The sequence below is a fragment of the Oncorhynchus masou genome, chromosome 24 (genome assembly GCF_036934945.1).
Source record: "Oncorhynchus masou masou isolate Uvic2021 chromosome 24, UVic_Omas_1.1, whole genome shotgun sequence".
Lineage (NCBI taxonomy): Eukaryota > Metazoa > Chordata > Actinopteri > Salmoniformes > Salmonidae > Oncorhynchus > Oncorhynchus masou.
This window is the reverse complement of record NC_088235.1, coordinates 11,480,347-11,624,525: the sequence shown is the minus strand read 5'-3', so window position 1 is coordinate 11,624,525 and position 144,179 is coordinate 11,480,347. Positions and strand designations below refer to the sequence as shown.

General features: G+C 46.9%; 1 protein-coding gene across 1 annotated transcript; it reads right to left on the bottom strand.

Annotated features, from left to right (window-relative positions):
• Positions 1–61,843: 61,843 nt before the first annotated feature.
• Positions 61,844–115,124, bottom strand: LOC135511556 (rho-related BTB domain-containing protein 1-like). The gene is given in 13 exon segments (XM_064933040.1): positions 61,844–62,188; positions 62,562–62,667; positions 63,632–63,720; positions 78,031–78,181; positions 82,810–82,928; positions 94,317–94,866; positions 96,255–96,373; positions 96,376–96,567; positions 96,570–96,658; positions 99,936–100,121; positions 108,873–108,976; positions 111,421–111,616; positions 114,713–115,124. Coding segments are annotated over 12 exon segments (2,055 nt in total). The 5' UTR covers positions 111,601–111,616; positions 114,713–115,124; the 3' UTR covers positions 61,844–62,018.
• Positions 115,125–144,179: the final 29,055 nt, after the last annotated feature.

Here is a 144,179-nt window from a genome sequence, read left to right as displayed (position 1 = left end):
TATACTCCCCCTCAGGCCTCTAGGTCATCAGACTGCTGTTTATCCCTCAGGCCTCTAGGTCATCAGACTGCTGTTTATACTCCCCTCAGGCCTCTAGGTCATCAGACTGCTGTTTATCCCTCAGGCCTCTAGGTCATCAGACTGCTGTTTATCCTCAGGCCTCTAGGTCATCAGACTGCTGTTTATCCCTCAGGCCTCTAGGTCATCAGACTGCTGCTGTTTATACTCCCTCAGGCCTCTAGGTCATCAGACTGCTGTTTATCCCTCAGGCCTCTAGGTCATCAGACTGCTGTTTATCCCTCAGGCCTCTAGGTCATCAGACTGCTGCCTTTATACTGCCCCCTCAGGCCTCTAGGTCATCAGACTGCTGTTTATCCCTCAGGCCTCTAGGTCATCAGACTGCTGTTTATACTCCCCCTCAGGCCTCTAGGTCATCAGACTGCTGTTTATCCCTCAGGCCTCTAGGTCATCAGGCTGCTGTTTATACTCTCCCTCAGGCCTCTAGGTCATCAGACTGCTGTTTATACTCCCCCTCAGGCCTCTAGGTCATCAGGCTGCTGTTTATCCCTCAGGCCTCTAGGTCATCAGACTGCTGTTTATCCCTCAGGCCTCTAGGTCATCAGACTGCTGTTTATCCCTCAGGCCTCTAGGTCATCAGACTGCTGTTTATCCCTCAGGCCTCTAGGTCATCAGACTGCTGTTTTTATCCCTCAGGCCTCTAGGTCATCAGGCTGCTGTTTATCCCTCAGGCCTCTAGGTCATCAGACTGCTGTTTATCCCTCAGGCCTCTAGGTCATCAGACTGCTGTTTATCTCCCCCTCAGGCCTCTAGGTCATCAGACTGCTGTTTATCCCTCAGGCCTCTAGGTCATCAGACTGCTGTTTATCCCTCAGGCCTCTAGGTCATCAGGCTGCTGTTTATCCTCAGGCCTCTAGGTCATTAGACTGCTGTTTATACTCCCCTCAGGCCTCTAGGTCATCAGACTGCTGTTTATACTCCCCTCAGGCCTCTAGGTCATCAGACTGCTGTTTATCCCTCAGGCCTCTAGGTCATCAGACTGCTGTTTATACTCCCCTCAGGCCTCTAGGTCATCAGGCTGCTGTTTTTACTCCCTCAGGCCTCTAGGTCATCAGACTGCTGTTTATACTCCCCCTCAGGCCTCTAGGTCATCAGACTGCTGTTTATCCCTCAGGCCTCTAGGTCATCAGGCTGCTGTTTTATCCCTCAGGCCTCTAGGTCATCAGACTGCTGTTTATACTCCCCTCAGGCCTCTAGGTCATCAGACTGCTGTTTTCTATACTCCCCCTCAGGCCTCTAGGTCATCAGGCTGCTGTTTATACTCCCCTCAGGCCTCTAGGTCATCAGACTGCTGTTTATCCCTCAGGCCTCTAGGTCATCAGACTGCTGTTTATCCCTCAGGCCTCTAGGTCATCAGACTGCTGTTTATCCCTCAGGCCTCTAGGTCATCAGACTGCTGTTTATACTCCCCTCAGGCCTCTAGGTCATCAGACTGCTGTTTATCCCTCAGGCCTCTAGGTCATCAGACTGCTGTTTATCCCTCAGGCCTCTAGGTCATCAGGCTGCTGTTTATACTCCCCTCAGGCCTCTAGGTCATCAGGCTGCTGTTTATACTCCCCTCAGGCCTCTAGGTCATCAGACTGCTGCCTCTAGGTATCAGGCCCCTCAGGCCTCTAGGTCATCAGACTGCTGTTTATCCCTCAGGCCTCTAGGTCATCAGACTGCTGTTTATCCCTCAGGCCTCTAGGTCATCAGACTGCTGTTTATCCCTCAGGCCTCTAGGTCATCAGGCTGCTGTTTATACTCCCCTCAGGCCTCTAGGTCATCAGGCTGCTGTTTATCCCTCAGGCCTCTAGGTCATCAGACTGCTGTTTATCCCTCAGGCCTCTAGGTCATCAGACTGCTGTTTATCCCTCAGGCCTCTAGGTCATCAGACTGCTGTTTTATCCCTCAGGCCTCTAGGTCATCAGGCTGCTGTTTATCCCTCAGGCCTCTAGGTCATCAGACTGCTGTTTATCCCTCAGGCCTCTAGGTCATCAGACTGCTGTCTTTATTCCCCTCAGGCCTCTAGGTCATCAGACTGCTGTTTATCCCTCAGGCCTCTAGGTCATCAGACTGCTGTTTATACTCCCCTCAGGCCTCTAGGTCATCAGACTGCTGTTATACTCCCCTCAGGCCTCTAGGTCATCAGACTGCTGTTTTATCCCTCAGGCCTCTAGGTCATCAGACTGGTTTATACTCCCCTCAGGCCTCAGGATCAGACTGCTGTTTATCCCTCAGGCCTCTAGGTCATCAGACTGCTGTTCTTACTCCCCCTCAGGCCTCTAGGTCATCAGACTGCTGTTTTATCCCTTTGGCCTCTAGGTCATCAGACTGCTGTTTATACTCCCCCTCAGGCCTCTAGGTCATCAGAGACTGCTGCAAACTATGTTTTACTCCCCTCAGGCCTCTAGGTCATCAGACTGCTGTTTATCCCTCAGGCCTCTAGGTCATCAGACTGTTCAGTACCCTCAGGCCTCTTTATACTCCCCCTCAGGCCTCTAGGTCATCAGGACTGCTGTTTATCCCTCAGGCCTCTAGGTCATCAGACTGCTGTTTATACTCCCCTCAGGCCTCTAGGTCATCAGACTGCTGTTTATCCCTCAGGCCTCTAGGTCATCAGACTGCTGTTTTCAGGCCTACCCATCAGGCCTCCCTCAGGCCAGGGTCATCAGGCTGCTGTTTATACTCCCTCAGGCCTCTAGGTCATCAGACTGTTTAGTACCCTGCCTCTTACCCATCAGACTGCAGGGTTCAGTATCCCTCAGGCCTCTAGGTCATCAGACTGCTGTTTATCCCTCAGGCCTCTAGGTCATCAGACTGCTGTTTATACCCCTCAGGCCTCTAGGTCATCAGGCTGCTGTTTATACTCCCCTCAGGCCTCTAGGTCATCAGACTGCTCAGGTTTATACTAGAGCCCCTCAGGCCTCTAGGTCATCAGACTGCTGTTTATACCCCCTCAGGCCTCTAGGTCATCAGACTGCTGAGCAGGGTTTATCCCCTCAGGCCTCTAGGTCATCAGACTGCTGTTTATTCACACCTGTCACCATTGTCTCAGGCCTCATGACACTCACCTGGACTCCACCAGATTATCAGGGTCCTGTATCTGTCACTAGCCTTGGTTCTTTCCTCAGGGTTATTGAGAGCAGAGTTTCAGGGTCAGTAGTTTTTGGTTTGTGTTGATTGTTTTAGTTATTAGGCCATTCACTCCCTGAACTTGCTTCCTGACTCTCAGGGCACTCATTACAGAGATGGTAAAGGGTAGTGTACTATACAGGGAATAGGGTGCCATTTGAGATGCAAACTATGTTTTGAAACAACAGGTTTCCCCAGTTGGATTAGGCCAGCAGAGCAGGGTTAAAATCAGACTGCTGCTGCAGGGGCCTTCAGTACCCAGTCACAGACAGGGTTCAGTACCCAGAGCAGGACAGGGTTCAGTAGGCCCACTACAGAGCAGGGTTCAGTAGTCAGAGCAGAGCAGGGTTCAGTACCCAGTACAGGACAGGGTTTCAGTACAGGTTCCAGTACAGGACAGGGTTCAGTACCCAGTATCCCCAGCCTCAGACAGGGTTCAGTACCCAGTACATCAGACAGGGTTCAGTACCCAGTAAACAGTACAGAACAGGGTTCAGTACCCACTGCAGAGCAGGGTTCAGTAGCTCAGACAGAGCAGGGTTCAGTAGCAGAACAGGGTTTCAATCAGAGCAAGGTTCCTCAGCCAGTATAGAGCAGGGTTCAGTACCCAGTACAGGACAGGGTTCAGTACCCAGTACACAGACAGGGTTCAGTACCCAGTACAGTATAGAGCAGAGCAGGGTTCAGTACCCAGTACAGGACAGGGTTCAGTACCCAGTACAGGACAGGGTTCAGTACCCAGTACAGAGCAGGGTTCAGTACCCAGTACAGAGCAGGGTTCAGTAAACAGTACAGAACAGGGTTCAGTACCCACTGCAGAGCAGGGTTCAATACCCAGTACAGAACAGGGTTCAATAGCCAGTATAGAGCAGGGTTCAGTAGCCAGTATAGAGCAGGGTTCAGTAGCCAGAGCAGAGCAGGGTTCAGTACCCAGAGCAGGGTTCAGTACCCACTGCAGAGCAGGGTTCAGTACCCAGAGCAGGGTTCAGTACCCACTACAGAGCAGGGTTCAGTAGCCAGAGCAGAGCAGAGCAGGGTTTAGTAGCCAGAGCAGAGCAGGGTTCAGTAACCTGAGCAGAGCAGGGTTCAGTAGCCAGAGCAGAGCAGGGTTCAGTACCCAGTATAGAGCAGGGTTCAGTAGCCAGAGCAGAGCAGGGTTCAGTACCCACTACAGAGCAGGGTTCAGTAGCCAGAGCAGAGCAGTAGCCAGGGTTCAGTACCTCACTACAGAGCAGGGTTCAGTACCCACTACAGAGCAGGGTTCAGTAGCCAGAGCAGAGCAGGGTTCAGTAGCCAGGGCAGAGCAGGGTTCAGTAGCCAGAGCAGGGTTCAGTAGCCAGAATAGAGCAGGGTTCAGTAGCCAGAGCAGAGCAGGGTTCAGTAGCCAGAGCAGAGCAGAGCAGGGTTCAGTACCCACTACAGAGCAGGGTTCAGTAGGCAGAGCAGAGCAGAGCAGGGTTCAGTAGCCAGAGCAGAGCAGGGTTCAGTAGCCAGAGCAGAGCAGGGTTCAGTAGCCAGAGCAGAGCAGAGCAGGGTTCAGTACCCACTACAGAGCAGGGTTCAGTAGGCAGAGCAGAGCAGAGCAGGGTTCAGTAGCCAGAGCAGAGCAGGGTTCAGTAGCTAGAGCAGAGCAGAGCAGGGTTCAGTAGCCAGAGCAGAGCAGAGCAGGGTTCAGTAGCCAGAGCAGAGCAGGGTTCAGTACCCACTACAGAGCAGGGTTCAGTAGCCAGAGCAGAGCAGGGTTCAGTAGTCAGTATAGAGCAGGGTTCAGTACTCACTACAGAGCAGGGTTCAGTAGCCAGAGCAGAGCAGGGTTCAGTAGCCAGAGCAGAGCAGGGTTCAGTAGCTACAGGGTTCAGAGCAGAGCAGGGTTCAGTAGCCAGAGCAGGGTTCAGTAGCCAGAGCCAGCAGGGTTCAGTAGCCAGAGCAGGGTTCAGTAGCCACTACAGAGCAGGGTTCAGTAGCCAGTAGCAGAGCAGGGTTCAGTACAGAGCCAGGGTTCAGTAGCCAGAGCAGGGTTCAGTAGGCAGAGCAGAGCAGGGTTCAGTAGCCAGAGCAGGGTTCAGTAGCCAGGGTTCAGTACAGAGCAGGGTTGATACGGCAACATAATATTAAGTAGGATACTAAAATACAGATGACCTTGATTTGGAAAGAAAGCATTCACAGCCAGAAATGGAGAAGAAAAGTAGTTGTCATTGTTTGAGGAGTCTAATGGAGGACTCTATATTTGTGATAAGGCGCCGCCTGGAGGAACAGCCTCAGTCTCCACTCTGCCCTGTGCTCCAGGGGAATACAAGGTAATACAATACCCATACAAGAGCACAGAGCACTGCTACGGACCGTTACCATGGCAGCAGAACAGTCACAGAACACATCCATCCAACGTTATGTAGTACCACCAACTAGCCAAATGCTGCGGAAAGAACACAACTATGAAGTAGACAATAACTGTCTGTGTAAAGTCATAGTTCATTTCTAATAGGGTTGGGTGTTATACTGTATACAGTGTACCATATCTCAGGAAATCTCAAAATACCACCAGTATGATTTTCCAATACCATCAATGCTGTTTTTGTTGATATAAACATTAATATTAGTTATTGTTAAATAAATACCTGCAGTAAGTTGTGCTCTAGGTAATAGATAAAGCATATTGCATTCAACATTTCACCAGGGTTCAGTACTAGTAGATCATTTTACAGTTAAGAAGGTGAATCACTTGCAGCCCCCAGTCCGGCAGCCCCACTAAGTTATCACTTAAGAGAGGTGAATCACTCCTGCAGGTTAAGTAGGAGGTGAATCAGCAGCCCACTTAAGAGAGGTGAAGAGAGGTGAATCACTCCTGCAGCCCCACTTAGAGAGGTGAATCACTCCAGAGCAGGCCCCACTAAGAGAGGGTTCCTGCAGAGAGGTGATCATGCAGCCCCACTTAAGAGAGGGTGAATCACTGAATCACTCCTGCAGCCCCACTTAAGAGAGGTGAATCACTCCTGCAGCCCCACTTAAGAGAGGTGAATCACTCCGGCAGCCCCACTTAAGAGAGGTGAATCACTCCTGCAGCCCCACTTAAGAGAGGTGATCAAGTCACTACTAATATTTGCCAGCCATATAAACTGAACAAAAATATAAATGCAACATGTAAAGTGTTGGTCCCATGTTTCATGAGCTGAAATAAAAAATCCCAGAAATGTTCCATACACACAAAAAGCTAATATCTAACAGGTGTGGCATATCAAGAAGCTGATTAAACAGCATGATCATTACAGAGGTGCACCTTGTGCTGTGAACATTAAAAACCACTCTAGAATGTGTAGTTTTGTCACACAACACAATGCCACAAATGTCTCAAGTTTTGAGGGAGCGTGTTTTTGGCATGCTGACTGCAGAAATGTCCAACAGAGCTGTTGCCAGAGAATTGAATGTTCATTTCTCTATCATAAGCCGCCTCTAACGTTGTTTTAGAGTATGTGGCAGTGTGTCCAGATGACCACGTGTATGGCGTCATGTGGGCGAGCAGATTGCTGATGTCTGTTAAATAGCCATCACTAGCCAGCTTCCACCCGGTTACGCAACCCTGCACCTAAGAGGCTGCCGCCACATATACATAGACATGGAATCACTGGCTACTTTAATAATGGAACACTAGTCACTTTAATAATGTTTAAATAATGCTTTAAATATTACCTCAATTACCTCAACTAACCGTTGACCCCGCACATTGACTCTGTTCCGGTACCCCCTGTAATATAGCCTCCACATTGACTCAGTACTGGTACCCCTGTATATAGCCTCCACATTGACTCTGTACCGGTACCCCCTGTATATAACCTCCACATTGACTGTGTACCGGTACATAAGCCGCTCTCTAACGTTGTTTTAGAGTTGTGGCAGTGTGCCCTGTATATAGCCTCCACATTGACTCTGTACCTGTACCCCCTGTATATAGTCTCCACATTGACTCTGTACCGGTACCCCCTGTATATAGCCTCCACATTGACTCAGTACCGGTACCCCCTGTATATAGCCTCCACATTGACTCTGTACCTGTACCCCCTGTATATAGTCTCCACATTGACTCTGTACCGGTACCCCCTGTATATAGCCTCCACATTGACTCTGTACCGGTACCCCCTGTATATAGCCTCCACATTGACTGTGTACCGGTACCCCCTGTATATAGCCTCCACATTGACTCTGTACCGGTACCCCCTGTATATAACCTCCACATTGACTGTGTACCGGTACCCCCTGTATATAGCCTCCACATTGACTCTGTACCTGTACCCCCTGTATATAGTCTCCACATTGACTCTGTACCGGTACCCCCTGTATATAGCCTCCACACTGACTCTGTACCGGTACCCCCTGTATATAGTCTCCACATTGACTCTGTACCGGTACCCCCTGTATATAGCCTCCACACTGACTCTGTACCGGTACCCCCTGTATATAGTCTCCACATTGACTCTGTACCGGTACCCCCTGTATATAGCCTCCACACTGACTCTGTACCGGTATATCGCCTCGCTATTGTACCTATGCTGTTTAATTATTTGTTACTTTTATTTTCAATTTTTTACTTAACACTTTTTTCTTAACTTCTTAAAGCATTGTTAGTTAAGCCTCCACATTGGCTTGTAAGTACTGGTACCCCCATTTCACTGTGAGGTCTACACACTGTTGTATAGTTTAAGGTCTACCCCTGTTGTATAGTTTAAGGTCTACCCCTGTTTATAGTTTAAGGTCTACCCCTGTTGTATAGTTTAATTTTTTCTTAACACTTTTTCTTAACTTCTTAAAGCATTGTTAGTTAAGGGTTGTATAGTTTAAGGTCTACACCTGTTGTATAGTTTAAGGTCTACACCTGTTGTATAGTTTAAGGTCTACACCTGTTGTATAGTTTAAGGTCTACACCTGTTGTATAGTTTAAGGTATACACCTGTTTATAGTTTAAGGTCGACACCTGTTGTATAGTTTAAGGTCTACACCTGTTGTATAGTTTAAGGTCTACACCTGTTGTATAGTTTAAGGTCTACACCTGTTGTATAGTTTAAGGTCTACACCTGTTGTATAGTTTAAGGTCTACACCTGTTGTATAGTTTAAGGTCTACACCTGTTGTATAGTTTAAGGTGCAGATCTAGTGCAGGGTTGGATAAATCATCTCCACTTGGCCAGCCTGTCATTTTTGTCCCAGTCCTCATCTAACACCCTGGCAGTACCGCTGTCCTAAACACTCAGACACCACGCTGGTCTGTTATTGGGCCATCACATCATGGCTGGCTGGTTGGCTGGCTGGCTGTCCTAATGAAGTTATTTTCGGCTTGGGCTACATCTATGACCATTAAAATATCAAAATGCTTTCTTTTTGTTGACCAGTGCTTTCAGGTTTTGGTGAAGTATCTGAGTGGTTGGTGATATTGCTTCTGAAGTTGAGAATTCCCAGTTACCTGCTAGATGGCTAATTCATATCAGAGAACATCTGGTGTGACAGGACAGGGAGGGAAACAACATGGTGGATAGATATGGCTGCTGTCCTATCAGAGAACATCTAGTGTGACAGGACAGGGAGGGACAGGGAGGGTAACAACATAACAACATGGTGGATAGATACGGCTGCTGTCATACTTCATAACCACCAAGGATGGAGGGGTGGATGGATGGAGTAAAGGTGGAGGAGAGGCACCAAGGAAGCCAGTCTGACAGCCTGTTTGGGCGAGGCAGAGGGAGGGATGGAGAGAAGGAGGAGGAGGAGAGGAGTCTGTCTGTTTGGGCGAGGTTAGAAGGATGGATAGATGGATGGATAGATGGATGGATGGATGGATGGATGGATGGAGGGGGAGGGAGGGAGGGAGGGAGGGAGGGAGGGAGGGAGGGAGGGGAGGGAGGGAGGGAGGGAGGGAGGGAGGGGTCTGTCTGTTTGGGCGAGGTCAGCTCCAGTCCCCTGCTGGTATTCAGCCAACTATCTCCTAGGCAACTGACATGAGCCACAAATAGAACACCACCACACTGAATCCCTACGCCGCACCGTGCCACAAAAGACCTACACACTCAGATCCTTCCACCGTGACAGATAACGCCTGGCAACAACACAGAGACCGGTCCACATCCGCCACACCTAACACATTACATCATCACTCATTCATCAACATGATGGCCTTCTAAAGTCCTTCCTTCACAGGGGCGGGGAGGGGACGTGAGGCAGGGAGGGGGTGAGGCGGGTAAGGGGGTGAGGCGGGGAGGGGGTGAGGCAGGACGAGGCAGGGAGGGGGTGGGTTGGGGTGGGGAGGGTGAGGTGGGGGGGTGAGGTGGGGTGGGCGAGGCGAGGCGGGGAGGAGGGGTGAGGCGGGGAGGGGGGGTGAGGTGGGGATATGTCTATCTATCCATCCATCCATCCATCCATCCATCCATCCATCCACTGAGATGGAAACATCAGCCACTTCTCAGCAGTAACCAACACACCACCCACTCAATATCTGTTCTGTCTCCGATGTGAACATGTCAGTCTAATGAAACTCTAGTTCTGTCTCCAATATGAACATGTCAGCCTAATGAAACTCTAGCTACCTTCACAATGAATACAGGTCAGTAGATGGAGAGATATAACCCCATTCTGTAAATCTATCAACAACATCAAATCACTGGTCACTTTAGCTTGGAATCACTGGCCCCTTTAATAACGGAACACAGGCCCCTTTAATAATGGAACACTAGTCGCTTTAATAACGGAACACTAGTCGCTTTAATAACGGAACACTGGCCCCTTTAATAATGGAACACTAGTCGCTTTAATAACGGAACACTGGCCCCTTTAATAACGGAACACTAGTCGCTTTAATAACGGAACACTGGCCCCTTTAATAATGGAACACTAGTCGCTTTAATAACGGAACACTGGCCCCTTTAATAATGGAACACTAGTCGCTTTAATAACGGAACACTAGTCACTTTAATAATGGTACACTGGTCACTTTAATAATGGAACACTGGCCCCTTTAATAATGGAACACTAGTCGCACTTTAATAATGGAACACTGGTCACGGAACACTGGCCCCTTTAATAATGGAACACTGGTCACTTTGAAAATGGAACACTAGTCACTTTAATAATGGAACACCAGTCACTTTCATAATGGAACACTAGTCACTTTAATAATGGAACACTGGTCACTTTAATAATGGAACACTGGTCACTTTGAAAATGGAACACTAGTCACTTTAATAATGGAACACCAGTCACTTTCATAATGGAACACTAGTCACTTTAATAATGGTACACTGGTCACTTTAATAATGGAACACTGGTCACTTTAATAATGGAACACTAGTCACTTTAATAATGGAACACTGGTCACTTTAATAATGGAACACTGGCCCCTTTAATAATGGAACACTGGCCCCTTTAATAATGGAACACTAGTCACTTTAATAATGGAACACTAGTCACTTTAATAATGGAACACTAGTCACTTTAAAAATGGAACACTGGTCACTTTAATAATGGAACACTAGTCACTTTAATAATGGAACATTAGCAACTTTAATAGTGTTTACATATTTTGCATTAGTCATCACACATGTATATACTGTATTCTATCCTATTCTACCCTATCTTAGTCTATGCCGCTCTGACATTGCTCACCAAATATGTATATATTCTTTATTCCATTACTTCACTTTAGATATTACTGTACTGTTGGAGCAGGTATGTGACCAATAGATATTACTGTACTGTTGGAGCAGGTATGTGAACAATAGATATTACTGTACTGTTGGAGCAGGTATGTGACCAATAGATATATATATTACTGTTGGAGCAGGTGTACTGTTGTGACCAATAGATATTATTACTGTTGGAGCAGGTATGTGACTAATAGATATTACTGTACTGTTGGAGCAGGTATGTGACCAATAGATATTACTGTACTGTTTGGAGATATTACTGTACTGTTGGAGCAGGTATGTGACCAATAGATATGACTGTACTGTTGGAGCAGGTATGTAACCAATAGATATTACTGTACTGTTGGAGCAGGTATGTGACCAATAGATATTACTGTACTGTTGGAGCAGGTATGTGACCAATGGAACAGGTATGACCAATAGATATTACTGTTGGAGCAGGTATGTGACCAATAGATATTACTGTACTGTTGGAGCAGGTATGTGACCAATAGATATTACTGTACTGTTGGAGCAGGCTATGTGACCAATAGATATGACTGTACTGTTGGAGCAGGTATGTGACCAATAGATATTACTGTGCTGTTGGAACAGGTATGTGACCAATAGATATTACTGTTGGAGCAGGTATGTGACCAATAGATATTACTGTACTGTTGGAGCAGGTATGTGACCAATAGATATTACTGTACTGTTGGAACAGGTATGTGACCAATAGATATTACTGTTGGAGCAGGTATGTGACCAATAGATATTACTGTACTGTTGGAGCAGGTATGTGACCAATAGATATTACTGTTGGAGCAGGTATGTGACCAATAGATATTACTGTACTGTTGGAGCAGGTATGTGACCAATAGATATTACTGTACTGTTGGAGCAGGTATGTGACCAATAGATATTACTGTACTGTTGGAGCAGGTATGTGACAAATAGATATTACTGTTGGAGCAGTATGTGACCAATAGATATTACTGTACTGTTGGAGCAGGTATGTGACCAATAGATATTACTGTACTGTTGGAGCAGGTACTGTTGGACCAATGACCAATATTACTTACTGTTGGAGCAGGTATGTGACCAATAGATATTACTGTACTGTTGGAGCAGGTATGTGACCTGTTGGAGCATATGTGACCAATATTACTGTACTGTTGGAGCAGATATGTGACCAATAGATATTACTTACTGTTGGAGCAGGTATGTGACCAATAGATATTACTGTACTGTTGGAGCAGGTATGTGACCAATAGATATTACTGTACTGTTGGAGCAGGTATGTGACCAATAGATATTACTGTACTGTTGGAGCAGGTATGTGACTGTTGGAGCATAGATATTACTGTACTGTTGGAGCAGGAGCAGGTATGTGACCAATAGATATTACTGTTGGAGCAGGTATGTGACCAATAGATATTACTGTACTGTTGGAGCAGGTATGTGACCAATAGATATTACTGTACTGTTGGAGCAGGTATGTGACCAATAGATATTACTGTACTGTTGGAGCAGGTATGTGACCAATAGATATTACTGTACTGTTGGAGCAGGTATGTGACCAATAGATATTACTGTACTGTTGGGGCAGCTATGTGACCACCTCTATGATGTGAGCCTCTATGTGATGTGATCCTCTATGATATGATTCTCTATGATGTAAACCTCTTTGATGTGATTCTCTATGATGTGATCCTCTATGATGTGATGTGATCCTCTATGATGTGATCCTCTATGATGTGATCCTCTATGATGTGATCCTCTATGATGTGATCCTCTATGATGTGATCCTCTATGATGTGATCCTCTATGCTGTGATGTGACCCTCTATGATGTGATGTGATCCTCTATGATGTGATGTGAGCCTCTATGATATGATCCTCTATGATGTGATCCTCTATGATGTGATCCTCTATGATGTGATGTGAACCTCTATGATGTGATCCTCTATGATGTGATCCTCTATGATGTGATCCTCTATGATGTGATGTGAGCCTCTATGATATGATCCTCTATGATGTGATCCTCTATGAGGTGATCCTCTAGAATGTGATGTGATAATCTATGATGTGATCTTCTATGATGTGATGTGATCCTCTATGATGTGATGTGATCCTCTATGATGTGATCCTCTATGATGTGATCCTCTATGATCTGATCCTCTATGTTATGATCATCTATGATGTGTTGTGAACCTCTATGAGGCGATCCTCTATGGTGTGATCCTCTATGATGTGATCATCTATGATGTGATCTTCTATGATGTGAGGTGATCCTCTATGATGTGACCCTCTATGATGTGATGTGATCCTCTATGATGTGATCCTCTATGATGTGATCCTCTATGATGTGATCCTCTATGATGTGAGGTGATCCTCTATGATGTGATCCTCTATGATGTGATCCTCTATGATGTGATCCTCTATGATGTGGTCCTCTATGATGTGACCCTCTATGATGTGATACTCTATGATGTGATCATAAATGTACCAACTATTGTGGTTTGCTGTTTTCCTCTTCAACTGCATCAAGTCATGCATGTTTTTAATCCATGTTAAAGTGCCAGTTCTCCAGATTGATACAGGAGACTGCAGTGTGTGACATATTGCAAGGACAATACCAGGAGGACAAGACCTTCAACCAGAGGGGACTCCTCAACTCCATTTAGGGACACCACATTTTAGTCCAGACATCTTTTTCAGTCAGAGCGGTAACTGGAACCTAGTCAGAGAGGGACTACTGTCATAAACCTAACCTAGTCAGAGAGGGAACTGACTACTGTCATCAACCTAACCTAGTCAGAGAGGGAACTGACTACTGTCATCAACCTAACCTAGTCAGAGAGGGAACTGACTACTGTCATCAACCTAACCTAGTCAGAGAGGGAACTGACTACTGTCATCAACCTAACCTAGTCAGAGAGGGAACTGGGAACTGACTACTGTCATCAACCTAACCTAGTCAGAGAGGGAACTGACTACTGTCATAAACCTAACCTAGTCAGAGAGGGAACTGACTACTGTCATCAACCTAACCTAGTCAGAGAGGGAACTGAGTACTGTCATCAACCTAACCTAGTCAGAGAGGGAACTGACTACTGTCATCAACCTAACCTAGTCAGAGAGGGAACTGACTACTGTCATCAACCTAACCTAGTCAGAGAGAGAACTGACTACTGTCATCAACCTAACCTAGTCAGAGAGGGAACTACTGTCATCATAAACCTAACCTAGTCAGAGAGGGAACTGACTACTGTCATCAACCTAACCTAGTCAGAGAGGGAACTGACTACTGTCATCAACCTAACCTAGTCAGAGAGGGAACTGACTACTGTCATAAACCTAACCTAGTCAGAGAGGGAACTGACTACTGTCATCAACCTAACCTAGTCAGAGAGGGAACTGACTACTGACTGTCATAAACCTAACCTAGTCAGAGAGGGAACTGACTACTGTCATAAACCTAACCTAGTCAGAGAGGGAACTGACTACTGTCATCAACCTAACCTAGTCAGAGAGGGAACTGACTACTGTCATCAACCTAACCTAGTCAGAGAGGGAACTGACTACTGTCATCAACCTAACCTAGTCAGAGAGGGAACTGACTACTGTCATAAACCTAACCTAGTCAGAGAGGGAACTGAGTCATCAACCTACTGTCATAAACCTAACCTAGTCAGAGAGGGAACTGACTACTGTCATAAACCTAACCTAGTCAGAGAGGGAACTGACTAGTCATCAACCTACTGTCATAAACCTAACCTAGTCAGAGAGGGAACTGACTACTGTCATAAACCTAACCTAGTCAGAGAGGGAACTGACTACTGTCATAAACCTAACCTAGTCAGAGAGGGAACTGACTACTGTCATCAACCTAACCTAGTCAGAGAGGGAACTGACTACTGTCATAAACCTAACCTAGTCAGAGAGGGAACTGACTACTGTCATCAACCTAACCTAGTCAGAGAGGGAACTGACTACTGTCATCAACCTAACCTAGTCAGAGAGGGAACTGACTACTGTCATCAACCTAACCTAGTCAGAGAGGGAACTGACTACTGACTGTCATAAACCTAACCTAGTCAGAGAGGGAACTGAGTACTGTCATCAACCTAACCTAGTCAGAGAGGGAACTGACTACTGTCATCAACCTAACCTAGTCAGAGAGGGAACTGACTACTGTCATCAACCTAACCTAGTCAGAGAGGGAACTGACTACTGTCATCAACCTAACCTAGTCAGAGAGGGAACTGAACTACTACTGACTGTCATCAACCTAACCTAGTCAGAGAGGAGAACTGTCATAAACCTACTGACTGTCATCAACCTAACCTAGTCAGAGAGGGAACTGACTACTGTCATCAACCTAACCTAGTCAGAGAGGGAACTGACTACTGTCATCAACCTAACCTAGTCAGAGAGGGAACTGACTACTGTCATCAACCTAACCTAGTCAGAGAGGGAACTGACTACTGTCATCATCAACCTAACCTAGTCAGAGAGGGTCATCAACCTAACCTAGTCAGAGAGAACTGACTACTGTCATAAACCTAACCTAGTCAGACAGGGAACTGACTACTGTCATCAACCTAACCTAGTCAGAGAGGGAACTGACTACTGTCATAAACCTAACCTAGTCAGAGAGGGAACTGACTACTGTCATCAACCTAACCTAGTCAGAGAGGGAACTGACTACTGTCATCAACCTAACCTAGTCAGAGAGAAGAGTCATCAACCTAACCTAGTCAGAGAGGAACTGACTACTGTCATCAACCTAACCTAGTCAGAGAGGGAACTGACTACTGTCATCAACCTAACCTAGTCAGAGAGGGAACTGACTACTGTCATCAACCTAACCTAGTCAGAGAGGGAACTGACTACTGTCATCAACCTAACCTAGTCAGAGAGGGAACTGACTACTGTCATCAACCTAACCTAGTCAGAGAGGGAACTGACTACTGTCATCAACCTAACCTAGTCAGAGAGGGAACTGACTACTGTCATCAACCTAACCTAGTCAGAGAGGGAACTGACTACTGTCATAAACCTAACCTAGTCAGAGAGGGAACTGAGTACTGTCATCAACCTAACCTAGTCAGAGAGGGAACTGACTACTGTCATCAACCTAACCTAGTCAGAGAGGGAACTGACTACTGTCATCAACCTAACCTAGTCAGAGAGGGAACTGACTACTGTCATCAACCTAACCTAGTCAGAGAGGGAACTGACTACTGTCATCAACCTAACCTAGTCAGAGAGGGAACTGACTACTGTCATCAACCTAACCTAGTCAGAGAGGGAACTGACTACTGTCATCAACCTAACCTAGTCAGAGAGGGAACTGACTACTGTCATCAACCTAACCTAGTCAGAGAGGGAACTGACTACTGTCATCAACCTAACCTAGTCAGAGAGGGAACTGACTACTGTCATCAACCTAACCTAGTCAGAGAGGGAACTGGTCATCAACCTAACTCAGAGAGGGAACTACTGTCATCAACCTAACCTAGTCAGAGAGGGAACTGAGACTACTGTCATAAACCTAACCTAGTCAGAGAGGGAACTGACTACTGTCATCAACCTAACCTAGTCAGAGAGGGAACTGACTACTGTCATCAACCTAACCTAGTCAGAGAGGGAACTGACTACTGTCATCAACCTAACCTAGTCAGAGAGGGAACTGACTACTGTCATCAACCTAACCTAGTCAGAGAGGGAACTGACTACTGACTGTCATAAACCTAACCTAGTCAGAGAGGGAACTGACTACTGTCATCAACCTAGACCTAGTCAGAGAGGGAACTGACTACTGTCATCAACCTAACCTAGTCAGAGAGGAACTGACTACTGTCATCAACCTAACCTAGTCAGAGAGGGAACTGACTACTGTCATCAACCTAACCTAGTCAGAGAGGGAACTGACTACTGTCATCAACCTAACCTAGTCAGAGAGGGAACTGACTACTGTCATCAACCTAACCTAGTCAGAGAGGGAACTGACTACTGTCATAAACCTAACCTAGTCAGAGAGGGAACTGACTACTGTCATCAACCTAACCTAGTCAGAGAGGGAACTGACTACTGTCATCAACCTAACCTAGTCAGAGAGGAACTGACTACTGTCATCAACCTAACCTAGTCAGAGAGGGAACTGACTACTGTCTAGTCAGAGAGGGAACTGACTACTGTCATCCTAACCTAGTCAGAGAGGGAACTGACTACTGTCATCAACCTAACCTAGTCAGAGAGGGAACTGACTACTGTCATCAACCTAACCTAGTCAGAGAGGGAACTGACTACTGTCATCAACCTAACCTAGTCAGAGAGGGAACTGACTACTGTCATCAACCTAACCTAGTCAGAGAGGGAACTGACTACTGTCATCAACCTAACCTAGTCAGAGAGGGAACTGACTACTGTCATCAACCTAACCTAGTCAGAGAGGGAACTGACTACTGTCATAAACCTAACCTAGTCAGAGAACTGACTACTGTCATCAACCTAACCTAGTCAGAGAGGGAACTGACTACTGTCATAAACCTAACCTAGTCAGAGAGGGAACTGACTACTGTCATCAACCTAACCTAGTCAGAGAGGGAACTGACTACTGTCATCAACCTAACCTAGTCAGAGAGGGAACTGACTACTGTCATCAACCTAACCTAGTCATCATAAACCTAAACAGAGGGAACTGACTACTGTCATCAACCTAACCTAGTCAGAGAGGGAACTGACTACTGTCATCAACCTAACCTAGTCAGAGAGGGAACTGACTACTGTCATCAACCTAACCTAGTCAGAGAGGGAACTGACTACTGTCATCAACCTAACCTAGTCAGACAGGGAACTGAGTACTGACTGTGATATTACTGAAATGCAGGAGAAGGAGAAGAGGGCATTTCCTTCCAGAACATGACCCATCGTCATTAGGTTAAATCAACTGTACAGATTGACAGAGTGCTTTCCAAAGGGCTGCCTATTCCCTAAATAGGGCACTACTTAATACTACAGTCCTATTCCCTAAATAGACCCATAGGGAATAGTTTGCCATTTGGGCCACTGACAGAATGGCAGGAGAACACAGAGGAAGACGAGGGAAGGCGATCTCGTTGTGCTGAAAACAACCAAGTACACACATCAACACAATGCCAGGGGCTGGTAACTCACCAGGCATGAAATTCTGTTAAACTGTTCTCCAGTGAACTAGGGCACCGAGCGAACACAGTTCCTTACTGTACTGAGACTAGTATAAAGTCTCATAAAGACAGGGTTTCTACCAGTCTAGCTAACACAGTTCCTTACTATACTGAGACTGGTATAAAGTCTCATAAAGACAGGGTTTCTACCAGTCTAGATAACACAGTTCCTTACTGTACTGAGACTGGTATAAAGTCTCATAAAGACAGGGTTTCTACCAGTCTAGATAACACAGTTCCTTACTGTACTGAGACTGGTATAAAGGCCTCATAAAGACAGGGTTTCTACCAGTCTAGCTAACCCAGTTCCTTACTGTACTGAGACTGGTATAAAGTCTCATAAAGACAGGGTTTCTACCAGTCTAGATAACACAGTTCCTTACTGTACTGAGACTGGTATAAAGTCTCATAAAGACAGGGTTTCTACCAGTCTAGATAACACAGTTCCTTACTGTACTGAGACTGGTATAAAGGCCTCATAAAGACAGGGTTTCTACCAGTCTAGATAACACAGTTCCTTACTGTACTGAGACTGGTATAAAGGCCTCATAAGGACAGGGTTTCTAAAGTCTCACACCCCTCTTTCCTCTGTGTTGAAATGTACTAATCACAACAACAGTTCTTATTAACTCTTATAATAACCTCTTAACTCTTGTAATAACCTCTTAACTCTTGTAATAACCTCTTAACTCTTTGTAATAACCTCTTAACTCTTGTAATAACCTCTTAACTCTTGTAATAACCTCTTAACTCTTGTAATAACCTCTTAACTCTTGTAATAACCTCTTAACTCTTGTAATAACCTCTTAACTCTTGTAATAACCTCTTAACTCTTATAATAACCTCTTAACTCTTGTAATAACCTCTTAACTCTTATAATAACCTCTTAACTCTTGCAATAACCTCTTAACTCTTGTAATAACCTCTTATTAATCACAACAACAGTTCTTATTAACTCTTATAATAACCTCTTATTAACTCTTACAATAACCTCTTATTAACTCTTATAATTGTGACCTGACTAACACACAGCAAGTCTTCTCTAACAGCTCTTATTAGAAGCTGTTATTATCCACACAGCAGGTCAACAGCGATCACATGGAGGCCTGCAGACACCCCAGCATGGGGTAGCACCTGCTGCACTTCATCTCTGCTTCTGCTGAGTCCCTGGAACCCCATTAAATCATTAAAGACTCCAGCCACCCAGATCATAGACTGTTCTCTCTGCTTCTGCTGAGTCCCTGGAACCCCATTAAATCATTAAAGACTCCAGCCACCCAGATCATAGACTGTTCTCTCTGCTTCTGCTGAGTCCCTGGAACCCCATTAAATCATTAAAGACTCCAGCCACCCAGATCATAGACTGTTCTCTCTGCTTCTGCTGAGTCCTGGAACCCCATTAAATCATTAAAGACTCCAGCCACCCAGATCATAGACTGTTCTCTCTGCTTCTGCTGAGTCCCTGGAACCCCATTAAATCATTAAAGACTCCAGCCACCCAGATCATAGACTGTTCTCTCTGCTTCTGCTGAGTCCCTGGAACCCCATTAAATCATTAAAGACTCCAGCCACCCAGATCATAGACTGTTCTCTCTGCTTCTGCTGAGTCCCTGGAACCCCATTAAATCATTAAAGACTCCAGCCACCCAGATCATAGACTGTTCTCTCTGCTTCTGCTGAGTCCCTGGAACCCCATTAAATCATTAAAGACTCCAGCCACCCAGATCATAGACTGTTCTCTCTGCTTCTGCTGAGTCTCTGGAACCCCATTAAATCATTAAAGACTCCAGCCACCCAGATCATAGACTGTTCTCTCTGCTTCTGCTGAGTCTGAACCCCACAATGTGGAGCAGAATGCAAACAGCCATATGATGAAGCAACCGGTGGACCCAGAGGAATAAACATGTACAACAGCCTTTAGCACCAGGAACCGTTAGCACCACTAGCTCCCCTACAGCGGTCTGCAACTCTCCTCATGATATCTCAATGTGGAGTCTCAACACAAACTACATCACAAAGAACACAGCCGGTATTCCCTCCTCTGCTCAGATCACTACATAACTAACAACAACTCAGCATTAGTACTGAATGGCAAGTAGCCATCTCTCTCAGGCAGCGACCCAACGCATTGACACCAGACTCTCTTCTATCTCAACTCCAACACACCAGTCTCACTGTTTACTGCTGCCCTAGAGAGAACATGTCTTTACTCCTACAGACTAGTCTCTGTTTACTGCTGCCCTAGAGAGAACATGTCTTTATTCCTCAGACAGACTAGTCTCTGTTTACTGCTGCCCTAGAGAGAACATGTCTTTATTCCTACAGACTAGTCTCTGTTTACTGCTGCCCTAGAGAGAACATGTCTTTATTCCTACAGACTAGTCTCTGTTTACTGCTTCCCTAGAGAGAACATGTCTTTATTCCTACAGACTAGTCTCTGTTTACTGCTGCCCTAGAGAGAACATGTCTTTACTCCTACAGACTAGTCTCTGTTTAGTGCTGCCCTAGAGAGAACATGTCTTTACTCCTACAGACTAGTCTCTGTTTACTGCTGCCCTAGAGAGAACATGTCTTTACTCCTACAGACTAGTCTCTGTTTACTGCTGCCCTAGAGAGAACATGTTCTTTATGTCTTTACTCCTACAGACTAGTCTCTGTTTACTGCTGCCCTAGAGAGAACATGTCTTTACTCCTACAGACTAGTCTCTGTTTACTGCTGCCCTAGAGAGAACATGTCTTTATTCCTACAGACTAGTCTCTGTTTACTGCTGCCCTAGAGAGAACATGTCTTTATTCCTACAGACTAGTCTCTGTTTACTGCTGCCCTAGAGAGAACATGTCTTTACTCCTACAGACTACTACTGCTGCCCTAGAGAGAACATGTCTTTACTCCTTAGTCTCTGTTTACTGCTGCCCTAGAGAGAACATGTCTTTACTCCTACAGACTAGTCTCTGTTTACTGCTGCCCTAGAGAGAACATGTCTTTACTCCTACAGACTAGTCTCTGTTTACTGCTGCCCTAGAGAGAACATGTCTTTACTCCTACAGACTAGTCTCTGTTTACTGCTGCCCTAGAGAGAACATGTCTTTACCTTCTTTCCTTTCTTCTTGCGGTGAGCAGCCGTCTTCCCAGAGTCCTTCTCCTTGGCTTCCTCACTCATGTCGCTGTCTGCGCCCTCCGCTAATTAATCCAGCATGAAGACTAGAGCAGGGCTACTGTCAGACTGGTCCATTCAGAGAGGAGAGGTGGCCAGCTGGTTGATCGAGAGGTTGAGGAGCTCTCTCTAGCTCTCTTTCTCTCACTCAATCACTCACATACAGCCGTCATACAAAACAACTCTCTCTCTCAGCTCCACTTCCTCTGTTCTCGCTCTGCATCCCTCTTTCTCCCACACACTCCACAAGTTAGAGTGTCAGAGCAGCAACAGGCAGGAGAATCAAATAAATTAATATTCCTGAGAATCAATAATCCGTGGGCTCAGTATCTCTCTCAGCGTGGTGGTTGGCTGGCCGCTGCTGTTCCACCCACACATGCATAGACCTACACTGCTGCCTTCCAGCCCACACCTGTTCATAGACCTACACTGCTGCCTTCCAGCCCACACCTCCATAGACCTACACTGCTGCCTTCCAGCCCACACCTGTATAGACCTGCACTGCTGCCTTCCAGCCCACACCTGTATAGACCTACACTGCTGCCTTCCAGCCCACACCTGTATAGACCTACACTGCTGCCTTCCAGCCCACACCTGCATAGACCTACACTGCTGCCTTCCAGCCCACACCTGTATAGACCTACACTGCTGCCTTCCAGCCCACACCTGTATAGACCTGCACTGCTGCCTTCCAGCCCACACCTGTATAGACCTACACTGCTTCCTTCCAGCCCACACCTGTATAGACCTACACTGCTGCCTTCTAGCCCACACCTGTATAGACCTACACTGCTGCCTTCCAGCCCACACCTGTATAGACCTACTCTGTTGCTCCACACTGTCTGTCTATAGACATACTCTGTTGCTCCACACTGTCTGTCTATAGACCTACACTATTGCTCCACTCTGTCTGTCTATAGACATACTCTGTTGCTCCACTCTGTCTGTCTATAGACCTACTCTGTTGCTCCACTCTGTCTGTCTATAGACCTACTCTGTTGCTCCACTCTGTCTGTCTATAGACATACTCTGTCGCTCTGAGCCTCACAGTCTAAATGGTACTGATGGAAGACAGCTTTCTCTCTCAGCTGAAGGGAGGCAGAGAGAGAGAGACAGAGAGAGAGACAGAGAGAGAGACAGAGAGAGAGAGAGAGAGAGGGAGAGAGAGAGAGACAGAGAGACAGAGAGAGAGAGAGATTGTGAGAGGGTGATAAAGAGGAGAAAGGTAGATATGAGATGAGTGAATGGTAGATAGAGAGAGAGTGAAAGAGTAGATAGAGAGGAGTGGTAGGAGAGAGAGAGTCTTTAGAGAGAATGGTAGAGAGCTGAGAGACTAGTGATGGTAGAGAGAGTGATAGAGAGCTGAGAGGAGAGTGAGGAGGTGATAGAGAAGTCTTTACTAGTGGAGGGATAAGAGATGTCTTTACTAGTGAATGATAGATAGCTGGAGGTCTTTACTAGTGAAAGGTAGATATGTGATGGCTTTACTAGTGAATGGTAGATAGCTGAGAGGTCTTTACTAGTAAAGAGGAGATGTCTTTACTAGTGAATGGTAGATAGCTGAGATGTCTTTACTAGTGAATGGTAGATAGCTGAGATGTCTTTACTAGTGAATGGTAGATAGCTGAGAGGTCTTTACTAGTGAATGGTAGATAGCTGAGAGGTCTTTACTAGTGAATGGTAGATAGCTGAGAGGTCTTTACTAGTGAATGGTAGATAGCTGAGAGGTCTTTACTAGTGAAAGGTAGATATGAGATGTCTTTACTAGTGAAAGGTAGATATGGCCATAGCATCATGTCTTCCAGATCAGAAATAGTAATTTGACTGGCCTGCCTGCCTGCCTGTCTGTCTGTCTGCCCTGGCAGTTTAAGAAGCCTGCATCATGTCTGCCTGCTTGCCCAGAACTGTGCCTGCCTGAGACAGTCCTGCCTAACGCCTGCCTGCCTGCCTGCCTGCCTGCCTGCCTGCCTGCCTGTGCCGCCTGCCTGCCTGCCTAATGAGCCTGTCTGTCTGTGCCTGTCTGCCTCTGCCTGCCTTGCCTGCCTGCCTGCCTGCCTGTGCCTGCCTGCCTGTGCCTGCCTGTCTGCCTGCCTGTGCCTGCCTGCCTGCCTGCCTGCCTGCCTGCCTGCCTGCCTGCCTGCCTGCCTGCCTGCCTGCCTGTCCTGTCTGTCTGTCTGTCTGTCTGTCTGTCTGTCTGTCTGTCTGCCCTGGCCGTTTAAGAAGCATCATGTCCTTCCAGAACAGAGACAGTCCTCTAACTGGGTCTGTCTGTCTGTCTATCTGTCCGTCTGACAGACAGAGGACCCACCCTGACAGAGGCTGTGGCCCTGCTTGACCAGACGGACAGACAGAGAGGACCCACCCTGACAGAGCGCCATAAGGCTGTGGTCAACAGTTGTCCACTACACTATAGAATGCATTTGGGACAAAGCCGGAGACTCATCACATGATGTTGTGTTATTAGGTGATGGTTTGACTCGACTGTTTGAATGAAATAAAGCTGTTGTACTACCCCCCTCTGTGTTTCAACAGGAGCCTCACCAGTCTGCCCTCTGCTGGTGGATAGAAGTAAAGACATATATCCACTCACAACAAGACGGAGGTAAACTGAGGCAGTTGTGTTGTGTTAAACAAACAAAACCTATACTAATGAAGCATGGTGATGGTCAGGACAACTGATACCAAGCTGCTCTGAGGTCTCCAAAACACAGCTGTGGTCTGATGGGGATGGATATTGTAGGGAACACTGTCAGTTTCTCTCCCTCACTCTGGAAAGAACAGCCATCCTGTCGCCCCGGAGTGTCTGTGCTCCTGTTGGCCTCAATATGTTGTGACAGGGGTGTAGGAGCAGTGCAGCTGGACAGCCTCAGTTGTTTCATACCCAGGCTGACAGCTCATCAGGACCAATGGACCTCTGTCCATGACTGTGTCCCAAAATGGAACCCGATCTTTTGGTCAAAAGTAACACACTATGTAGGAAATAGGGGCTTATTTGGAACGCAGATTAAATCCCCACGAATGCTGACTCCAAACCCTCCTACCAGGATGCACCAGGAGCCACCAGTAACATGATCAACTAGTCCACCATGTCTGTGTTGTAGACTGAACATGGATCTGACTAGACTAGAGGTCGACCGATTAATCGGAATGGCCGATTTCAAGTTTTCATCACAATTGGAAATCGTTATTTTGGGCAGATTTGCAGATTTTTTTGTTATACCTTTATTTAATCTTTATTTAACTAGGCAAGTCCGTTAAGAACACATTCTTATTTTCAATGACGGCCTAGGAACGGTGGGTTAACTGCCTGTTCAGGGGCAGAACGACAGATTTTCACCTTGTCAGCTCGGGGATCCAATCTTGCAACCTTACAGTTAACTAATCCAACGCAATAACGACCTGCCTCTCTCTCGCTGCACTCAACAAGGAGACTGCCTGTTATGCGAATGCAGTAAGCTAAGGTAAGTTGCTAGGCTAGCATTAAACTTATCTTATAAAAAACAATCAATCATAATCACTAGTTACGACACATGGTTGATGATATTACTAGATATTATCTAGCGTGTCCTGCGTTGTATATAATCTGACTGAGCATACAAGTATATCTAAGTATCTGACTGAGCGGTGGTAGGCAGAAGCAGGTGCATAAACATTCATTCAAACAGCACATTCTTTGTGTTTTGCCAGCAGCTCTTCGTTGTGCATCAAGCGTTGCACTGTTTATGACTTCAAGCCTATCAAGTCCCGAGATGAGGCTGGTGTAACCGAAGTGAAATGGCTAGCTAGTTAGCGCGCGCTAATAGCGTATCAAACGTCACTCGCTCTGAGCCTTCTAGTAGTTGTTCCCCTTGCTCTGCATGGGTAACGCTGCTTCGAGGGTGGCTGTTGTCGTTGTGTTGCTGGTTCGAGCCCAGGGAGGAGCGAGGAGAGGGACGGAAGCTATACTGTTACACTGGCAATACTAGTGCCTAAAGTGCCTATAAGAACATCCAATAGTCTAAGGTTAATGAAATACAAATGGTACAGAGGGAAATAGTCCTATAATTCCTATAATAACTACAACCTAAAACTTCTTACCTGGGAAATTGAAGACTCATGTTAAAAGGAACCACCAGCTTTCATATCCTGTGGCGGACTGCAATAGCATCGAATAGTCCCCGTGATATGAAACTGTTCAGGGAAGTCAGGAACCAATACACTCAGTCAGTCAGGAAAGCTAAGGCCAGTTTCTTCAGGCAGAAATTTGCATCCTGTAGCTCCAACTCCAAAAAGTTCTGGGACACTGTGAAGTCCATGGAGAACAAGAGCACCTCCTCCCAGCTGCCCACTGCACTGAGGCTAGGTAACACGGTCAACACCGATAAATCCATGATTATCGAAAACTTCAACAAGCATTTCTCAACGGCTGGCCATGCCTTCCGCCTGGCTACTCCAACCTCGGCCAACAGATCCGCCCCGCAGCTACTCGCCCAAGCCTCTCCAGGTTCTCCTTTACCCAAATCCAGATAGCAGATGTTCTGAAAGAGCTGCAAAACCTTGACCCGTACAAATCAGCTGGGCTTGACAATCTGGACCCTCTATTTCTGAAACTATCCGCTGCCATTGTCGCAACCCCTATTACCAGCCTGTTCAACCTCTCTTTCATATCGTCTGAGATCCCCAAGGATTGGAAAGCTGCCGCAGTCATCCCCTCTTCAAAGGGGGAGACACCCTTGGCCCAAACTGTTACAGACCTATATCCATCCTGCCCTGCCTATCTAAGGTCTTCGAAAGCCAAGTCAACAAACAGGTCACCGGCCATCTCGAATCACACCGTACCTTCTCCGCTGTGCAATCGGGTTTCCGAGCCGGTCACGGGTGCACCTCAGCCATGCTCAAGGTACTAAACGATATCATAACGGCCATCGATAAAAGACAGTACTGTGCAGCCGTCTTCATCGACCTTGCCAAGGCTTTCGACTCTGTCAATCACCATATTCTTATCGGCAGACTCAGTAGCCTTGGTTTCTCTGATGACTGCCTTGCCTGGTTCACCAACTACTTTGCAGACAGAGTGCAGTGTGTCAAATCGGAGGGCATGCTGTCCGGTCCTCTGGCAGGCTCTATGGGGGTGCCACAGGGTTCAATTCTCGGGCCGACTCTTTTCTCTGTATATATCAATGATGTTGCTCTTGCTGCAGGCGATTCCCTGATCCACCTCTACGCAGACGACACCATTCTATATACTTCCGGCCCGTCCTTGGACACTGTGCTATCTAACCTCCAAACAAGCTTCAATGCCATACAACACTCCTTCCGTGGCCTCCAACTGCTCTTAAACGCTAGTAAAACCAATTGTATGCTTTTCAACTGTTCGCTGCCTGCACCTGCTCAGCAAACTGGATGCAGTTTATCACAGTGCTATCCGTTTTGTCACTAAAGCACCTTATACCACCCACCACTGCGACTTGTATGCTCTAGTCGGCTGGCCCTCGCTCCATATTCATCGCCAGACCTACTGGTTCCAGGTCATCTACAAGTCCATGCTAGGTAAAGCTCCACCTTATCTCAGTTCCCTGGTCACGATGGCAACACCCACCCGTAGCACGCGCTCCAGCAGGTGTATCTCACTGATCATCCCTAAAGCCAACACCTCATTTGGCCGCCTTTCGTTCCAGTTTTCTGCTGCCTGTGACTGGAACGAATTGCAGAAATCGCTGAAGTTGGAGACTTTTATCTCCCTCACCAACTTCAAACATCTGCTATCTGAACAGCTAACCGATCGCTACAGCTGTACATAGTCTTATCGGTAAATAGCCCACCCAATTATACCTACCTCATCTCCATACTGTTTTTATTTATTTACTTTTCTGCTCTTGTCACATCAATATGTCTACCTGTACATGACCATCTGATCATTTATCACTCCAGTGTTAATCTGCAAAATTGTAATTATTTGCCTACCTTCTCATGCCTTTTGCACACAATGTATATAGACCCTTTTTTTCTACTGTGTTATTGACTTGTTTATTGTTTACTCAATGTGTAACTCTGTGTTGTCTGTTCACACTGCTATGCTTTATCTTGGCCAGGTCGCAGTTGCAAATGAGAACTTGTTCTCAACTAGCCTACCTGGTTAAATAAAGGTGAAATAAAATAAAAAATAAAAAAATATGTTTTCATGTTCTGAGCAAGGAACTTAAATGATAGCTTTCTTACATGGCACATATTGCACTTTTACGTTCTTCTCCAACACTTTGTTTTTGTATTATTTAAACCAAATTGAACATGTTTCATTATCTACTTGAGGCTAAATTGATTTTATTGATGTATTATATTAAGTTAAAATAAGTGTTCATTCAGTATTGTTGTAATTGTCATTATTACAAATACATTTTTAAAAATTAAATCGGACAATTAATCGGTCTCGGCTTTTTTGATTCTCCAATAATCGGTACAGGCGTTGAAAAACATAATCGGTCAACCTCTAGTTTCCTCCCTCAATAAACACCCGCATTCTAAGCCCCGCCTACACAAACTTGTGATTTGTTGGGGGAAAAAAAGAACAAATCGGCAATTTTTATGAAAACTTGAAATCGGCCCTAATTAATCGGCCATTCAGATTAATCGGTCGACCTCTAGAGGAAACCCATCTGTCTAGAGAAACTATGCAGTACACAATTCACTGCAACTTTTTGATGTGAAGCAGAAGGCTTGAATGTTGGACTGGAAGTTGTAGAGTGACGAAAGTGACTGAGCTATCAGCACCCACTGAGGCGGCAGGTTATACAAAGGCCCAATGCAGTCGTTTTCATATCAATATCAAAAGACAAAAAACCCCGCCAATGCAATCATGCAGGAAAACTGCATGTTGACTTCACTGGGCCTTTACAGTCAAGCACCCAGAACAGAGATGTCAAATCCCAGAAACAAAATACTGCATTATTATTCAAATGAACAAACAAACAACAGGTCTATTCAACCTCCTCTTCACCAGCAACTCTTTTCAAGTGGTATTTGCTTTAGGAAGAGGGCAGGGCAGAGAGGTCTGCAAACAGGGACACGCAGCATATCCTCCATAATAGCAATCAATATGACATCTGTAGACTTGTACATTATACTCCACTAGTCATTGAAAAGTCCATGAGGAAATCATCAGCATCAATAAGTGATGTAAAGTAGTGTGTTGGCAGAGGTCTGTCCTAGCACTGTGCACTGTGTTCCTTTCAGGGTGATGAGGAATGGGACATGGTCACTATAAACACCAGCTGTACTGTATATAGACTACAGTCTCTGGGTCAACTCACTATAAACACCAGCTATACTGTATAAAGACTACAGTCTCTGGGTCAACTCACTATAAACACCAGCTGTACTGTATATAGACTACAGTCTCTGGGTCAACTCACTATAAACACCAGCTATACTGTATAAAGACTACAGTCTCTGGGTCAACTCACTATAAACACCAGCTATACTGTATAAAGACTACAGTCTCTGGGTCAACTCACTATAAACACCAGCTATACTGTATAAAGACTACAGTCTCTGGGTCAACTCACTATAAACACCAGCTATACTGTATATAGACTACAGTCTCTGGGTCAACTCACTATAAACACCAGCTATACTGTATAAAGACTACAGTCTCTGGGTCAACTCACTATAAACACCAGCTATACTGTATATAGACTACAGTCTCTGGGTCAACTCACTATAAACACCAGCTATACTGTATATAGACTACAGTCTCTGGGTCAACTCACTATAAACACCAGCTATACTGTATAAAGACTACAGTCTCTGGGTCAACTCACTATAAACACCAGCTATACTGTATAAAGACTACAGTCTCTGGGTCAACTCACTATAAACACCAGCTGTACTGTATATAGACTACAGTCTCTGGGTCAATTCACTATAAACACCAGCTGTACTGTATATAGACTACAGTCTCTGGGTCTACTCACTATAAACACCAGCTATACTGTATAAAGACTACAGTCTCTGGGTCAACTCACTATAAACATCAGCTATACTGTATAAAGACTACAGTCTCTGGGTCAACTCACTATAAACACCAGCTGTACTGTATATAGACTACAGTCTCTGGGTCAATTCACTATAAACACCAGCTGTACTGTATATAGACTACAGTCTCTGGGTCAACTCACTATAAACACCAGCTGTACTGTATATAGACTACAGTCTCTGGGTCAATTCACTATAAACACCAGCTATACTGTATAAAGACTGCAGTCTCTCCTCCGTCTCTCCTCTATTGACTTTAGTTTATTTGTTGGTATAAAATAGACAAGTGAAAGACAAACAGTGCAGATGAAAAGGTGTGCAGGTTGGGAACCAACGAGGGCTTATATGAAAACCACAGAAAAAAACAAATAATAATCATAGTGTCCATGATGAAGAGGATAAACACTCCTTCAGTCTGTCCATGATGAAGAGGACAAACAACTATCATTCAGTCTGTCCATGATGAAGAGGATAAACTCTCCTTCAGTCTGTCCATGATGAAGAAGAGAAACAAGTCTGTTGTTTTGAAGGGTTGAAATCCACCCTTTAGATTAGCATTGAAGGAATGAAATCCACCCTTTAGATTAGCATTGAAGGGTTGAAATCCACCCTTTAGATTAGCATTGAAGGGTTGAAATCCACCCTTTAGATTAGCATTGAAGGGTTAAAATCCACCCTTTAGATTAGCATTGAAGGGTTGAAATCCACCCTTTAGATTAGCATTGAAGGGTTAAAATCCACCCTTTAGATTAGCATTGAAGGGTTGAAATCCACCCTTTAGATTAGCATTGAAGGGTTAAAATCCACCCTTTAGATTAGCATTGAAGGGTTGAAATCCTTCCATTAGATTAGCATTGAAGGGTTGAAATCCTTCCTTTAGATTAGCATTGAAGGGTTAAAATCCACCCTTTAGATTAGCATTGAAGGGTTAAAATCCACCCTTTAGATTAGCGTTGAAGGAATGAAATCCACCCTTTAGATTAGCATTGAAGGGTTAAGAAGATTCCACTCTAGATGCCAAATTAGATTATAATACAATTTCACTTTAGAGTTAAGGACCTGGAAAGAGGGATACATTTGGTGTACAGACCAGTGATGAGAACAATCATATCTCATGACACGACATGACAATATACCTTACATAAAACAAGGCCTGCTTGCCTTTGGCCATTGGGTTAGTTTCTCAGCAGTGAGAAGAGAGAGCCGAGCCCTGCGGACAGAACGGAAGCCCCACTAAGGAAGTCATTCTACAAAGTGACAAACTCCACTCAACAACACATTCAGTGACCAGCCTCACTTCTTCCACAGCAACAGAGAAGACCGGACTTCCACAATCACTAAACATGGTGAGATACAGAGAATGAAACACTGACAACCACAGTTAACCACAGTGTTTTCAAGTTATCTAGCACTACTGTTGTACTTGTCCAAAACTGTAGGTCTATATTATATTCACTGACACTTTCTAGAGATGATTAACGCACTGATGTAGTCACACTAGTAGGGAAGCTATTAGTACAAGTGTAGGACAAAACCAGTCTAGTAGGGAAGCTATTAGGAGTAGTGTAGGACAAAACCAGTCTAGTAGGGAAGCTATTAGGACTAGTGTAGGACAAAACCAGTCTAGTAGGGAAGCTATTAGGAGTAGTGTAGCACACAACCAGTCTAGTAGGGAAGCTATTAGGATTAGTCTAGCACAAAACCAGTCTAGTAGGGAAGCTATTAGGACTAGTGTAGGACAAAACCAGTCTAGTAGGGAAGCTATTAGGAGTAGTGTAGGACAAAACCAGTCTAGTAGGGAAGCTATTAGGAGTAGTGTAGGACAAAACCAGTCTAGTAGGGAAGCTATTAGGACTAGTGTAGGACAAAACCAGTCTAGTAGGGAAGCTATTAGGAGTAGTGTAGCACACAACCAGTCTAGTAGGGAAGCTATTAGGATTAGTCTAGCACAAAACCAGTCTAGTAGGGAAGCTATTAGGACTAGTGTAGGACAAAACCAGTCTAGTAGAGACTGCAGTAGGCCAGAGAGGAGAGAGACCTGCAGTAGGCTAGAGAGGAGAGAGACCTGCAGTAGGCCAGAGAGGAGAGAGACCTGCAGTAGGCCAGAGAGGAGAGAGACCTGCAGTCGGCCAGAGAGGAGAGAGACTTACAGTAGGCCAGAGAGGAGAGAGACCTGCAGTAGGCCAGCCAGAGGGGAGAGAGACCTACAGTAGGCCAGAGAGGAGAGAGACCTGCAGTAGAGACCTGCAGTAGGCCAGAGAAGAGAGAGACCTGCAGTAGGCCAGAGAGGAGAGAGACCTACCATGTTGACTCTGTACCGGTACCCCCTGTATATAGCCTCCACATTGACTCTGTACCGGTACCCCCTGTATATAGCCTCCACATTGACTCTGTACTGGTGCCCCCTGTATATAGCCTCCACATTGACTCTGTACTGGTACCCCCTGTATATAGCCTCCACATTGACTCTGTACCTCTGTATATATCCTCCACATTGACTCTGTACCGGTACACCCTGTATATAGCCTCCACATTGACTCTGTACCGGTACCCCCTGTATATAGCCTCCACATTGACTCTGTACCGGTACCCCCTGTATATAGCCTCCACATTGACTCTGTACCGGTACACCCTGTATATAGTCTCCACATTGACTCTGTACCGGTACACCCTGTATATATCCTCCACATTGACTCTGTACCGGTACACCCTGTATATAGCCTCCACATTGACTCTGTACCGGTACCCCCTGTATATAGCCTCCACATTGACTCTGTACCGGTACCCCCTGTATATAGCCTCCACATTGACTCTGTACCGGTACACCCTGTATATAGTCTCCACATTGACTCTGTACCGGTACACCCTGTATATAGCCTCCACATTGACTCTGTACCGGTACACCCTGTATTTAGCCTCCACATTGACTCTGTACCGGTACCCCCTGTATATAGCCTCCACATTGACTCTGTACCTGTACCCCCTGTATATAGCCTCCACATTGACTCTGTTCCGGTACCTTCTGTATATAGCCTCCACATTGACTCTGTACTGGTGCCCCCTGTATATAGCCTCCACATTGACTCTGTACTGGTACCCACTGTATATAGCCTCCACATTGACTCTGTACCCCTGTATATATCCTCCACATTGACTCTGTACCGGTACCCCCTGTATATATCCTCCACATTGACTCTGTACCGGTACCCCCTGTATATAGCCTCCACATTGACTCTGTACCCCCTGTATATAGTCTCCACATTGACTCTGTACCGGTACCTTCTGGATATAGCCTCCACATTGACTCTGTTCCGGTACCTTCTGTATATAGCCTCCACATTGACTCTGTATCGTAACACCCTGTATATAGCCTCCACATTGACTCTGTTCCGGTACCTCCTGTATATAGCCTCCATATTGACTCTGTACCTGTACCACCTGCATATAGCCTCCACATTGACTCTGTACTGTAATACCCTGTATATAGCCTCCACATTGACTCTGTACCGGTACCCCCTGTATATAGCCTCCATATTGACTCTGTACCGGTACCCCCTGTATATAGCCTCCACATTGACTCTGTTCCGGTACCTCCTGTATATAGCCTCCATATTGACTCTGTACCGTACCACCCTGTATATAGCCTCCACATTGACTCTGTACCGGTAACACCCTGTATATAGCCTCCACATTGACTCTGTACCGGTACCCCCTGTACATAGCCTCCACATTGACTCTGTACCGGTACACCCTGTATATAGCCTCCACATTGACTCTGTTCCGGTACCTCCTGTATATAGCCTCCACATTGACTCTGTACTGGTACCCCCTGTATATAGTCTCCACATTGACTCTGTACCGGTACCCCCTGTATATAGCCTCCACATTGACTCTGTTCCGGTACCTTCTGTATATAGCCTCCACATTGACTCTGTTCCGGTACCTCCTGTATATAGCCTCCACATTGACTCTGTTCTGTACCCCCTGTATATAGCCTCCACATTGACTCTGTTGTACCCCTGTATATAGCCTCCACATTGACTCTGTACTGGTACCCCCTGTATATAGTCTCCACATTGACTCTGTACTGGTACCCCCTGTATATAGCCTCCATATTGACTCTGTTCCGGTACCTTCTGTATATAGCCTCCACATTGACTCTGTACCGTAACACCCTGTATATAGCCTCCACATTGACTCTGTTCCGGTACCTTCTGTATATAGCCTCCACATTGACTCTGTTCCGGTACCTTCTGTATATCGCCTCCACATTGACTCTGTTCCGGTACCTTCTGTATATCGCCTCCACAGGGGTTTGTGGTATATGGCCTGTATACCGTAGCTAAGGGCTGTATCCAGGTACTCCGTGTTGCGCCGTGCGTAAGAACAATCCTTAGCCGTGGTATGTACTGTATGCCACACCCCCTCGGGCCTCACTGCTCCATACTACTGCTGATGTTTTATCAAGGCAACATTCAATGAGATATAACATGAAACAACATTCAATGAGATATAATATGAAACAACATCCAATGAGATATAACATGAAACAACATCCAATGAGATATAACATTTAAACAATATTCAATGAGATATAACATGAAACAACATTCAATGAGATATAACATGAAACAACATTCAATGAGATATAATATTTAAACAACATTCAATGAGATATATCATTTAAACAACATTGACTGCAATTTATCATTTCTTCAAGGATAAAATGAAACATGTACATTCAATTAGATCCAACATGAAACAACAAAGTGTTTAGGTCTTAATAGTCAAACAACATTCAATCTATGAAGCAGCCATTCCCATTTATCACATGTTAACTTAATTTGTTTATTTAAGGCTGACAAGGCATCTGTGGATCTTCCTAAACCTTCTCTGACTGCAATTTGTCTCTACTTCCAGATGAAAAGAAACCATGTGGACTGTGTCAGCAGGTCATTTCTCTGGCCTCCAGCTGGCTGAGTCTCTCCGACTACAGGTAGCTATTTTATCCTGGCACCCAGAGCTTTCTCTTTCTCTGGCATGTGACCAGCAGCCAGTGCCATTGGCCTATCAAGTGGTTTAAGCTGAATCTTCCTGACTGTTAGTTTATCAGGCTCTCTGGCCTACTGCAGGATGTTACTGTGTGGACTGTGCTGGGTGGTGGGCATAATTCTCTGGGCTGAGACTATTCTGGAAGAAAGGTCCTATCTGGCCTACTGCAGGTCTCTCTCCTCTCTGGCCTACTGCATGTCTCTCTCCTCTCTGGCCTACTGCAGGTCTCTTCTCTCTCCTGCAGGTCTGGCCTACTGCAGGTCTCTCTCCTCTCTGGCCTACTGCAGGTCTCTCTCCTCTCTGGCCTACTGCAGGTCTCTCTCCTCTCTGGCCTACTGAAGGTCTCTCTCCTCTCTGGCCTACTGCAGGTCTCTCCTGTCTGGCCTCCTGAAGGTCTCTCTCCTCTCTGGCCTACTGCAGGTCTCTCTCCTCTCTGGCCTACTGCAGGTCTCTCTCCTCTCTGGCCTCCTGCAGATCTCTCTCCTCTCTGGCCTACTGCAGGTCTCTCTCCTCTCTGGCCTACTGCAGGTCTCTCTCCTCTCTGGCCTTCTGTAGATCTCTCTCCTCTCTGGCCTACTGTAGATCTCTCTCTTCTCTGGCCGAGTCATACTCTTCTCTGACCCAGCTCAGTGCATGCCTGGTCTATGGACTTCATTTATCTCATTACAACGAATCATAATTCCTGTCAGAGGCGCCGATCCTAGTCCATGGGCTCCAAAACCTCTGCTCTCCCTTCTGAAATCCCTATCCTTCGCCATCCCTCCTCCCTCCAAACCCCTGCCCTCCCCCTCCAAACCCCTGCCCTCCTCCCTCCAAATCGGTGCTCTCCTCCCTCCAAACCTCTACCCTCCTCCATTCCTCCTACCTTCAAACCAATGCTCTCCTCCCTCCACACTCCTACCCTCCTCCCTCCAAACCCCTGCCCTCCCCTCCAAACCCCTGCCCTCTGCCTCCACTCAGACTCACCCTCCACAGCTCTGCCTCTGCCTAAAAAAAACCTGCTTTCTCTCTCTCCTGGGACATGGCAGGACCAGACAGCTGCTGTAAATATATAGTGGATGCACTGTCATTACGCTCTACATACAGTTGAAATCTAAAGTTTACATACACTTAGGTTGGGGTCATTAAAACTAGTTTACATACACTTAGGTTGGGGTCATTAAAACTTGTTTTTCAACCACTCCACAAATTTCTTGTTAAAAAACTATAGTTTGGGCAAGTTGGTTAGGACATCTACTTTGTGCATGACACAAGTAATTTTTCCAACAATTGTTTACAGACAGATTATTTCACTTATAATTCACTGTATCACAATTCCAGTGGGTCAGAAGTTTACATACACTAAGTTGACTGTGCCTTTAAACAGCTTGGATAATTCCAGAAAACAATGTCATGGCTTTAGAAGCTTCTGATAGGCTTATTGACATAATTTGAGTAAATTGGTGTCACGCCCTGGTCGAAATATATTATGTTTATTCTTCATTTATTCGGTCAGGCCAGGGTGTGACATGGGTTATTGTGGTGTGTTTTTGTCTTGGGGTTTTGTGGGATGTCTAGCGTTAGTCTATGGCTGCCTGAGGCAGTTCTCAATCAGTGTCAGGTGATTATCGTTGTCTCTGATTGGGAACCATATTTAGGCAGCCATATTCTTTGAGTGTTTTCGTGGGTGATTGTTCCTGGCTCTGTGTCTTCACCAGATAGGACTGTTTAGGTTTTCACGTTCCGTTTGTTGTTTTTGTTCATGTTCAGTTATTATTTTTCTAGTCTACTTTCATTCAATAAACATGAGTAACCATCACGCTGCATTTTGGTCCGCTCCTCCTTCAACAGAAGAAAGCCATTACAATTGGAGGTGTACCTGTGGATGTATTTCAAGGCATACCTTCAAACTCAGTGCCTCTTTGCTTGACATCATGGGACAATCAAAAGAAATCAGCAAATAAAAAACATTGTAGACCTCCACACGTCTGGTTCATCCTTGGGAGCAATTTCCAAACGTCTGAAGGTACCACGATCATCTGTACAAACAACAGTACGCAAGTATAAACACCATGGGACCATGCAGCCGTCATACCGCTCAGGAAGGAGACGCGTTCTGTCTCCTAGAGATGAACGTACTTTGGTGCAAAAAGTGCAAATCAATCCCAGAACAACAGCAAAGAACCCTGAGAAGATGCTGGAGGAAACAGGTACAAAAGTATCTATATCCAGAGTAAACGAGTCCTATATCGACATAACCTGAAAGGCCGCTCAGAAAGGAAGAAGCCACTGCTCCAAAACTGCCATAAAAAAGCCAGACTACAGAATGCAACTACGCATGGGGACAAAGAGTGTACTTTTTGGTCTGATGAAACAAAAATAGAACTGTTTGGCCATAATGACCATCGTTATGTTTAGAGGAAAAAGGGGGAGGATTGCAAGCCAATGAACAACATCCCAACCGTGAAGGACAGGGGTGGCAGCATCATCATGCATCATCAGCATCATGTTGGGAGTGCTATGCTGCAGGAGGGACTGAAGCACTTCACAAAATGGATGTCATCATGAAGCTGGAAAAATATGTGGATATATTGAAGCAACATCTCAAGACATCATTCAAGAAGTTAAAGCTTGGGTCTTCCAAATGGACAATGACCCCAAGCATACTTCCAAAATGGCTTAAGGACAACAAAGTCAAGGTATTGGAGTGGCCATCACAAAGCCCTGACTTCAATCCCATAGAAAATCTGTGGGCAGAACTGAAAATGTGTGTGCGAGCAAGAAGGCCTACAAACTTGACTAAGTTACACCAGCTCTGTCAGGAGGAATGAGCCAAAATTCACCCAACTTATTGTGGGAAACTTGTGGAAGGCTACCCGAAATGTTTGACCCAAGTGAAACAATTTAAAGGCAATGCTACCAAATACTAATTGAGTGTATGTAAACTTTTGTCCCACAGGGAATGTGATGAAAGAAATAAAAGTAAAAGTTTAAATACTCTCTACTATTATTCTGGCATTTCACATTCTTAAAATAAATTGGTGATCCTAACTGACCTAAAACAAGGAATTTTTACTAGGATTCAATGTCAGGAATTGTTACGGTTTTCTGTAGGCGAAGGAGAGTCGGACCAAAATGCAGCGTGTAGATTGCGATCCATGTTTAATGAAAAAACGTAAAACACGAATCAATACAAATACTACAAAACAAAAAGAACGTAACGAAAACCGAAACAGCCTATACTAGTGTAAACTAACATAGAGACAGGAACAAGGACACTAAGGACAATCACCCACGAAACACTGCCTAAATATGGTTCCCAATCAGAGACAACGATAATCACCTGACTCTGATTAAGAACCGCCTCAGGCAGCCATAGACTAACGCTAGACATCCCACAAAACCCCAAGACAAAAACACACCACAATAACCCATGTCACACCCTGGCCTGACCGAATAAATGAAGAATAAACATAATATATTTCGACCAGGGCGTGACAGGAATTGTGAAAAACTGAGTTTAAATGTATTTGGCTAAGGTGTATGTAAATGTCAGACTTCAACTGTATCTGACTGTGGATCTCTAATAATACTACCATTCTGTACATTTAGCTTTTCCTCTTAGATTAACAGAATATAGACATGTTTCCAACATAACAGAAACCAACCAAATGAATGTGATCAGTCACATATGTGACTTGTTTCAAGAAATTAGGCGTTGTGCATAACCACATTACGCCTACCACAGGAGTGCCATATCAAAATGTGTTTTTTTGGGCATAAATGCCTTCTGGAACATGTGAACTTTCATGTGCCTTAAAAACAAATGTGTGTGCCATATGTAAATACAAATAAAACTGTTAAATTACGAGCCTAGTTGGTTTAGTCATGGACAAAGTCAGCAACCTTCCCGCTAGCCATGATTGGCTGAGATAATGAGGAGGCTGGACATGCCGAGAGATGAGTTCGGATTGGTCCGCCATGTAGCTCGCTTCTGTCTATAATATGAGCTGGTCAGTATGTGCAGGTAATCCTTTCCTTTTTTTGCTTTTTTGATCTCATTTCTCTCATTTGTGTCTGGAAGTAGCTAGCAAGCTAGCCAACGTTAGCCACTTATGTTGAGTGCTTGATTGCTGTTGTTATGTCAGAACGCTCAGCTCAACCAGTGTGCTCTCTGAACGCTGGGATCAACCCTACTCCTCGGCCAGAGTGTCCAGTGTGCGCTCTGAACGCTGGGATCAACCCTACTCCTCGGCCAGAGTGTCCAGTGTGAGCTCTGAACGCTGGGATCAACCCTACTCCTCGGCCAGAGTGTCCAGTGTGAGCTCTGAACGCTGGGATCAACCCTACTCCTCGGCCAGAGTGTCCAGTGTGAGCTCTGAACGCTGGGATCAACCCTACTCCTCGGCCAGAGTGTCCAGTGTGAGCTCTGAACGCTGGGATCAACCCTACTCCTCGGCCAGAGTGTCCAGTGTGAGCTCTGAACGCTGGGATCAACCCTACTCCTCGGCCAGAGTGTCCAGTGTGAGCTCTGAACGCTGGGATCAACCCTCGGCCAGAGTGTCCAGTGTGAGCTCTCGGCCACTCCCTCGGCCAGTGTCCAGTGTGCGCTCTGAACGCTGGGATCAACCCTACTCCTCGGCCAGAGTGTCCAGTGTGAGCTCTGAACGCTGGGATCAACCCTACTCCTCGGCCAGAGTGTCCAGTGTGCGCTCTGAACGCTCAGAGAGCGAAACATTCTGAATTTACAAATGGACAATCTGACAACGCTCTGAGTTTACGAATGCCCAGAGCTCACTCTAGCACTCCAGATTACATTTACGAACACACCCGTAGTATAAACCAGCCTTTAGTCTTGAAATCTTTGGTTGTTTAGTACACAGCCTCACAGGTTAATCCTTAAAGCTTCAGAGGGTGTTAACAATGCGGAATGGGTGTAGACAAAGAAGAGCTCTCCAGTGGGTACCAAGATATTCAAGGGCCATTTTCTCAAAAGTGAGGTTACAAGTTTATCACCTTTCAAAGCAGAATTACTTTCCCATTGTTCCTCAACTGCAGTGTCTGATATACCATGTTCTAGCTCTTCAACTTCTTTCCAATGTAAAATACACCATTTTAAATGTTGCTACATAAGACCGAACCGGTCACATATACTTTAATGATTGTCAGAGTGAACAGCAGGCTCACAAAGGAAACCAGCCCATTACAATAACTAGTGTGAAAGAGACCTGCTAAAACTGCCATATCCGTGCTGGCAGATAGAGGTGTTGATTTAAACTGTCTGATAACATTAAAGTGAAAGTAGACATTGCTTCCTTCTACAGGATTGGTCCAACTCAATAAGAACATCCCAAAAGGCACCCTATTCCTTAAATAGTGACCTACTTTAGACCAGAGCCCTATGCGCCTCCAGAGAGAGAGAGACACTGCTTCTACAGGTCTGAACAGAAACCTTTGATGGGCTGATTGGTAGATAACACAGTATTAACAGGAAAGAGGGCTCTGACAAACAACAGCAATGTGATAACCTGGGGAATGCTTCCCAAAAGGCACCCTATTCCCTTTATATAGTGGGAACAGAGTGCTATTTGGGACGCGACCTGAGTCACTAACATGTGGTGATTAGATCATCCATATGCACTGATAAAGGTGTATTCTTCCTGTTACAGTCAGGAAACCAACCCATTACATTACAGTCAGGAAACCAACCCATTACATTACAGTCAGGAAACCAACCCATTACATTACAGTCAGGAAACCAACCCATTACATTACAGTCAGGAAACCAACCCATTACATTACAGTCAGGAAACCAACCCATTACATTACAGTCAGGAAACCAACCCACTACATTACAGAAACCAACCCATTACATTACAGTCAGGGAAACCAACCCATTACATTACAGTCAGGAAACCAACCCATTACATTACAGTCAGGAAACCAACCCATTACATTACAGTCAGGAAACCAAATTACATTACAGTCAGGAAACCAACCCATTACATTACAGTCAGGAAACCCCATTACATTACAGTCAGGAAACCAACCCATTACATTACAGTCAGGAAACCAACCCATTACATTACAGTCAGGAAACCAACCCATTACATTACAGTCAGGAAACCAACCCATTACATTAGTCAGGAAACCAACCCATTACAGTCAGGAAACCAACCCATTACATTACAGTCAGGAAACCAACCCATTACATTACAGTCAGGAAACCAACCCATTACATTACAGTCAGTCAGGAAACCAACCCATTACATTACAGTCAGGAAACCAACCCATTACATTACAGTCAGGAAACCAACCCATTACATTACAGTCAGGAAACCAACCCATTACATTACAGTCAGGAAACCAACCCATTACATTACAGTCAGGAAACCAACCCATTACATTACAGTCAGGAAACCAACAACCCATTACATTACAGTCAGGAAACCAACCCATTACATTACAGTCATGAAACCAACCCAGGAAACCAACCCATTACATTACAGTCAGGAAACCAACCCATTACATTACAGTCAGGAAACCAACCATTACATTACAGTCAGGAAACCAACCCATTACATTACAGTCAGGAAACCAACCCATTACATTACAGTCAGGAAAAACCAACCCATTACATTACAGTCAGGAAACCAACCCATTACATTACAGTCAGGAAACCAACCCATTACATTGACAACACATGACTTCTTCTATGGGTTCACTGTATCTATCACCAGCCTGATGATGATGAACCATAGTGACCCCACCATGAACCCTTATCTACCACCAGACTGACCTGATCTGTACACCTCTACCCACATGTCTGTGAGGCCCCACTAAAACAAAACAGGAAGAGACCTCCCAGCCACCGCTGGTCCACTTTACTAGAGATGTACAACCATCAGACACCTCCTGACCTGGTGAAAGGTGATCAAGAGGCTGAACAAACAGACAAAAGGCTGTATATGCATCAGAGTGTGTGTGCGTGTGTGTGTGTGTGTGTGTGTGTGTGTGTGTGTGTGTGTGTGTGTGTGTGTGTGTGTGTGTGTGTGTGTGTGTGTGTGTGTGTGTGTGTGTGTGTGTGTGTGTGTGTGTGTGTGTGCGTGTGTGTGTGTGCGTGCGTTCGTGCGTGCGTGCTGTAATACTTGTATTTGTATAAATATATTTGGTATGATGTGGCACTTTCACCATCAGATCACCAAGACCTGTAAATACATCTACGCTCTGAGCTCATCAACCTGTCTTCACAATGTCCCTATTTTACAATGACATCATCAAAGTGTGTTGTAGAATACATACAGTAAAGGGATGTCTGGAAGCCTCAATAAATAGACAACGATTTGTAGTTCAACAAGTCACTACATGTATAGATTTTTGGGGGGGCATGACTTGAAAAAAAACGTGCGACTCAACCCGTTCTACTGGGGACACGACTTGGACTGGACTCCAGACTCGACCCGTTCTACTGGGGACTGGACTTGGATTGGACTCGAGACTCGACCCGTTCTACTGGGGACTCGACTTGGACTGGACTCCAGACTCGACCCGTTCTACTGGGGACTCGACTTGGACTGGACTCCAGACTCGACCCGTTCTACTGGGGACTCGACTTGGACTGGACTCCAGACTCGACCCGTTCTACTGGGGACACGACTTGGACTGGACTCCAGACTCGACCCGTTCTACTGGGGACTCGACTTGGACTGGACTCCAGACTCGACCCGTTCTACTGGGGACACGACTTGGACTGGACTCCAGACTCGACCCGTTCTACTGGGGACTGGACTTGGATTGGACTCCAGACTCGACCCGTTCTACTGGGGACTGGACTTGGATTGGACTCCAGACTCGACCCGTTCTACTGGGGACTCGACTTGGGCTGGACTCCAGACTCGACCCGTTCTACTGGGGACTCGACTTGGACTCTGGTCAACAGTAGTGCACTATATAGGGAATAGGGCTGTAGTATAGAGTAGTGCACTATATAGGGAATAGGGCTGTAGTATAAAGTAGTGCACTATATAGGGAATAGGGCTGTAGTATAAAGTAGTGCACTATATAGGGAATAGGGCTGTAGTATAAAGTAGTGCACTATATAGGGAATAGGGCTGTAGTATAAAGTAGTGTATAAAGTAGTGCATTATATAGGAAATAGGGCTGTAGTATAGTGCACTGTATCGGGAACTGGGTGTAGGTCAGCAGACTGATAGGGTAGGGCAGTATAGTGCACTGTATAGGGAAATAGGGCTGTATAGGGAATATAGTGCACTGTATAGGGAACATGGTGCCAGGGTGTGACTCTAGGTCAGCAGGACTGATAGAGGGAATAGGGCTGTAGTATAGTGCACTGTATAGGGAACATGGTGCCAGGGTGCGACTCTAGGTCAGCAGGACTGATAGAGGGAATAGGGCTGTAGTATAGTGCACTGTATAGGGAACATGGTGCCAGGGTGCGACTCTAGGTCAGCAGGACTGATAGAGGGAATAGGGCTGTAGTATAGTGCAGTATAGGGATTAGGGGGCTGTAGTGATAGTGCACTGTATAGTGCATATAGGGAACATGGTGCCAGGGTGCGACTCTAGGTCAGCAGGACTGATAGAGGGATCTTTCATTCCTCTTCCATTGTCTCCAGAGCTGTATCAGCCTCAGCCCGTCACCAGCAGCACGTGCAGCTCTGGCATCAGAGCAGGGTATCACTGCATTATCTGTTTATCTCCCGAACAGAACCGGCTCAGGATGAGGACAAGTCACAACGCTATCACTTGGGTCACTACAATGCTACGACACATGACTGGCCTACCAGCCTTCTCCCCAACGCCCCACTGATGTCATTCTCTAGTTAGTGCGTTGTCATGGTTTCTAAAGCACTAAGAGAAACCAGAGAAGGAGACTGTTTGTCTCCAGAACGGAACGGCCTTAGAATGAGGACGTTAGCACACTAGGTCACTCACATGGTACACCTACCAGCCTTCTCCCCAACGCACCACTGACATCATGCTCTAACTCACGTACCACACTAGGTCACTCACATGGTACACCTACCAGCCTTCTCCCCCCCAACGTCATGCCACTGACGTCATGCTCTAACTCACGTACCACACTAGGTCACTCACATGGTACACCTACCAGCCTTCTCCCCAACGCACCACTGACATCATGCTCTAACTCACGTACCACACTAGGTCACTCACATGGTACACCTACCAGCCTTCTCCCCAACGCACCACTGACATCATGCTCTAACTCACGTACCACACTAGGTCACTCACATGGTACACCTACCAGCCTTCTCCCCAACGCGCCACTGACATCATGCTCTAACTCACGTACCACACTAGGTCACTCACATGGTACACCTACCAGCCTTCTCCCCAACGCACCACTGACATCATGCTCTAACTCACGTACCACACTAGGTCACTCACATGGTACACCTACCAGCCTTCTCCCCAACGCGCCACTGACATCATGCTCTAACTCACGTACCACACTAGGTCACTCACATGGTACACCTACCAGCCTTCTCCCCAACGCGCCACTGACATCATGCTCTAACTCACGTACCACACTAGGTCACTCACATGGTACACCTACCAGCCTTCTCCCCAACGCGCCACTGACATCATGCTCTAACTCACGTACCACACTAGGTCACTCACATGGTACACCTACCAGCCTTCTCCCCAACGCGCCACTGACATCATGCTCTAACTCACGTGTGCCAAACTCATTCCACGGAGGGCCCAAGTGTCTGCAGGTTTTCATTCCTCCCTTGTACTTGATTGATGACTTAAGGTCACTAATGAGTAAAGAACTCCCCTCACCTGGTTGACTAAAAGCCCCCCCGCCCCGCTCTAACTCCACTGTTTCTAAAGCAGAAGCAGAATGACAGACAGTGATATTAAACACAGGACTTTAGAAGTGCATTAGTAAACAACACCACTCAAGACGCCATGAAGATGCAGTCAGTGGGCATCTGCAAGTCTCCACAGGCCAAACCACAAGTCCCTTTAAAGACTGAGTGTATTCCAAATGGTACCCTATTCCCTACATAGTGCACTGCTTTAGACCAGGCCACTATATAGGGAATGGGGTGCTGCACTACTTTAGACCAGGCCACTATATAGGATGCTGCACTACTTTAGACCAGGCCACTATATAGGGAATAGGGTGCTGCACTGCTTTAGACCAGGCCACTATATAGGGAATAGGGTGCTGCACTACTTTAGACCAGGCCACTATATAGGGTGCTGCAGTACTTTAGACCAGTCCACTATATAGGGAATAGGGTGCTGCACTACTTTAGACCAGGCCACTATATAGGGTGCTGCATTACTTTAGAACAGGCCACTATATAGGGTGCTGCACTACTTTAGACCAGGCCACTATATAGGGAATAGGGTGCTGCATTACTTTAGACCAGGCCCACTATTTAGAACAGGGAATAGGGTGCTGCACTACTTTAGACCAGGCCACTATATAGGGTGCTGCATTACTTTAGAACAGGCCACTATATAGGGTGCTGCACTACTTTAGACCAGGCCACTATATAGGGTGCTGCATTACTTTAGAACAGGCCACTATATAGGGAATGGGGTGCTGCACTACTTTAGACCAGGCCACTATATAGGATGCTGCACTACTTTAGACCAGGCCACTATATAGGGAATAGGGTGCTGCACTACTTTAGAACAGGCCACTATATAGGGAATAGGGTGCTGCACTACTTTAGACCAGGCCACTATATAGGGAATAGGGTGCTGCACTACATTAGAACAGGCCACTATATAGGGAATAGGGTGCTGCATTACTTTAGACCAGGCCACTATATAGGGAATAGGGTGCTGTTTGAGATACAACCATAGTCATTCCCAGGAAACTGTTAATCAGCGACACCATTACCTCAGAACCTGTTTCTCCAGAATCTTGAGTCCACTAGGATCGAAGGATGCATCCCAATGGCACGCTATTCCATATAGGGCACTTATTTGACTAGAGCCCATAGAGCACTATGTAGCAAATAGGGTGCCATTTGGGACTCTGCCCTAGAGCAAGGCTTTTAGTTTGTTTGTTCTTTCCCAAAACCACTCCTTAACTTATAGACAATAGGGATTACTGGGGTTGAGGTTGCTTTATAGCCAAAGAATAGATCAGCCATTAACTCTGAATGTGTTTTGTTCAGGCTGATGTTGGTAGGCTGTTATGAGTGATCAGTTACACGCTTTACATAGAACAACTAACAACTATTCTACGATAAAACAATCCTACACTTTATGTGTCACTACCAAGGTTTTCATATCAAATTCATTATGTGGATCCAATGTCATGTAATTTCATTATAACCCTTTATAACAGTATAACAGTAAGCAAGATGTGCAACTAAGTGATTAGCATAAAGTAGCATAATAATACGACGACTAGAAAAGTCTGCAGAAAATGTTTGTATACGAATTCAATGAACAATATATGAGCTTCAATGTAGGTTAACAGAGGAAAATAGCGTAGAGAAAAACGAGAAAACTCCCATATGAACAGGCAAAAGTTGACATTTCAATTGACTGTTTCCGATTTGCAGTCTATATATGTTTACTAAATCTCTCTAAATCATGCTTTACCAACAGAGTAAGTGAAAGCAAAACTTTCACTCCACGTTGTTGCGACACAATACTGTTTGCCCAGTTGCAAAATAACACAACACAAAGTCTGTGTAATTTCAGAAAGCATGATTATGCTGAATGATCAGGTGTATGAGTATAACTGTTAAATGAAGCAGTGTTTCGCCATAGTATACATGTTAAATGAAGCAGTGTTTCGCCATAGTATAACAATTAAATGAAGCAGTGTTGAGTATAACTGTTAAATGAAGCAGTGTTTCGCCATAGTATAACTGTTAAATGAAGCAATGTTTCGCCATAGTATAACTGTTAAATGAAGCAGTGTTTAGTATAACTGTTAAATGAAGCAGTGTTTCGCCAGCGGTGTATTGGTACCTGTGTGCAGGGAAGGAAGGATCCTCACCTGTGAGTCTCGGCGGTCACCTGTGGAGGAAGCCATGTTGAAGACTTCTCAACTCCGGACAGCTGCTCAGATTCTCAGTCGCGCAAAATCCATAAACGTATAGAAAATATGAATTATCACGAAGCAATTATATTATAATATTATAAAAAACCCGAAATCAAGTCCTTCGTCTTCAACAAGTTTTCATTCTCGAAGGTCCTGATATTTCCCGGGCAAAACGTGTATGTGGCGCGAGATAGCTGTCGTGTCATTCTATGGAGCGTGCAGGTAGAGTCGCCTGACTCAGTTATTACCCAGTGGTTATTACCCGGACTGGCTTAGTTATTACTCGGTGGTTATTACCCAGTGGTTATTACCCAGTGGTTATTACCCAGACTGGCTCAGTTATTACCCAGTGGTTATTACCCAGTGGTTATTACCCAGACTGGCTTAGTTATTACCCAGAGTTATTACCCAGTGCCCAGAGATTATTACCCAGTGGTTATTACCCAGAGGTTATTATGCCCAGAGATTATTACCCGACTGGCTCAGATTATTATCCAGAGGTTATTACCCAGAGATTATTACCCAGAGATTATTATCCAGATTATTACCCAGAGATTATTACCCCAACTGGCTCAGTTATTGCCCAGAGATTATTACCCCGACTGGCTCAGTTATTGCCCAGAGATTATTACCCAGTGGTCATTGCCCCGACTGGCTCACTGGTAGGTGTATAGTTATTACCCAGTGGTCATTGCCCCGACTGGCTCACTGGTAGGTGTATAGTTATTACCCAGTGGTCATTGCCCCGACTGCTCTGTTTCATCACAGAAGTGCTACTGGGAGGATTCAATTAGGAGCTTGTGTATTAGTAGGACAGTGTAATGCAGTTATGTCACTATGAACTAGATGTTAAACCATAGTTTTCCATGATCGCTTATTTATTTTTATTTCTCTTTTTTTTAACCAGGTAGGCCAGTTGAGAATAAGTTCTCATTTACAACTGCGACCTGGCCAAGATAAAGCAAAGCAGTTCGACACATACAACAACACAGAGTTACACATGGAATAAACAAACATACAGTCAATAATACAGTAGGAAAATCTTTATACAGTGTGTGCAAATGTAGAAAATAAGAGAGGTAAGGCAATAAATAGGCCATAGAGGTGAAAATATTTACAATTTAGCATTAATACTGGAGAGATAGATGTGCAGATGATGATGTGCAAGTAGAGATACACAGATACATAAACACAAACATTTGAACCCAGGCAGCCTTTGTAATATTTCCTTCACAGTAATCGAATATATATTTTTTGAAAACATTAAGTAGCCTAAAACAAAATAATCCTAACAGAGATAGTGAATTAGCTAAACATGGGGTTCTGGACATATTCAGCCAACAGGCCGGCCTATCTGTCAAACAGCCTGATCATTTCATTTTTTATTATAAATAATTAGATCGTTATTTCTCATGGACAAATATGATACAATTTGTACATTAACAAATGGTTGTGACATAAGGGGTTCCGAACACCCTCCTAAACGACGTTACAGTGTTGTCATTATGTTTCTGGACCTCTAGGGGGAGCCAGAGTACAGCATCTGGGCCAGTCAATTCCAACTCATACCACTGTTTACCACTCTCTAAATCTGTTACATCAGCACAGAGAGCACACTCATACTATAGCTTCCCTAGCTCTATATTTCTGAACACTGGGGAGGGAACTATACTGTTGTAATATTTGATAAGGTTTGATATTCAATAGGCTACATGTTACAAGGAACCTATAGCTTCAGTTTATCAATATGCTGCTGTTACTTCTGCATAGCTTTAGTCTCAGTTACAGTGCACCTCGGTTCAGATAGCATCACTGACTGCTACTGTGAATTATACTGGATGTGTGAGAAAGTTCTGATGGAGTTGAAGTAGTCTATTACAACAGTATAATAACCCCATAGATGAGCAGGGGGGCCCCAGAGAGGACTACAGATCTATTACAACAGTATAATAACCCCATTGATGAGCAGGGGGCCCCAGAGAGGACTACAGATCTATTACAACAGTAGAATAACCCCATTGAAAAGCAGAGGGCCCCAGAGAGGACTACAGATCTATTACAACAGTATAATAACCCCATAGATGAGCAGGGGGCCCCAGAGAGGACTACAGATCTATTATAACAGTATAATAACCCCATTGATGAGCAGGGGGGCCCCAGAGAGGACTACAGATCTATTACAACAGTATAATAACCCCATTGATGAGCAGGGGGCCACAGAGAGGACTACAGATCTATTACAACAGTAGAATAACCCCATTGATGAGCAGGGGGCCCCAGAGAGGACTACAGATCTATTACAACAGTATAATAACCCCATTGATGAGCAGGGGGCCCCAGAGAGGACTACAGATCTATTACAACAGTATAATAACCCCATTGATGAGCAGGGGCCCCAGAGAGGACTACAGATCTATTACAACAGTATAATAACCCCATTGATGAGCAGGGGGCCCCAGAGAGGACTACAGATCTATTACAACAGTATAATAACCCCATTGATGAGCAGGGGGCCCCAGAGAGGACTACAGATCTATTACAACAGTATAATAACCCCATTGATGAGCAGGGGGCCCCAGAGAGGACTACAGATCTATTACAACAGTATAATAACCCCATTGATGAGCAGGGGGCCCCAGAGAGGACTACAGATCTATTACAACAGTATAATAACCCCATTGATGAGCAGGGGGCCCAGAGAGGACTACAGATCTATTACAACAGTATAATAACCCCATTGATGAGCACAGAGAGGACTAGATCTATTACAACAGTATAATAACCCCATTGATGAGCAGGGGGCCCCAGAGAGGACTACAGATCTATTACAACAGTATAATAACCCCATTGATGAGCAGGGGGCCCCAGAGAGGACTACAGATCTATTACAACAGATCTATTACAAATATAATAACCCCATTGATGAGCAGGGGGCCCCAGAGAGGACTACAGATCTATTACAACAGTATAATAACCCCATTGATGAGCAGGGGCCCCAGAGAGGACTACAGATCTATTACAACAGTATAATAACCCCATTGATGAGCAGGGGGCCCCAGAGAGGACTACAGATCTATTACAACAGTATAATAACCCCATTGATGAGCAGGGGGCCCCAGAGAGGACTACAGATCTATTACAACAGTATAATAACCCCATTGATGAGCAGGGGGCCCCAGAGAGGACTACAGATCTATTACAACAGTATAATAACCCCATTGATGAGCATGAGGGGCCCCAGAGAGGACTACAGATCTATTACAACAGTATAATAACCCCATTGATGAGCAGGGGGCCCCAGAGAGGACTACAGATCTATTACAACAGTATAATAACCCCATTGATGAGCAGGGGGCCCCAGAGAGGACTACAGATCTATTACAACAGTATAATAACCCCATTGATGAGCAGGGGGCCCCAGAGAGGACTACAGATCTATTACAACAGTATAATAACCCCATCAGACCCCAACCAAGGAGCATCAAAAGATTCCTTGATGCCCTTCCAGACTCCCTCGGACGTCAGAGGACAAAAATCAGTTAACCACCTAACTGAGGAACTCAATTTAACCTTGCGTATTACCCTAGATGCAGTTGCACCCCTAAAAACAAAAAAAACATTTGTCATAAGAAACTAGTGTTGGGGAATAATCAGAATTGGTTGGTAACAAAGGTAAGATGTTTTATATTCATCATATGTTTGTAAGTTACTTCTCATCAGAATGTTATTGTTGTATAATACTGTGGCGGGGTTGCAGTATCTGTTCTATGTCAAGACTAAGTTGCTTGGGCCGGAGAGATGGGAGAGGTCAAGCGTGTATCTCTTGGCTCCACAATGTCTGTGTGCCAGTCAGTATGCCCCTATGATCTTGTCAAGATAGGATGGATTTGATATATGCCTGTTGATATGGAGGATTGGTTTATGGTTCTGAGTTTGAGAAAAGAACATAGTTTAGGAGACAAAGCTGAACGATAAATTATGCCTATGCTGTCTGGATATGTGTGTCTTTGCCATAAAGGATCTCAGTAACAATGTGTGAGGGACTCTCAGAGAATTCATTGATAGACACTGAATTGATCTGAGAGTCACAGGGTTGTGATAGAGCTCATATAATTAAAGATGGACTTTGTGATAACTAACTCTGACTTGTGTGTGGTTTGCTCTCATGATTTGGTAAATAGAGGAAATTTCCACGACACGAGCTCCCTGGTATACAGAAAATACCAGAGCCCTGAAGCTTCCAGAAAATTGGAACGGAAATGGCGCAACACCAAACTGGAAACTCACTGCCTCCCTGAAGACAAACAATGTATACGAAATGCTTCAGTCTGGTTTTAATCCCCATCATAGCACTGAGACTGCACTTGTGAAGGTGGTAATTTACCTTTTAATGGCATCAGACCGAGGCTCTGCATCTGTCCTTGTGCTCCTAGACCTTAGTGCTGCTTTTGATACCATCGATCACCACATTCTTTTGGAGAGATTGGAAACCCAAATTGGTCTACACGGACAAGTTCTGGCCTGGTTTAGATCTTATCTGTCGGAAAGATATCAGTTTGTCTCTGTGAATGGTTTGTCCTCTGACAAATCAACTGTAAATTCCGGTGTTCCTCAAGGTTCCGTTTTATGACCACTATTGTTTTCACTATATATTTTACCTCTTGGGGATGTAATTCGAAAACATAATGTTAACTTTCACTGCTATGCGGATGACACACAGCTGTACATTTCAATGAAACATGGTGAAGCCCCAAAATTGCCCTTGCTAGAAGCCTGTGTTTCAGACATAAGGAAGTGGATGGCTGCAAACTTTCTACTTTTAAACTCAGACAAAACAGAGATGCTTGTTCTAGGTACCAAGAAACAAAGATATCTTCTGTTGAATCTGACAATTAATGGTTGTACAGTCGTCTCAAATAAAACTGTGAAGGACCTCGGCGTTACTCTGGACCCTGATTTCTCTTTTGACGAACATATCAAGACTGTTTCAGGGACAGCTTTTTTCCATCTACGTAACATTGCAAAAATCTGAAACTTTCTGTCCAAAAATGATGCAGAAAAATTAATCCATGCTTTTGTTGCTTCTAGGTTAGACTACTGCAATGCTCTACTTTCCGGCTACCCGGATAAAGTACTAAATAAACTTAAGTTTGTGCTAAATATGGCTGCTAGAATCCTGACTAGAACCTTGTTAAGGCAAGTGCTGATTTAAAGGTTTTACTGCTAACCTACAAAGCATTACATGGGCTTGCTCCTACCTATCTCTCTGATTTGATCCTGCCGTACATACCTACACGTACGCTACGGTCACAAGACACAGGCCTCCTTACTGTCCCTAGAAATTCTAAGCAAACAGCTGGAGGCAGGGCTTTCTCCTATAGAGCTCAATTTTTATGGAATGGTTTGCCTACCCATGTGAGAGACGCAAACTCTGTCTCAACCTTTAAGTCTTTACTGAAGACTCATCTCTTCAGTGGGTCATATGATTGAGTGTAGTCTGGCCCAGGAGTGGGAAGGTGAACGGAAAGGCTCTGGAGCAACGAACCGCCCTTGCTGTCTCTGCCTGGCCGGTTCCCCTCTTTCCACTGGGATTCTCTGCCTCTAACCCTGTTACAGGGGCTGAGTCACTGGCTTACTGGGGCTCTTTCATACCGTCCCTAGGAGGGGTGCGTCACTTGAGTGGGTTGAGTTACTGATGTGCTCTTCCTGTCTGGGTTGGCGCCCCCCCTTGGGTTGTGCCGTGGTGGAGATAGTTGTGGGCTATACTCGGCCTTGTCTCAGGATGGTAAGTTGGTGGTTGAAGATATCCCTCTAGTGGTGTGGGGGCTGTGCTTTGGCATAGTGGGTGGGGTTATATCCTTCCTGTTTGGCCCTGCCTGGGGGTGTCATCGTCTCAGCCTCCAGTATTTATGCTGTAGTAGTTTATGTGTCGGGGGGCTAGGGTCAGTTTGTTATATCTGGAGTACCTCTCCTGTCTTTTCCGGTGTCCTGTGTGAATTTAACTATGCTCTCTCTAATTCTCTCTTTCTCTCGGAGGACCTGAGCCCTAGGACCATGCCTCAGGACTACCTGGCATGATGACTCCTTGCTGTCCCCAGTCCACCTGGCCGTGCTGTTGCTCCAGTTTCAACTGTTCTGCCTGTGATTATTATTATTTGACAATGCTGGCCATTTATGAACATTTCAACATCTTGGCCATGTTCTGTTATTATCTCCACCTGGCACAGCCAGAAGAGGACTGGCCACCCCTCATAGCCTGGTTCCTCTCTAGGTTTCTACCTTGGTTTTGGCCTTTCTAGGGAGTTTTTCCTAGCCACCGTGCTTCTACACCTGCATTGCTTGCTGTTTGGGGTTTTAGGCTGGGTTTCTGTAGAGCACTTTGAGATAACACCACCATGTCTCTGTCCCACCCTAACACCACCCTGTCTCTGTCCCACCCTAACACCACCCTGCTCCATGTCCCACCCTAACACCACCCTGCTCCATGTCCCACCCTAACACCACCCTGCTCCATGTCCCACCCTAACACCACCCTGTCTCTGTCCCACCCTAACACCACCCTAACACCACCCAGCTCCCTGTCCCACCCTACCACCCTAACACCCACCCTGTACCACTCTAACACCACCAAGCTCCCTGTCCCACCCTAACACCACCCTGTCCCTCTGTACCACCCCACCCTGTCCCTAACACCACCCAGCTCCCCCTGTCCCACCCTGTACCACCCTGCTCCTGTCCCCCCTAACACCACCCTGTTCCTGTACCACCCTAACAACACCCAGCTCCCTGTCCCACCCTGTACCACCCTAACACCACCCAGCTCCCTGTCCCAACACCACCCAGCTCCCTGTCCCACCCTAACACCACCCCTGCTCCCACCACCCTGTAGCACCCTGCTCCCTGTACCACCCTAGCTCCCTGTCCCACCCTGTACCACCCTGCTCCTTGTACCACCCTAACACCACCCAGCTCCCTGTCCCACCCTGCTCCCTGTCCCACCCTAACACCACCCTGTACCACCCAGCTCCTTGTACCACCCTAACACCACCCAGCTCCTGTCCCACCCTGTACCACCCTGCTCCCTGTCCCACCCTAACACCACCCTGTACCACCCTAACACCACCCTGCTCCCTGTCCCACCCTGTAGCACCCTAACACCACCCTGTACCACCCTAACACCACCCTGCTCCCTGTAACACCACCCACCCTAACACCACACCAGCTCCCTGTCCCACCCTGTAGCACCCTGCTCCCTGTACCACCCTAACACCACCCTGTACCACCCTAACACCACCCACCCTGTCCCACCCTGCTCCCTGTACCACCCTAACACCACCCCCAGCACCCAGCTCCTTGTACCACCCTAACACCACCCAGCTCCCTGTCCCACCCTGTACCACCCTGCTCCCTGTCCCACCCTAACACCACCCTGTACCACCACCCTGTCCCACCCACCACCCTAACACCACCCTGTACCACCCTAACACCACCCAGCTCCCTGTCTCACCCTGTCCCACCCTGCTCCCTGTCCCACCCTAACACCACCCTGTCCCTGTCCCACCCTGTAGCACCCTGCTCCCTGTACCACCCTAACACCACCCTGTACCACCCTAACACCACCCAGCTCCCTGTCCCACCCTGTAGCACCCTGCTCCCTGTCCCACCCTGTAGCACCCTGCTCCCTGTCCCACCCTGCTCCCTGACCCACCCTGTAGCACCATGCTCCCTGTCCCACCCTAACACCACCCTGCTCCCTGTCCCACCCTGTAGCACCCTGCTCCCTGTACCACCCTAACACCACCCTGCTCCCTGTCCCACCCTGTAGCACCCTGCTCCCTGTACCACCCTAACACCACCCTGTACCACCCTAACACCACCCAGCTCCCTGTCCCACCCTAGCACCCTGCTCCTGTCCCACCCTGTAGCACCCTGCTCCCTGTCCCACCCTGTAGCACCCTGCTCCCTGACCCACCCTACACCACCATGCTCCCTGTCCAGCAGCTCCCTGTCCCACCCTAACAACCCTGTGACCCTTACCCTGACCCACCCTGTAGCACCCTGCTCCCTGACCCACCCTACACCACCCAGCTTTGTCCCACCCTGTAGCACCCTGCTCCCTGTCCCACCCTAACACACCCTGTCCCACCCTAACACTACCCTGACCCACCCTAACACCACCCTGCACCACCCTAACACCACCCAGCTCCCTGTCCCAAGCACCCTGCTCCCTGTACCACCCTTAGCACCCTGTACCACCCTAACAACCCTGCTCCCTGTCCCACCCTTAGCACCCTGCTCCCTGTCCCACCCTAACACCAAGCTCCCTGTCCCACCCAGCATCACATACACGGTCCCAGTGGCTCCCTGTACCACCCTGTACCACCCTGTACCACCCTAACACCACCCTACCCTTATGTAATAGGAGTTTCCTCTTCTCTCACAAACAAGACAGGATGACTGTGGGATGTGCAAAGCAGAGACTTAGTGCAATCTTCAAGTTACAGAACACAATCCAACATTCACATACACGGTCAGTGGCACACCCTTCTAGAACTCCTCATGTAACAACATCTCTCACAAACAAGACAGGATGACTGTGGGATGTGCTAGAGATCGAAAAACAACATTCTAGAACGCAAACAACATTCTAGAACCCAGACAACATTCTAGAACGCAGACAACATTCTAGAACGCAGACAACATTCTAGAACGCAGACAACATTCTAGAATGCCGACAACATTCTATAATGCCAACAACATTCTATAATGCCATCAAAGTTCTAGAATGTTAACAAGGTTCTGGAATGCAAATCTTCTAGAAGGTTAACGATGTTCTAGAATATTAACATGAATAACAGCTGTTATAATAGGTTGGGACTTAAGACAGGAAGTAAATGAAGACACTCTTACAGTCCATATACTGGAACTACAACTTACTTTTATTGTAAGTTGATTATAATACACTCATGTTGACATTGGTTATAGAATATAGTAATGATCATTACTAATAATAGAATGTGACATTGTGTTCCAAAGCTGTTATGTATACAGTGTTGGTCTGGCTCCTCAGTGACAGCTTGGGTACAGGCTGCTCTGCTCCCCTCCTCTCCTGACAGAGTGAGGCTGAGTAGTTGTTGCCAAACCTTTCTCTCTCCCTCTGATGTTTACACTTTCATAACAGCAACATATCCTTCTATATAACAGTGTTGTACTGAACTCTAATCAGTTGAATAACTTGTTCTACATGACGGGTTCAGCTGATGGTGCTCCACTCAAAAGCATAAACCCATGATTACAATAGCATTATTAATAGGTATGTGAAACAAACATTACATCTGAATTTGATTAATATAGTATTATTGACAGGTATGTGAAACAAACATTTCTGCTCTCTTGCCAACTCCTTATGGAATTGTCAACCCAAACACATTAGCAGGATAAGACTGGCACTCAGGCTTGTCTCAGTATGAGGATTGAAACAGTACATATTGTCTGCATTAACCTTTAGACCAACAGTCCAGACCCTTGGATATACACTGGGCAGTTCAAAGGAAAACTAGAATAAAGCAATTAAGTCAAATAATTTATTCAACAACATTCCCTTTAAATAAGAACAAGAAGATGAAGGATGATGAGCAGCTAGATCAAAGACCTTTGACAGCAGGAACCAAGATTACCAGCCACTTGGTTATAAAGAAGATGAAGGATGATGAGCAGCTAGATCAAAGACCTTTGACAGCAGGAACCAAGAGAACCAGCCACTTGGTTATAAAGAAGATGAAGGATGATGAGCAGCTAGATCAAAGACCTTTGACAGCAGGAACCAAGAGAACCAGCCACTTGGTTATAAAGAAGATGAAGGATGATGAGCAGCTAGATCAAAGACCTTTGACAGCAGGAACCAAGAGAACCAGCCACTTGGTTTCTGTAGTAAATATTAAATAAAAGTATATATATATTAACATATGATAAACTGACTAGTTATGACTTTGGTTAACTAAAGAAAGCCTACTATACAGCTGATGAATAAAAACATTGATTTCAAGTATAGAGTTTCCCCTTTACCATCACCAGGTGGGCTAAAGGAACAATCAGGTGTTCAGAATACAGAGAAACACCTCCAGCTGGGTTCAAATAAACCTGGGGATGAATTCAATCAGGATGCTCTGTTTATCCCTGGAGCAGCTAGTGTCCCAGTGAGCACAAGACCTTTCAATGTTGTTGTTGTTGATATTCCAAGGAGAACCAGAACAGGTCCTGTGTTTCATCAGGTTCAGGTTATTTTTGCATCATTTATGATTCAGACTTAGATCCAGGGCTGGTGTCGGTGGCTGCACTAACATCAACAATCACAATTTACATCCATAATGTTACATGTCTAACAGAAAATCACGTTGACAGGTTGAACAACGTATAGAATACTTAACATATGATCCTAAATTCCAACAGGTTGCACAGCAAAATATTTAGGCGCAAATGTTAAAATGTACCCTCTTGCCCTGCCATTGGAATTCATGTGGACCCAAGCAGAGAGGGTTGGACCTGACAGTGTATCACCAGCTGATGAAATAAAAATCATTGACATTCATCAAGAGAAAGGGTAGGGCCAGACAGTGTATCATCAATAGAAGAGGGTACCATCACCAGGTGGGCCTGAAAGTGTATCATCAAGAGAAAGGGTAGGGCCTGACAGTGTTCATCAGAATAGGGCCAGTATCATACAGAGAAAGGGTTGGACCACAGTGTATCATCCAGGGCCTGACAGTGTATCATCAAATCAAGAGGGTAGACCTGACAGTGTATCATCAAGAGAGAGGGTTGGACCTGACAGTGTATCATCAAGAGCTCTGTTTGTATCATCAAGAGAAGAGGGTTGGACCTGACAGTGTATCATCAAGAGAAGTGTGGACCCAGTGTATCATCAAGAGAAGAGGGTTGGACCTGACAGTGTATCATCAAGAGAAGAGGGTTGGGCCTGACAGTGCATCATTGCCTGACACTGTATAATGTTGACAGTGTATACAGAGAAGAGGGTAGGGCCTGACAGTGCATCATGAGACAGTGTATAATCAAGAGAAGAGGGTAGGGCCTGACAGTGCATCATCAAGAGGGTAGGGCCTGACAGTGTATCATCAAGAGAAGAGGGTAGGGCCAGACAGTGTATCATCAAGAGAAGAGGGTAGGGCCTGACAGTGTATCATATCAGGGCCTGACAGACTTAGCATCATCAAGAGAAGAGGGTATGGCCAGACAGTGTATAATCAAGAGAAGAGGGTAGGACCTGAAAGTGTATCATCAAGAGAAGAGGGTAGGGCCTGACAGTGTATCATCAAGAGAAGAGGGTTGGACCTGACAGTGTATCATCAAGAGAATCTGACAGTGTATCATCAAGAGAAGAGGGTATCCTAATGCCTGACAGTGTATCATAACAGGGAAGTGTATCATCAAGAGAAGATAGGGCCAGACAGTGTATCATCAGAGAAGAACAGTGTATCATACAGAGAAGAGGGTAGGGCCTGACAGTGCATCATCAAGAGGGTACCTGACAGTGTATCATTAGGGTATGGCCAGACAGTGTATCTTCAAGAGAAGAGGGTAGGACCTGAAAGTGTATCATCAAGAGAAGAGGGTGGGCCAGACAGTGTATCATCAAGAGAAGAGGGTTGGACCTGACAGTGTATCATCAATTCAGAAGTGGGTTGGACCTGACAGTGTATCATCAAGAGAAGAGGGTTGGACCTGACAGTGCATCATACAGAGAAGAGGGTAGGGCCTGACAGTGCATCATCAAGAGAAGAGGGTAGGGCCTGACAGTGTATCATCAAGAGGGTAGAGCCTGACAGTGTATCATCAAGAGGGTAGAGCCTGACAGTGTATCATCAAGAGAAGAGGGTAGGGACACATGGGAATCATCAAGAGAAGAGGGTAGGGCCTGACAGTTTATCATACAGAGAAGAGGGTAGGGCCTGACAGTGCATCATCAAGAGAAGAGGGTATTGCCAGACAGTGTATCATCAAGAGAAGAGGGTAGGGCCAGACAGTGTATCATCAAGAGAAGAGGGTTGGACCTGACAGTGTATCATCAAGAGAAGAGGGTAGGGCCAGACAGTGTATCATCAAGAGAAGAGGGTAGGGCCTGACAGTGTATCATACAGAGAAGAGGGTAGGGCCTGACAGTGCATCATCAAGAGGGTAGGGCCTAACAGTGTATCATCAAGAGAAGAGGGTAGGGCCAGACAGTGTATCATCAAGAGAAGAGGGTAGGGCCTGACAGTGTATCATACAGAGAAGAGGGTAGGGCCTGACAGTGCATCATCAAGAGGGTAGGGCCTGACAGTGTATCATCAAGAGAAGAGGGTAGGGCCAGACAGTGTATCATCAAGAGAAGAGGGTAGGGCCTGACAGTGTATCATCAAGAGAAGAGGGTAGGGCCAGACAGTGTATCATCAAGAGAAGAGGGTTGGACCTGACAGTGTATCATCAAGAGAAGAGGGTAGGGCCAGACAGTGTATCATCAAGAGAAGAGGGTAGGGCCTGACAGTGTATCATACAGAGAAGAGGGTAGGGCCTGACAGTGCATCATCAAGAGGGTAGGGCCTAACAGTGTATCATCAAGAGAAGAGGGTACGGCCAGACAGTGTATCATCAAGAGAAGAGGGTAGGGCCTGACAGTGCATCATCAAGAGGGTAGGGCCTGACAGTGTATCATCAAGAGAAGAGGGTAGGGCCAGACAGTGTATCATCAAGAGAAGAGGGTAGGGCCTGACAGTGCATCATCAAGAGGGTAGGGCCTGACAGTGTATCATCAAGAGAAGAGGGTAGGGCCTGACAGTGTATAATCAAGAGAAGAGGGTAGGGCCTGACAGTGTATCATACAGGGCCTGACAGTGTATCATCAAGAGGGTAGGGCCTGACAGTGCATCATCAAGAGGGTAGGGCCTGACAGTGTATCATCAAGAGAAGAGGGTAGGACCTGGTTCCAAGACAGTGTATCATGACAGTGTATCAAGAGAAGAGGGTAGGACCTGACAGTGTATCATCAAGAGTAGAGGGTAGGGCCAGACAGTGTATCATAAGAGAAGAGGGTTGGACCTGACAGTGTATCATCAAGAGAAGAGGGTAGGGCCTGACAGTGTATCATCAAGAGGGTAGGGCCTGACAGTGTATCATCAAGAGAAGAGGGTAGGGCCTGACAGTGTATCATCAAGAGAAGAGGGTAGGACCTGACAGTGTATCATCAAGAGAAGAGGGTAGGACCTGACAGTGTATCATCAAGAGAAGAGGGTTGGGCCTGACAGTGTATCATCAAGAGAAGAGGGTAGGACCTGACAGTGTATCATACAGAGAAGAGGGTAGGACCTGACAGTGTATCATCAAGAGAAGAGGGTAGGGCCTGACAGTGCATCATAAAGAGAAGAGGGTAGGGCCTGACAGTGTATCATCAGAGAAGAGGGTAGGGAGACAGTGCATAAGGCCTGACAGTGTATCATCAAGAGAAGAGGGTAGGGCCAGACAGTGTATCATATCATCAAGAGAAGAGGGTAGGGCCTGACTGTGTATCCAGAGAAGAGGGTAGGACAGTGTATCATACAGAGAAGAGGGTAGGACCTGACAGTGTATCATCAAGAGAAGAGGGTAGGGCCTGACAGTGTATCATCAAGAGAAGAGGGTTGGACCTGACAGTGTATCATCAAGAGAAGACAGGGTAGGGCCTGACACCTGACAGTGTATCATCAAGAGAAGAGGGTTGGGCCTGACAGTGCATCATCTAGAGGGTAGGGCCTGACACTGTATCATCAAGAGAAGAGGGTAGGGCCTGACAGTGTATCATACAGAGAAGAGGGTAGGGCCTGACAGTGCATCATCAAGAGGGTAGGGCCTGACAGTGTATCATCAAGAGAAGAGGGTATGGCCAGACAGTGTATCATCAAGAGAAGAGGGTAGGACCTGAAAGTGTATCATCAAGAGAAGAGGGTAGGACCTGACAGTGTATCATCAAGAGAAGTGGGTTGGACCTGACAGTGTATCATACAGAGAAGAGGGTAGGGCCTGACAGTGTATCATTGGACCTGACAGTGTATCATCAAGAGAAGAGGGTAGGGCCTGACAGTGTATCATCAGAGAAGAGGGTAGGGCCTGGTGTATCATCAAGAGAAGAGGGTAGGGCCAGACAGTGTATCATCAAGAGAAGAGGGTAGGGCCTGACAGTGTATCATACAGAGAAGAGGGTAGGGCCTGACAGTGCATCATCGAGAGGGTAGGGCCTGACAGTGTATCATCAAGAGAAGAGGGTATGGCCAGACAGTATATCATCAAGAGAAGAGGGTAGGGCCAGACAGTGTATCATCAAGAGAAGAGGGTTGGACCTGACAGTGTATCATCAAGAGAAGAGGGTAGGGCCTGACAGTGTATCATCAAGAGAAGAGGGTTGGACCTGACAGTGCATCATCAAGAGAAGAGGGTAGGACCTGACAGTGTATCATCAAGAGAAGAGGGTAGGGCCTGACAGTGTATCATACAGAGAAGAGGGTAGGGCCTGACAGTGCATCATCAAGAGGGTAGGGCCTGACAGTGTATCATCAAGAGAAGAGGGTAGGGCCTGACAGTGTATCATCAAGAGAAGAGGGTAGGGCCTGACAGTGCATCATCAAGAGGGTAGGGCCTGACACTGAATCAAGAGAAGAGGGTAGGGCCTGACAGTGTATCATACAGAGAAGAGGATAGGGCCTGACAGTGTATCATCAAGAGGGTAGGGCCTGACAGTGCATCATCAAGAGAAGAGGGTAGGACCTGACAGTGTATCATCAAGAGTGCATCATTAAGAGGGTAGGGCCTGACAGTGTATCATCAAGAGAAGAGGGTAGGACCTGACAGTGTATCATCAAGAGAAGAGGGTAGGGCCAGACAGTGTATCATACAGAGAAGAGGGTTGGACCAGACAGTGTATCATCAAGAGAAGAGGGTAGGGCCTGACAGTGTATCATCAAGAGGGTAGGGCCTGACAGTGTATCATCAAGAGAAGAGGGTAGGGCCTGACAGTTCATCAAGAGAAGAGGGTAGGGCCTGACAGTGTATCATCAAGAGAAGAGGGTAGGACCTGACAGTGTATCATCAAGAGAAGAGGGTTGGACCTGACAGTGTATCATCAAGAGAAGAGGGTAAGGCCTGACAGTGCATCAAGAGAAGAGGGTTGGACCTGACAGTGTATCAAGAGAAGAGGGTAGGACATGACAGTGCATCAAGAGAAGAGGGTAGGGCCTGACAGTGTATCATACAGAGAAGAGGGTAGGACCTGACAGTGTATCATCAAGAGAAGAGGGTAGGACCTGACAGTGCATCAAGAGAAGAGGGTTGGACCTGACAGTGCATCAAAGAAGAAGACATGGGTAGGGACCTGACAGTGCATCAGTGTATAATACAGAGAAGAGGGTAGGACCTGACAGTGCATCAAGAGAAGTACATCAAGAGAAGGGTAGGACATGACAGTGCATCAAGAAGAGGGTGGCACATGACAGTGCATCGTCAGATAGTTATTTCCTGTTTTGATGCTCAGATGATCTAACAGTAAAACATTGGTACAGCGTGTGTTGTTGGGACCTCTTTGCGGGGTGCAGGGTTAGAAGCTGTAGCACGGGGCAGGAGGCAGATTCCCTGGGCGGTTTGGGGCTGGGCAGACCATTCTCAGACCTCTCAGGCCACGGCAGGTGAGGTGCTCCAGAAGCACCAACGTCGTCTGCTGTGGTGTTTGTTGAGAACCACGTCCTCCTTCTCCCTCTCCTTCCTCACCCGCTGGTAGTGGTCCTCCTCCTTCAGGTACCACACCGGGGGCCAGCGGTGCTTCTCAAAATATTCCTGGTTCTCTGGGAGGGAAACACAACACCGACAGACCATCAGACAACATGTAGTGTAGCTACCACAGACTGGGCAGTACAGAACACAGGTGGCAAACTCATTCCATATAAGGTTTTCACTCTTCCCTTGGACTTGATTGATCCATTAAGGTCACTGATTAGCTAGGAAGTCCAATCACCTTGTTTTCTAGGTCTTCTTAAACACAAATGGAAAGGAAATAAAGAAAAGCAGCAGACATTATAAAGAGAAGAGGGTATCTGCCTTACTATCTGACAGGAAACACATGAATAGAAGTCCAAAACCAAACTGTTCAGTGTTCACCGTTCATTGATTGTGATGACTGGTTGTGTGCTGATCAGAACCAGCGGACGAATAACTCACCTGCAGATTTGGCCTTGATCTCTTTGCGATAGTTGGCACAGACATTGTTGTAGTGAGTGCAGATGTGATGTAAGCACCAAGCTGCTAACTGGTTAGCATTATGGAACTGGAAGAAAAACAAAACGAAGGAAAATACATTGAAACCTGCAGAACAATCATCCTATATTTAAATCTGCAGAACAATCATCCTATATTTAAAACTGCAGAACAATCATCCTATATTTAAAACTACAGAACAATCATCCTATATTTAAATCTGCAGAACAATCATCCTATATTTAAAACTGCAGAACAATCATCCTATATTTAAAACTGCAGAACAATCATCCTATATTTAAAACTGCAGAACAATCATCCTATATTTAAAACTGCAGAACAATCATCCTATATTTAAAACTGCAGAACAATCATCCTATATTTAAAACTGCAGAACAATCATCCTATATTTAAAACTGCAGAACAATCATCCTATATTTAAAACTGCAGAACAATCATCCTATATTTAAAACTGCAGAACAATCATCCTATATTTAAAACTACAGAACAATCATCCTATATTTAAAACTACAGAACAATCATCCTATATTTAAAACTGCAGAACAATCATCCTATATTTAAAACTGCAGAACAATCATCCTATATTTAAAACTGCAGAACAATCATCCTATATTTAAACTGCAGAACAATCATCCTATATTTAAAACTGCAGAACAATCATCCTATATTTAAACTGCAGAACAATCATCCTATATTTAAAACTGCAGAACAATTATCCTATATTTAAAACTGCAGAACAATTATCCTATATTTAAAACTGTAGAACAATTATCCTATATTTAAAACTGCAGAACAATCATCCTAGGTGAGTACCTCTGTCTCTATCCTGTTCTAGTAAACCAACCTGAGCCTGTTCCAGACAGGTGAGTACTTCGCCGTCTATATCCTGTTCTAGACAGGTGCCAGTTCCAGAGAGGTGAGTACCTCCGTCTACATCGTGTTCTAGTAAACCAACCTGAGCCAGTTCCAGACAGGTGAGTACCTCTGTCTATATCCTGTTCTAGTAAACCAACCTGAGCCAGTTCCAGATAGGTGAGTACTTCGCCGTCTATATCCTGTCCATCTTTGGAGGCTTTCACCAGCTCACTCACTGCATAGTGTTCTGTGGAGCAGACAGAGGAAACCTCTTCAGACAACCTTTATAATAAACTACATAGAGTTTCAGAACCAGAGTTGAAAGCAATATTCTATAGACGATGCTTCCCAAGAAAAACAACACAGAAAGGGTTAAAAGGGTTCACTCCAGCAGTATGCAATCCCAGCTACCGCAGCACTGCAGTTACAGTTTTAATACTGTAGTAATACTGTAACTACAATGACACAGGTACAAATACACTATGAATCTCAGAATACTCCGGGGCCAGAGGACGTCTCCAACATGGCATCCTAGTCCCTTTTGACCAGAGCCTGTCTAGGGCACTATAAAGGGAATAGGGTCATTCTGGACACAACCTCCCCCTTGTGCCTTGTTCAACAGTAGGGCACTACAAAGGGAATAGGGTCAATCTGGACACAACCTCCCCCTGGTGCCTTGTCAACAGCAGGGCACTACAGAGGGAATAGGGTACTATTGAGGACACATACAGAGCTGTGCTGCACTTTTTTCATTTTTTTCTCCTCTACCATTGACTTCGTGTTGTTGATGTTTCCATTCTGTTTGGTATGTTGTTGTTGTTGTTGTTGTTGTTGTTGATGTTTCCATTCTGTTTGGTATGTTGTTGATGTTTCCATTCCGTTTGGTATGTTGTTGTTGTTGATGTTGTTTCCATTCCGTTTGGTTTGTTGTTGATGTTGTTTCCATTCCGTTTTGTATGTTGTTGTTGATGTTTCCATTCCGTTTTGTATGTTGTTGATGTTTCCATTCCGTTTCGTATGTTGTTGTTGTTGTTGTTGTTTCCATTCCGTTTCGTATGTTGTTGTTGTTGTTGATGTTTCCATTCCGTTTTGTATGTTGTTGTTGTTGTTGATGTTTCCATTCCGTTTGTATGTTGTTGTTGTTGTTGATGTTTCCATTCCGTTGTATGTTGTTGTTGATGTTTCCATTCCGTTTTTGTTGGTTGTTGTTGTTGATGTTTCCATTCCGTTTGTATGTTGTTGTTGTTGATGTTTCCATTCCGTTTGGTATGTTGTTGTTGTTGATGTTTCCATTCCGTTTGGTATGTTGTTGTTGTTGATGTTTCCATTCCGTTTGGTATGTTGTTGTTGTTGTTGATGTTTCCATTCCGTTTGGTATGTTGTTGTTGTTGATGTTTCCATTCCGTTTGGTATGTTGTTGTTGTTGATGTTTCCATTCCGTTTGGTTTGTTGTTGTTGATGTTTCCATTCTGTTTGGTTTGTTGTTGTTGATGTTTCCATTCTGTTTGGTTTGTTGTTGTTGATGTTTCCATTCCGTTTGTTTGTTGTTGTTTTGGTTTCCATTCCATTTGTTTGTTGTTGTTGATGTTTCCATTCCGTTTGGATGTTTCCATTCTGTTTGGTTTGTTGTTGTTGATGTTTCCATTCCGTTTGGTATGTTGTTGTTGTTTCCATTCCGTTTGGTTGTTGTTGTTGTTGATGTTTCCATTCCGTTTGGTATGTTGTTGTTGATGTTTCCATTCTGTTTGGTTGTTGTTGTTGTTGTTGTTTCCATTCTGTTTTTGTTGTCCATTCTGTTTGGTATGTTGTTGTTGTTGTTGTTGTTGATGTTTCCATTCTGTTTGTTTGTTGTATGTTTCCATTGTATGTTGTTGTTGATGTTTTCCATTCTGTTTGGTATTCCGTTTGTTGTTGTTGATGTTTCCATTCGTTTGGTTTGTTTGGTCCATCTGTTTGTTGTTGTTGTTGTTGATGTTTCCATTCCGTTTGGTTTGTTGTTGTTGATGTTTCCATTCCGTTTGGTATGTTGTTGATGTTTCCATTCTGTTTGGTATGTTGTTGTTGACGTTTCCATTCTGTTTGGTTTGTTGTTGACGTTTCCATTCTGTTTGGTATGTTGTTGTTGACGTTTCCATTCTGTTTGGTATGTTGTTGTTGATGTTTCCATTCTGTTTGGTATGTTGTTGTTGTTGATGTTTCCATTCTGTTTGGTATGTTGTTGTTGTTGTTGTTGATGTTTCCATTCTGTTTGGTATGTTGTTGTTGATGTTTCCATTCTGTTTGTTGTTGATGTTTCCATTCCGTTTGGTTTGTTGTTGTTGTTGATGTTTCCATTCTGTTTGGTTTGTTGTTTTTGATGTTTCCATTCTGTTTGGTATGTTGTTGATGTTTCCATTCTGTTTGGTATGTTGTTGTTGTTGATGTTTCTATTCTGTTTGGTTTGTTGTTGTTGTTGACGTTTCCATTCCGTTTGGTATGTTGCTGTTGATGTTTCTATTCCGTTTGGTATGTTGTTGACGTTTCCATTCTGTTTGTTGTTCTTGTTGATGTTTCCATTCTATTTGGTATGTTGTAGATGTTTCTATTCAGTTTGGTATGTTGTTGTTGTTGATGTTTCTATTCTGTTTGGTATGTTGATGTTGTTTCCATTCTGTTTGGTATGTTGTTGATGTTTCCATTCTGTTTGGTATGTTGTTGTTGTTGATGTTTCCATTCCGTTTGGTATGTTGTTGTTGTTTCCATTCTGTTTGGTATGTTGTTGTTGTTTCCATTCTGTTTGGTATGTTGTTGTTGTTGTTGTTGATGTTTCCATTCTGTTTGGTATGTTGTTGTTGTTGATGTTTCCATTCTGTTTGGTTTGTTGTTGTTGTTGTTGATGTTTCCATTCTGTTTGGTTTGTTGTTGTTGTTGATGTTTCCATTCTATTTGGTTTGTTGTTGTTGTTGATGTTTCCATTCTATTTGGTTTGTTGTTGATGTTTCCATTCTGTTTGGTATGTTGTTGTTGTTTCCATTCTGTTTGGTATGTTGTTGTTGTTGATGTTTCCATTCTGGTTGGTATGTTGATGTTGATGTTTCCATTCTGTTTGGTATGTTGTTGTTGTTGTTGTTGATGTTTCCATTCTGTTTGGTATGTTGTTGTTGTTGATGTTTCCATTCTGTTTGGTTTGTTGTTGTTGTTGTTGTTGATGTTTCCATTCTATTTGGTTTGTTGTTGATGTTTCCATTCTGTTTGGTATGTTGTTGATGTTTCCATTCTATTTGGTTTGTTGTTGATGTTTCCATTCTGTTTGGTATGTTGTTGATGTTTCCATTCTATTTGGTTTGTTGTTGATGTTTCCATTCTGTTTGGTATGTTGTTGATGTTTCCATTCTATTTGGTTTGTTGTTGATGTTTCCATTCTGTTTAGTATGTTGTTGTGGTTTCCATTCTGTTTGGTTTGTTGTATGTTCTGTTGTCATGTTCCAAAAGAAGCACAGGAATCATCTTGTACATACAGTAATATGCCTGATTTAATAAGCTTCAAAATAAAATCATTTTGAAACAGAAATGGCTGCTAGCAGCACAGTTACAGTCACTCACCCTCAAGACAACATGAAAACAGTTCAACCAGTTTTGCTAGAGAAAGTAAAATGGTCAATGATCAAAAGGTCAGAATGATCAGCTCAACCCCGCTCCTCAGCCAGTGCGTCCCAGAGTGCGTCCCGATCCCCGCTCCTCAGCCAGTGCGTCCCGATCGACCCCGCTCCTCAGCCAGTGAGTCCCGATCGACCCCGCTCCTCAGCCAGTGCGTCCCGATCGACCCCGCTCCTCAGCCAGTGCGTCCCGATCGACCCCGCTCCTCAGCCAGTGAGTCCTGATCGACCCCGCTCCTCAGCCAGTGTGTCCCGACCGACCCCGCTCCTCAGCCAGTGAGTCCCGATCGACCCCGCTCCTCAGCCAGTGCGTCCTGATCGACCCCGCTCCTCAGCCAGTGCGTCCTGATCGACCCCGCTCCTCAGCCAGTGAGTCCTGACCGACCCCGCTCCTCAGCCAGTGAGTCCTGACCGACCCCGCTCCTCAGCCAGTGCGTCCTGATCGACCCCGCTCCTCAGCCAGTGACCCCGTCCTGCCGACCCCGCTCCTCAGCCAGTGCGTCCTGATCGACCCCGCTCCTCAGCCAGTGAGTCCTGATCGACCCCGCTCCTCAGCCAGTGAGTCCTGATCGACCCCGCTCCTCAGCCAGTGAGTCCTGATCGACCCCGCTCCTCAGCCAGTGAGTCAGCCAGTGAGTCCTGATCCCCGCTCCTCAGCCAGTGAGTCCTGATCGACCCCGCTCCTCAGCCAGTGAGTCCTGATCGACCCCGCTCCTCAGCCAGTGCGTTCTGATCGACCCCGCTCCTCAGCCAGTGAGTCCTGATCGACCCCGCTCCTCAGCCAGTGAGTCCTGATCGACCCCGCTCCTCAGCCAGTGAGTCCTGATCGACCCCGCTCCTCAGCCAGTGCGTCCTGATCGACCCCGCTCCTCAGCCAGTGAGTCCTGATCGACCCTCAGCCAGTCCTCAGCCAGCTCCTCAGCCAGTGTCCTGATCGACCCCGCTCCTCAGCCAGTGCGTCCTGATCGACCCCGCTCCTCAGCCAGTGCGTCCTGATCGACCCCGCTCCTCAGCCAGTGAGTCCTGATCGACCCCGCTCCTCAGCCAGTGCGTCCTGATCGACCCCGCTCCTCAGCCAGTGAGTCCTGATCGACCCCGCTCCTCAGCCAGTGAGTCCTGATCGACCCCGCTCCTCAGCCAGTGAGTCCTGATCGACCCCGCTCCTCAGCCAGTGCGTCCTGATCGACCCCGCTCCTCAGCCAGTGCGTCCTGATCGACCCCGCTCCTCAGCCAGTGCGTCCTGATCGACCCCGCTCCTCAGCCAGTGCGTCCTGATCGACCCCGCTCCTCAGCCAGTGCGTCCTGATCGACCCCGCTCCTCAGCCAGTGCGTCCTGATCGACCCCGCTCCTCAGCCAGTGCGTCCTGATCGACCCCGCTCCTCAGCCAGTGCGTCCTCAGCCAGTCGTCCTGATCGACCCCGCTCCTCAGCCAGTGAGTCCTGATCGAGCTCCTCAGCCAGTGAGTCCTGATCGACCCCGCTCCTCAGCCAGTGAGTCCTGATCGACCCCGCTCCTCAGCCAGTGAGTCCTGATCGACCCCGCTCCTCAGCCAGTGAGTCCTGATCGACCCCGCTCCTCAGCCAGTGAGTCCTGAGTCTCCTCAGCCAGTGAGTCCTGATCGACCCCGCTCCTCAGCCAGTGAGTCCTGATCGACCCCGCTCCTCAGCCAGTGAGTCCTGATCGACCCCGCTCCTCAGCCAGTGAGTCCTGATCGACCCCGCTCCTCAGCCAGTGAGTCCTGATCGACCCCGCTCCTCAGCCAGTGAGTCCTGATCGACCCCGCTCCTCAGCCAGTGAGTCGACCCCGCTCCTCAGCCAGTGAGTCCTGATCGACCCCGCTCCTCAGCCAGTGAGTCCTGATCGACCCCGCTCCTCAGCCAGTGAGTCCTGATCGACCCCGCTCCTCAGCCAGTGAGTCCTGATCGACCCCGCTCCTCAGCCAGTGAGTCCTGATCGACCCCGCTCCTCAGCCAGTGAGTCCTGATCGACCCCGCTCCTCAGCCAGTGAGTCCTGATCGACCCCGCTCCTCAGCCAGTGAGTCCTGATCGACCCCGCTCCTCAGCCAGTGAGTCCTGATCGACCCCGCTCCTCAGCCAGTGAGTCCTGATCGACCCCGCTCCTCAGCCAGTGAGTCCTGATCGACCCCGCTCCTCAGCCAGTGATCCTGATCGACCCCGCTCCTCAGCCAGTGAGTCCTGATCGACCCCGCTCCTCAGCCAGTGAGTCCTGATCGACCCCGCTCCTCAGCCAGTGAGTCTGATCGACCCCGCTCCTCAGCCAGTGAGTCCTGATCGACCCTCCTCAGCTCCTCAGCCAGTGAGTCCTGATCGACCCCGCTCCTCAGCCAGTGAGTCCTGATCGACCCCGCTCCTCAGCCAGTGAGTCCTGATCGACCCCGCTCCTCAGCCAGTGAGTCCTGATCGACCCCGCTCCTCAGCCAGTGATCGACCCCGTCAGCCAGTGAGTCCTGATCGACCCCGCTCCTCAGCCAGTGAGTCCTGATCGACCCCGCTCCTCAGCCAGTGAGTCCTGATCGACCCCGCTCCTCAGCCAGTGAGTCCTGATCGACCCCGCTCCTCAGCCAGTGAGTCCTGATCGACCCCGCTCCTCAGCCAGTGAGTCCTGATCGACCCCGCTCCTCAGCCAGTGAGTCCTGATCGACCCCGCTCCTCCAGTGAGTCCTGATCGACCCCGCTCCTCAGCCAGTGAGTCCTGATCGACCCCGCTCCTCAGCCAGTGAGTCCTGATCGCTCCTCAGCCAGTGAGTCCTGATCGCTCCTCAGCCAGTGAGTCCTGATCGACCCCGCTCCTCAGCCAGTGAGTCCTGATCGACCCCGCTCCTCAGCCAGTGAGTCCTGATCGACCCCGCTCCTCAGCCAGTGAGTCCTGATCGACCCCGCTCCTCAGCCAGTGAGTCCTGATCGACCCCGCTCCTCAGCCAGTGAGTCCTGATCGACCCCGCTCCTCAGCCAGTGAGTCCTGATCGACCCCGCTCCTCAGCCAGTGCGTCCTGATCGACCCCGCTCCTCAGCCAGTGTCCGACCCCGCTCCTCAGCCAGTGCGTCCTGATCCCCGCTCCTCAGCCAGTGAGTCCTGATCGACCCCGCTCCTCAGCCAGTGAGTCCTGATCGACCCCGCTCCTCAGCCAGTGAGTCCTGATCGACCCCGCTCCTCAGCCAGTGAGTCCTGATCGACCCCGCTCCTCAGCCAGTGAGTCCTGATCGACCCCGCTCCTCAGCCAGTGAGTCCTGATCGACCCCGCTCCTCAGCCAGTGAGTCCTGATCGACCCCGCTCCTCAGCCAGTGCGTCCTGATCGACCCCGCTCCTCAGCCAGTGAGTCCTGATCGACCCCGCTCCTCAGCCAGTGAGTCCTGATCGACCCCGCTCCTCAGCCAGTGCGTCCTGATCGACCCCGCTCCTCAGCCAGTGAGTCCTGATCGACCCCGCTCCTCCCGCTCCTCAGCCAGTGAGTCCTGATCGACCCCGCTCCTCAGCCAGTGAGTCCTGATCGACCCCGCTCCTCAGCCAGTGAGTCCTGATCGACCCCGCTCCTCAGCCAGTGAGTCCTGATCGACCCCGCTCCTCAGCCAGTGAGTCCTGATCGACCCCGCTCCTCAGCCAGTGAGTCCTGATCGACCCCGCTCCTCAGCCAGTGAGTCCTGATCGACCCCGCTCCTCAGCCAGTGAGTCCTGATCGACCCCGCTCCTCAGCCAGTGAGTCCTGATCGACCCCGCTCCTCAGCCAGTGAGTCCTGATCGACCCCGCTCCTCAGCCAGTGAGTCCTGATCGACCCCGCTCCTCAGCCAGTGAGTCCTGATCGACCCCGCTCCTCAGCCAGTGAGTCCTGATCGACCCCGCTCCTCAGCCAGTGAGTCCTGATCGACCCCGCTCCTCAGCCAGTGAGTCCTGATCGACCCCGCTCCTCAGCCAGTGAGTCCTGATCGACCCCGCTCCTCAGCCAGTGCGTCCTGATCGACCCCGCTCCTCAGCCAGTGAGTCCTGATCGACCCCGCTCCTCAGCCAGTGAGTCCTGATCGACCCCGCTCCTCAGCCAGTGAGTCCTGATCGACCCCGCTCCTCAGCCAGTGAGTCCTGATCGACCCCGCTCCTCAGCCAGTGAGTCCTGATCGACCCCGCTCCTCAGCCAGTGAGTCCTGATCGACCCCGCTCCTCAGCCAGTGAGTCCTGATCGACCCCGCTCCTCAGCCAGTGAGTCCTGATCGACCCCGCTCCTCAGCCAGTGAGTCCTGATCGACCCCGCTCCTCAGCCAGTGAGTCCTGATCGACCCCGCTCCTCAGCCAGTGAGTCCTGATCGACCCCGCTCCTCAGCCAGTGAGTCCTGATCGACCCCGCTCCTCAGCCAGTGAGTCCTGATCGACCCCGCTCCTCAGCCAGTGAGTCCTGATCGACCCCGCTCCTCAGCCAGTGAGTCCTGATCGACCCCGCTCCTCAGCCAGTGAGTCCTGATCGACCCCGCTCCTCAGCCAGTGAGTCCTGATCGACCCCGCTCCTCAGCCAGTGCGTCCTGATCGACCCCGCTCCTCAGCCAGTGAGTCCTGATCGACCCCGCTCCTCAGCCAGTGAGTCCTGATCGACCCCGCTCCTCAGCCAGTGAGTCCTGATCGACCCCGCTCCTCAGCCAGTGAGTCCTGATCGACCCCGCTCCTCAGCCAGTGGGTCCTGACCGACCCCGCTCCTCAGCCAGTGCGTCCTGATCGACCCCGCTCCTCAGCCAGTGAGTCCTGATCGACCCCGCTCCTCAGCCAGTGAGTCCTGATCGACCCCGCTCCTCAGCCAGTGCGTCCTGATCGACCCCGCTCCTCAGCCAGTGAGTCCTGATCGACCCCGCTCCTCAGCCAGTGAGTCCTGATCGACCCCGCTCCTCAGCCAGTGCGTCCTGATCGACCCCGCTCCTCAGCCAGTGCGTCCTGATCGACCCCGCTCCTCAGCCAGTGAGTCCTGATCGACCCCGCTCCTCAGCCAGTGCGTCCTGACCGACCCCGCTCCTCAGCCAGTGCGTCCTGATCGACCCCGCTCCTCAGCCAGTGAGTCCTGATCGACCCCGCTCCTCAGCCAGTGAGTCCTGATCGACCCCGCTCCTCAGCCAGTGCGTCCTGATCGACCCCGCTCCTCAGCCAGTGCGTCCTGATCGACCCCGCTCCTCAGCCAGTGCGTCCTGATCGACCCCGCTCCTCAGCCAGTGAGTCCTGATCGACCCCGCTCCTCAGCCAGTGGGTCCTGATCGACCCCGCTCCTCAGCCAGTGAGTCCTGATCGACCCCGCTCCTCAGCCAGTGGATTTCGAACAAACAATCTGTCAACACTATGAATTTATGAATGACCCAGAATGCACTGAGGAGCATTCACACATTGGAGTCAATTTAGGAACACCCCCTGAGAGAGTTGGGACATTGGGGTTCTGGATTGTGATGCACTGCAGCCATGTTATCTCCCCATTGACATTACCTGGGGATATTGAATGCTACGTAACTGAAGGTCTACAACTAGAACAATATTCTACAGTCTCAAAGCCCAAATCTCAAAACAGATGGCTCTGGGCAGAGCAGACTGCTGACGGATCAAGGACCTGTGAGGGCGGTCAGTCTGGGGAGACAGTCTGGTAACCAGGGTTATGGTTAGTACCTGTCCGAGCAGTCAGTCTGGGGAGACGGTCTGGTAACCAGGGTTATGGTTAGTACCTGTCAGAGCAGTCTGTCTGGGGAGACAGTCTGGCAACCAGGGTTATGGTTAGTACCTGTCAGAGCAGTCAGTCTGGGGAGACGGTCTGGTAACCAGGGTTATGGTTAGTACCTGTCAGAGCAGTCAGTCTGGGGAGACGGTCTGGTAACCAGGGTTATGGTTAGTACCTGTCAGAGCAGTCAGTCTGGGGAGACGGTCTGGTAACCAGGGTTATGGTTAGTACCTGTCAGAGCAGTCAGTCTGGGGAGACGGTCTGGTAACCAGGGTTATGGTTAGTACCTGTCAGAGCAGTCAGTCTGGGGAGACAGTCTGGTAACCAGGGTTATGGTTAGTACCTGCCTGAGCAGTCAGTCTGGGGAGACAGTCTGGTAACCAGGGTTATGGTTAGTACCTGTCAGAGCAGTCAGTCTGGGGAGACGGTCTGGTAACCAGGGTTATGGTTAGTACCTGTCAGAGCAGTCAGTCTGGGGAGACGGTCTGGTAACCAGGGTTATGGTTAGTACCTGTCAGAGCAGTCAGTCTGGGGAGACGGTCTGGTAACCAGGGTTATGGTTAGTACCTGTCAGAGCAGTCAGTCTGGGGAGACAGTCTGGTAACCAGGGTTATGGTTAGTACCTGTCAGAGCAGTCAGTCTGGGGAGACAGTCTGGTAACCAGGGTTATGGTTAGTACCTGTCAGAGCAGTCAGTCTGGGGAGACAGTCTGGTAACCAGGGTTATGGTTAGTACCTGTCAGAGCAGTCAGTCTGGGGAGACAGTCTGGTAACCAGGGTTATGGTTAGTACCTGTCAGAGCAGTCAGTCTGGGGAGACGGTCTGGTAACCAGGGTTATGGTTAGTACCTGTCAGAGCAGTCAGTCTGGGGAGACGGTCTGGTAACCAGGGTTATGGTTAGTACCTGTCAGAGCAGTCAGTCTGGGGAGACGGTCTGGTAACCAGGGTTATGGTTAGTACCTGTCAGAGCAGTCAGTCTGGGGAGACGGTCTGGTAACCAGGGTTATGGTTAGTACCTGTCAGAGCAGTCAGTCTGGGGAGACAGTCTGGTAACCAGGGTTATGGTTAGTACCTGTCAGAGCAGTCAGTCTGGGGAGACAGTCTGGTAACCAGGGTTATGGTTAGTACCTGTCAGAGCAGTCAGTCTGGGGAGACGGTCTGGTAACCAGGGTTATGGTTAGTACCTGTCAGAGCAGTCAGTCTGGGGAGACAGTCTGGTAACCAGGGTTATGGTTAGTACCTGTCAGAGCAGTCAGTCTGGGGAGACGGTCTGGTAACCAGGGTTATGGTTAGTACCTGTCAGAGCAGTCAGTCTGGGGAGACAGTCTGGTAACCAGGGTTATGGTTAGTACCTGTCAGAGCAGTCAGTCTGGGGAGACAGTCTGGTAACCAGGGTTATGGTTAGTACCTGTCAGAGCAGTCAGTCTGGGGAGAGGTCTGGTAACCAGGGTTATGGTTAGTACCTGTCAGAGCAGTCAGTCTGGGGAGACGGTCTGGTAACCAGGGTTATGGTTAGTACCTGTCAGAGCAGTCAGTCTGGGGAGACGGTCTGGTAACCAGGGTTATGGTTAGTACCTGTCAGAGCAGTCAGTCTGGGGAGACAGTCTGGTAACCAGGGTTATGGTTAGTACCTGTCAGAGCAGTCAGTCTGGGGAGACAGTCTGGTAACCAGGGTTATGGTTAGTACCTGTCAGAGCAGTCAGTCTGGGGAGACGGTCTGGTAACCAGGGTTATGGTTAGTACCTGTCAGAGCAGTCAGTCTTGGGAGACGGTCTGGTAACCAGGGTTATGGTTAGTACCTGTCAGAGCAGTCAGTCTGGGGAGACAGAGTCTGGTAACCAGGGTTATGGTTAGTACCTGTCCGAGCAGTCAGTCTGGGGAGACGGTCTGGTAACCAGGGTTATGGTTAGTACCTGTCAGAGCAGTCAGTCTCTTGGGAGACGGTCTGGTAACCAGGGTTATGGTTAGTACCTGCCTGAGCAGTCAGTCTGGGGAGACAGTCTGGTAACCAGGGTTATGGTTAGTACCTGTCAGAGCAGTCAGTCTGGGGAGACGGTCTGGTAACCAGGGTTATGGTTAGTACCTGTCAGAGCAGTCAGTCTGGGGAGACAGTCTGGTAACCAGGGTTATGGTTAGTACCTGTCAGAGCAGTCAGTCTGGGGAGACGGTCTGGTAACCAGGGTTATGGTTAGTACCTGTCAGAGCAGTCAGTCTGGGGAGACGGTCTGGTAACCAGGGTTATGGTTAGTACCTGTCAGAGCAGTCAGTCTGGGGAGACAGTCTGGTAACCAGGGTTATGGTTAGTACCTGTCAGAGCAGTCAGTCTGGGGAGACGGTCTGGTAACCAGGGTTATGGTTAGTACCTGTCAGAGCAGTCAGTCTGGGGAGACAGTCTGGTAACCAGGGTTATGGTTAGTACCTGTCAGAGCAGTCAGTCTGGGGAGACAGTCTGGTAACCAGGGTTATGGTTAGTACCTGTCAGAGCAGTCAGTCTGGGGAGACGGTCTGGTAACCAGGGTTATGGTTAGTACCTGTCAGAGCAGTCAGTCTGGGGAGACAGTCTGGTAACCAGGGTTATGGTTAGTACCTGTCAGAGCAGTCAGTCTGGGGAGACAGTCTGGTAACCAGGGTTATGGTTAGTACCTGTCAGAGCAGTCAGTCTGGGGAGACGGTCTGGTAACCAGGGTTATGGTTAGTACCTGTCAGAGCAGTCAGTCTGGGGAGACAGTCTGGTAACCAGGGTTATGGTTAGTACCTGTCCGAGCAGTCAGTCTGGGGAGACGGTCTGGTAACCAGGGTTATGGTTAGTACCTGTCAGAGCAGTCAGTCTGGGGAGACAGTCTGGTAACCAGGGTTATGGTTAGTACCTGTCAGAGCAGTCAGTCTGGGGAGACAGTCTGGTAACCAGGGTTATGGTTAGTACCTGTCAGAGCAGTCAGTCTGGGGAGACGGTCTGGTAACCAGGGTTATGGTTAGTACCTGTCAGAGCAGTCAGTCTGGGGAGACAGTCTGGTAACCAGGGTTATGGTTAGTACCTGTCAGAGCAGTCAGTCTGGGGAGACAGTCTGGTAACCAGGGTTATGGTTAGTACCTGTCAGAGCAGTCAGTCTGGGGAGACGGTCTGGTAACCAGGGTTATGGTTAGTACCTGTCAGAGCAGTCAGTCTGGGGAGACAGTCTGGTAACCAGGGTTATGGTTAGTACCTGTCAGAGCAGTCAGTCTGGGGAGACGGTCTGGTAACCAGGGTTATGGTTAGTACCTGTCAGAGCAGTCAGTCTGGGGAGACAGTCTGGTAACCAGGGTTATGGTTAGTACCTGTCAGAGCAGTCAGTCTGGGGAGACGGTCTGGTAACCAGGGTTATGGTTAGTACCTGTCAGAGCAGTCAGTCTGGGGAGACGGTCTGGTAACCAGGGTTATGGTTAGTACCTGTCAGAGCAGTCAGTCTGGGGAGACGGTCTGGTAACCAGGGTTATGGTTAGTACCTGTCAGAGCAGTCAGTCTGGGGAGACGGTCTGGTAACCAGGGTTATGGTTAGTACCTGTCCGAGCAGTCAGTCTGGGGAGACAGTCTGGTAACCAGGGTTATGGTTAGTACCTGTCAGAGCAGTCAGTCTCTTGGGAGACGGTCTGGTAACCAGGGTTATGGTTAGTACCTGTCAGAGCAGTCAGTCTGGGGAGACGGTCTGGTAACCAGGGTTATGGTTAGTACCTGTCAGAGCAGTCAGTCTGGGGAGACAGTCTGGTAACCAGGGTTATGGTTAGTACCTGTCAGAGCAGTCAGTCTGGGGAGACGGTCTGGTAACCAGGGTTATGGTTAGTACCTGTCAGAGCAGTCAGTCTGGGGAGACAGTCTGGTAACCAGGGTTATGGTTAGTACCTGTCAGAGCAGTCAGTCTGGGGAGACGGTCTGGTAACCAGGGTTATGGTTAGTACCTGTCAGAGCAGTCAGTCTGGGGAGACAGTCTGGTAACCAGGGTTATGGTTAGTACCTGTCAGAGCAGTCAGTCTGGGGAGACAGTCTGGTAACCAGGGTTATGGTTAGTACCTGTCAGAGCAGTCAGTCTGGGGAGACAGTCTGGTAACCAGGGTTATGGTTAGTACCTGCCTGAGCAGTCAGTCTGGGGAGACAGTCTGGTAACCAGGGTTATGGTTAGTACCTGTCTGAGCAGTCAGTCTGGGGAGACGGTCTGGTAACCAGGGTTATGGTTAGTACCTGTCCGAGCAGTCAGTCTGGGGAGACAGAGTCTGGTAACCAGGGTTATGGTTAGTACCTGTCAGAGCAGTCAGTCTCTTGGGAGACGGTCTGGTAACCAGGGTTATGGTTAGTACCTGTCAGAGCAGTCAGTCTGGGGAGACAGTCTGGTAACCAGGGTTATGGTTAGTACCTGTCAGAGCAGTCAGTCTCTTGGGAGACGGTCTGGTAACCAGGGTTATGGTTAGTACCTGTCAGAGCAGTCAGTCTGGGGAGACAGTCTGGTAACCAGGGTTATGGTTAGTACCTGTCAGAGCAGTCAGTCTGGGGAGACAGTCTGGTAACCAGGGTTATGGTTAGTACCTGTCAGAGCAGTCAGTCTGGGGAGACGGTCTGGTAACCAGGGTTATGGTTAGTACCTGTCAGAGCAGTCAGTCTGGGGAGACGGTCTGGTAACCAGGGTTATGGTTAGTACCTGTCAGAGCAGTCAGTCTGGGGAGACGGTCTGGTAACCAGGGTTATGGTTAGTACCTGTCAGAGCAGTCAGTCTGGGGAGACAGTCTGGTAACCAGGGTTATGGTTAGTACCTGTCAGAGCAGTCAGTCTGGGGAGACAGTCTGGTAACCAGGGTTATGGTTAGTACCTGTCAGAGCAGTCAGTCTGGGGAGACAGTCTGGTAACCAGGGTTATGGTTAGTACCTGTCAGAGCAGTCAGTCTGGGGAGACGGTCTGGTAACCAGGGTTATGGTTAGTACCTGTCAGAGCAGTCAGTCTGGGGAGACAGTCTGGTAACCAGGGTTATGGTTAGTACCTGTCAGAGCAGTCAGTCTGGGGAGACGGTCTGGTAACCAGGGTTATGGTTAGTACCTGTCAGAGCAGTCAGTCTGGGGAGACAGTCTGGTAACCAGGGTTATGGTTAGTACCTGTCAGAGCAGTCAGTCTGGGGAGACAGTCTGGTAACCAGGGTTATGGTTAGTACCTGTCAGAGCAGTCAGTCTGGGGAGACAGTCTGGTAACCAGGGTTATGGTTAGTACCTGTCAGAGCAGTCAGTCTGGGGAGACAGAGTCTGTTCGCCAGGGCCGTCAGCTCCATAGGGTCCAACTCTGCCATGGGACAAAGCTGATTGGTGTAGAGATACTCCAGAACAGCCTGCATACACACCCTGCTGGTGCCTGGGAACGAGACCTAAACACACAGATACACACAGACACACACGCAGGCAGACACAGACACACACAGGAAAGAACAGAGACAAATAATTTGACAACATCTAAATGTCCTGTTTCAATGTCAGTAAAGACCAATATTAGAGACTACAGGGGCTCTGTAAAGACTAGCAGCAGACTAGAGGCTCTGTAAAGACTAGGACACCGGGTAGTAGCTTGCTACCACACTAAAATAAAGATGTCCCCATGGTTATAAAGAGAGAGGTAGTGTTAGACTGTTACCCTGCTGGCCTGTCTGCCTGCCTGAGAGCAGTGAAACAGGACAGGACTCTGTTCAGAGAGAGGTAGTGTTAGACTGTTACCCTGCTGGTCTGTCTGTCTGAGAGCAGTGAAACAGGACAGGACTCTGTTCAGAGAGAGGTAGTGTTAGACTGTTACCCTGCTGGTCTGTCTGCCTGAGAGCAGTGAAACAGGACAGGACTCTGTTCAGAGAGAGGTAGTGTTAGACTGTTACCCTGCTGGTCTGTCTGCCTGAGAGCAGTGAAACAGGACAGGACTCTGTTCAGAGAGAGGTAGTGTTAGACTGTTACCCTGCTGGTCTGTCTGCCTGAGAGCAGTGAAACAGGACAGGACTCTGTTCAGAGAGAGGTAGTGTTAGACTGTTACCCTGCTGGCCTGTCTGCCTGAGAGCAGTGAAACAGGACAGGACTCTGTTCAGAGAGAGGTAGTGTTAGACTGTTACCCTGCTGGTCTGTCTGCCTGAGAGCAGTGAAACAGGACAGGACTCTGTTCAGAGAGAGGTAGTGTTAGACTGTTACCCTGCTGGTCTGTCTGTCTGCCTGAGAGCAGTGAAACAGGACAGGACTCTGTTCAGAGAGAGGTAGTGTTAGACTGTTACCCTGCTGGTCTGTCTGCCTGAGAGCAGTGAAACAGGACAGGACTCTGTTCAGAGAGAGGTAGTGTTAGACTGTTACCCTGCTGGTCTGTCTGCCTGCCTGAGAGCAGTGAAACAGGACAGGACTCTGTTCAGAGAGAGGTAGTGTTAGACTGTTACCCTGCTGGTCTGTCTGCCTGAGAGCAGTGAAACAGGACAGGACTCTGTTCAGAGAGAGGTAGTGTTAGACTGTTACCCTGCTGGTCTGTCTGTCTGCCTGAGAGCAGTGAAACAGGACAGGACTCTGTTCAGAGAGAGGTAGTGTTAGACTGTTACCCTGCTGGTCTGTCTGCCTGAGAGCAGTGAAACAGGACAGGACTCTGTTCAGAGAGAGGTAGTGTTAGACTGTTACCCTGCTGGTCTGTCTGTCTGAGAGCAGTGAAACAGGACAGGACTCTGTTCAGAGAGAGGTAGCGTTAGACTGTTACCCTGCTGGTCTGTCTGCCTGAGAGCAGTGAAACAGGACAGGACTCTGTTCAGAGAGAGGTAGTGTTAGACTGTTACCCTGCTGGTCTGTCTGCCTGAGAGCAGTGAAACAGGACAGGACTCTGTTCAGAGAGAGGTAGTGTTAGACTGTTACCCTGCTGGTCTGTCTGTCTGCCTGAGAGCAGTGAAACAGGACAGGACTCTGTTCAGAGAGAGGTAGTGTTAGACTGTTACCCTGCTGGTCTGTCTGCCTGAGAGCAGTGAAACAGGACAGGACTCTGTTCAGAGAGAGGTAGTGTTAGACTGTTACCCTGCTGGTCTGTCTGTCTGCCTGAGAGCAGTGAAACAGGACAGGACTCTGTTCAGAGAGAGGTAGTGTTAGACTGTTACCCTGCTGGTCTGTCTGCCTGAGAGCAGTGAAACAGGACAGGACTCTGTTCAGAGAGAGGTAGTGTTAGACTGTTACCCTGCTGGTCTGCCTGCCTGAGAGCAGTGAAACAGGACAGGACTCTGTTCAGAGAGAGGTAGTGTTAGACTGTTACCCTGCTGGTCTGTCTGCCTGAGAGCAGTGAAACAGGACAGGACTCTGTTCAGAGAGAGGTAGTGTTAGACTGTTACCCTGCTGGTCTGTCTGCCTGAGAGCAGTGAAACAGGACAGGACTCTGTTCAGAGAGAGGTAGTGTTAGACTGTTACCCTGCTGGTCTGTCTGCCTGAGAGCAGTGAAACAGGACAGGACTCTGTTCAGAGAGAGGTAGTGTTAGACTGTTACCCTGCTGGTCTGTCTGCCTGAGAGCAGTGAAACAGGACAGGACTCTGTTCAGAGAGAGGTAGTGTTAGACTGTTACCCTGCTGGTCTGTCTGTCTGCCTGAGAGCAGGGAAACAGGACAGGACTCTGTTCAGAGAGAGGTAGTGTTAGACTGTTACCCTGCTGGTCTGCCTGCCTGAGAGCAGTGAAACAGGACAGGACTCTGTTCAGAGAGAGGTAGTGTTAGACTGTTACCCTGCTGGTCTGTCTGCCTGAGAGCAGTGAAACAGGACAGGACTCTGTTCAGAGAGAGGTAGTGTTAGACTGTTACCCTGCTGGTCTGTCTGTCTGCCTGAGAGCAGGGAAACAGGACAGGACTCTGTTCAGAGAGAGGTAGTGTTAGACTGTTACCCTGCTGGTCTGCCTGCCTGAGAGCAGTGAAACAGGACAGCACTCTGTTCAGAGAGAGGTAGTGTTAGACTGTTACCCTGCTGGTCTGTCTGCCTGAGAGCAGTGAAACAGGACAGGACTCTGTTCAGAGAGAGGTAGTGTTAGACTGTTACCCTGCTGGTCTGTCTGCCTGAGAGCAGTGAAACAGGACAGGACTCTGTTCAGAGAGAGGTAGTGTTAGACTGTTACCCTGCTGGTCTGTCTGCCTGCCTGAGAGCAGTGAAACAGGACAGGACTCTGTTCAGAGAGAGGTAGTGTTAGACTGTTACCCTGCTGGTCTGTCTCTGCCTGAGAGCAGTGAAACAGGACAGGACTCTGTTCAGAGAGAGTAGTGTTAGACTGTTACCCTGCTGGTCTGTCTGCCTGAGAGCAGTGAAACAGGACAGGACTCTGTTCAGAGAGAGGTAGTGTTAGACTGTTACCCTGCTGGTCTGTCTGCCTGAGAGCAGTGAAACAGGACAGGACTCTGTTCAGAGAGAGGTAGTGTTAGACTGTTACCCTGCTGGTCTGTCTGCCTGAGAGCAGTGAAACAGGACAGGACTCTGTTCAGAGAGAGGTAGTGTTAGACTGTTACCCTGCTGGTCTGTCTGCCTGAGAGCAGTGAAACAGGACAGGACTCTGTTCAGAGAGAGGTAGTGTTAGACTGTTACCCTGCTGGTCTGTCTGCCTGCCTGAGAGCAGTGAAACAGGACAGGACTCTGTTCAGAGAGAGGTAGTGTTAGACTGTTACCCTGCTGGTCTGTCTGTCTGCCTGAGAGCAGTGAAACAGGACAGGACTCTGTTCAGAGAGAGGTAGTGTTAGACTGTTACCCTGCTGGTCTGTCTGCCTGAGAGCAGTGAAACAGGACAGGACTCTGTTCAGAGAGAGGTAGTGTTAGACTGTTAGCCTGCTGGTCTGTCTGTCTGCCTGAGAGCAGTGAAACAGGACAGGACTCTGTTCAGAGAGAGGTAGTGTTAGACTGTTACCCTGCTGGTCTGCCTGCCTAAGAGCAGTGAAACAGGACAGGACTCTGTTCAGAGAGAGGTAGTGTTAGACTGTTACCCTGCTGGTCTGCCTGCCTGAGAGCAGTGAAACAGGACAGGACTCTGTTCAGAGAGAGGTAGTGTTAGACTGTTACCCTGCTGGTCTGTCTGTCTGCCTGAGAGCAGTGAAACAGGACAGGACTCTGTTCAGAGAGAGGTAGTGTTAGACTGTTACCCTGCTGGTCTGCCTGCCTGAGAGCAGTGAAACAGGACAAGGACACTGTCTGAACACAGAGTCCTGTTCTAATGGCTATTTAAAGACCTCTGAATGACGTCTATTTTTACTCGTTACTCTGATGAGCCTGTCATGTCACTGTTCCTACTGCTACCTGGGGTTTAATCAATGAACTGGAGACAACATCCCATATTCCCTATGGATCCTGGTCAACATCCCATATTCCCTATGGATCCTGGTCAACTGGAGACAACATCCCATATTCCCTATGGATCCTGGTCAACATCCCATATTCCCTATGGATCCTGGTCAGGTGTGTGCCTTTCCAAATCATATCCAATCAATTGAATTCACCACAGGTGGACTCCAATCAAGTTGAAGAAACATCAAGGATGATCAATGGAAACAGGATGCACCTGAGCTCAATTTCGAAGTTTCATAGCAAAGGGTCTGAATACTTATGTAAATAAGGTATTTCTATATTTAATTTTGTATAAAAGTGCAATAAAATATGTATTTTCTTTGTCATTATAGGGTATTGTATGTGGAGTGATGACTTTGTCAATGTACTTATTAATGAAGCCAGTGGCTGATGTGTTAAACTCCTCACTGGTACTTCCTGTTTTAGTGTTTGCTTAAAATACCCTGCTCAAAAGTAGTTTACTACATAGGGAATAGGGTGCCATTTGGGACGAAGATAACCCTAACCCAGACTGTGCTGTAGACAAGTTAACTCTCCATGAAGGATCCTCCGAACAAAGCACCCTAACCCCAACACTAGATATTACTCTGTGTTGTCGACTCACCTCGTTGTTAGCACTCTCCATGAAGGATCCTCCGAACAAAGCACCCTAACCCCAACACTAGATATTACTCTGTGTTGTCGACTCACCTCGTTGTTAGCACTCTCCATGAAGGATCCTCCGAACACAGCAGCCATCCAATCACAGGAGGAGATGAGCAGAGGTCTGTGAGCATTGATGGTTCCATCCTCCAACCTGAAGGTGACGTCTGACACAGAGACATTATAACAACAACCTGAAGGTGACGTCTGAGACAGAGACATTATAACAACAACCTGAAGGGGACGTCTGAGAGACAGAGACATTATAACAACAACCTGAAGGGGACGTCTGAGACAGAGACATTATAACAACAACCTGAAGGGGACGTCTGAGAGACATTATAACAACAACCTGAAGGTGACGTCTGAGACAGAGACATTATAACAACAACCTGAAGGGGACGTCTGAGACAGAGACATTATAACAACAACCTGAAGGAGACGTCTGACACAGAGACATTATAACAACAACCTGAAGGGGACGTCTGAGACACAGAGACATTATAACAACAACCTGAAGGGGACGTCTGAGACAGAGACATTATAACAACAACCTGAAGGGGACGTCTGACAGAGACAGAGACATTATAACAACAACCTGAAGGGGACGTCTGAGACACAGAGACATTATAACAACAACCTGAAGGGGACGTCTGAGACAGAGACATTATAACAACAACCTGAAGGGGACGTCTGAGAGACAGAGACATTATAACAACAACCTGAAGGGGAGACAGAGACATTATAACAACAACCTGAAGGGGACGTCTGAGAGACAGAGACATTATAACAACAACCTGAAGGTGACGTCTGAGACAGAGACTGAGACACAGAGACATTATAACAACAACCTGAAGGGACGTCTGAGAGACAGAGACATTATAACAACAACCTGAAGGGGACAGAGACATTATAACAACAACCTGAGAGACAGAGACATTATAACAACAACCTGAAGGGGACGTCTGAGAGACAGAGACATTATAACAACAACCTGAAGGGGGGGGACATTATCTGAGACAGAGACATTATAACAACAACCTGAAGGGGACGTCTGAGAGACAGAGACATTATAACAACAACCTGAAGGGGACGTCTGAGAGACAGAGACATTATAACAACAACCTGAAGGGGACGTCTGAGAGACAGAGACATTATAACAACAACCTGAAGGGGACGTCTGAGACAGAGACATTATAACAACAACCTGAAGGGGACGTCTGAGACAGAGACATTATAACAACAACCTGAAGGGGACGTCTGAGAGACAGAGACATTATAACAACAACCTGAAGGGGACGTCTGAGAGACAGAGACATTATAACAACAACCTGAAGGGGACGTCTGAGACAGAGACATTATAACAACAACCTGAAGGGGACGTCTGAGAGACAGAGACATTATAACAACAACCTGAAGGGGACGTCTGAGACAGAGACATTATAACAACAACCTGAAGGGGACGTCTGAGAGACAGAGACATTATAACAACAACCTGAAGGGGACGTCTGAGACAGAGACATTATAACAACAACCTGAAGGGGACGTCTGAGACACAGAGACATTATAACAACAACCTGAAGGGGACGTCTGAGAGAGAGACATTATAACAACAACCTGAAGGGGACGTCTGAGAGACAGAGACATTATAACAACAACCTGAAGGGGACGTCTGAGAGACAGAGACATTATAACAACAACCTGAAGGGGACGTCTGAGAGACAGAGACATTATAACAACAACCTGAAGGGGACGACATTATAACAACAACCTGAGAGACAGAGACATTATAACAACAACCTGAAGGGGACGACATTATCTGAGAGACAGAGACATTATAACAACAACCTGAAGGGGACGTCTGAGACAGAGACATTATAACAACAACCTGAAGGGGACGTCTGAGAGACAGAGACATTATAACAACAACCTGAAGGGGACGTCTGAGAGACAGAGACATTATAACAACAACCTGAAGGGGACGTCTGAGACACAGAGACATTATAACAACAACCTGAAGGGGACGTCTGAGAGACAGAGACATTATAACAACAACCTGAAGGGACGGACGACATTATAACAACAACCTGAAGGGGACGTCTGAGAGACAGAGACATTATAACAACAACCTGAAGGGGACGTCTGAGAGACAGAGACATTATAACAACAACCTGAAGACATTATAACAACAACCTGGGACGTCTGAGACAGAGACATTATAACAACAACCTGAAGGGGACGTCTGAGACAGAGACATTATAACAACAACCTGAAGGGACGTCTGAGACAGAGACATTATAACAACAACCTGAAGGGGACGACATTATCTGAGAGACAGAGACATTATAACAACAACCTGAAGGGGACGTCTGAAGAGACAGAGACATTATAACAACAACCTGAAGGGGACGTCTGAGAGACAGAGACATTATAACAACAACCTGAAGGGGACGTCTGAGAGACAGAGACATTATAACAACAACCTGAAGGGGACGTCTGAGAGACAGAGACATTATAACAACAACCTGAAGGGGACGTCTGAGACAGAGACATTATAACAACAACCTGAAGGGGACGTCTGAGACACAGAGACATTATAACAACAACCTGAAGGTGAGACAGAGACGTAACAACAACCTGAGAGACAGAGACATTATAACAACAACCTGAAGGGGACGTCTGAGACAGAGACATTATAACAACAACCTGAAGGGGACGTCTGAGACACAGAGACATTATAACAACAACCTGAAGGACGTCTGAGAGACATTATAACAACAACCTGAACGTCTGAGACAGAGACATTATAACAACAACCTGAAGGGGACGTCTGAGAGACAGAGACATTATAACAACAACCTGAAGGGGACGTCTGAGACAGAGACATTATAACAACAACCTGAATTACGTCTGAGACAGAGACATTATAACAACAACCTGAAGGGGACGTCTGAGAGACAGAGACATTATAACAACAACCTGAAGGGGACGTCTGAGAGACAGAGACATTATAACAACAACCTGAAGGGGACGAGACATTATAACAACAACCTGAAGACAGAGACATTATAACAACAACCTGAAGGGGACGTCTGAGAGACAGAGACATTATAACAACAACCTGAAGGGGACGTCTGAGAGACAGAGACATTATAACAACAACCTGAAGGTGACGTCTGAGACAGAGACATAACAACAACCTGAAGGTGACGTGTGAGAGACAGAGACATTATAACAACAACCTGAAGGGGACATCTGAGAGACAGAGACATTATAACAACAACCTGAAGGGGACGTCTGAGAGACAGAGACATTATAACAACAACCTGACGGGGACGTCTGAGAGACAGAGACATTATAACAACAACCTGAAGGGGACGTCTGAGACAGAGACATTATAACAACAACCTGAAGGGGACGTCTGAGACAGAGACATTATAACAACAACCTGAAGGGGACGTCTGAGACAGAGACATTATAACAACAACCTGAAGGGGACGTCTGAGAGACAGAGACATTATAACAACAACCTGAAGGGGACGTCTGAGAGACAGAGACATTATAACAACAACCTGAAGGGGACGTCTGAGAGACAGAGACATTACATTATAACAACAACCTGAAGGGGACGTCTGAGACAGAGACATTATAACAACAACCTGAAGGGGACGTCTGAGAGACAGAGACATTATAACAACAACCTGAAGGGGACGTCTGAGAGACAGAGACATTATAACAACAACCTGAAGGGGACGTCTGAGAGACAGAGACATTATAACAACAACCTGAAGGTGACGTCTGAGAGACAGAGACATTATAACAACAACCTGAGACAGAGACATTATAACAACAACCTGGGGACGTCTGAGAGACAGAGACATTATAACAACAACCTGAAGGGGACGTCTGAGAGACAGAGACATTATAACAACAACCTGAAGGGGACGGGACAGAGACATTATAACAACAACCTGAAGACTGAGACAGAGACATTATAACAACAACCTGAAGGGGACGTCTGAGAGACAGGACATTATAACAACAACCTGAAGGGACGTCTGAGAGACAGAGACATTATAACAACAACCTGAAGGGGACGTCTGAGAGACAGAGACATTATAACAACAACCTGAAGGGGACGTCTGAGAGACAGAGACATTATAACAACAACCTGAAGGGGACGTCTGAGACAGAGACATTATAACAACAACCTGAAGGGGACGTCTGAGAGACAGAGACATTATAACAACAACCTGAAGGGGACGTCTGAGACAGAGACATTATAACAACAACCTGAAGGGGACGTCTGACACAGAGAGACATTATAACAACAACCTGAAGGGGACGTCTGAGACAGAGACATTATAACAACAACCTGAAGGGGACGTCTGAGAGACAGAGACATTATAACAACAACCTGAAGGGGACGTCTGAGAGACAGAGACATTATAACAACAACCTGAAGGGGACGTCTGAGACATTATAACAACAACCTGAACTGAGAGACAGAGACATTATAACAACAACCTGAAGGGGCGTCTGAGAGACAGAGACATTATAACAACAACCTGAAGGGGACGACATTATAACAACAACCTGAAGGGGACGTCTGAGAGACAGAGACATTATAACAACAACCTGAAGGGGACGCGTCTGAGAGACAGAGACATTATAACAACAACCTGAAGGGGACGTCTGAGACAGAGACATTATAACAACAACCTGAAGGGGACGTCTGAGAGACAGAGACATTATAACAACAACCTGAAGGGGACGTCTGAGAGACAGAGACATTATAACAACAACCTGAAGGGGACGTCTGAGAGACAGAGACATTATAACAACAACCTGAAGGGACGTCTGAGAGACATTATAACAGAGACATTATAACAACAACCTGAAGGGGACGTCTGAGAGACAGAGACATTATAACAACAACCTGAAGACGTCTGAGAGACAGAGACAACCTGAAGGGGACGTCTGAGACAGAGACATTGACGTCTGAGACAGAGACATTATAACAACAACCTGAAGGGGACGTCTGAGACAGAGACATTATAACAACAACCTGAAGGGGACGTCTGAGAGACAGAGACATTATAACAACAACCTGAAGGGGACGTCTGAGAGACAGAGACATTATAACAACAACCTGAAGGGGACATTATAACAACAACCGGGACGTCTGAGACACAGAGACATTATAACAACAACCTGAAGGGGACGTCTGAGAGACAGAGACATTATAACAACAACCTGAAGGGGACGTCTGAGACACAGAGACATTATAACAACAACCTGAAACAGAGACATTATAACAACAACCTGACATTATAACAACAACCTGAAGGGGACGTCTGAGAGACAGAGACATTATTATAACAACAACCTGAAGGGGACGTCTGAGAGACAGAGACATTATAACAACAACCTGAAGGGGACGTCTGAGACAGAGACATTATAACAACAACCAACCTGAAGGGGACGTCTGAGAGACAGAGACATTATAACAACAACCTGAAGGGGACGGAGACAGAGACATTATAACAACAACCTGAAGGGGACGTCTGAGAGACAGAGACATTATAACAACAACCTGAAGGGGACGTCTGAGAGACAGAGACATTATAACAACAACCTGACATTATAACAACAACCTGAAGGGGACGTCTGAGAGACAGAGACATTATAACAACAACCTGAAGGGGACGTCTGAGAGACAGAGACATTATAACAACAACCTGAAGGGGACGTCTGAGACAGAGACATTATAACAACAACCTGAAGGGGACGTCTGAGACAGAGACATTATAACAACAACCTGAAGGGGACGTCTGAGAGACAGAGACATTATAACAACAACCTGAAGGGGACGTCTGAGACAGAGACATTATAACAACAACCTGAAGGGGACGTCTGAGAGACAGAGACATTATAACAACAACCTGAAGGGGACGTCTGAGAGACAGAGACATTATAACAACAACCTGAAACAGAGACATTATAACAACAACCTGAAGGGGACGTCTGAGAGACAGAGACATTATAACAACAACCTGAAGGGGACGTCTGAGAGACAGAGACATTATAACAACAACCTGAAGGGACGGAGACGACATTATAACAACAACCTGAAGACGTCTGAGAGACAGAGACATTATAACAACAACCTGAAGGGACGTCTGAGAGACAGAGACATTATAACAACAACCTGAAGGGGGCGTCTGAGAGAGACATTATAACAACAACCTGAAGGGGACGTCTGAGACAGAGACATTATAACAACAACGTCTGAGACACAGAGACATTATAACAACAACCTGAAGGGGCGTCTGAGAGACAGAGACATTATAACAACAACCTGAAGGGGACGACATTATAACAACAACCTGAAGGAGACATTATAACAACAACCTGAAGGGGACGTCTGAGACAGAGACATTATAACAACAACCTGAAGGGGACGTCAGACAACAGAGACATTATAACAACAACCTGAAGGGGCGTCTGAGAGACAGAGACATTATAACAACAACCTGAAAGGACGTCTGAGACACAGAGACATTATAACAACAACCTGAAGGGGACGTCTGAGACAGAGACATTATAACAACAACCTGAAGGGGCGTCTGAGACAGAGACATTATAACAACAACCTGAAGGGGACGTCTGAGACAGAGACTGAGACAGAGACATTATAACAACAACCTGAAGGGGGCGTCTGAGAGACAGAGACATTATAACAACAACCTGAAGAGACATTATAACAACAACCTGCGTCTGAGAGACAGAGACATTATAACAACAACCTGAAGGGGGCGTCTGAGACAGAGACATTATAACAACAACCTGAAGGGGACGTCTGAGAGACAGAGACATTATAACAACAACCTGAAGGGGACGTAACAACAACCTGAAGGGGGCGTCTGAGACAGAGACATTATAACAACAACCTGAAGGGACGTCTGAGAGACAGAGACATTATAACAACAACCTGAAGGGGACGTCTGAGAGACAGAGACATTATAACAACAACCTGAAGGGGACAGAGACAGAGACATTATAACAACAACCTGAAGGGGGCGTCTGAGACAGAGACCTGAAGAGAGACATTATAACAACAACCTGAAGGGGACGTCTGAGAGACAGAGACATTATAACAACAACCTGAAGGGGACGTCTGAGACAGAGACATTATAACAACAACCTGAAGGGTCTGGCGTCTGAAGAGAGACAGAGACATTATAACAACAACCTGAAGGGGACGTCTGAGACAGAGACATTATAACAACAACCTGAAGGGGACGTCTGAGACAGAGACATTATAACAACAACCTGAAGGGGACGACATTATAACAACAACCTGAGAGACAGAGACATTATAACAACAACCTGAAGGGGACGTCTGAGAGACAGAGACATTATAACAACAACCTGAAGGGGACGTCTGAGACAGAGACATTATAACAACAACCTGAAGGGGACGTCTGAGAGACAGAGACATTATAACAACAACCTGAAGGGGACGTCTGAGACAGAGACATTATAACAACAACCTGAAGGGACGTCTGAGAGACAGAGACATTATAACAACAACCTGAAGGGGACGTCTGAGACAGAGACATTATAACAACAACCTGAAGGGGACGTCTGAGAGACAGAGACATTATAACAACAACCTACAGGGGAGACATTATAACAACAACCTGAAGGGACGTCTGAGAGACATTATAACAACAACCTGAAGGGGACGTCTGAGACAGAGACATTATAACAACAAGCGTCTGAGACAGAGACATTATAACAACAACCTGAAGGGGCGTCTGAGAGACAGAGACATTATAACAACAACCTGAAGACGGGACGTAACAACAACCTGAGAGACAGAGACATTATAACAACAACCTGAAGGTCTGAGAGACAGAGACATTATAACAACAACCTGAGACAGAGACATTATAACAACAACCTGAAGGGGACGTCTGAGACAGAGACATTATAACAACAACCTGAAGGGGACGTCTGAGAGACAGAGACATTATAACAACAACCTGAAGGGGACGTCTGAGAGACAGAGACATTATAACAACAACCTGAAGGGGGACGTCTGAGAGACAGAGACATTATAACAACAACCTGAAGGGGACGTCTGAGACAGAGACATTATAACAACAACCTGAAGGGGACGTCTGAGAGACAGAGACATTATAACAACAACCTGAAGGGGACGTCTGAGAGACAGAGACATTATAACAACAACCTGAAGGGGACGCCTGAGAGACAGGAACGTCTGAGAGGACTGAGACAGAGACATTATAACAACAACCTGAAGGGGACGTCTGAGAGACAGAGACATTATAACAACAACCTGAAGGGGGCGTCTGAGACAGAGACATTATAACAACAACCTGAAGGGGACGTCTGAGAGACAGAGACATTATAACAACAACCTGAAGGGGACGTCTGAGAGACAGAGACATTATAACAACAACCTGAAGGGGACGTCTGAGACAGAGACATTATAACAACAACCTGAAGGGGACGTCTGAGACAGAGACATTATAACAACAACCTGAAGGGGCGTCTGAGACAGAGACATTATAACAACAACCTGAAGGGGCGTCTGAGAGACAGAGACATTATAACAACAACCTGAAGGTGACGTCTGAGAGACAGAGACATTATAACAACAACCTGAAGGGGACGTCTGAGAGACAGAGACATTATAACAACAACCTGAAGGGGACGTCTGAGAGACAGAGACATTATAACAACAACCTGAAGGGGACGTCTGAGACAGAGACATTATAACAACAACCTGAAGGGGACGTCTGAGAGAGAGACTATAACAACAACCTGAGAGACAGAGACATTATAACAACAACCTGAAGGGGACGTCTGAGACAGAGACATTATAACAACAACCTGACGTCTGAGACAGAGACATTATAACAACAACCTGAAGGGGACGTCTGAGAGACAGAGACATTATAACAACAACCTGAAGGGGACGTCTGAGAGACAGAGACATTATAACAACAATAACGTCTGAGAGACAGAGACATTATAACAACAACCTGAAGGTCTGAGACAGAGACATTATAACACAACCTGAAGGGGAGTCAGAGACATTATAACAACAACCTGAAGGAAGGACGTCTGAGACAGAGACATTATAACAACAACCTGAAGGGGACGTCTGAGAGACAGAGACATTATAACAACAACCTGAAGGGGGCGTCTGACAGAGACATTATAACAACAACCTGAAGGGGACGTCTGAGAGACAGAGACATTATAACAACAACCTGAAGGGGACGTCTGAGAGACAGAGACATTATAACAACAACCTGAAGGGGACGTCTGAGACAGAGACATTATAACAACAACCTGAAGGGACGTCTGAGAGACAGAGACATTATAACAACAACCTGAAGGGGACGTCTGAGACAGAGACAGAGACATTATAACAACAACCTGAAGGGGACGTCTGAGACAGAGACATTATAACAACAACCTGAAGGGGACGTCTGAGAGACAGAGACATTATAACAACAACCTGAAGGGACGTCTGAGACACAGAGACATTATAACAACAACCAGAGACATTATAACAACAACCTGAAGGGGACGTCTGAGACAGAGACATTATAACAACAACCTGAAGGACGGGACGTCTGAGAGACAGAGACATTATAACAACAACCTGAAGGGGACGTCTGAGACAGAGACATTATAACAACAACCTGAAGGGGACGTCTGAGACAGAGACATTATAACAACAACCTGAAGGGGACGTCTGAGAGACAGAGACATTATAACAACAACCTGAAGGGAGACAGAGACATTATAACAACAACTGACGTCTGAGACAGAGACATTATAACATTATAACAACAACCTGAGACAGAGACATTATAACAACAACCTGAAGGGGACGTCTGAGAGACAGAGACATTATAACAACAACCTGAAGGGGACGTCTGAGAGACAGAGACATTATAACAACAACCTGAGGGGGGGGACGACATTATAACAACAACCTGAGAGACAGAGACATTATAACAACAACCTGAAGGGGCGTCTGAGAGACAGAGACATTATAACAACAACCTGAAGGGGACGTCTGAGAGACAGAGACATTATAACAACAACCTGAAGACATTATAACAACAACCTGACGTCTGAGAGACAGAGACATTATAACAACAACCTGAAGGGACGTCTGAGAGACAGAGACATTATAACAACAACCTGGGACGTCTGAGACAGAGACATTATAACAACAACCTGAAGGGGACGTCTGAGAGACAGAGACATTATAACAACAACCTGAAGGGGACGTCTGAGAGACAGAGACATTATAACAACAACCTGATTACGTCTGAGACAGAGACATTATAACAACAACCTGAAGGGGACGTCTGAGAGACAGAGACATTATAACAACAACCTGTGACGGAGACATTATAACAACAACCTGAAGGGGCGTCTGAGAGACAGAGACATTATAACAACAACCTGAAGGCGTCTGACAGAGACATTATAACAACAACCTGAAGAGACAGAGACATTATAACAACAACCTGAAGGCGTCTGGACAGAGACATTATAACAACAACCTGAAGAGACAGAGACATTATAACAACAACCTGAAGGGGACGAGACATTATCTGAGACAGAGACATTATAACAACAACCTGAAGGGACATTATAACAACAACCTGACGTCTGAGAGACAGAGACATTATAACAACAACCTGAAGGGGACGTCTGAGAGACAGAGACATTATAACAACAACCTGAAGGGGACGTCTGAGAGACAGAGACATTATAACAACAACCTGAAGGGGACGTCGACATTATAACAACAACCTGAAGGGGACGTCTGAGACAGAGACATTATAACAACAACCTGAAGACATAACAACAACCTAGGGACAGAGACATTATAACAACAACCTGAAGGGGACGTCTGAGAGACAGAGACATTATAACAACAACCTGAAAGGACAGAGACATTATAACAACAACCTGAGAGACAGAGACATTATAACAACAACCTGAAGGGGACGTCTGAGAGACAGAGACATTATAACAACAACCTGAAGGGGGCGTCTGAGAGACAGAGACATTATAACAACAACCTGAAGGGGACGTCTGAGACAGAGACATTATAACAACAACCTGAAGGGGACGACATTATAACAACAACCTGAGACAGAGACATTATAACAACAACCTGAAGGGACGTCTGAGACAGAGACATTATAACAACAACCTGAAGGGGACGTCTGAGAGACAGAGACATTATAACAACAACCTGAAGGTGACGTCTGAGAGACAGAGACATTATAACAACAACCTGAAGGGGACGTCTGAGACATTATAACAACAACCTGAAGGTGACGTCTGAGACACAGAGACATTATAACAACAACCTGAAGGTGATGTGTGCCCCAGAGAAACACATCACCCCCATCCAAAGTTCCAAACACATGATAACTTCCTAGTCAAAAGCAACAGAAAACACTTTGATCTGCAGCATGGTTTACCTGTGAAGGTGTTCTTGTTGAGACACTCCTTGATGCGGTTGGATTTCCTGACGTGGAAGGCCTTGGTGATCTCCTGGTTCATGAAGCCCTCATGGTTCATGATGTTCTCCACCATCATCCTCAGGTCAAACACCTCCAGGACCTCTGCAATCTGGGCGATCTTCATCAGATCCCGCTCCTCTTCATCCAGCTCCCCAGTGTAGAGGAACCTCAACACGGCACTGAACGGACCCAGCTGGATGGAGTAGTCCATCTTCACCACCGTCATGTGAGCCGGGGAGCCCGTCACAGGGTTGGTCACACTCTCCTTGTGGATGCTGTAGAAGGCCTTGCTCCAGGAGGCCAAGGACAGCTTGGTGCGCCGGTGCTTACCAGAGAAGCTCATCATCTTCAGGGTGCCGTCACTCTTAGAGGCCCGGAGGGAGCAGGGGGAGAGGTTGGGGAGCACAGCCACGTCCTCCTCTGTGTCCAGACTAAGGGTCCTGAGGAGAGAGTCCCGGGCATGCCGCTCCGTCACCACCAGGCACTGGGACTCGTCACTGAAGTCCATCTGGAAACAATCACATTTATAACGGGTTATTTTATGTCACAAAGTGCTCTACAGAAACCCAACTGGAAACCACAGAGAGCAAGCAATACTGAGGCAGAAGCACAGTGGCTAGGAATAAAAACCTAGAAGGAAGGAAACCAAGAGAGGACCCTAGAGAGGACCCTAGAGAGGACCCTAGAGAGGAACCTAGAGAGGGAACTAGAGAGGAACCAGGCAAAGAGACACTACCTGGAACAGGTCATAAAACTTGGAGGAGGAGGTGGAGAGGAACTAGAGAGGAACCTAGAGAGGAACCTAGAGAGGAACCAGAGAGGAACCAGAGAGGAACCAGGCAAAGAGACACTACCTGGCTAGGTCATAAAACTTGGAGGAGGAGGTGGAGAGGAACTACGGGAACTAGAGAGGGAACTAGAGAGGAACCTAGAGAGGAACTAGAGAGGAACCAGGCAAAGAGACACTACCTGGAATAGGTCATAAAACTTGGAGGAGGAGGAGAGGAGAGGAACCTAGAGAGGAACTAGAGAGGACCCTAGAGAGGACCCAGAGAGGCCCTAGAGAGGAACCAGGCAAAGAGACACTACCTGGAACAGGTCATAAAACTTGGAGGAGGAGGTGGAGAGGAACTACCTGGGGAACTAGAGAGGGGAACTAGAGGAACCTAGAGAGGAACCAGGCAAAGAGACCTGGAATAGGTCATAAAACTTGGAGGAGGAGGAGAGGTCTCCTAGAGAGGAACCTAGAGAGGAACCTAGAGAGGAACCAGAGAGGAACCAGAGAGGAACCAGAGAGGAACCAGGCAAAGAGACACTACCTGGAACAGGTCATAAAACTTGGAGGAGGAGGTGGAGAGGAACTACAGGGGAACTAGAGAGGGAACTAGAGAGGAACCTAGAGAGGAACCAGGCAAAGAGACACTACCTGGAATAGGTCATAAAACTTGGAGGAGGAGGTGGAGAGGAACTAGAGAGGAACTAGAGAGGAACTAGAGAGGCACCTAGAGAGGACTAGAGAAGAACCTAGAGAGGAACTAGAGAGGACCCTAGAGAGGACCTAGAGAGGAACCTAGAGAGGAACAAGAGAGGAAACAGGCAAAGAGACACTACCTGGAACAGGTCATAAAACTTGGAAGAGGAGGTGGAGAGGAACTAGAGAGGAACTAGAGAGGACCCTAGAGAGGAACCCAGAGAGGAAACCAGAGAGGAACCCAGAGAGGAACCTAGAGAGGAACCTAGAGAGGAACCTAGAGAGGAACCAGGCAAAGAGACACTACCTGGAATAGGTCATAAAACTTGGAGGAGGAGGTGGAGAGGAACTAGAGAGGAACCAAGAGAGGAACCTAGAGAGGACCTAGAAAGGACCTAGAGAGGAACCAGGCAAAGAGACACTACCTGGAATAGGTCATAAAACTTGGAGGAGGAGGTGGAGAGGTAGATCTTGTGGGCGAAGATGTGGATGTGGTCCTGGAGGATGAACATGACGTCAGCACAAAGAGGACTGTCCAATAGGAGGCCAGGACCCTCCCGTTGTTGATGACACACTCTGGAATCTTGATGAGGGGCGGTGCTTTGGGAGGCAGGAAGGGCGCCTGGAGGAGGGGCTTCTGGACCTTCCGGAGGTGGGACTTCCAGAACTGCAGGTGTCGACGGGAGATGAGCGCGGCTCGAATGGCATTGTCGAAGATGTCCTTGATGCCAAACTGGTGAACACACTGGTCTCATAGTAGGAGATGCCCAGCTCCTTGGCCACCTCCCGGCCACTCTCTGGAGGAAGGATGTCTCCGGGCTTTATCGGCCTGGTGGGGAGGAAATAAGAGCTATTCTCAATACGGAAGAATACAAAGTCATTATTTATTAAATGTATGTAAACCGGTTTGCTTAATTTAATAAAATGTCAGTAGTTACTGCACAGAGTTTCAACTAACACTAAAATGTATAGATTCCGTCAATCAAAACCAGCTACATGATGACGTAAAGCTGATTCGATACCTGGCTAGTGGCCTCCTGGCCCTGTTGACAGTCACATGGTGACATAATGCTGATTCTATACCTGGCTAGTGGTCTCCTGGCCCTGTTGACAGTCACATAATGCTGATTCTATACCTGGCTAGTGGTCTCCTGGCCCTGTTGACGGCCACATGGTGACATCATGCTGATTCTATACCTGGCTAGTGGCCTCCTGGCCCTGTTGACAGTCACATGATGCTGATTCTATACCTGGCTAGTGGTCTCCTGGCCCTGTTGACAGTCACATGACATAATGCTGATTCTATACCTGGCTAGTGGTCTCCTGGCCCTGTTGACGGCCACATGGTGACATAATGCTGATTCTATACCTGGCTAGTGGCCTCCTGGCCCTGTTGACAGTCACATGGTGACATCATGCTGATTCTATACCTGGCTAGTGGCCTCCTGGCCCTGTTGACAGTCACATGGTGACATAATGCTGATTCTATACCTGGCTAGTGGCCTCCTGGCCCTGTTGACAGTCACATGATGCTGATTCTATACCTGGCTAGTGGCCTCCTGGCCCTGTTGACGGCCACATGGTGACATCATGCTGATTCTATACCTGGCTAGTGGCCTCCTGGCCCTGTTGACGGCCACATGGTGACATAATGCTGATTCTATACCTGGCTAGTGGCCTCCTGGCCCTGTTGACAGTCACATGATGCTGATTCTATACCTGGCTAGTGGCCTCCTGGCCCTGTTGACGGCCACATGGTGACATAATGCTGATTCTATACCTGGCTAGTGGCCTCCTGGCCCTGTTGACGGCCACATGGTGACATAATGCTGATTCTATACCTGGCTAGTGGCCTCCTGGCCCTGTTGACAGTCACATGGTGACATGATGCTGATTCTATACCTGGCTAGTGGCCTCCTGGCCCTGTTGACAGCCACATGGTGACATCATGCTGATTCTATACCTGGCTAGTGGCCTCCTGGCCCTGTTGACGGCCACATGGTGACATAATGCTGATTCTATACCTGGCTAGTGGCCTCCTGGCCCTGTTGACGGCCACATGGTGACATCATGCTGATTCTATACCTGGCTAGTGGCCTCCTGGCCCTGTTGACGGTCACATGGTGACATCATGCTGATTCTATACCTGGCTAGTGGCCTCCTGGCCCTGTTGACAGCCACATGGTGACATCATGCTGATTCTATACCTGGCTAGTGGCCTCCTGGCCCTGTTGACGGCCACATGGTGACATAATGCTGATTCTATACCTGGCTAGTGGTCTCCTGGCCCTGTTGACAGCCACATGGTGACATCATGCTGATTCTATACCTGGCTAGTGGCCTCCTGGCCCTGTTGACAGTCACATGATGCTGATTCTATACCTGGCTAGTGGCCTCCTGGCCCTGTTGACGGCCACATGGTGACATAATGCTGATTCTATACCTGGCTAGTGGCCTCCTGGCCCTGTTGACGGCCACATGGTGACATAATGCTGATTCTATACCTGGCTAGTGGCCTCCTGGCCCTGTTGACAGTCACATGATGACATAATGCTGATTCTATACCTGGCTAGTGGCCTCCTGGCCCTGTTGACAGTCACATGGTGACATAATGCTGATTCTATACCTGGCTAGTGGTCTCCTGGCCCTGTTGACAGTCACATGGTGACATAATGCTGATTCTATACCTGGCTAGTGGCCTCCTGGCCCTGTTGACAGTCACATGATGCTGATTCTATACCTGGCTAGTGGCCTCCTGGCCCTGTTGACGGCCACATGGTGACATAATGCTGATTCTATACCTGGCTAGTGGCCTCCTGGCCCTGTTGACAGTCACATGGTGACATAATGCTGATTCTATACCTGGCTAGTGGCCTCCTGGCCCTGTTGACAGTCACATGATGCTGATTCTATACCTGGCTAGTGGCCTCCTGGCCCTGTTGACAGTCACATGGTGACATAATGCTGATTCTATACCTGGCTAGTGGTCTCCTGGCCCTGTTGACGGCCACATGGTGACATAATGCTGATTCTATACCTGGCTAGTGGCCTCCTGGCCCTGTTGACGGCCACATGGTGACATAATGCTGATTCTATACCTGGCTAGTGGCCTCCTGGCCCTGTTGACGGCCACATGGTGACATAATGCTGATTCTATACCTGGCTAGTGGCCTCCTGGCCCTGTTGACAGTCACATGGTGATGCTGATTCTATACCTGGCTAGTGGTCTCCTGGCCCTGTTGACGGCCACATGGTGACATCATGCTGATTCTATACCTGGCTAGTGGCCTCCTGGCCCTGTTGACGGTCACATGGTGACATAATGCTGATTCTATACCTGGCTAGTGGCCTCCTGGCCCTGTTGACAGTCACATCATGCTGATTCTATACCTGGCTAGTGGCCTCCTGGCCCTGTTGACGGCCACATGGTGACATAATGCTGATTCTATACCTGGCTAGTGGCCTCCTGGCCCTGTTGACAGTCACATGGTGACATAATGCTGATTCTATACCTGGCTAGTGGCCTCCTGGCCCTGTTGACGGCCACATGGTGACATCATGCTGATTCTATACCTGGCTAGTGGTCTCCTGGCCCTGTTGACAGTCACATGATGCTGATTCTATACCTGGCTAGTGGCCTCCTGGCCCTGTTGACGGCCACATGGTGACATCATGCTGATTCTATACCTGGCTAGTGGCCTCCTGGCCCTGTTGACAGTCACATGGTGACATAATGCTGATTCTATACCTGGCTAGTGGCCTCCTGGCCCTGTTGACAGTCACATGGTGACATAATGCTGATTCTATACCTGGCTAGTGGCCTCCTGGCCCTGTTGACGGCCACATGGTGACATCATGCTGATTCTATACCTGGCTAGTGGCCTCCTGGCCCTGTTGACGGCCACATGGTGACATAATGCTGATTCTATACCTGGCTAGTGGCCTCCTGGCCCTGTTGACGGCCACATGGTGACATCATGCTGATTCTATACCTGGCTAGTGGCCTCCTGGCCCTGTTGACAGTCACATGGTGACATCATGCTGATTCTATACCTGGCTAGTGGCCTCCTGGCCCTGTTGACAGTCACATGATGCTGATTCTATACCTGGCTAATGGCCTCCTGGCCCTGTTGACGGCCTCCAGATCAGCGTAACGCAGGTCCAGCTGACAACCCACCAGGATGACAGGCGTCCTGGGACAAAAGTGCTTGATCTCCATGTGCCACATGGTCTTGACGTGATGCAGAGAGTTGGGGTTGGCGATGGAGAAACACAGCACAACCACGTCTGACCTGGAGAGGACAGACAGGAGCCAGAAAGACACACAGAAAGCTCCTGTTTACAGGCCTCCTGGGCCGCATGCAGCGTCACTAACTGAGTTCCCTGAATTCCCTTCGGACCTTGTTGTCAGGGCAGAAAATGTTCTACTTTTGGTGACTTTAATATTCACATGGAAAAGTCCAAAGACCCACTCCAAAAGGCTTTCGGAGCCATCATCAACTCAGTGGGTTTTGTCCAACATGTCGAGACTTACTCACTGCCACAGTCAAACTCTGGATCTAGTTTTGTCCCGTGGAATAGATGTTGTGGATCTTAATGTTTTTCCTCATAATCGTGGACGAATTGACCACCATTTTATTACATTTGCAACAAATAATCTGCTCAGACCCCAACCAAGGATCATCAAAAGCCGTGCTATAAATTCTCAGACAAGCCACATATTCCTCAATTCCCTTCCAGACTCCCTCCACCTACACAAGGACGTCGGAGTACAACTATCGGTTAACCACCTAACTGAGGAAATAAATTTAACCTCGTCTCTGACAAGACAACAGCTACAGTAGTACACAACACAACACCACTCTGACAAGACAACAGCACTACACCAAACACAACACCACTCTGACAAGACAACAGCTACAGTAGTACAACAACTCTGACAAGACAACAGCTACAGTAGTACACAACACAACTCTGACAAGACAACAGCACTACACCAAACACAGCACCACTCTGACAAGACAACAGCTACAGTACTACACCAAACACAAGACAACAGCACTACACCAAACACAACACCACTCTGACAAGGCAACAGCTACAGTACTACACCAAACACAACACCACTCTGACAAGACAACAGCTACAGTACTACACCAAACACAACACCACTCTGACAAGGCAACAGCTACAGTACTACACCAAACACAACACCACTCTGACAAGGCAACAGCTCCAGTACTACACCAAACACAACACCACTCTGACAAGGCAACAGCTACAGTACTACACCAAACACAACACCACACTGACAAGACAACAGCTACAGTACTACACCAAACACAACACCACTCTGACAAGGCAACAGCTACAGTACTACACCAAACACAACACCACACTGACAAGACAACAGCTACAGTACTACACCAAACACAACACCACTCTGACAAGGCAACAGCTACAGTACTACACCAAACACAACACCACTCTGACAAGTCAACAGCTACAGTACTACACCAAACAGATCATTAACAGTCAGACTGGATCACAGTGTATTGTAATGGCCAAGGCCATAGTGTATTGTCATGGCCAAGGCCTGCATTACGATCATACTGTAGAAGGCCTATAACCAAACACAACAATAGTACTAGGTACTCTGTAATATTTAGGGACAACTCATATTCTTGTTGAATATAGTGTTTTCACATCATAACACGATGCGCCTGTGCCTTTAAGTACAGTGATTTAAGTCTTAAGACAGAACTAAGGCAAATAAGTGCTAACCAAGTCCCCTCTCACTCAAACCTGGGCTCAGGTGCCAAAGCAGAACTTATAATGGAGTCTAGAACCAGTAGACCTTGATTAGAGTCAGAAATCAATGGGTCAGGTGTTCAGCAGTTATAACAGAGGTTATAATGTATGATTAGAGGGGTGTGGGTTTAAACTGCCTTCAAGGTAAACAGACAGACCGACCTCATGTCTCGCCGACATCAACAGAGATGTTAGAGGATGATGGTGGCAGCTTGACAACGATCAATTCACCAATCAATGAAAGCTCATCGGAGACACCAGTTCCATTAAGACCGTCTGAGGCATCATTTAAGAATAACACAGTCGGATACTAAGATCAAGAGAAAACTAATTTACAGGAAGTCTAAAACCAGCTGAATATTTTAGTGTCCAGAGGGCCAGAGCCGGAAACACAGGCCGCTGATATTGGCCCAATAGGGTTAACCCACTCGGTGGGAATTGCAACATGGCTCATTAGACAGGATCACTACACTATGCATGCAGCCATCAGTCTATGCCAAATACATCAGGACTCATGTCTATTATGCTACACTGCAGCTGACTACACCAAACCAGACCCTAGCAGGGTAGCAGATACTACCTAACCTAGCAGGGTAGCAGATACTACCTAACCTAGAAGGGTAGCAGATACTACCTAACCTAGCAGGGTAGCAGATACTACCTAACCTAGCAGGGTAGCAGATACTACCTAACCTAGCAGGGTAGCAGATACTACCTAACCTAGCAGGGTAGCAGATACTACCTAACCTAGCAGAGTAGCAGATACTACCTAACCTAGCAGAGTAGCAGATACTACCTAACCTAGCAGAGGAGCAGATACTACCTAACCTAGCAGACACTAACTAACCTAGCAGAGTAGCAGATACTACCTAACCTAGCAGAGTAGCAGATACTAACTAACCTAGCAGAGTAGCAGATACTACCTAACCTAGCAGAGTAGCAGATACTACCTAAACTAGCAGATACTACCTAAACTAGCAGAGTAGCAGATACTACCTAACCTAGCAGAGTAGCAGATACTACCTAACCTAGCAGATACTACCTAAACTAGCAGAGTAGCAGATACTACCTAACCTAGCAGAGTAGCAGATACTACCTAACCTAGCAGAGTAGCAGATACTACCTAACCTAGCAGAGTAGCAGATACTACCTAAACTAGCAGATACTACCTAAACTAGCAGATACTACCTAAACTAGCAGAGTAGCAGATACTACCTAACCTAGCAAAGTAGCAGATACTACCTAAACTAGCAGATACTACCTAACCTAGCAGAGTAGCAGATACTACCTAACCTAGCAGAGACGTAGATACTACCTAACCTAGCAGAGTAGCACATACTACCTAACCTAGCAGAGTAGCAGATACTACCTAACCTAGCAGAGTAGCAGATACTACCTAACCTAGCAGATACTACCTAACCTACAGGTTCTGCCCATAGCAGATCACTAGGTTCTGCCCTAACCTACAGGTTCTGCAGTATTCACTACACCATAATTCCTACAGGTTCTGCCCATACGGTATTCTGTCTCAGGTTCTGCCCATAGGTTCTGCCCGGTATTCTATCTACAGGTTCTGCCCATACGGTATTCTGTCTACAGGTTCTGCCCATACGGTATTCAGTCTACAGGTTCTGCCCATACGGTATTCAGTCTACAGGTTCTGCCCATACGGTATTCAGTCTACAGGTTCTGCCCATACAGTATTGATAGTGGAGCCATATGGCCCATAATCTAACAGAGTAGAACAGAGCTCCAGTAGAATGGCTGACATGCTAGTGGAGCCATCCTTACCCATCCATACCCATCCCATCCTCACCCATCCCATAATTACCCATCCCATAATTACCCATCCAATCCTTACCCATCCCATCCTTACCCATCCCATCCCACCCCATCCTTACCCATCCCATCCATCCATCCTTACCCATCCCATCCGTACCCATCCTTACCCATCCAATCCTTACCCATCCATTCTTACCCATCCCACCCCTACCCAACCCATCCCATCCCATCCAATCCATCCATCCAGCCTTACCCATCCCATCCTTCCCCATCCCATAATTACCCATTCTTACCCATCCCATCCCATCCATCCTTATCTATCCCATCCCATCCTTACCCATCCATCCTTACCCATCCCATCCGTACCCAATCCTACCCATCCATCCTTACCCACCCACCCACCCCATCCTTACCCATCCCATCCTTACCCACCCACCCCATCCTTACCCATCCCATCCGTACCCATCCCATCCGTACCCATCCCATCCGTACCCATCCCATCCTTACCCATCCATCCTTACCCATCCATCCTTACCCATCCCATCCTTACCCATCCCATCCTCACCCATCCCATCCTCACCCATCCCATCCTCACCCATCCCATCCTTACCCATCCCATCCCATCCTCCCACCCCTACCCATCCTTACCCATCCATCCTACCCATCCATCCATCCATCCTTACCCATCCCATCCATCCTTACCCAATCCTCACCCATCCCATCCATCCCCTTCCCACCCCACCCATCCCCATCCTTACCCATCCTTACACATCCCATCCGTACCCATCCCGTACACATCAAAACAATAGGGAGGGTCCGGGTGGGCGTCTGTCCATGGTGGCGGCTCCGGCGCGGGACGTGGAACCCACTCTATAAATATCTTTGTCCCCCCTCCTCGCGTCCTAGGACAGTCCACCTTCGCCGCCGACCATGGCCTAGTAGTCCTCACCCAGAACCCCACTGGACTGAGGGTCAGCTCGGGACAGAGGGGCAGCTCGGGACAAAGGGGCAGCTCGGGACAAAGGGGCAGCTCGGGACAAAGGGGCAGCTCGGGACAAAGGGGCAGCTCGGGACAAAGGGGCAGCTCAGCACTGAGGGGAAGCCCAGCACTGAGAGGAAGCCCAGCACTGAGAGGAAGCTAACAGGTAGTTGGCTCCGGCAGATCCTGGTTGACTGGCGGATCTGGAAGAGTCTGGCTGACTGGCGGATCTGGAAGAGTCTGGCTGATCTGGAAGAGTCAGGTTGACTGGCAGATCTGGAAGAGTCAGGCTGACTGGCGGATCTGGAAGAGTCAGGCTGACTGGCGGATCTGGAAGAGTCTGGCAGACTGGCGGATCTGGAAGAGTCTGGCAGACTGGCGGATCTGGAAGAGTCTGGCTGACTGGCGGATCTGGAAGAGTCTGGCTGACTGGCGGATCTGGAAGAGTCTGGCTGACTGGCTGACTGGCGGATCTGGAAGAGTCTGGCTGACTGGCGGATCTGGAAGCGTCTGGCTGACTGGCGGATCTGGAAGAGTCTGGCTGACTGGCGGATCTGGAAGAGTCTGGCTGACTGGCGGATCTGGCTGCTCCATGCTGACTGGCGGCTCTGGCTGCTCCATGCAGACTGGCAGCTCCGGCTGCTCCATGCAAACTGACAGCTCTGGCTGCTCCATGTAGACTGACAGCTCTGGCTGCTCCATGCAGACTGAAAGCTCTGGCTGCTCCATGCAGACTGATAGCTCGGGCTGCGCTAAACAGGCGGGAGACTCCAGCAGCGCAGGAGAGGCGAGGCGCACAGTAGGTCTGATGCGTGGTGCTGGCACTGGTGGTACTGGGCCGAGGACACGCACAGGAAGCCTGGTGCGGGGAGCTGCCACCGGAGGGCTGGGGTGTGGAGGTGGTACTGGGTAGACCGGACCGTGCAGGCGCACTGGAGCTCTTGAGCACCGAGCCTGCCCAACTTTACCTGGCTCGATGCCCACTCTAGCCCGGCCAATACGAGGAGCTGGTATATACCGCACCGGGCTATGCACCCGCACTGGAGACACCGTGCGCTCCACAGCATAACACGGTGCCTGCCCGGTCTCTTTAGACCCCCGGTAAGCACAGGAAGTTTGCGCAGGTCTCCTACCTGGCGTAGCCATACTCCCAGTGAGCCCCCCAAGAAATTTTTGGGGGCCGACTCTCGGGCTTTCTTCCGCGCCGCCGTGCTTGCTTCGCCATCTCCATTCTCCTATAACCCTCTTCGCACTGCTCCAGTGAATCCCAGGCGGGCTCCGGCACTCTCCCTGGGTCGACCGCCCAAATGTCTATTTCCTCCCAAGTAGTGTAGTCCCGATATTGTTGCTCCTGCTGCTGCTGTTGCTTCTCCTCATACCAAAGCCTCTCAGCTCTCGCCGCCTCCAGTTCTTCTTTGGGGCGGCGATATTCTCCTGGTTTAGCCCAGGGTCCTCTCCCGTCGAGGATTTCCTCCCAAGTCCAAAAGTCCTTTTTACGCTGTTTTTCCTGTGGCTCCTGCCTGTTGACACGTTGCTTGGTCCGTTTGTGGTGGGTGATTCTGTAACGGTTTTCTGTAGGCGAAGGAGAGTCGGACCAAAATGCAGCGTGTAGATTGCGATCCATGTTTAATCAACAAACGTAAACACGAATCAATACAAAACAAAGAACGTAATGAACGTAACGAAAACCGAAACAGCCTATACTAGTGTAAACTAACATAGCGACATGAACAAAGACACTAAGGACAATCACCCACGAAACACACAAAGAATATGGCTACCTAAATATGGTTCCCAATCAGAGACAACGATAATCACCTGACTCTGATTGAGAACCACCTCAGGCAGCCATAGACTAATTATACACCCCACACAACCGTAAGACGAAACACACCACAAATAAACCCATGTCACACTCTGGCCTGGCCCAATAAATGAAGATAAACATAATAAATATAGACCAGGGCGTGACACCATCCATCCTTACCCACCCCATCCTTACCCATCCCATCCGTACCCATCCATCCTTACCCATCCCATCCGTACCCATCCATCCTTACCCATCCCATCCGTACCCATCCATCCTTACCCACCCACCCCATCCGTACCCACCCCATCCGTACCCACCCCATCCGTACCCATCCCATCCGTACCCATCCGATCCTTACCCATCCATCCATCCTTACCCATCCCATCCTTACCCATCCATCCATCCTTACCCATCCATCCATCCTTACCCACCCATCCATCCTTACCCATCCCATCCCCATCCTTACCCATCCCATCCCCATCCTTACCCATCCCATCCGTACCCATCCATCCATCCTTACCCACCCATCCCTACCCATCCATCCCTATCCTTACCCATCCCATCCGTACCCATCCATCCATCCTTACCCATCCAATCCCTACCCATCCATCCATCCTTACCCACCCATCCCCATCCTTACCCATCCCATCCGTACCCATCCCATCCGTACCCATCCCATCCGTACCCATCCCATCCTTACCCACCCATCCCCATCCGTACCCATCCCATCCCCCATCCGTACCCATCCCATCCATCCATCCTTACCCATCCCATCCATCCTTACCCACCCATCCCCATCCTTACCCATCCGTACCCATCCCATCCTTACCCATCCATCCATCCGGACCCATCCATCCATCCGTACCCATCCCATCCTTACCCATCCCATCCCCATCCTTACCCATCCCATCCGTACCCATCCGTACCCATCCCATCCATCCATCCTTACCCATCCCATCCTTACCCATCCCATCCATCCATCCTTACCCATCCCATCCATCCATCCTTACCCATCCCATCCATCCATCCTTACCCATCCCATCCATCCATCCTTACCCATCCCATCCATCCTTACCCATCCTTACCCATCCCATCCATCCTTACCCATCCCAGCCTTACCCACCCATCCCTATCCTTACCCATCCGTACCCATCCCATCCGTACCCATCCATCCATCCTTACCCATCCCATCCGTACCCATCCCATCCATCCTTACCCACCCATCCCCATCCTTACCCATCCCATCCGTACCCATCCCATCCGTACCCATCCCATCCGTACCCATCCCATCCGTACCCATCCCATCCCCATCCGTACCCATCCCATCCGTACCCATCCCATCCGTACCCATCCGTACCCATCCCATCCATCCATCCTTACCCACCCATCCCCATCCTTACCCATCCGTACCCATCCCATCCTTACCCATCCATCCATCCATACCCATCCATCCATCCGTACCCATCCCATCCTTACCCATCCCATCCCCATCCTTACCTATCCCATCCGTACCCCATCCCATCCATCCCATCCTTACCCATCCCATCCATCCATCCTTACCCATCCCATCCATCCTTACCCATCCTTACCCATCCCATCCATCCTTACCCATCCCAGCCTTACCCATCCCATCCCATCCTTACCCATCCGTACCCCTACCCAACCCATCCCATCCGTACCCATCCCATCCGTACCCATCCATCCATCCTTACCCATCCCATCCTTACCCATCCCATCCATCCATCCTTACCCATCCCATCCTTACCCATCCCTACCCATCCATCCATCCTTACCCATCCCATCCATCCCAACCCATCCCTACCCATCCATCCATCCATCCATCCTTACCCATCCCATCCCATCCGTACCCATCCCATCCGTACCCATCCCATCCATCCTTAGCCATCCCATCCTTACCCATCCTTACCCATCCCTACCCATCCATCCATCCATCCATCCTTACCCATCCCATCCCATCCCATCCATCCATCCTTACCCATCCCATACCCATCCCATCCATCCTTAGCCATCCCATCCTTACCCATCCTTACCCATCCCTACCCATCCATCCATCCATCCTTACCCATCCTTACCCATCCCAACCCTACCCATCCCTACCCATCCCATCCGTACCCATCCCATCCTTACCCATCCCATCCTTACCCATCCCATCCTTACCCATCCCATCCTTACCCATCCCATCCTTACCCATCCCATCCTTACCCATCCCATCCTTACCCATCCCAACCCTACCCATCCCATCCCATCCTTACCCATCCCATCCTTACCCATCCCAACCCTACCCAACCCATCCATGCTAGCATGCTGACTTGCTAGTGAAGCCATCCGTACCCAATCCACCCGTACCCAATCCACCCGTACCCAATCCACCCGTACTCAATCCACCCGTACCCATCCTTAGCCATTCCAGAAAAATACTCCTCAGCCCCAGTCCCAGCCTCAGTCCCAGCCTCAGTCCCAGCCTCAGTCCCTGCCTCAGTCCCTGCCTCAGTCTCAGCCTCAGCCTCACTCCCAGCCCCAGCATCCCAGCCCCAGTCCCAGTCTCAGCCCCAGCCCCAGCCTCAGTCCCAGCCTCAGTCCCAGCCTCAGTCCCAGCCTCAGTCCCAGCCCCAGCCTCCCAGACCCAGGTGTCAGACTTACCTTCCGTATGCGAAGCGTCTGTCTTTATGATGATCGCCAAAGGTGTCCCACAGCCTGAGAGACACACTGACCTCATCCACCACATCCCTGGAGCGCTCCAACACCTAAAGCGGGTCACACAGAGACACATATTAGAAAACATACAGATTTTTAAACAAGATTCATTTAAAATACTGTACATAGAATGCAGGTGGGGGTGAGTGATGACTGGCGGGGTGTGAGTGATGACAGGCGGGGTGAGTGATCAAGTAGGTCTTGAATTAGAGGGTGATGCCTTTAATTTATACACTGATTGAGTCGTGAAGTTATGGAGATTGTACTCCTGTTAGAGAGGCAGTTACTCAGTTTAGGGTTCTATAATGTTGATTGGAGATTAACAATGTTTGCAGATCTGTGCCATGTCACTCAGCTGTGATTATCCAATTAACTGTCCATTTAATTCAATTCAATTCAAGGGGCTTTATTGGCATGGGTAACGTGTTAACATTGCCAAAGCAAGTAAGGTAGATAATTTTTATTGTTTATTTCACTTTATATATTAACAGTAGACATCACACATACAGAAGTTTCAAAACAATAAAGACATTACAAATGTCATATATATATATATATACACAGTGTTTTTACAATGTACAAATGGTAAAGGACACAAGATAAAATAAATAAGCATAGATATGGGTTGTATTTACAATGGTGCGTGTTCTTCACTGGTTGCCCTTTTCTCGTGGCAACAGGTCACAAATCTTGCTGCTCTGATGGCACACTGTGGAATTTCACCCAGTAGATATGGGAGTTTTTCAAAATTGGATTTGTTTTCGAATTCTTTGTGGATCTGTGTAATCTGAGGGAAATATGTCTCTCTAATATGGTCATACATTGGGCAGGAGGTTAGGAAGTGCAGCTCAGTTTCCACCTCATTTTGTGGGCAGTGAGCACATAGCCTGTCTTCTCTTGAGAGCCATGTCTGCCTATGGCGGCCTTTCTCAATAGCAAGGCTATGCTCACTGAGTCTGTACATAGTCAAAGCTTTCCTTAATTTTGGGTCAGTCACAGTGGTCAGGTATTCTGCCGCTGTGTACCCTCTGTGTAGGGCCAAATAGCATTCTAGTTTGCTCTGTTTTTTTGTTAATTCTTTCCAATGTGTCAAGTAATTATCTTTTTGTTTTCTCATGATTTGGTTGGGTCTAATTGTCATTTATCCATGTGGTCTGGAAATAATAAACATGAATACAATGGCATCAATACTAAGATAAGGCACATTCATTTAGCAATAACAAGATACAGTCTCCATCTGTTAAAATAATCCAATGAGTGAAACAAAAATACAAGTAGCTAGCAACATCAGACTAACCAGCTAACAATTATAAGCAAAAATGTAGCTAATAACGTTAGATAGCTAGCATAAAAACAAGATATATAATGCTGTAATCATGACAGAAATATTCTTCAACTATTGACATCTTTCATCAGTAAAACATATACCTTAATTACAGTTCTGGTAATCACGCAGTGATGAATAAATTGGTCAGATTTGTGTTCACAGCAGTAGGTAACGAGCTGCACTTGGTAATGAACTAAACACTATGCCAGCTCGTGATAGCTGTGACATCATCGCTGAGTTCTTAAAGGGACTGGCTTTCTTACAAGGCCGTTTGACGACAGGTAGGGCCGTTTGACGACAGGTAGGGCCGTTTGACGACAGGTAGGGCCGTTTGACGACAGGTAGGGCCGTTTGACGACAGGTAGGGCCGTTTCAGCTGCAGTGTAGAGAGACCGGTAGTGACAGATTCTGTATTGGTCTATAGCCCAGACCGTAGGGATGTGTGTTGGGGTTAGGGGTCAGGGTTAGGTATGGTACCTCCGCTATCATCCAGAAGGCGAGGTCAGTACAGGTGCATCAAAGCTGGGACCGAGAGACCGAAAAACAGCTTCTATCTCAAGACCATCAGACTGTTAAACAGCAACCACTAACATTAAGTGGCTGCTGCCAACACACTGACTCAACTCCAGCCACTTTAATAATGGGAATTGATGGGAAATGATGTAAAATATATCACTAGCCACTTTAAACAATGCTACCTAATATAATGTTTACTTACCCTACATTATTCATCTCATATGTATACGTATATACTGTACTCTATATCATCGACTGCATCCTTATGTAATACATGTATCACTAGCCACTTTAACTATGCCACTTTGTTTACATACTCATCTCATATGTATATACTGTACTCGATACCATCTACTGTATCTTGCCTATGCTGCTCTGCGCCATCACTCATTCATATCTTTATGTACATATTCTTTATCCCCTTACACTGTGTATAAGATATTAGTTTTGGAATTGTTAGTTAGATTACTTGTTGGTTATTACTGCATTGTCGGAACTGGAAGCACAAGCATTTTGCTACACTCGCATTAACATCTGCTAACCATGTGTATGTGACAAATAGAATTTGATTTGATTTGACACACTGTACTGGTCTATAGCCCAGACCGTAGGGACATGTGTTGGGGTTAGGGATCAGGGTTAGGTTTGTACCTCTTGACAGACTCTGTACTGGTCTATAGCCCAGACCGTAGGGACGTGTGTGGCCAGTAGTTGGTACTGGTTCAGAGTGGTGTTGCAGGCCCGAGCACAGATCAGCCGTGTCTTCCCTACGGCGTTGTCCCCCACCACAACACACTTAATGGTCTCAACATTGGGTCTCTCGTAGTCCATACTACTGTTCAAGGCCCTGTGTGACAGAAGAGGAAATAGGCTCAATCACATTAGATAGGGATGGTGCAACGTCAGGTAGTAGATCGCCTAAACAACGCAGATGAACAACGGAATGTTGGTACACGTTTAAATTAAGACTTCATTTTCACTCAGTTCATTCAAAACAACCCTGAAACACGTTCTAATAAGCAGCTATTCACATTCTTATGATTATACTGATGACATGGCAACAGGATAGTGTTAACACTGAGGTCCACTAATCTGTCTCTCTGCTGCTCTAGAACCACACTGCTGCAGAACACATTGAGGTCAGGGAAGAGAGGGAGGAGGAGGAAACTGGCTCTAATCCGCAGCCCTGCATCCAAAACAAATCAGTTTAGCTCTTCAACAGAGTAGGGACTATGGACCAACCAAGCTTTGTGTTTGATTCAGCCGTTACACTACTGTTGAATTTACACTTGTTGTTTAGTATTGTCTGAGGTCAGAAGAGGGGCCAGCCGACAGGTCTCGGGCAAAGAGGGGCCAGCCGACAGGTCTCGGGCAAAGAGGGGCCAGCCGACAGGTCTCGGGCAAAGAGGGGCCAGCCGACAGGTCTCGGGCAAAGAGGGGCCAGCCGACAGGTCTCGGGCAAAGAGGGGCCAGCCGACAGGTCTCGGGCAAAGAGGGGCCAGCCGACAGGTCTCGGGCAAAGAGGGGCCAGCCGACAGGTCTCGGGCAAAGAGGGGCCAGCCGACAGGTCTCGGGCAAAGAGGGGCCAGCCGACAGGTCTCGGGAGGATGGGGTCTACAGGTCAGCACCAGTGATGCAGGTCTCTGTAAGAAGGCCAAACGCAGTCAGCACCAGTGATGCTACGACAGGTAAGAGGAAAACGGGTCTAGTCAGCACCAGTGATGCTACTCTGTAAGAGGAGGAAAACGGGTCTAGTCAGCACCAGTGATCTACTCTGAAAGAGGAGGAAACGGGCCTAGTCAGCACCAGTGATGCTACTCTGTAAGAGGAGGAAAACGGGTCTAGTCAGCACCAGTGATGCTACTCTGAAAGAGGAGGAAACGGGTCTAGTCAGCACCAGTGATGCTACTCTGAAAGAGGAGGAAACGGGTCTAGTCAGCACCAGTGATGCTACTCTGAAAGAGGAGGAAACGGGTCTAGTCAGCACCAGTGATGCTACTCTGTAAGAGGAGGAAACGGGTCTAGTCAGCACCAGTGATGCTACTCTGTAAGTGATGCTAGTCAGCACCAGTGATGCTACTCTGTAAGAGGAGGAAACGGAGGCACCAGTGATGCTACTCTGTAAGAGGAGGAAACGGGTCTAGTCAGCACCAGTGATGCTACTCTGAAAGAGGAGGAAACGGGTCTAGTCAGCACCAGTGATGCTACTCTGAAAGAAGAGGAAAGGTCTCGGGTCTAGTCAGCACCAGTGATGCTACTCTGTAAGAGGAGGAAACGGGTCTAGTCAGCACCAGTGATGCTACTCTGTAAGAGGAGGAAACGGGTCTAGTCAGCACCAGTGATGCTACTCTGTAAGAGGAGGAAACGGGCCTAGTCAGCACCAGTGATGCTACTCTGTAAGAGGAGGAAACGGGTCTAGTCAGCACCAGTGATGCTACTCTGTAAGAGGAGGAAACGGGCCTAGTCAGCACCAGTGATGCTACTCTGTAAGAGGAGGAAACGGGTCTAGTCAGCACCAGTGATGCTACTCTGTAAGAGGAGGAAACTCTAGTCAGCACCAGTGATGCTACTCTGTAAGAGGAGAAACGGGCCTAGTCAGCACCAGTGATGCTACTCTGTAAGAGGAGGAAACGGGCCAAGTCAGCACCAGTGATGCTACTCTGAAAGAGGAGGAAACGGGCCTAGTCAGCACCAGTGATGCTACTCTGTAAGAGGAGGAAACGGGTCTAGTCAGCACCAGTGATGCTACTCTGTAAGAGGAGGAAACGGGCCTAGTCAGCACCAGTGATGCTACTCTGTAAGAGGAGGAAACGGGCCTAGTCAGCACCAGTGATGCTACTCTGTAAGAGGAGGAAACGGGTCTAGTCAGCACCAGTGATGCTACTCTGTAAGAGGAGGACGGGTCTAGTCAGCACCAGTGATGCTACTCTGTAAGAGGAGGAAACGGGTCTAGTCAGCACCAGTGATGCTACTCTGTAAGAGGAGGAAACCAGTGGTCTAGTCAGCACCAGTGATGCTACTCTGTAAGAGGAGGAAACGGGTCTAGTCAGCACCAGTGATGCTACTCTGTAAGAGGAGGAAACGGGTCTAGTCAGCACCAGTGATGCTACTCTGTAAGAGGAGGAAATGGGTCTAGTCAGCACCAGTGATGCTACTCTGTAAGAGGAGGAAACGGGTCTAGTCAGCACCAGTGATGCTACTCTGTAAGAGGAGGAAACGGGTCTAGTCAGCACCAGTGATGCTACTCTGTAAGAGGAGGAAATGGGTCTAGTCAGCACCAGTGATGCTACTCTGTAAGAGGAGGAAATGGGTCTAGTCAGCACCAGTGATACTACTCTGTAAGAGGAGGAAATGGGTCTAGTCAGCACCAGTGATACTACTCTGTAAGAGGAGGGCACGGAGTGTAACAACATGTCAGAGGTTTGATGACACGAGATATTCCCCAAAATGGTCCTGAGTGTAACATGTCAGAACTTAAGAATTTCACTGTACCCTGCAATTACATTTGTGACCCTGTGCATGTGACTAATAAAAGAATCTAATTAGCTACATACATGTTTTTATAATTAAAATTAAATAATTAAAATTAAATAATTAACTAATTTCTGAAGATAGTTGATGGGAGTCTGCTGCTTGGCATAACCACTCTGATGTCATTTAGGTGCAGTCTTTAAAACCTCCACAATGTGTTTCACAACCCGACTGCTGTAGTTTACTCTAAATTGACACTAACTTGGGACTCAAATAATGAAATCAATCAAATAATGTAACAAGAATATTGTCCTTGCATGATATAATTTGTATCCACATTAAAATGAGTTAAAGTGCCTCTCGACTCAACTACCATGTAAGTGCCAGGCACAGCTCTGTAATGGATTGACAGAGAGGACGACACCCTAGTCTTCGTTCCAGTTGGCCAAGTTGTCATAACAGAAGCACCTACCGTTCTCTAGGGCTGAGTGAGTGTGATCTGGTCAACCAAAACTAAAGGCAGGAGTTCAGAGTGCGATTCAATAATTGCAGGTAGCTCGATGGCTCCTGTACAAATAAGAATCGCTCGCCGCTAGCTAGGCAAATACTGCAAGATCATTTCGTAACTGGTATCACGCCCCAGCTTGTTGAACGTTAATCCTTTTCTCCCAATGTAACATTAACCACTACTATGTATCTAGCTTGATTGTTCGGGCTGCCTTCAGAAGTACTCCGTCCGTCCCCATCCGAAAGCGCTTCGGGAAAAAAAATAATCTGCAGCCACAACAGCACGGAACAAAACGACGTGATGCGGCTTCCATGGTGACGTCAAGCCCCGTCCGTTCTATTTATAGCGCGAGGCGAGCTACGGTTTCATTCAGAAAATCAGGTGGTTCAGCCCGCGACGGGAGAGGTTATACGCGTACGCCGGGTGCCTAAATTGATGACGTTTGGAGCGCAGTTGAGAGTCGAGTGGAGACAAACGGATTCGGTTCAGTCAGTCATCCTGATTCTCAGTTAGCGGATTTATGTTTTTGTCTAGAAATGTCAGTGATCATTTGAAACGTGTCTGTCGAAGTTGGGACGTGGGAATGTTCAGAATCATTCCGTTCTACCGGAGTAATAGTGTTGTTTATTTATTTAGACATAAATGTCTGTTTAGACCGACATTAATGTCATAGTTGTACATTTTCGGCGAAAACCACTACAATGAATGTGCTTTAGCTTTCACCCTGGCCTGATATTGGCTACACTATATCTATCTACTTCCACCTCCAGCAGGAGCGATGACTGATGTGGCCCATGTTGTATCACATCCGGCCGTGATTAGGAGTCCCATAGAGCGGCGCACAATTGGCCCAGCGTCGTCCAGGTTTGGCCGGGGTCGGCCGTCATTGTAAATAATAATTTGTTCTTTACAGACTTTCCTTGTTAAATAAAATGAAAATGTTGTGATATCGGCTTGCAGCGCAAACTCTCCCCATTGAGCAGTGTAGACTGTATCACGGTGACATCCCGAAAGTTACTACCACTATTACAAGTTATTTATCGTGTAGGCTGCTATTCTACTCGTAATAAAATCAAGTGGAATGGAACAAATTGAAGATGGTGACCAATACTACAAGTAATTTCTCCCTCGGCCATCGAAATAAACATCACTTTCTTTTACAAGTTTGAACTAGTGCCATGCTGCGTCTGTTGCTAAACTTTATCGGAAGGGCTCATCAGGACGACTGACTGAACCGAATTCATTTGTCTCCACACACCCTTCACTTTAAACTGCGCAACATACATCATCCATGTGGGCACCAGGCGTGTCTGTATAGCCTGTCCCGCTGGAGACAGAAAGAGACCGGGCAGGGAGGGACGCTGCTGAGCTGAGCGTTTCGACCGACGCCATCTGTGAATATAGGAGACATGTTTATCATTTTAGAGAAATATGTTATACAGAATGTAAACATTTGATAAAGTTATAACTGAAGTGGTATCGACAACAAGGTAAATATCTTGTGCACTAATGATATACTGTACCGCGTAAGCAGTAGTATCTGGACCACTATGTTTCAACTGACATTGCCATTGAAGTCCAGGCACTAAAAAGGACAGCTGCAAAAAGCGTCATTAATATTAAAATGAGTTATGTAAGCCTTCCATTGTAATAATGCAGAGATTGGAAACGGAACATAATCATGTGATAGACTAGACAGAGCGGTTGGAAGGGCTGAAGTAGAGACAAGGACCAATCAGAATCATTCATGCTTTCCGCATCCTGTTGTTTGCATCCATTCAAATTCTGTCAACTAAAACTGTCTTATCTAAACTAACAGGTTAAAGCAGTGATCCGTTAGATATGAGCCGCAGCAATTTAAATGAATGGGACACAATTAGCTTTTTCCTTGTATATAAGATGACAACACATCAAAACAACACAGCATTTTATAGATATGTCAGACACATCAGAACAACACAGCATTCTGTAGATATGTCAGACACATCAGAACAACACTTCATTTTATAGATATGTCAGACACATCAAAACCACACAGCATTCTTCAGATAGCTGGGACTGGGAGCTCTGAACAGTCTCTCTGCTATAGATGGGACTGGGAGCACTGAACAGCCTCTCTACTATAAATGGGACTGGGACTGGGAGCATTGTACAGCCTCTCTACTATAGATGGGACTGGGAGCACTGAACAGTCTCTCTACTATAGATGGGACTGGGAGCACTGAACAGCCTCTCTACTATAGCTGGGACTGGGAGCACTGAACAGCCTCTCTACTATAGATGGGACTGGGAGCTCTGAACAGCACCTCTCTACTATAGCTGGGACTGGGAGCACTGAACAGCCTCTCTACTATAGATGGGACTGGGACTGGGAGCACTGAACAGCCTCTCTACTATAGATGGGACTGGGAGCACTGAACAGCCTCTCTACTATAGCTGGGACTGGGAGCACTGAACAGCCTCTCTACTATAAATGGGACTGGGAGCACTGAACAGCCTCTCTACTATAGATGGGACTGGGAGCACTGAACAGCCTCTCTGCTATAGATGGGACTGGGAGCACTGAACAGCCTCTCTACTATAAATGGGACTGGGAGCACTGAACAGCCTCTACTATAGATGGGACTGGGACTGGGAGCACTGAACAGCCTCTCTACTATAGCTGGGACTGGGAGCACTGAACAGCCTCTCTACTATAGATGGGACTGGGAGCACTGAACAGCCTCTCTGCTATAGATGGGACTGGGAGCACTGAACAGCCTCTCTGCTATAGATGGGACTGGGACTGGGAGCACTGAACAGCCCCTCTACTATAGCTGGGACTGGGAGCACTGAACAGCCTCTCTACTATAGATGGGACTGGGAGCACTGAACAGCCTCTCTACTATAGCTGGGACTGGGAGCACTGAACAGCCTCTCTACTATAGCTGGGACTGGGAGCTCTGAACAGCCTCTCTGCTATAGCTGGGACTGGGAGCACTGAACAGCCTCTCTACTATAGATGGGACTGGGAGCTCTGAACAGCCTCTCTACTATAGCTGGAACTGGGAGCACTGAACAGCCTCTCTGCTATAGATGGGACTGGGAGCACTGAACAGCCTCTCTGCTATAGCTGGGACTGGGAGCACAGAACAGCCTCTCTGCTATAGCTGGGACTGGGAGCACTGAACAGCCTCTCTGCTATAGCTGGGACTGGGAGCACAGAACAGCCTCTCTGCTATAGATGGGACTGGGAGCACTGAACAGCCTCTCTACTATAGATGGGACTGGGAGCACTGAACAGCCTCTCTGCTATAGATGGGACTGGGAGCACTGAACAGAATCTCTACTATAGATGGGACTGGGACTGGGAGCACTGAACAGCCTCTCTACTATAGATGGGACTGGGAGCACTGAACAGAATCTCTACTATAGATGGGACTGGGAGCACTGAACAGCCTCTCTGCTATAGCTGGGACTGGGACTGGGAGCACTGAACAGCCTCTCTACTATAGATGGGACTGGGAGCACTGAACAGCCTCTACTATAGATGGGACTGGGAGCACTGAACAGCCTCTCTGCTATAGATGGGACTGGGACTGGGAGCACTGAACAGCCTCTACTATAGATGGGACTGGGAGCACTGAACAGCCTCTCTACTATAGATGGGACTGGGACTGGGAGCACTGAACAGCCTCTCTACTATAGATGGGACTGGGAGCACTGAACAGCCTCTCTACTATAGATGGGACTGGGACTGGGAGCACTGGACAGCCTCTCTACTATAGATGGGACTGGGAGCACTGAACAGAATCTCTACTATAGATGGGACTGGGAGCACTGAACAGCCTCTCTACTATAGATGGGACTGGGAGCACTGAACAGCCTCTCTGCTATAGCTGGGACTGGGACTGGGAGCACTGAACAGCCTCTCTACTATAGATGGGACTGGGAGCACTGAACAGCCTCTACTATAGATGGGACTGGGAGCACTGAACAGCCTCTCTGCTATAGCTGGGACTGGGAGCTCTGAACAGCCTCTCTGCTATAGCTGGGACTGGGAGCTCTGAACAGCCTCTCTGCTATAGATGGGACTGGGAGCACTGAACAGCCTCTCTACTATAGATGGGACTGGGACTGGGAGCACTGAACAGCCTCTCTACTATAGATGGGACTGGGACTGGGAGCACTGAACAGCCTCTCTACTATAGATGGGACTGGGACTGGGAGCACTGAACAGCCTCTCTACTATAGCTGGGACTGGGAGCACTGAACAGCCTCTCTACTATAGATGGGACTGGGAGCACTGAACAGCCTCTCTACTATAGATGGGACTGGGAGCACTGAACAGCCTCTTGCTATAGCTGGGACTGGGAGCACTGAACAGCCTCTCTACTATAGATGGGACTGGGAGCACTGGACAGCCTCTCTACTATAGATGGGACTGGGACTGGGAGCTCTGAACAGCCTCTCTACTATAGATGGGACTGGGAGCACTGAACAGCCTCTCTACTATAGATGGGACTGGGACTGGGAGCACTGGACAGCCTCTCTACTATAGATGGGACTGGGAGCACTGAACAGCCTCTCTACTATAGCTGGGACTGGGAGCACTGAACAGCCTCTCTACTATAGATGGGACTGAGAGCACTGGACAGCCTCTCTACTATAGATGGGACTGGGACTGGGACTGAACAGCCTCTCTACTATAGATGGGACTGGGAGCACTGAACAGCCTCTCTACTATAGATGGGACTGGGACTGGGAGCACTGGACAGCCTCTCTACTATAGATGGGACTGGGAGCACTGAACAGCCTCTCTACTATAGATGGGACTGGGAGCACTGAACAGCCTCTCTACTATAGCTGGGACTGGGAGCACTGAACAGCCTCTCTACTATAGCTGGGACTGGGAGCACTGAACAGCCTCTCTACTATAGATGGGACTGGGAGCACTGAACAGCCTCTCTACTATAGCTGGGACTGGGAGCACTGAACAGCCTCTCTGCTATAGATGGGACTGGGAGCACTGAACAGCCTCTCTACTATAGATGGGACTGGGACTGGGAGCACTGAACAGCCTCTCTACTATAGATGGGACTGGGAGCACTGAACAGCCCTCTACTATAGCTGGGACTGGGAGCACTGAACAGCCTCTCTACTATAGATGGGACTGGGAGCACTGAACAGCCTCTCTACTATAGATGGGACTGGGAGCACTGAACAGCCTCTCTGCTATAGATGGGACTGGGAGCACTGAACAGCCTCTCTACTATAATGGGACTGGGAGCACTGAACAGCCTCTACTATAGATGGGACTGGGACTGGGAGCACTGAACAGCCTCTCTACTATAGCTGGGACTGGGAGCACTGAACAGCCTCTACTATAGATGGGACTGGGAGCACTGAACAGCCTCTCTGCTATAGATGGGACTGGGAGCACTGAACAGCCTCTCTGCTATAGATGGGACTGGGACTGGGAGCACTGAACAGCCCCTCTACTATAGCTGGGACTGGGAGCACTGAACAGCCTCTCTACTATAGATGGGACTGGGAGCACTGAACAGCCTCTCTACTATAGACTGGGACTGGGAGCACTGAACAGCCTCTCTACTATAGCTGGGACTGGGAGCACTGAACAGCCTCTCTACTATAGCTGGGACTGGGAGCACTGAACAGCCCTCTACTATAGATGGGACTGGGAGCACTGAACAGCCTCTCTACTATATGGGACTGGGAGCACTGAACAGCCTCTCTGCTATAGATGGGACTGGGAGCACTGAACAGCCTCTCTGCTATAGATGGGACTGGGAGCACAGAACAGCCTCTCTGCTATAGATGGGACTGGGAGCACTGAACAGCCTCTCTACTATAGATGGGACTGGGAGCACTGAACAGCCTCTCTGCTATAGATGGGACTGGGAGCACTGAACAGCCTCTCTACTATAGATGGGACTGGGAGCACTGAACAGCCTCTCTACTATAGATGGGACTGGGAGCACTGAACAGCCTCTCTACTATAGATGGGACTGGGAGGAACAGCCTCTCTACTATAGATGGGACTGGGAGCACTGAACAGAATCTCTACTATAGATGGGACTGGGAGCACTGAACAGCCTCTCTACTATAGATGGGACTGGGAGCACTGAACAGCCTCTGCTACTATAGACTGGGACTGGGAGCACTGAACAGCCTCTCTACTATAGATGGGACTGGGAGCACTGAACAGCCTCTACTATAGATGGGACTGGGAGCACTGAACAGCCTCTCTGCTATAGCTGGGACTGGGAGCTCTGAACAGGCTATACTGGGACTGGGAGCTCTGAACAGCCTCTCTACTATAGCTGGGACTGGGAGCTCTGAACAGCCTCTCTACTATAGATGGGACTGGGACTGGGAGCACTGAACAGCCTCTCTACTATAGATGGGACTGGGACTGGGAGCACTGAACAGCCTCTCTACTATAGATGGGACTGGGACTGGGAGCACTGAACAGCCTCTCTACTATAGCTGGGACTGGGAGCACTGAACAGCCTCTCTACTATAGATGGGACTGGGAGCACTGAACAGCCCTCTACTATAGATGGGACTGGGAGCACTGAACAGCCTCTCTGCTATAGCTGGGACTGGGAGCACTGAACAGCCTCTCTACTATAGATGGGACTGGGAGCACTGGACAGCCTCTCTACTATAGATGGGACTGGGACTGGGAGCTCTGAACAGCCTCTCTACTATAGATGGGACTGGGAGCACTGAACAGCCTCTCTACTATAGATGGGACTGGGACTGGGAGCACTGGACAGCCTCTCTACTATAGATGGGACTGGGAGCACTGAACAGCCTCTCTACTATAGCTGGGACTGGGAGCACTGAACAGCCTCTCTACTATAGATGGGACTGGGAGCACTGAACAGCCTCTCTACTATAGCTGGGACTGGGAGCACTGAACAGCCTCTCTACTATAGCTGGGACTGGGAGCACTGAACAGCCTCTCTACTATAGATGGGACTGGGAGCACTGAACAGCCTCTCTACTATAGATGGGACTGGGAGCACTGAACAGCCTCTCTACTATAGCTGGGACTGGGAGCACTGAACAGCCTCTCTGCTATAGATGGGACTGGGAGCACTGAACAGCCTCTCTGCTATAGCTGGGACTGGGAGCACTGAACAGCCTCTCTGCTATAGATGGGACTGGGAGCACTGAACAGCCTCTCTACTATAGATGGGACTGGGAGCACTGAACAGACTCTCTACTATAGATGGGACTGGGAGCACTGAACAGCCTCTCTACTATAGATGGGACTGGGAGCACTGAACAGCCTCTCTGCTATAGCTGGGACTGGGACTGGGAGCACTGAACAGCCTCTCTACTATAGATGGGACTGGGAGCACTGAACAGCCTCTACTATAGATGGGACTGGGAGCACTGAACAGCCTCTCTGCTATAGCTGGGACTGGGAGCACTGAACAGCCTCTCTGCTATAGCTGGGACTGGGAGCACTGAACAGCCTCTCTGCTATAGATGGGACTGGGAGCACTGAACAGCCTCTCTACTATAGATGGGACTGGGACTGGGAGCACTGAACAGCCTCTCTACTATAGATGGGACTGGGACTGGGAGCACTGAACAGCCTCTCTACTATAGATGGGACTGGGACTGGGAGCACTGAACAGCCTCTCTACTATAGCTGGGACTGGGAGCACTGAACAGCCTCTCTACTATAGATGGGACTGGGAGCACTGAACAGCCTCTCTACTATAGATGGGACTGGGAGCACTGAACAGCCTCTCTACTATAGCTGGGACTGGGAGCACTGAACAGCCTCTCTACTATAGATGGGACTGGGAGCACTGAACAGCCTCTCTACTATAGATGGGACTGGGACTGGGAGCACTGAACAGCCTCTCTACTATAGATGGGACTGGGAGCACTGAACAGCCTCTCTACTATATGGGATGGGACTGGGACTGGGAGCACTGGACAGCCTCTCTACTATAGATGGGACTGGGAGCACTGAACAGCCTCTCTACTATAGATGGGACTGGGAGCACTGAACAGCCTCTCTACTATAGCTGGGACTGGGAGCACTGAACAGCCTCTCTACTATAGCTGGGACTGGGAGCACTGAACAGCCTCTCTACTATAGATGGGACTGGGAGCACTGAACAGCCTCTCTACTATAGATGGGACTGGGAGCACTGAACAGCCTCTCTGCTATAGCTGGGACTGGGACTGGGAGCACTGAACAGCCTCTCTGCTATAGCTGGGACTGGGACTGGGAGCACTGAACAGCCTCTCTGCTATAGCTGGGACTGGGAGCACTGAACAGCCCCTCTACTATAGCTGGGACTGGGAGCACTGAACAGCCTCTCTACTATAGCTGGGACTGGGACTGGGAGCACTGAACAGCCTCTCTGCTATAGATGGGACTGGGAGCACTGAACAGCCTCTCTACTATAGATGGGACTGGGAGCACTGAACAGCCTCTCTGCTATAGATGGGACTGGGAGCACTGAACAGCCTCTCTACTATAGATGGGACTGGGAGCACTGAACAGCCTCTCTACTATAGATGGGACTGGGAGCACTGAACAGCCTCTCTACTATAGCTGGGACTGGGAGCACTGAACAGCCTCTACTATAGATGGGACTGGGAGCACTGAACAGCCTCTCTACTATAGATGGGACTGGGAGCACTGAACAGCCTCTCTGCTATAGATGGGACTGGGAGAGCACTGAACAGCCTCTCTACTATAGCTGGGACTGGGAGCACTGAACAGCCTCTCTACTATAGATGGGACTGGGAGCACTGAACAGCCTCTCTACTATAGACTGGGACTGGGAGCACTGAACAGCCTCTCTACTATAGACTGGGACTGGGAGCACTGAACAGCCTCTCTGCTATATGGGACTGGGACTGGGAGCACTGAACAGCCTCTCTGCTATAGATGGGACTGGGAGCACTGAACAGCCTCTCTACTATAGATGGGACTGGGAGCACTGAACAGCCTCTCTGCTATAGATGGGACTGGGAGCACTGAACAGCCTCTCTGCTATATAGATGGGACTGGGAGCACTGAACAGCCTCTCTGCTATAGATGGGACTGGGAGCACTGAACAGCCTCTCTACTATAGATGGGACTATAGCTGGGACTGGGAGCACAGAACAGCCTCTCTACTATAGCTGGGACTGGGAGCACTGAACAGCACTCTCTACTATAGCTGGGACTAGATGGGGGAGCACTGAACAGCCTCTCTACTATAGCTGGGACTGGGAGCACAGAACAGCCTCTCTGCTATAGCTGGGACTGGGAGCACTGAACAGACTCTCTACTATAGCTGGGACTGGGACTGGGAGCACTGAACAGCCTCTACTATAGCTGGGACTGGGAGCACTGAACAGCCTCTCTATAGAGCTGGGACTGGGAGCACTGAACAGCCTCTCTACTATAGATGGGACTGGGAGCACTGAACAGCCTCTCTACTATAGCTGGGACTGGGAGCACTGAACTATAGATGGGACTGGGAGCACTGAACAGCCTCTCTACTATAGCTGGGACTGGGAGCACTGAACAGCCTCTCTACTATATGGGACTGGGACTGGGAGCACTGAACAGCCTCTCTACTATAGATGGGACTGGGACTGGGAGCACTGAACAGCCTCTCTACTATAGACTGGGACTGGGAGCACTGAACAGCCTCTCTACTATAGATGGGACTGGGACTGGGAGCACTGAACAGCCTCTCTACTATAGACTGGGACTGGGAGCACTGAACAGCCCTCTACTATAGATGGGACTGGGAGCACTGAACAGCCTCTCTACTATAGATGGGACTGGGAGCACTGAACAGACTATAGATGGGACTGGGAGCACTGACTGGGAGCACTGAACAGCCTCTCTGCTATAGCTGGGACTGGGAGACTGGGACTGGGACTGGGAGCACTGAACAGCCTCTCTGCTATGGGAGACTGGGACTGGGGGAGCACTGAACAGCCTCTCTGCTATAGATGGGACTGGGAGCACTGAACAGCCTCTCTCTGACTATAGCTATAGCTGGGACTGGGAGCACTGAACAGCCCCTCTACTATAGCTGGGACTGGGAGCACTGAACAGCCTCTCTGGGACTATAGACTGGGACTGGGAGCACTGAACAGCCTCTCTGCTATAGATGGGACTGGGAGCACTGAACAGCCTCTCTACTATAGACTGGGACTGGGAGCACTGAACAGCCTCTCTACTATAGCTGGGACTGGGAGCACTGAACAGCCTCTCTACTATAGCTGGGACTGGGAGCACTGTACAGCCCCTCTACTATAGCTGGGACTGGGAGCACTGAACAGCCTCTCTACTATAGCTGGGACTGGGAGCACTGAACAGCCTCTCTGCTATAGCTGGGACTGGGACTGGGAGCACTGGACAGCCTCTCTACTATAGATGGGACTGGGAGCACTGAACAGCCTCTCTGCTATAGATGGGACTGGGAGCACTGAACAGCCTCTCTACTATAGCTGGGACTGGGAGCACTGAACAGCTGGGACTGGGAGCACTCTACTATAGCTGGGACTGGGAGCACTGAACAGCACTCTCTACTATAGCTGGGACTGGGAGCACTGAACAGCCTCTCTAGCTGGGACTGGGAGCACTGGGACTGGGACTGGGAGCACTGAACAGCCTCTCTACTATAGACTGGGACTGGGACTGGGAGCACTGAACAGCCTCTCTACTATAGATGGGACTGAACAGCCTCTCTGCTATAGATGGGACTGGGAGCACTGAACAGCCTCTCTACTATAGCTGGGACTGGGACTGGGAGCACTGAACAGCCCTCTCTGGGACTATAGCTGGGACTGGGAGCACTGAACAGCCTCTCTACTATAGCTGGGACTGGGACTGGGAGCACTGAACAGCCTCTCTACTATAGCTGGGACTGGGACTGGGAGCACTGAACAGCCTCTCTATATAGCACTGGGACTGGGAGCACTGAACAGCCTCTCTGCTATAGATGGGACTGGGACTGGGAGCACTGAACAGCCTCTCTACTATAGATGGGACTGGGAGCACTGAACAGCCCCTCTACTATAGCTGGGACTGGGAGCACTGAACAGGTACTATAGATGGGACTGGGAGCACTGAACAGCCTCTCTACTATAGATGGGACTGGGAGCACTGAACAGCCTCTCTACTATAGATGGGACTGGGACTGGGAGCACTGAACAGCCTCTAGCTATAGCTGGGACTGGGAGCACTGAACAGCCTCTCTACTATAGATGGGACTGGGACTGGGAGCACTGAACAGCCTCTACTATAGATGGGACTGGGAGCACTGAACAGCCTCTCTACTATAGCTGGGACTGGGAGCACTGAACAGCCTCTCTGCTATAGCTGGGCTGGGACTGGGAGCACTGAACAGCCTCTCTGCTATAGCTGGGAATGGGACTGGGACTGGGAGCACTGAACAGCCTCTCTACTATAGCTGGGACTGGGACTGGGAGCACTGAACAGCCCCTCTACTATAGCTGGGACTGGGAGCACTGAACAGCCTCTCTACTATAGCTGGGACTGGGACTGGGAGCACTGAACAGCCCCTCTACTATAGCTGGGACTGGGAGCACTCTCTGCTATAGATGGGACTGGGACTGGGAGCACTGTACAGCCCCTCTACTATAGCTGGGACTGGGAGCACTGAACAGCCTCTCTACTATAGCTGGGACTGGGAGCACTGAACAGCCTCTCTACTATAGATGGGACTGGGAGCACTGAACAGCCTCTCTACTATAGCTGGGACTGGGAGCACTGAACAGCCTCTCTACTATATCTGGGACTGGGAGCACTGAACAGCCCTCTGCTATAGATGGGACTGGGAGCACTGACTGGGAGCACTGACAGCCTCTCTACTATAGCTGGGACTGGGACTGGGAGCACTGTACAGCCCCTCTACTATAGCTGGGACTGGGAGCACTGAACAGCCTCTCTGCTATAGATGGGACTGGGAGCACTGAACAGCCTCTCTACTATAGCTGGGACTGGGACTGGGAGCACTGTACAGCCCCTCTACTATAGCTGGGACTGGGAGCACTGAACAGCCTCTCTGCTATAGCTGGGACTGGGACTGGGAGCACTGGACAGCCTCTCTACTATAGCTGGGACTGGGACTGGGAGCACTGTACAGCCCCTCTACTATAGCTGGGACTGGGAGCACTGAACAGCCTCTCTGCTATAGATGGGACTGGGACTGGGAGCACTGTACAGCCCCTACTATAGATGGGACTGGGAGCACTGTACAGCCCCTCTACTATAGCTGGGACTGGGAGCACTGAACAGCCTCTGTACTATAGATGGGACTGGGAGCACTGAACAGCCTCTCTACTATAGATGAGACTGGGAGCACTGAACAGCCTCTCTACTATAGATGGGACTGGGACTGGGAGCACTGAACAGCCTCTACTATAGCTGGGACTGGGAGCACTGAACAGCCTCTCTACTATAGATGGGACTGGGACTGGGAGCACTGAACAGCCTCTGCTATAGATGGGACTGGGAGCACTGAACAGCCTCTCTACTATAGCTGGGACTGGGAGCACTGAACAGCCTCTCTACTATAGCTGGGACTGGGAGCACTGAACAGCCTCTCTACTATAGATGGGACTGGGACTGGGAGCACTGAACAGCCTCTCTACTATAGCTGGGACTGGGACTGGGAGCACTGTACAGCCCCTCTACTATAGCTGGGACTGGGAGCACTGAACAGCCTCTCTGCTATAGCACTGGGACTGGGACTGGGAGCACTGAACAGCCCCTCTACTATAGCTGGGACTGGGAGCACTGAACAGCCTCTCTGCTATAGATGGGACTGGGACTGGGAGCACTGTACAGCCCCTCTACTATAGCTGGGACTGGGAGCACTGAACAGCCTCTCTACTATAGCTGGGACTGGGAGCACTGAACAGCCTCTCTACTATAGATGGGACTGGGAGCTGGGACTGAACAGCCTCTCTACTATACTGGGACTGGGAGCACTGAACAGCCTCTCTACTATAGCTGGGACTGGGAGCACTGAACAGCCCTCTACTATCTGGGACTGGGAGCACTGAACAGCCTCTCTACTATAGATGGGACTGGGAGCACTGAACAGCCTCTCTACTATAGATGGGACTGGGAGCACTGAACAGCCTCTCTACTATAGATGGGACTGGGAGCACTGAACAGCCTCTCTACTATAGATGGGACTGGGAGCACTGAACAGCCTCTACTATAGATGGGACTGGGACTGCCTCTCTACTATAGGAGACTGGGAGCACTGAACAGCCTCTCTACTATAGATGGGACTGGGACTGGGAGCACTGAACAGCCTCTGCTATAGATGGGACTGGGAGCACTGAACAGCCTCTCTACTATAGCTGGGACTGGGAGCACTGAACAGCCTCTCTGCTATAGCTGGGACTGGGAGCACTGAACAGCCTCTCTACTATAGATGGGACTGGGACTGGGAGCACTGAACAGCCTCTCTACTATAGCTGGGACTGGGACTGGGAGCACTGTACAGCCCCTCTACTATAGCTGGGACTGGGAGCACTGAACAGCCTCTCTGCTATAGATGGGACTGGGACTGGGAGCACTGAACAGCCTCTCTACTATAGATGGGACTGGGACTGGGAGCACTGAACAGCCTCTCTGCTATAGATGGGACTGGGACTGGGAGCACTGAACAGCCTCTCTACTATAGATGGGACTGGGACTGGGAGCACTGAACAGCCTCTGCTATAGATGGGACTGGGAGCACTGAACAGCCTCTCTACTATAGCTGGGACTGGGACTGGGAGCATAGCTGGGACTGGGAGCACTCTACAGCCCCTCTACTATAGCTGGGACTGGGAGCACTGAACAGCCTCTCTGCTATAGATGGGACTGGGACTGGGAGCACTGTACAGCCCCTCTACTATAGATGGGACTGGTAGCACTGAACAGCCTCTCTTACTATAGATGGGACTGGGAGCACTGAACAGCCTCTCTACTATAGATGGGACTGGGAGCACTGAACAGCCTCTCTACTATAGATGGGACTGGGAGCACTGAACAGCCTCTCTACTATAGATGAGACTGGGAGCACTGAACAGCCTCTCTACTATAGATGGGACTGGGACTGGGAGCACTGAACAGCCTCTACTATAGCTGGGACTGGGAGCACTGAACAGCCTCTCTACTATAGATGGGACTGGGACTGGGAGCACTGAACAGCCTCTGCTATAGATGGGACTGGGAGCACTGAACAGCCTCTCTACTATAGCTGGGACTGGGAGCACTGAACAGCCTCTCTGCTATAGCTGGGACTGGGAGCACTGAACAGCCTCTCTACTATAGATGGGACTGGGACTGGGAGCACTGAACAGCCTCTGCTATAGATGGGACTGGGAGCACTGAACAGCCTCACTACTATAGCTGGGACTGGGACTGGGAGCACTGTACAGCCCCTCTACTATAGCTGGGACTGGGAGCACTGAACAGCCTCTCTGCTATAGATGGGACTGGGACTGGGAGCACTGAACAGCCTCTCTACTATAGATGGGACTGGGACTGGGAGCACTGAACAGCCTCTCTGCTATAGATGGGACTGGGACTGGGAGCACTGAACAGCCTCTCTACTATAGCTGGGACTGGGACTGGGAGCACTGTACAGCCCCTCTACTATAGCTGGGACTGGGAGCACTGAACAGCCTCTCTGCTATAGATGGGACTGGGACTGGGAGCACTGTACAGCCCCTCTACTATAGATGGGACTGGGAGCACTGAGCTTTCTCTCTACTATAGATGGGACTGGGAGCACTGAACAGCCTCTCTACTATAGATGGGACTGGGAGCACTGAACAGCCTCTCTACTATAGATGGGACTGGGAGCACTGAACAGCCTCTCTTACTATAGATGGGACTGGGACTGGGAGCACTGTACAGCCCCTCTACTATAGCTGGGACTGGGAGCACTGAACAGCCTCTCTGCTTTCCCGGGCTGTATCATAACCATCCGTGATCGGGAGTCCCATAGGGCGGCTCACAATTGGCCCAGCATTGTCCAAGTTATGGGAAGGTTTGGCCGGGGTAGGCGGTCATTGTAAATAAGAATTTGCTCCTAACTGACTTGCCTTGGTAAATAAAATCTACACACATTACCCCATAATGACATCACATTACCCCATAATGACATCACAGTACCCCATAATGACATCACAGTACCCCATAATGACATCACAGTACCCCATAATGACATCACATTACCCCATAATGACATCACAGTACCCCATAATGACATCACATTACCCCATAATGACGCAGCAAAAACAGGTTTTTAGACATTTTAGCACATTTATGAAAAATATTCAATTTTACTTATGTAATATTTCAGTTTTCTGTCATTATGGGGTACTGTGTGTAGATTGATGACGGGTAAAATTCTATTACCTGCTGTTTGTTCACCACAATTGCTGAAAACTCATCCACAACCGCCCAAATATATTTGATGAAGTTTAAACCTGAAGCCCCATCTGACCCTAACCCACTAATATAGAACATGAGCTGTAGGCTACAGTCAGAGACCCTAACCCACTAATATGATCTGTAGACTACAGTCAGAGACCCTAACACACTAATATGAGCTGTAGACTACAGCCAGAGACCCTAACCCACTAATATAGAACATGAGCTGTAGACTACAGTGAGAGACCCTAACCCACTAATATTATCCTTCCTGTTTGGCCCTGTCCGGGGGTGTCCTCGGATGGGGCCACAGTGTCTCCAGACCCCTCCTGTCTCAGCCTCCAGTATTTATGCTGCAGTAGTTTATGTGTCGGGGGGCTAGGGTCAGTTTGCTATATCTGGAGTACTTCTCCTGTCCTATTCGGTGTCCTGTGTGAATCTAAGTGTCCGTTCTCTAATTCTCTCCTTCTCTCTTTCTTTCTTTCTCTCGGAGGACCTGAGCCCTAGGACCATGCCCCAGGACTACCTGCGGTGATGACTCCTTGCTGTCCCCAGTCCACCTGACTGTGCTGCTGCTCCAGTTTCAACTGTTCTGCCTTATTATTATTCGACCATGCTGGTCATTTTTGAACATCTTGGCCATGTTCTGTTATAATCTCCACTCGGCACAGCCAGAAGAGGACTGGCCACCCCACATATGCTCTCTCTAATTCTCTTTCTTTCTCTCTCTCGGAGGACCTGAGCCCTAGGACCATGCCCCAGGACTACCTGACATGATGACTTCTTGCTGTCCTCAGTCCACCTGAACATGCTGCTGCTCCAGTTTCAACTGTTCTGCCTTATTATTATTCGACCATGCTGGTCATTTATGAACATTTGAACATCTTGGCCATGTTCTGTTATAATCTCCACCCGGCACAGCCAGAAGAGAACTGGCCACCCACATAGCCTGGTTCCTCTCTAGGTTTCTTCCTAGGTTTTGGCCTTTCTAGGGAGTTTTTCCTAGCCACCGTGCTTCTACACCTACATTGCTTGCTGTTTGGGGTTTTAGGCTGGGTTTCTGTACAGCACTTTGAGATATCAGCTGATGTACGAAGGGCTATATAAATACATTTGATTTGATTTGATTTGATATTAGCTGTAGACTACAATCAGAGACCCTAACCCACTAATATGAGCTGTAGACTACAGTCAGAGACCCTAACCCACTAATATGAGCTGTAGACTACAGTCAGAGACCCTAACCCACTAATATGAGCTGTAGACTACAGTCAGAGACCCTAACCCACTAATATGAGCTGTAGACTACAGTCAGAGACCCTAACACACTAATATGAGCTGTAGACTACAGTCAGAGACCCTAACCCACTAATATGGGATATGAGCTGTAGACTACAGTCAGAGACCCTAACCCACTAATATAGGATATGAGCTGTAGACCACAGAGACCCTAACCAACTAATATAAAACATGAGCTGTAGACTACAGTTAGAGACCCTAACCCACTAATATAGAACATGAGCTGTAGACTATATCTGTATCAGTCTACTGTATGATGTATCAGTCTGCTGTATGATGTATCAGTCTACTGTACTGTATGATGTATCAGTCTACTGTACTGTATGATGTAACAGTCTACTGTACTGTATGATGTTGCAGTCTACTGTACTGTATGATGTATCAGTCTACTGTACTGTATGATGTAACAGTCTACTGTACTGTATGATGTATCAGTCTACTGTACTGTATGATGTATCAGTCTACTGTACTGTATGATGTAACAGTCTACTGTACTGTATGATGTAGCAGTCTGCTGTATGATGTATCAGTCTACTGTACTGTATGATGTATCAGTCTACTGTACTGTATGATGTAGCAGTCTGCTGTATGATGTATCAGTCTACTGTACTGTATGATGTATCAGTCTGCTGTATGATGTATCAGTCTACTGTACTGTATGATGTATCAGTCTACTGTACTGTATGATGTTGCAGTCTACTGTACTGTATGATGTATCAGTCTACTGCACTGTATGATGTAACAGTCTACTGTACTGTATGATGTATCAGTCTACTGTACTGTATGATGTATCAGTCTACTGTACTGTATGATGTATCAGTCTGCTGTATGATGTATCAGTCTACTGTACTGTATGATGTAACAGTCTACTGTACTGTATGATGTTGCAGTCTACTGTACTGTATGATGTATCAGTCTACTGCACTGTATGATGTAACAGTCTACTGTACTGTATGATGTATCAGTCTACTGTACTGTATGATGTATCAGTCTACTGTACTGTATGATGTAACAGTCTACTGTACTGTATGATGTTGCAGTCTACTGTACTGTATGATGTATCAGTCTACTGTACTGTATGATGTAACAGTCTACTGTACTGTATGATGTATCAGTCTACTGTACTGTATGATGTAACAGTCTACTGTACTGTATGATGTTGCAGTCTACTGTACTGTATGATGTATCAGTCTACTGTAATGTATGATGTATCAGTCTACTCTACTGTATGATGTATCAGTCTACTGTACTGTATGATGTAGCAGTCTACAGTACTGTATGATGTATCAGTCTACTGTACTGTATGATGTAGCAGTCTACTGTATGATGTAACAGTCTACTCTACTGTATGATGTATCAGTCTACTGTACTGTATGATGTAACAGTCTACTGTACTGTATGATGTTGCAGTCTACTGTACTGTATGATGTATCAGTCTACTGTACTGTATGATGTATCAGTCTACTGTACAGTATGATGTAACAGTCTACTGTACTGTATGATGTATCAGTCTACTGTATGATGTATCAGTCTACTGTACTGTATGATGTATCAGTCTACTGTACAGTATGATGTAACAGTCTACTGTACTGTATGATGTAGCAGTTTACTGTACTGTATGATGTAGCAGTTTACTGTATGATGTATCAGTCTACTGTACTGTATGATGTATCAGTCTACTGTACTGTATGATGTATCAGTCTACTGTACTGTATGATGTAACAGTTTACTGTATGATGTATCAGTCTACTGTACTGTATGATGTATCAGTCTACTGTACAGTATGATATAACAGTCTACTGTACTGTATGATGTATCAGTCTACTGTACAGTATGATATAACAGTCTACTGTACTGTATGATGTATCAGTCTACTGTACTGTATGATGTAACAGTCTACTGTACTGTATGATGTATCAGTCTACTGTAATGTATGATGTAACAGTCTACTGTACTGTATGATGTTGCAGTCTACTGTACTGTATGATGTATCAGTCTACTGTACTGTGATGTGATAACAGTCTACTCTACTGTATGATGTATCAGTCTACTGTACTGTATGATAGTCTACTGTACTGTATGATGTATCAGTCTACTGTACAGTATGATGTAACAGTCTACTGTAATGTATGATGTATCAGTCTACTGTACTGTATGATGTAACAGTCTACTGTACTGTATGATGTATCAGTCTACTGTATGATGTATCAGTCTACTGTATGATGTAACAGTCTACTGTACTGTATGATGTAACAGTCTACTGTATGATGTATCAGTCTACTGTACAGTATGATATAACAGTCTACTGTATGATGTATCAGTCTACTGTAATGTATGATGTAACAGTCTACTGTACTGTATGATGTATCAGTCTACTGTACTGTATGATGTATCAGTCTACTGTACTGTATGATGTATCAGTCTACTGTATGATGTATCAGTCTACTGTACTGTATGATGTACAGTCTACTGTACTGTATGATGTATCAGTCTACTGTACTGTATGATGTAACAGTCTACTGTACTGTATGATGTATCAGTCTACTGTACTGTATGATGTAACAGTCTACTGTACTGTATGATGTATCAGTCTACTGTACTGTATGATATAACAGTCTACTGTACTGTATGATGTATCAGTCTACTGTACAGTATGATATAACAGTCTACTGTATGATGTATCAGTCTACTGTACTGTATGATGTAACAGTCTACTGTACTGTATGATATCAGTCTACTGTAATGTATGATGTATCAGTCTACTGTACTGTATGATGTATCAGTCTACTGTACTGTATGATGTAACAGTCTACTGTACTGTATGATGTATCAGTCTACTGTACTGTATGATGTAACAGTCTACTGTACTGTATGATGTATCAGTCTACTGTACTGTATGATGTATCAGTCTACTGTACTGTATGATGTAGCAGTCTACTGTACTGTATGATGTATCAGTCTACTGTATGATGTAACAGTCTACTGTACTGTATGATGTAACAGTCTACTGTATGATGTATCAGTCTACTGTACAGTATGATATAACAGTCTACTGTATGATGTATCAGTCTACTGTAATGTATGATGTAACAGTCTACTGTACTGTATGATGTTGCAGTCTACTGTACTGTATGATGTATCAGTCTACTGTACTGTATGATGTATCAGTCTACTGCACTGTATGATGTAACAGTCTACTGTAATGTATGATGTATCAGTCTACTGTACTGTATGATGTAACAGTCTACTGTACTGTATGATGTTGCAGTCTACTGTACTGTATGATGTATCAGTCTACTGTACTGTATGATGTAACAGTCTACTGTACTGTATGATGTATCAGTCTACTGTACTGTATGATGTAACAGTCTACTGTACTGTATGATGTTGCAGTCTACTGTACTGTATGATGTATCAGTCTACTGTAATGTATGATGTATCAGTCTACTCTACTGTATGATGTATCAGTCTACTGTACTGTATGATGTAGCAGTCTACAGTACTGTATGATGTATCAGTCTACTGTACTGTATGATGTAGCAGTCTACTGTATGATGTAACAGTCTACTCTACTGTATGATGTATCAGTCTACTGTACTGTATGATGTAACAGTCTACTGTACTGTATGATGTTGCAGTCTACTGTACTGTATGATGTATCAGTCTACTGTACTGTATGATGTATCAGTCTACTGTACAGTATGATGTAACAGTCTACTGTACTGTATGATGTAGCAGTTTACTGTACTGTATGATGTAGCAGTTTACTGTATGATGTATCAGTCTACTGTACTGTATGATGTATCAGTCTACTGTACTGTATGATGTAGCAGTTTACTGTATGATGTATCAGTCTACTGTACTGTATGATGTATCAGTCTACTGTACAGTATGATATAACAGTCTACTGTACTGTATGATGTATCAGTCTACTGTACAGTATGATATAACAGTCTACTGTACTGTATGATGTATCAGTCTACTGTACAGTATGATATAACAGTCTACTGTATGATGTATCAGTCTACTGTAATGTATGATGTAACAGTCTACTGTACTGTATGATGTATCAGTCTACTGTACTGTATGATGTATCAGTCTACTGTACTGTATGATGTATCAGTCTACTGTACAGTTTGATATAACAGTCTACTGTACTGTATGATGTATCAGTCTACTGTACAGTATGATATAACAGTCTACTGTACTGTATGATGTATCAGTCTACTGTACAGTATGATATAACAGTCTACTGTATGATGTATCAGTCTACTGTAATGTATGATGTAACAGTCTACTGTACTGTATGATGTATCAGTCTACTGTACTGTATGATGTATCAGTCTACTGTACTGTATGATGTTGCAGTCTACTGTACAGTATGATATAACAGTCTACTGTACTGTATGATGTATCAGTCTACTGTACAGTATGATATAACAGTCTACTGTATGATGTATCAGTCTACTGTAATGTATGATGTAACAGTCTACTGTACTGTATGATGTTGCAGTCTACTGTACTGTATGATGTATCAGTCTACTGTACTGTATGATGTATCAGTCTACTGTACAGTATGATGTAACAGTCTACTGTAATGTATGATGTATCAGTCTACTGTACTGTATGATGTAACAGTCTACTGTACTGTATGATGTATCAGTCTACTGTACTGTATGATGTATCAGTCTACTGTACTGTATGATGTAACAGTCTACTGTACTGTATGATGTATCAGTCTACTGTACTGTATGATGTTGCAGTCTACTGTACAGTATGATATAACAGTCTACTGTACTGTATGATGTATCAGTCTACTGTACAGTATGATATAACAGTCTACTGTATGATGTATCAGTCTACTGTAATGTATGATGTAACAGTCTACTGTACTGTATGATGTTGCAGTCTACTGTACTGTATGATGTATCAGTCTACTGTACTGTATGATGTATCAGTCTACTGCACTGTATGATGTAACAGTCTACTGTAATGTATGATGTATCAGTCTACTGTACTGTATGATGTAACAGTCTACTGTACTGTATGATGTTGCAGTCTACTGTACTGTATGATGTATCAGTCTACTGTACTGTATGATGTAACAGTCTACTGTACTGTATGATGTATCAGTCTACTGTACTGTATGATGTAACAGTCTACTGTACTGTATGATGTTGCAGTCTACTGTACTGTATGATGTATCAGTCTACTGTAATGTATGATGTATCAGTCTACTCTACTGTATGATGTATCAGTCTACTGTACTGTATGATGTAGCAGTCTAAAGTACTGTATGATGTATCAGTCTACTGTACTGTATGATGTAGCAGTCTACTGTATGATGTAACAGTCTACTCTACTGTATGATGTATCAGTCTACTGTACTGTATGATGTAACAGTCTACTGTACTGTATGATGTTGCAGTCTACTGTACTGTATGATGTATCAGTCTACTGTACTGTATGATGTATCAGTCTACTGTACAGTATGATGTAACAGTCTACTGTACTGTATGATGTATCAGTCTACTGTACAGTATGATGTAACAGTCTACTGTACTGTATGATGTAGCAGTTTACTGTACTGTGTGATGTAGCAGTTTACTGTATGATGTATCAGTCTACTGTACTGTATGATGTATCAGTCTACTGTACTGTATGATGTAGCAGTTTACTGTATGATGTATCAGTCTACTGTACTGTATGATGTATCAGTCTACTGTACAGTATGATATAACAGTCTACTGTACTGTATGATGTATCAGTCTACTGTACAGTATGATATAACAGTCTACTGTATGATGTATCAGTCTACTGTACAGTATGATGTAACAGTCTACTGTACTGTATGATGTATCAGTCTACTGTACTGTATGATGTAACAGTCTACTGTACTGTATGATGTATCAGTCTACTGTACTGTATGATGTAGCAGTTTACTGTACTGTATGATGTAGCAGTTTACTGTATGATGTATCAGTCTACTGTACTGTATGATGTATCAGTCTACTGTACAGTATGATATAACAGTCTACTGTACTGTATGATGTATCAGTCTACTGTACAGTATGATATAACAGTCTACTGTACTGTATGATTTATCAGTCTACTGTACAGTATGATATAACAGTCTACTGTACTGTATGATGTATCAGTCTACTGTACAGTATGATATAACAGTCTACTGTATGATGTATCAGTCTACTGTAATGTATGATGTAACAGTCTACTGTACTGTATGATGTATCAGTCTACTGTACTGTATGATGTAGCAGTTTACTGTACTGTATGATGTAGCAGTTTACTGTATGATGTATCAGTCTACTGTACTGTATGATGTATCAGTCTACTGTACTGTATGATGTATCAGTCTACTGTACAGTATGATATAACAGTCTACTGTACTGTATGATGTATCAGTCTACTGTACAGTATGATATAACAGTCTACTGTATGATGTATCAGTCTACTGTAATGTATGATGTAACAGTCTACTGTACTGTATGATGTATCAGTCTACTGTACTGTATGATGTATCAGTCTACTGTACTGTATGATGTTGCAGTCTACTGTACAGTATGATATAACAGTCTACTGTACTGTATGATGTATCAGTCTACTGTACTGTATGATGTAGCAGTTTACTGTATGATGTATCAGTCTACTGTATGATGTATCAGTCTACTGTACTGTATGATGTATCAGTCTACTGTACTGTATGATGTATCAGTCTACTGTATGATGTAGCATTCTACTGTATGATGTAGCAGTCTACTGTACTGTATGATGTATCAGTCTACTGTATGATGTAGCATTCTACTGTATGATGTATCAGTCTACTGTACTGTATGATGTATCAGTCTACTGTATGATGTAGCATTCTACTGTATGATGTAACAGTCTACTGTACTGTATGATGTATCAGTCTACTGTACTGTATGATGTATCAGTCTACTGTATGATGTAGCATTCTACTGTATGATGTAGCAGTACTACTGTATGATGTATCAGTACTGTATGATGTAGCAGTCTACATGATGTATCAGTCTACTGTATGATGTAGCAGTCTACTGTATGATGTATCAGTCTATGATGTAACAGTCTACTGTATGTATGATATAACAGTCTACTGTACTGTATGATGTATCAGTCTACTGTATGATGTAGCAGTCTACTGTATGATGTATCAGTCTACTGTACTGTATGATGTAACAGTCTACTGTACTGTATGATGTATCAGTCTACTGTACTGTATGATGTATCAGTCTACTGTACTGTATGATGTATCAGTCTACTCTACTGTATGATGTTTCAGTCTACTGTACTGTATGATGTAGCAGTGTACTGTAAAGTATGATGTATCAGTCTACTGTACTGTATGATGTAGCAGTCTACTGTACTGTATGATGTATCAGTCTACTATACTGTATGATGTAACAGTCTACTATACTGTATGATGTAGCAGTTTACTGTACTGTATGATGTAGCAGTCTACTGTACTGTATGATGTATCAGTCTACTGTATGATGTATCAGTCTGCTGTACTGTATGATGTAGCAGTCTACTGTACTGTATGATGTATCAGTCTACTGTACTGTATGATGTATCAGTCTACTGTATGATGTATCAGTCTACTGTATGATGTAACAGTCTACTGTACTGTATGATGTATCAGTCTACTGTATGATGTAGCATTCTACTGTATGATGTATCAGTCTACTGTACTGTATGATGTATCAGTCTACTGTATGATGTAGCATTCTACTGTATGATGTAACAGTCTACTGTACTGTATGATGTATCAGTCTACTGTACTGTATGATGTATCAGTCTACTGTATGATGTAGCATTCTACTGTATGATGTATCAGTCTACTGTATGATGTAGCAGTCTACTGTATGATGTATCAGTCTAATGTATGATGTAACAGTCTACTGTACTGTATGATATAACAGTCTACTGTACTGTATGATGTATCAGTATACTGTATGATGTAGCAGTCTACTGTATGATGTATCAGTCTACTGTACTGTATGATGTAGCAGTCTACTGTACTGTATGATGTATCAGTCTACTGTATGATGTAACAGTCTACTGTATGATGTATCAGTCTACTGTACTGTATGATGTAGCAGTCTACTGTATGATGTAGCAGTCTACTGTATGATGTAACAGTCTACTGTATGATGTAAAACTGTACTGTATGATGTAGCAGTGTACTGTACTGTATGATGTATCAGTCTACTGTACTGTATGATGTATCAGTCTACTATACTGTATGATGTAACAGTCTACTGTACTGTATGATGTATCAGTTTACTGTACTGTATGATGTAGCAGTCTACTGTATGATGTATCAGTCTGCTGTACTGTATGATGTAGCAGTCTACTGTACTGTATGATGTATCAGTCTACTGTACTGTATGATGTAACAGTCTACTGTACTGTATGATGTAGCAGTCTACTGTATGATGTAACAGTCTACTGTATGATGTAAAAGTACTGTATGATGTAGCAGTCTACTGTATGTATGATGTAGCAGTCTACATGATTTAGCAGTGTACTGTATGATGTAGCAGTCTACTGTACTGTATGATGTAACAGTCTACTGTATGATGTAGCAGTCTACTGTATGATGTAGCAGTCTACTGTACTGTATGATGTATAAGTCTATTGTATGTTGTAGCATTCTACTGTACTGTATGATGTAACAGTCTACTGTACTGTATGATGTATCAGTCTACTGTACTGTATGATGTAACAGTCTACTGTACTGTATGATGTATCAGTCTACTGTACTGTATGATGTATCAGTCTACTGTACTGTATGATGTAACAGTCTACTGTACTGTATGATGTATCAGTCTATGTACTGTATGATGTTGCAGTCTACTGTACAGTATGATATAACAGTCTACTGTACTGTATGATGTATCAGTCTACTGTACAGTATGATATAACAGTCTACTGTATGATGTATCAGTCTACTGTAATGTATGATGTAACAGTCTACTGTACTGTATGATGTTGCAGTCTACTGTACTGTATGATGTATCAGTCTACTGTACTGTATGATGTATCAGTCTACTGTACTGTATGATGTAACAGTCTACTGTAATGTATGATGTATCAGTCTACTGTACTGTATGATGTAACAGTCTACTGTACTGTATGATGTTGCAGTCTACTGTACTGTATGATGTATCAGTCTACTGTACTGTATGATGTAACAGTCTACTGTACTGTATGATGTATCAGTCTACTGTACTGTATGATGTAACAGTCTACTGTACTGTATGATGTTGCAGTCTACTGTATGTATGATGTATCAGTCTACTGTACTGTATGATGTATCAGTCTACTCTACTGTATGATGTATCAGTCTACTGTACTGTATGATGTAGCAGTCTACTGTACTGTATGATGTATCAGTCTACTGTACTGTATGATGTAGCAGTCTACTGTATGATGTAACAGTCTACTCTACTGTATGATGTATCAGTCTACTGTACTGTATGATGTAACAGTCTACTGTACTGTATGATGTTGCAGTCTACTGTACTGTATGATGTATCAGTCTACTGTACTGTATGATGTATCAGTCTACTGTACTGTATGATGTAACAGTCTACTGTACTGTATGATGTATCAGTCTACTGTACTGTATGATGTATGATGTAACAGTCTACTATACTGTATGATGTATCAGTCTACTGTACTGTATGATGTATCAGTCTACTGTATGATGTAGCATTCTACTGTATGATGTAACAGTCTACTGTACTGTATGATGTATCAGTCTACTGTATGATGTAGCATTCTACTGTATGATGTATCAGTCTACTGTATGATGTAGCAGTCTACTGTATGATGTATCAGTCTAATGTATGATGTAACAGTCTACTGTACTGTATGATATAACAGTCTACTGTACTGTATGATGTATCAGTCTACTGTACTGTATGATGTAGCAGTGTACTGTAATGTATGATGTATCAGTCTACTGTATGATGTAGCAGTCTACTGTATGATGTATCAGTCTAATGTATGATGTAACAGTCTACTGTACTGTATGATATAACAGTCTACTGTACTGTATGATGTATCAGTCTACTGTATGATGTAGCAGTCTACTGTATGATGTATCAGTCTACTGTACTGTATGATGTAGCAGTGTACTGTACTGTATGATGTATCAGTCTACTGTACTGTATGATGTATCAGTCTACTGTACTGTATGATGTATCAGTCTACTGTATGATGTAGCAGTCTACTGTATGATGTTTCAGTCTACTGTACTGTATGATGTAGCAGTGTACTGTAAAGTATGATGTATCAGTCTACTGTACTGTATGATGTAGCAGTCTACTGTACTGTATGATGTATCAGTCTACTGTACTGTATGATGTAACAGTCTACTGTACTGTATGATGTAGCAGTCTACTGTACTGTATGATGTAGCAGTCTACTGTACTGTATGATGTAGCAGTCTACTGTATGATGTATCAGTCTGCTGTACTGTATGATGTAGCAGTTACTGTACTGTATGATGTATCAGTCTACTGTACTGTATGATGTATCAGTCTACTGTATGATGTATCACTGTATGATGTAACAGTCTACTGTACTGTATGATGTATCAGTCTACTGTTTGATGTATTCTGTATGATGTATCAGTCTACTGTACTGTATGATGTATCAGTCTACTGTACTGTATGATGTAACAGTCTACTGTACTGTATGATGTATCAGTCTACTGTACTGTATGATGTATCAGTCTACTGTACTGTATGATGTAGCAGTCTACTGTACTGTATGATGTATCAGTCTACTGTATGATGTAGCAGTCTACTACAGTCTGTATGATGTATCAGTCTACTGTACTGTATGATGTAACAGTCTACTGTACTGTATGATGTATCAGTCTACTGTATGATGTAGCAGTCTACTGTATGATGTATCAGTCTACTGTACTGTATGATGTATCAGTCTACTGTACTGTATGATGTACAGTCTACTGTACTGTACTGTATGATGTAGCAGTCTACTGTACTGTATGATGTATCAGTCTACTGTACAGTATGATGATGTAACAGTCTACTAACAGTACTGTATGATGTATCAGCAGTCTACTGTATGTATGATGTATCAGTCTACTGTACTGTATGATGTATCAGTCTACTGTACTGTATGATGTAACAGTCTACTGTACTGTATGATGTATCAGTACTGTACTGTATGATGTAGCAGTACTGTATGATGTATCAGTCTCTGTACTGTATGATGTAGCAGTCTGAACTGTATGATGTATACTACTGTATGATGATGTAACAGTCTACTGTACTGTATGATGTATCAGTCTACTGTATGATGTATGATATGTATGATGTTGCAGTCTACTGTATGATGTATCAGTCTACTGTAATGTATGATGTATCAGTCTACTGTACTGTACTGTATGATGTAGCAGTCTACTGTACTGTATGATGTATCAGTCTACTGTACTGTATGATGTAGCAGTCTACTGTACTGTATGATGTATAAGTCTATGTATGATGTAGCAGTCTACTGTACTGTATGATGTAACAGTCTACTGTAATGTATGATGTATCAGTCTACTGTACTGTATGATGTAACAGTCTACTGTACTGTATGATGTATCAGTCTACTGTACTGTATGATGTATCAGTCTACTGTACTGTATGATGTAACAGTCTACTGTACTGTATGATGTATCAGTCTACTGTACTGTATGATGTTGCAGTCTACTGTACAGTATGATATAACAGTCTACTGTACTGTATGATGTATCAGTCTACTGTACAGTATGATATAACAGTCTACTGTATGATGTATCAGTCTACTGTAATGTATGATGTAACAGTCTACTGTACTGTATGATGTTGCAGTCTACTGTACTGTATGATGTATCAGTCTACTGTACTGTATGATGTATCAGTCTACTGCACTGTATGATGTAACAGTCTACTGTAATGTATGATGTATCAGTCTACTGTACTGTATGATGTAACAGTCTACTGTACTGTATGATGTTGCAGTCTACTGTACTGTATGATGTATCAGTCTACTGTACTGTATGATGTAACAGTCTACTGTACTGTATGATGTATCAGTCTACTGTACTGTATGATGTAACAGTCTACTGTACTGTATGATGTTGCAGTCTACTGTACTGTATGATGTATCAGTCTACTGTAATGTATGATGTATCAGTCTACTCTACTGTATGATGTATCAGTCTACTGTACTGTATGATGTAGCAGTCTACAGTACTGTATGATGTATCAGTCTACTGTACTGTATGATGTAGCAGTCTACTGTATGATGTAACAGTCTACTCTACTGTATGATGTATCAGTCTACTGTACTGTATGATGTAACAGTCTACTGTACTGTATGATGTTGCAGTCTACTGTACTGTATGATGTATCAGTCTACTGTACTGTATGATGTATCAGTCTACTGTACAGTATGATGTAACAGTCTACTGTACTGTATGATGTATCAGTCTACTGTACAGTATGATGTAACAGTCTACTGTACTGTATGATGTAGCAGTTTACTGTACTGTGTGATGTAGCAGTTTACTGTATGATGTATCAGTCTACTGTACTGTATGATGTATCAGTCTACTGTACTGTATGATGTAGCAGTTTACTG